General features: G+C 41.8%; 1 long non-coding RNA gene across 2 annotated transcripts; it reads left to right on the top strand.

Moving 5' to 3' along the window:
• Nucleotides 1–3,844: 3,844 nt before the first annotated feature.
• Nucleotides 3,845–62,675, top strand: LOC122464129. 2 transcript variants are annotated; one of them, XR_006288035.1, is made up of 4 exons: nt 3,845–4,612; nt 12,364–12,527; nt 15,364–15,451; nt 62,560–62,675. It is a non-coding gene; the product is annotated as an uncharacterized LOC122464129 (long non-coding RNA). The 2 variants fall into 2 exon arrangements; XR_006288036.1 differs by lacking the exon at nt 3,845–4,612 and adding an exon at nt 9,954–10,090.
• The last annotated feature ends 59,221 nt before the right edge of the window (nt 62,676–121,896 follow it).

Here is a 121,896-nt window from a genome sequence, read left to right as displayed (position 1 = left end):
CTGCCGGTGACTGGGGTCTGCTGGTGTTACACCAACACAGGGCATTTTGTACTCATACACAAGTAGGTCCCCCATTCTTTCATCATCAGTCAGATTAAGTATAACATAAGGCTGTAACATGTTTGCAAGCCTTCATGAGTGTGTCAGTACTGGTCACCTCCCATGTTCAAAAATCATTAGTCAACCCCCCTCCTCCCATCACAAAATTGGCTTAAAGATCATGAGACTTCAAAAAAATAATAAATGTTGAGGGTTTTTTGTTGGTCTTCTTGTTTCTAAATATCACTGCTCTGGCCACTCAAAGGAGTGAGAAGCCCCATGTACCTGTGCCAGGCTCCAAGGAAGAGCCAATCCAGATCCACTAAGGATAGTTAACTACCTAATTAGCTGGAAGGCAGATAATTAAGGAAAGACCATCTGTGCCCAGTAAAAGGCTTTGGAAGGGGGGAGAAAAACACAACAAACTTCTGAGATGAAAGGAAGCTCCAAAGGAGGGGAGTTCCTAGGCAGCCTGAACCAGACAAAAGTTGTGTGTGTAGGGAGGCCAGGGAGAAATCCTGAGCAAACAGGGGGAAAGACTGTGGTGGGACTCTCCAGACAATGGAGGAAACTGAGCCTTAGAGCAGAAAGAGCTGCTGCTGGACCCTAGAGACTCTCTGAGCTCTGAGGGAAAAGCATCTAAACACTTGTAGAAGCCCTGCTGTAAAGTAGAATGTTTGGCTTCTCCTTGACCAGAGTGTTTATGCACCCTCATGTGGGAGGGGGAACTGTGGCAGGCCACAGCAGAGCCACACTTGGCTGCAAGGGGGTGCTTGGGAAACGATGGGGCTGAGCCTTTAGGAGGCACTCACGTCATGTTTTCAAGTTGTTTTCTACAACCATGAGGGCTAGAAATGTACTTCTTTAAAATGAAAGCAGAGAGTCTCATGCAGTCTCTTGCTGTCAGCACCGGCAGCTTTAGGAAATACATTTTAAAAAAATATCACAAGACTTGCAATAAAATTGCCTGTGTTGGCAACACGAGGGTTTGTACAGCAACTAGCACAATGGGACTGTGATGCTGACTGGGGACTCTGTGTATCAGTACAATTACACTAATTGCACTAATAATAGCAAGCTTCTAGCGTGCTCTTTTTACTCAGCATGTGAGACACTGATGTGGACTTTTGGAAACATGGTTGCCAAGATGTTTTTTTTTCTTTTTTAAACAAGAAAACTCAATATTAGGGACCTTTAGCTACATTTAAGTACCTAAATGAGTGGCATGATTTTTTTTTTTTTAAAGCTGAGGAACCACTGGCTTCCAGTGGCCTCAAAGACAGCACACAAACAGAATGCAAGTGTCAAAATTAAAAAGTCAGCATTTGCTGCACACTAAAGTCTGATAGTATCACTGCTTCCCCCTATACTTACAGTAGGAGATATCTGTGGTTAGCAGTGTGCTAAGAGTTGTTAGGAGGGGATTTTCAAAAGCTCTGCGGATATGTCTGCACTATGGAGACCATAACATCATAGCTATGTTAGCATAATGCTATAGTGTAGACACAGCCTAGACCAGTAGAAAGTTTCCCCCCACCCTCCATCATTGTAGGAATGCCGCCTCCCTGAATAACGCTAGCTAAGTCAACAGAACAATGTGTCTGTTCTGGGGGGGATGCAACTACGTTGCACTAACTTCTAAGTGCACACCAGGCTTCAATAGGATGGATCTACCCCTGCTTTTGCTGCAATGTTAATGCGAGTCTTACCACAGAAAATTGGAGCAGAGTTCTGGTAAGAGAGCACTTTTGGAAAGCCCCCTTTCATGGCTTCACTGGCCTTTGGAAGCAGCCACAGCAGTGAGTCAGGATGCCCAGTCCCCCACGGAAGTGGTGATATAGTAGAAACCACTCTGTGTGATTCCTAAAAAATAGTGTTTGTTTTACACCAGACACAATAACTTATTATAGTCCAGTTCATCAATGTGCCTGGTTCTGTTGGTCCCTGATGTCTTCTCCAAAGTACAATTATGTCATTTTCAGTCAGGCAAACCTCTATGTGTACAGACTGGTGGTTTCACTCAAGCTCCTTTAACAGCATCTCTTCCCTTGCTGCTAACCCTCTAAGCATTGACAGAGGTAGCAGAGTCTGCATTATAGATGGCCCCAAACTACTCCCCTGCCAGCATGTTTTCATAGGAAGGCCCCCCTTTCAGTTGACCAAACCAGCTCCACCGCCTGCCCTGAATGCATCCTTCTGTTAAGGACAGATCTCCCTGTCCCTGTGTCCAAATTTTCTTCCTCTAAAGCCAGCCCAGTCTGCTAACTCCGTGAAAAATCAGGGTTCACTCCTCTCAGGGCTAGAGCAAACAAAGGGGAGAATACATTCAGCTTGTTTAAACCCCTGACCTTTTCTTCTCTAGTTGTCCGAGACAGCTTGATCTGTCACATACATAGGCCCAGAACTTAACCATTTACACAGGAACTCGCCTACCACCATACAGTGTTACTACTCCAGCTTTGAATATGTAGCTGGTATGTTCTTTCAGTACAACGTAGATTTGTGTGACAGCATAATTTTCCCAGTCACTTCCCTGTTTGCTGCAAGTCCAAAACTCTGAAGAGGGAGCTAGATGAGCCCAAAGATGTGCCAAAAAAAAAAAAGGAGAGGAAAAAAAAAAGGAGCACAGATCTCACACAAATCATTCCCTGTGCACAAATCCAGGATGCATAGCCAGCACAGGCTAGAGAACAATGGAACATATCAGCCCTATGAATGGCTGTGGGGGTGGGTGATGAAACAGTGGCTTTACATCACTCATTTATACTGGTGTAAGTGAAATGAGAATCACATTGTTGGTTTGGAAACCAGCCTTTTAACTGTACAATCTCTTGGGCTCGCTGCACTAGTGGAATAATGTATAATTCCCATCTCCAATATATTAGCTTGTTGCAATATGAATGAACGTAAAAATGACACTTGAATTATTGCCAACATTTAAAATGATAAATTAGGATTAGTGACTAAAACTTCAGTGTTAATTGAAGAGATTTCTATGCATTATACACCTTTTTTTGTATCAAAATCTCTGGAGAATTGAATAGTTAAATAGAGCATACAGTTAGAAAAGATTCAGTGGTCGCTATTGCTCAATGACTTGCTAAATCCATTAAAAATTTGACCTTCAACTTTTGTGTATATAGCACCAGATCCAAAAGTTTGAAATAATTCTTATTTAGTAATCTGTATTATGGAAGAGACAGCAAAGTCCAAAGGATTGCTGAATATGATTTATCTTCACATTTGTGGTGCTTAATGGTTTTTGTAAATTTCAATTTGTGTTAGATAATTTATATCAGCATCAATTTACATCAATTTTGCTAGAGCATGGGTATCACTATGTTTAGGGAATTAATAATCTGAAATTACCACACACCCATATTAATCAGATGACTTATTATGAGGAGACTGATTTTTATTATCAGACATACAGGGCCAAAAGAAACACTAATTACCCTGCTGTAGAGCAATTATTCAGCAGTTATCTATACAATGGCAGTAAATGCAGGTCCTTTTTCTATGTGGAAACCTTCTCTTTGTCAGTAAGGGGATACAGTAGAATCTCAGAGTTATGACCACCTCAGGAATGGAGGTTCTTTGTAACTCTGAACAAAACGTTATGGTGGTTCTTTCAAAAGGTTACAACTGAACATTGACGTAATACAGCTTTAAAACTTTACCGTGCTGAAGAAAAATGCTGCTTTTAATCATCTTAATTTAAATGAAACAAGCACAGAAACAGTTTCCTTACCTTGTCAAATCTTTTTTTTTTAAACTTTCTCTTTTTTTTAGTAGTTTACTTTTAACACAGTATTGTGCTGTATTTGCTTTTTTTTTTTTGGTCTCTACTGCTGCCCGATCATACTTCTGGTTCCAAATGAGGGGTGTGGTTGACCAGTTAGTTCATAACTCTGAGGTTCTTCTATAATATTCATGGGCGCAGTCCTTGTCAAAGCTTGGATAACTCCAAACCTATCAGTACAACTAACTGGTTGTTATGGTATAATGGCAGAAATGTGGCAGCTGTGGTTATACAAATTGATATCCATTCATGCATGTATTGGATCAAGAATTTCTACCTGCAGTGAGCCCTGATCTATATCCTGTGCAATTCAGCTGAAGCCTTTGGAGCTTGGTAGGGAGGTGTAAAACATAGCAGAATTAGGGGTGATGTATATGTTTAAATCTAACTTGAATTTTCTAATTCAGAGTATCAAAATGTTGTGTATTCACAAGTTCACCCTAACATATATTGTGAAGAAGAAACAGGGAGGGATAAGTATACTCAGACACACCTCCCTCACACTTACAATTACAGTACATACATGCACATTTGTGACCGTGTGAGCACCTTGAAGCTGACTCATCACTCTATGCATTTGGCAAGCATTCCCAGATGGACCAAATTGAGGAGAGAATTGATTAAGGATGGGATGATTAGCCACTTAACAAGGTGATTCAGCTCCTCAGCTGAGGAGGGTTAAGAGAGGGAAAGGGGAAGAAAGGGAGGAAGGGCCAGAGAAGCCTAGGATCTCAGGGAGTTGAAAGCCCTCGTCCTGTGCCTATGGAGAAGGTAAAAGTCTTATGCTGTGGGTGGACAAGGTCTCATATAGCACAATGTAAATAAAGCATTTGATGTCATACTTGCCATTGGTCTATGTGAGGACTGTTTGCAGAGAAGAATCCAGGGTGAGGGAACCCTGCCCTGTGACAGTCTCTCTTTCTTTGAGGGTATGTCTACACAGCCACTAGAATCATAGAATCACAGGACTAGAAGGGACCTTGAGAGGTCTTCTAGTCGAGTCCCCTGCACTCAAGACTTGACTAAGGCTACAACTCACTAGAGACTTACAGTGGCATAGCTGCACCACCATCTCTAATATAACCACTCTAAGCCAACAGGAGAGAGTTCTCACATTGGCTTATCTACTCCAGCCCCCGTGAACGGCAGTACCTATGTCAGAGTGAGAAGCTCTCCTGCCAACATAGCACTGTCCACACTGGTGCTTATGTTGGTGTGACTTACACTGGTCAGGGGGGTGGTTTATTCACACCCCTCGGTGACATAAATTATGCTGACATAAACTGTAGTGTAGACATAGCCCTAGTATTATCTCAACCATTCCTGACAGGTGTTTGGAGGTTTTTAAGAGCAGGTTAGACAATGAGGGAGATTCCACAACCTTCCTGGGCAATTTATGCCAGTGTTTAACCACCCTGACAGTGAGGAAGTTTTTCCTAACGTCCAACCTAAACCTCCCTTGCTGCAATTTAAGCCCATTGCTTCTTGTCCTATCTGCAGAAGTTACTAGAACAATTTTCCTCCCTCTTCCTTGTAACAACTTTTTATGTACTTAAAAATTGTTATCATGTCCCCACTCAGTCTTCTCTGCTCCACACTAAAAAAAGCAATTTTTTTTTCAATCTTCCCTCCTAGGTCACGTTTTCTAGAGCTTTAATAATTTTTGTTGCTCTTTTCTGGACTTTCTCCAATTTGTCCATATCTTTCCTGAAATGTGGTGCCCAGAACTGGACATGATACTTTAGACACCTGTGGCTGGCCTGTGCCAGCCGTCTCACGCTGAGGGGCTGTTTCATTGCTATGTAGACTTCAGGGCTTGGGCTGGAGCCCAGGCTCTGGGACCATCCCTCCTTGTAGAGTCCCAGAGCTTGGGCTCCAGCCTGAGCTCAGAAGTCTACACTGCAATGAAACAGCCGTACAGCACGAGCTCCATGATCCTGAATCAGCTGGCATAGGCCAGCATCGGGATTTTCTTGTCTGGGTAGACGTACCCTAAGAGACAAGGTTGGTGAGGTAATATTTTTTTTATTGGACCATCTTCTGTTGATGAAAGAGACAAGCTTTTGAGCGTATGCTCACCTTATCTCTTTAATATCTTGGGACGAACATGGCAACATCTCTTTCTCAGCCATGTGGGGTGGAATCCTCTTAACCACATGGGGTAAAAATTAGCCAATCAGGAACTGCAGAATCAATACCAGGTGACTGAGCAATTTCCAATAGGCAACCCAGCTCTAAATGTCCCCCTACCCCTACCCCCCCCCCCCAAAAAAAGTGAACATTTGGAACACTAACATTTTGGGTCCAGAAATTGTTTTTAAAGGTAGTTTGTTTTCTGAAAACTGGTCACAATTTTTTGTTTATTTTATTCAGATTTGCTAACTTTGTTTTTAGTTGTGCTATGGAGGATGTAATATCCCTTGTCTCTTCATGATGCAGTCTATCCCTGATTCTGTTTAACAGAAGCTCATTGTTTTCCATTGGTGGAATAGACATTGCAGTAGAATTATTTTGAACTGTAATTATTCTAATTCGTAGGGTTCAGCAAACCTTTGATTTGTTTAATTTAATGTGTCCCCCATCCCCCAAATTTCACTTTACATCTTGGGTTTGAATAAACCAGTCTGAAAACATGAAGCAAACTCACCTAATCTACCAAACCAAGCAGAACCACTGTATAAGAGGCCTATAGAAGGGGCTGTCTAAGACATAGTTCCATGTCACTGAGAAGGTATTTGAAACTTTTTGTAAACCGAGGCCCAGTTTTTATATTCATGACAAAAATGTATTGAGTGATAACTTCCTTAAAACTCCATCTTTAAAGAAGAAAAACCAGTTACAGAAAACAAGTATTTCATACTCAAAACAGGAAAATGGTTACAGTCTCTAATTTACTGCTAAAGAATGGATCTAATTACAGTAGTTAGCCCTTAAAAGTCATTGGTTGCCAAAGGTTATTACCCAATGGCCTTTGCGATACCGTACTTATTCTAAGTATACAGAAATAATTTTGCTATCTCTAGTTAGCCTCTTGTGGCTTGAATGGCTGACACTGTACATCAGGGATAATGACTGGAAAAACATGACATACCTCACTGCATGGGGTATACACTACAGAGACTTATATTAGTTGTGATTCACAAGTCTCTTGCAGCTGCTGAAAGTGAGACGATGCACATTCAGTGCTGGTTTAGCTCTACTTTGTATTCAGGCTAATGTTGGTATCTTCCTGTGGTGATCTAGAAGCTAAGGGAACATGTACCACCTGCAGATTTTGAATGGAACAGCCAGAAACTAATAGCAAGTTGTTTGCATCTGCCTCATTGCGTACCTGATGACCAGATAAATAATGCTTAGGCCTATTCTTGGCAACTGTCAGTTCCATACCATGTTTTGCTAGATGTCTATGCTATGAAATGCATCTCTTTTTGCTTTCCCCCCTCCCGCCCCAGGAAGATGTTCTTTAAACATTTTAGTTCGGAAGTTTTTAATTGTCATACTAGGATGAGGTTTTAGAAACCTCATAATAAATGAACTTTTCAATCATTGCAGTTTCCCTCATCAGCATCGTACTGAAAGTTTCCTGGGATCCTCAGCTAAACTGAAGCTTTTGATTTGAACAACTATTTTATCACAAGCTGAATGAATTTCAAAATCACACAGAATGCTGCCGGTGTCAATCTAGTTCTCTTCTCTCTCCCTCCGCACCTCCTGTCTGTTAAAAATAGGAAAATGCCTGATTAGTCTAAATGAAATTCCCTTGACGTGCCATGGAAACCCACTTCTATCAAACATGCACATGAGTGATTTTACCCCTGAGGGTCATCCCACCACATTTAATGTGGTCACGTGCATGAGTACAGTTACTTATGTGCATAAGTATTTGCAGGATTGGGCACTACAGGGGAGATTTTTCAAAAATTCCCCAGGGATTTAGGAGCACATGCAGCACTGAACACAATGACTGTTGTTCGCCTAAACCCCTTAGGTACATTTGAAAATCTCCCTTGACATGTATGAACTATGGGTTTATTCTGCTAGGTGCTAATTACTCATGCAAGAGGCTGAGCTTCTTCATCACCCACTATCATGAGCAGGAGTTAAGGGTGTTCAGTGTCTTCCAGCAATAGTCAGCAGCTCAGAGAATCTCTGGCCCTTAAATTACTAGGTTCAAGATAACTTAAAACATGCATCTTTTATGCAAATTGTTTTTGAAACATGACTTTAAAAGTAGCTCTTGGCTTCAGTCTTGTCTATTCCCATTGTTTTTCTTTTTTCTCACTAAGGCCCTGACTCCGCAAAGCTCTTAAGCATTTGCTTAACTTCAATGGTACTTACCCATGTTTTTTTGTTAAAGATGAACTCCAACATGTGCTTTAATGCTTTGCTGAACTGGGGCCTCAATCTGTCACTTAACCTATTCATTTTGATTTTTGAAAGCATTATGAAAAATACTTACTGCCGCTGAGAATAGAGATGCAGAAGTATTTGGCTTAGTACTTGCTGGAGTAAATTTAAGTCAATAGGATACATTTCAAACACTTAAGCTGATAAACATTACAGTTTTTTAACAGGTACTTTTTAAAAGCAATTTTACTGAAAAATAATACACTCTACCTTATGTACAGATAGAAATCAATATAGTAAATATTTCTGGGTGGTAACAAAACTAAACTATACTCAAAGGTTTGAGTATCTGTAAACTCTACTTGTACAAGTTGTTTATCACCATCTTATGTTCTGCTGCTATACCTGTAAGCAATTACTTCAGCCTACCTTTTCAGAAGTGACAAGTGGGTTTTGGGTGCCTCAGTTTTTAGCTGCCCAACTTCGGATACCTTAAAGCGGCCTGATTTTTCAGTGTTTGGGGTGCCTGGCGCTTTCTGGGTGCCTTAAAGTAAGCACCCAAAATAACTAAGTACTTTTGAAATGAGGGGTCCTTGCTGTCTTCAGAGAAAATCATAAAATACAAACACTAAAGGAGAGAATTTTGGACAAGCTCACTTCGTGGTGCTCCTAAGCATGCTTTTAACTCTTATTTACCCTAGAAAATTGTATTGCTTTAACTATACCAGTATAAGGAAAGTGGTACAAACTAGCTAGTGTGGACACAGTTATAAATACTTTCATGCCTTTATATTGGTATAACTTATTCTTGTACAGGAAGGGGAATAAGCTATACCAGTAGAAAGCAATATCATACTATATTGTGCAGTACTATACTATACATAGGGGCCTACCAAATTCATGATCCATTTCAGTCGATTTCATGGTCATAGGATTTTAAAAAAATCATAAATGTCATGATTTCAGCTATTTTAATCTGAAATTACACAGTGTTGTAATTGTAGGGGTTGTGACCCAAATAGGAGTTGTAGAGGGGTCGCAAGGTTATTGTAGGGGGGGTTGCGGTGCTGCTACCCTTACTTCTGCACTGCTGCTGCTGGTGGCACTGCCTTCAGAGCTGGGCAGCTGGAGAGCGGCAATTGCTGGCTGGGAGCCCAGAGTAATGATGGCACGGTATGGTATTGCCACCCTTACTTCTGCGCTGATGCCTGCAGAGCTGGGCCCTCAGTCAGCAGCCGGCACTCTCCGGCCGCCCAGGTCTGAAGGCAGCAGTGCAGAAGTAAGGGTGGCATGGCATGGTATTGCCACCCTTTCTTCTGCATTGCTGCTGGTGGGGCACTGCCTGAAGAGCTGGGCGCCCAGCCAGCAGCCGCCATTCTCCGGCCGCCCAGTTCTGAAGGCAACACAGAAGTAAGGGTGACAATAAAATAAAATAACCTTGTGACCCTCCGGCAACTCCCTTTTGCGTCAGGACCCCTAATTTGAGAAACGTTGGTCTCCCCTGTGAAATCTGCATTGTATAGCGTAAAAGCACTCACAAGACCAGATTTCTGATGCGTTTTTCATGGCTGTGAATTTGGGAGGGCCCTAACTATACATAATAGTGGGTTTGCCTTAGGCTGGAGATGCTGGGGCTAAGGCAGCCCTGATTACAAAATGAACCCCACCTGAGAGGAATCAGGTGATTCCCAATATAAAAAGTGGCAGGAAACTGCAGGGGAAAGGTGTGGTTGAGAGAGTAGCTGGGACTGTCAGAGGCAGGAGGCTGGCTGGCAGTAAGCTAAGGCAGCCCAGGAAGTAGGAGACTGTGGTTCTGGAATTAATGGAAGACTTTGTTTTGGGCCTTTGTGGGGTTCTGTTTTGGACAAGCTCTGTTGCCAGCTTGGTGAAGGGGAAATAGAGGTGGGTGGCAGCCATGGCGCTACAGTATACTGCATGCTTTATAGGTCTTGTACTACTATAAGTATTAGGGTTAAAAAACCAAATTCACAGCTTTCAGCAAAATAATTATACTGTTAAAACTTTTCAGTATCAACCAGGCCTATTGTTGAAAATAAAGGGCCAAATTATTTTTCATATAGTATCCATGAGAATTCCACTGAGTTCAATAAGAACCCCACATAAGTATCCAAGGGCGTAATGTGACCTTAACTTCATTAACCAGTTGTAGTTATTACAATTCTGTAGAGACATAAAAAAAGAATAGATTTATATAAAGTCCTTGTGAAGGAGCTGACTTTGATAGAAAGGGGGAAAAAATCCCACATCTGATTCTCCTATCCAGCGTATTGTATCAAAACCAAATACATTTGTAAACCATTGTTAGTTTAAAACCCTCTCCCCAATTTCAATGAGCATTCCAGTGATGTATTTTCATTTGGGTCACAGGAATACTTTGCATTGTAAATACTGTAAAAAAACAATCCTGAAAGATTTTTTTCTATTCCAAATTTATTTTAAAAGTTGCTGATGGGTTCTCCTATTAACAATTATTTTCTAAATTTAATCTCAATCCCCATCTGAAAAAGTGTATATTGGTTAGAGGAGAAGAACTGTGGTCTATCAAGCAGTGATCCATTAGTCAGTAATGTTTGAAGATAGTCTCACAGTGTGTAGAGAAAAACCTGTCAGCTTTTCTTTAAGTGTGGCCACACTTACCATGCTTCAACTGACAAAATATATTTTGCATTTAATTTAAAATTCTGCTCTAGTAATATAAAAGGGCCCTTTATATCGCATTAGTGAGAAAGCAGTGAGCCTCCAGTTCAATAAAATGGATTTTTTCTGCTTTCCAAATAAGATAAGAAAGTAGATAATGTGTCATTTAACACTTTTGTTATATGAATAGAAAATATAGTCTGGCAAGTGGCTGCTGCATATTCCCTTTGTGGAATGAAAAGGAAGATGTCTAGGACTTTCCATTACTTTTAAAGATCCATTTGTAAGCTTTTGCTATCCAAGGTCTTATACATTGCTGAAATGTTCTTAAAGGTCTCTTACTTAATACGGTGTCCCAGTAATGAGACAGATCACAGAATCAGCGTGCAGCCTCAGCCAGACAGTCCCCTTCTGACGGAATGTGCTGACATGATACTGTAATGCAGGATATTGAGGAAAGAAGGAATGACTCAGCATATTTGTTTGCTAAGGGACCTGACATGTTGGACAACGAGCCACATTTTGAATTTGATATAGATTTATTTATTGCTTTTTTTTTTCACTGCTATGATTAGTGGGAAAACTACATTTTTAACTTTATTTGAAGGTCCTGAGTCAAAACCCATTGAAGTGTTTTCACTGACTTCAGTATGAGTTGGATCAAACCCATATGCAAAAGATAGCTTGCTAATGAAGATTAAAACAGACAGGCATTTACTTTGGTGTCACCACTGGAGAAAGATTGAGTACCACAATCATAAATGAATCCACATCCCGGATCGCAGGAAGGATATATGGAATTCATGACTCCCTGTGCAAAATGATAATAGAGCTGATCAACTAAGTTTTTTAAAACAATTGTGTGAACAATTTGACAAAAAATTCTAAAATTAGTCAAATTATGCATAGTGAATAACTTGTGCAGCTTTAATCAATACTGTAAAATTTCAGTAGGTCTTACGGGTTGTAAGAAGTCTGGATATGATCAAAGGAAGATTAATATAGTCTAGGTCCTCTTTATAGTATGATTTTGTTTATTCTTACAAACAAAGGCCCTAATCTTACAAAGACATACATTGGTCCACTTACTTCTGTACTGTATGGGGTTCCATTGTCTTCAAAGAGACTGCTCACAGGATGTAATGTCGAGCAGTTGCATAACTCTTTGCAGATCAGTGCTTCAAGAGTCCTTTTGATGCTGTCATGACTGCTTTTGCTTTGCAGCTTCACAGCTAAGGGAAGCTGAGGCAGGCAGTCACTTAAAAGATGAGAAAGTTCTGACCATCAGAGGAACCCACAAAGAAATCAAGTTTTCACAGATTCTATAAACAGCTTTTCCCAGCAGGTTGGAAATATATATAATCAGATACTTTTCTTTGAACACATTTGCTTCCTTCATACCCTCTGAATAAAACAAATTCAGATTGACCATACCCTGGACAAATCTCATGGAATTAAGATGAACTTTACTGAATTCAGTTAAACCTTACTAAATTATTTTTAATATATTGTCTCAGGTCAGCCACAAGAGAGAATGCAGCTCTGAGGGATGCTAGGAGAGTGTCTTCAGGGAATGTCTTCACTGCAGAGTTAGTCTGAGCTATAAGTTGACTGTTGCTCCTAACTTGAGTCCTGTTCAGATACAGAATCACATAACTCGAGTGTGTGCTTTTAACATGAGGTGAGTGGCCTGCCAGGGGATATAGGCTACAGCTCGAGTTAGCACAGCTCATCAGCTGCCAACACAACCTCTCTATAGTGTGAACTCAGACTAGCTCCATGTGAGTGTGTCTAGCCCTCCAGTGCCATCCCACAATTCCCTCCATATGCCCCAGAACAACAGACAAGTTCTCCCACAATATTCTGGGCAACTAGTCATAGACTAGGTCTATACTTAAGGCAGCATGTACCCTACATGGCTCTCTGCACACCCAAGGACTGACCCTCACATCTACGCTGCTATTTTTTACCAGTGTAGAGTCCTGGATCCTTTCACAGCAATGGGAAATGAGTAACAAGGGTTTGTATTTAAAAAAACAAATGGGCAAATGGTTCTTATACGATGGTCGGTGAACCACTAGTGACCCATGCAGCTTTTTGTGTGTGTGGCCACCAGACTACTGATAGACAAAAAATATGAGGGAAATTGGGAGACTAGTTCTTGTGAAGTGGCCACCCCCATTTCCCCCATAAAAGGGGGACATTCTCCTCTGTGGAGTCACTTATCTTCAACCACTCAGTCTTTGCAAGAAAGCAGATCATTTTTGATCCGGAGCCATTGGAGAGTGGATATTTAAGTCTTCTTCTAAAACAGCAAAAACATCTCACCAATTTCAACCTAAATGTAATAGAAAAAAATAATACTTTCAGCAATGAGAGATATATAAGAGCTGATTTCAGATATCTGGGTCTTGTTTCACAAAATTGAAGGCCCTGAGTATAAAGAGAAATGAACCATCAGAAATAAGGTCAACGTAGTGGGCCAGACGTACAGCTGATGTAAATCTGCACTAGATGCTCTGACTTCACCAGCGGAGGATCTGGTCTACCATGTTCAAATTGTAGTAAACGTGCATTACTGGTTTAGGTTTTTTAAAAAGTGCTCAGAACCATGATTCCATTTTCACAAATTGCAGGCCCATCAGCACTTTCCTGGTTTATGTATTTTATGCACTTTTTGTTTTCATAACTACCTTTCCTGTGGCATTTTAACACACATTTGGGAGCAGTGGAAGAAGAAGACAGCTGTATTTACAAAGTATTTTAAAACTCTGAACAGCTGTAATACTTTGCAACACTATAGGTAGTTGCAAAAACATCCCTACTGTATAACTCAAAGGCACAGACTTCAGAAATGTTCTGATATTTTCTAATACTGGGACAAATTCTGTTGGCTAAACCTATGCAAACTGCATAAAATCAGTATGTGTTTTGCACAGGCATGACTGAGGGTACAATTAAGACCACAACCTTTCTCATTTTTTAAACTGTCATCAGTTTAAATGCAAAAGGCCAAATTCTGCTGTTACTCTGGGGTAAACCTGGAATAACTGTTTTGCAAGGTGGTATAAAGGTTTGGGTCACAATTTTCAAATGCAAGTGCCTAAATAGAGGTACTCAAATTCATATTTAGGCATCCAAATCAATGTGGGACTTATCTTCAGAAATGCTGAGCACCTATAGTGACCTGCATAATTAATTTGTGGTTGTCCAACTCATGAGTAAAACAGACATCTCTGAACACATGCCAACCAAATCTCCCATACTATCATGGAGAATTATATTAAAATTTTTCTCACCAAGGCACTCAGGAGACATTGTGGAAGACCACAAACGCAAGGAGTGTGTGTTTGTATTTGTCTTTGTGGAGGGGTGTGTCATAAATATAAAGGGAAGGGTAAACACCTTTAAAATCCCTCCTGGCCAGAGGAAAAATCCTTTCACCTGTAAAGGGTTAAGAAGCTAGGATAACCTTGCTGGCACCTGACCAAAATGAACAATGAGGAGACAAGATACTTTCAAAAGCTGGGAGGAGGGAGAAAAACAAAGGGTCTGTGTCTGTCTGTGTGATGCTTTTGCCGGGGACAGAACAGGATTGGAGTTTTAGAAATTAGTAAGTAATCTATAGAAAAACTTCAGCTCTGTGAAGACTTGTGAATTTCCCTGCAGGAGGTTAACACTGCAGCTCACAAAAAAGACAATTCCCTTTTGTCTCTGCTCTGGCCCCAAAGCAAAGCAAAAAACCTCCAACTATTTCCAGTTGGAAACCTGCTGTCCAGCAACCCAAAGGAAAAAAAATTCCTTTTCAAATCTGTGCTCCTTGTTTAAAAAAAAAAAAATCAAACTCCTAAAAAAACCAATAACTAACACCTTTGTCACCAGGCAAATAGGTAGAAAACCCTTCTAGTTGCTCTTAGGGAAAAAAACAACTTCATTCCTGTTCTGTCCCCAGCAAAAGCATCACACAGACCCTTTGTTTTTCTCCCTCCTCCCAGCTTTTGAAAGTATCTTGTCTCCTCATTGGTCATTTTGGTCAGGTGCCAGCGAGGTTATCCTAGCTTCTTAACCCTTTACAGGTGAAAGGATTTTTCCTCTGGCCAGGAGGGATTTTAAAGGTGTTTACCCTTCCCTTTATATTTATGACAGGGTGTTTCTCCCAATCCCAACTGCCCTGGATTCTCCAAGGTCTCACTTCAGGGACCAGAATATGTTAGTATGGGAGATATTTCTTCCCCAGGGCATACCTTTCTTCTATATTCATTTATGCATAATTCATACGGAATTTAATAATGTAAAGTTAATTTGCAAAGCTTAAAATATTAAAATCCACTAATTGCCATACACATTTTAGCAGATTGATAGTGTCCCTTGCCTCAGTATGTTCGTATTTAAGAACTGATGATAATCAGGGATATTTATTTAAAAACAAGGGAGAAATTGTTGCAAAATAAAATGAACATATGGGGTATTATAATAATTGAAATTATGACCAGCATGATCATTATGGTTTCTTCTAGGATCTCTGTGGGATCTGCCATTTTTGTCATTTCTCTGGAGGGAAATTCTGAGAAAGAGGCATTTGAATTTTCAAAGACCCTGGGGCAGGTGAGTCATATGTGAATGGATGGATCCACTAGTCCTGGTATATGCTTCACAATTTGAGCAGGTAAATCACCGTTACTTCACTTCCAGTGCATTTCACTTCCAGTTTGGACCATGCTGCTTCGCAGTGAGCAGCACTATGTTAAATACGCAGTGTTGACACAGCATAATATAACACAAGTACTATTACTGTCATAGATAACTTTAGATTTGAATTTCTTATTGGTTCAAAGAATAACTAATTCAGTATAGAAGGCCTCTGATTGTACCTGCTTATCTAAAGTATGTCTAAGTCATCTATCCCCTTGACCTGTAAGCACCTGTCTTGCTCACACTTGAGTGCCATTGTTTTTGGGTTTTTTGGTAAATATTTATCTAAGATATTAAAAGAAATCACTGGAGTTTTCATGACCAAAATGAGACTGGGATGGCAAAGGGAAGGATAATGGGAACACTTGCTGGTTTTGCTTATTGTATTTTAAATCGGTTACACCGTATTGGAATTTTATTGGATGTTTTAAAGTTTTTTGGTGTTTTATAATTTTTCCAAAGCAAAGCTTAGGTTTCTATTCTCTTGCACAGCAGTGAACACTGTATTGTTAGGGTCTTTCTGATAGTAACATTTGTTATAACCGTGTGAAATGTATATTAATAGAATTTGTGGCTTGGATTGTCTTAGCCAAGTGTTTTCTCCTCTCCACTTCTCCCCTCCTTCAAATCATTGCTGAAGTTTAGTAATAAATAGATACTTTTATCAACCAGTGCCAGGTATAGGTCAGATGTATCAATGTAGTACACAGCAGAGGCATCTAGAGATGCATAAGAATTGGATCTAAAGTTGGCAGATGTTGGTGGTTCGGGACACTGAGGCTTTCATTCTAAGATGGTACCTCTTAAAAAAATATTCCATGTAGAGTGTGCTTTGTGGCAGAAGTTCAGTGGCTAACATCTACACTACAGATAGAGCTGGGTGAATGGTCCAAAGCACTGTTTGAGAACATCTCATTGAATTCTGAAAGGGTCTTCCCTTAGACCATATTTGTGGGCTGTTTGTTTTTTCATGACTGTGCATACAAATGGTTGCTTGATTGCACAAGTGTTTGGGGACTGGCCTTTCTTCGTGCAGATCCTCTATTCACTTGTGAAGAAGGGTGTTTAAGGCAGAAATAGAAGTAGTCATTTATTTACACTAGTGGCTGTAATGCACTGAACACACGGGGCTCGATTTTTTCCCTTGCTACATACCTTGTGCAGCCATTTTCACCAGTTCAAAGTGGGAGTCAAGTGCAACCGTTCTTAGTAGCACTCCACACTCTGCACAGGTGTAAATAGCTGCACAATGTGCATGGCAAGAGAGAATCAAGCCCTTTGTTTATATTTGTTCCATAACTGCTTTTTTAAAAATAGCAGCATTATTCCCCGTGCTCTGTGTATCTCTTCCTTTGTTCTAGCCACTTTGCCATGCCAGGAAAGCCTCAACCTGTACACAGATGTAGCAATCACATTGCTGGCTTGTTACAAAACGGTCACTGAAAATCAGGACTATATGTGGTGGCTCTCCAGTATCTTTGAAGAAGGTCATGGACAAAGCAATACTACTGCCAGTGCCTGCCATAGCTATTAATGCTGCTCTAATTAGGCCAATCAGTTTTAATTAGTATCCTGTCATGTAACAATCTAATCAAATACTTTGTCTAAGAAAACTGACTTAGCTCTGATGGTAATTACTTTACTAGACTCCCTACCTTATAATTGCTTCCATCCATCCCACCTTCCTTTCTTTTTGCAATAAGTCTTTCATAAGCCCCTTATTCACCTTTTCTCTTCCCTGTATTTTGTCCCAGTGTCTCTCCCTCAATTAATTCTGCCCTCAGCTCAGTCTCTGGGGTAACCTGAAAGGAACAGGGCCTTATCACTTGTCAGAAGGAGCCTTCCTTAGTTCAAATTTTCCCTCTCAGGAATTTACCAGATCAGAGACCCATAATCTTAAAGATTGTCTCAGAACTAAAGCTGACAGGGTTAGGACCAGGCCAGCCCACTCTTAAATCAAAGGCAGGAAGGAGTTGAAGCTGTGGCTAGAATCAGAGATTTATAAAGACAGTAACATTAACATTACAAAGAAGTATTTTATCAGTTTTCACGTGGGATTTGTTTACCGCTAGTATCTGAGAGAGTGATGTTATAAGGTTAAATAAATGGGATAGTGAACAACAGATAAATGATAGATCCCTTGCTGCTCTTTAAAACTCTGTGGAATTAGGATTAATTTGGGCTAATTGACTCATTTTAGTGGGAATACATAGACCTACAGAGGCAACAGTAGTGAGCACTGGGTGTGCAAATTCCAAAGTTACAGCAATTTACAGACTCATTTTGCTTTCATTTATGTAGGCATATTGAAGAGTCTTTTACACAAGATTAGTAGTTGGGGGAGGGAGGAAAGATGCTTGCCATGCCTTCATATTTAAGGTTTGTGTTGTATTGGTATTTTTCTTCAAAAAGTGTAATGGCTTTTTGGGAAACATGCTTAAAAAAAGAGGAAACATGAAATCGGTATATACAGTGAAGAAGATCTGGATCAAAGTAGGAAGGAAGTTTGATGATTTTAGGGGTGGTGGTGGGGTGGTGTGAAATACTGAGAGAAATGGCTGTATATTTTTAGGCCAATGCAGATTTAGCTGACATGAGTGATGTTGGATCTACCATTTATCGAATCTGTCTAGTCTATTATTTTAGGTTTTCTGCCATGATATCTAAGTGCTAACCAAGTGGTGGCTAGGCAGTAGAGTGTAATTAAACTATTAGCAAATTCCTCCATCCCCTGACTAGACTCTGTGTGTCGTTCTGGCATCTTAGAATTAAAGAGGACCATGAATATCAGACACTGAGGAGCACTGTAAAAATGCCTAAATAAATAGATGGATCTTCCAGATGAATTAACTGAAAGTTTTCCCCATCCATAAGAGTAGCTGATGTGCTGAGTTTGTCTCCGTTGAAAGTCTCTCTTTGAATATCATGCTGTCAGTGCTTGTGAAGGTAATTACCCTAATCTTGTCCACACTAATCTAGTATATTGCTAGATGGATGAACCAATCCTGGAAAATGTCTCCACTGCTTTAGGCACAACAAGGGATTTATGTCATTTGACCAGCTAGCCAAATGTCCGTTTGTCGGCTGTTGCAAAGCAGCTTCATGGTACTTTAAAGTCTCAGATATCTTTTGTTTATGGGAAAGAAGCAGGAGAAGATTGTCTAATTATTGAGTGATCGGATATCTTCCATTTTTGTTTATGATAAAAAGTGGTCATGCTCAAATGAAATAAAAATCTAAAGTCAGACGTATTTTATGGCATGTAGGCATGTCAGAAATGAGTGAGAGGCATGTTACATAAGATAAAATTAATCAAGTGAGGGGAAAAAAACTATTTCTTTACCTGTATTTCTGATAACACCTGTGCTCATTATAAAAGATGGAATTTTAAAAGTCCACCTTTTTTTCACCATAGTTTTGGCTAGGACCCTAGTTTACAGTCAATTTCTAATTGGTTTGGTTTGCTGGTTCTTGTACACTAGTAGGATGTTGCATTGTTAGAGATGCAAATGATGCATGAAGATTATTTCTTTAAAAAAATTATTTTCATTGCCGTTTGAAAGAAAGTCATGGGATTGTTTGTTTGAGTTTTGTTCAAATCAGCTTTTACAAAGCCTGTGAACAGTCTGCAGCCTGGTAGTATTTGTCTCTTTATAATTTACCCTCTGATCATCATCTCTTAAAGCCAGGCTGCTGTAATTTTGCCCAAGCCCCAAAGTAGAGGGAAATGCCAGGAGCAGTTAATACTAACAAGATTTGATTCCTCCAGTATCTTGATTGCTCCTGCCTGGGGAAATTCTCAGGTGTAATTGTCGATTCCCAACCCTTTCCTCCCCTGGAGGTTCAACTACTTTTAAGAGTGTCATAAATATAAAGGGAAGGCTAACCACCTTTAAATCCCTCCTGGCCAGAGGAAAAACCCTTTCACCTCTAATGGGTTAAGAAGCTAAGATAACCTGGCTGGCACCTGACCAAAATGACCAATGAGGAGACAAGATACTTTCAAAGCTGGAGTGGGGGGAAACAAAGGGTTCTGTCTGTGTGTGTGATGCTTTTGCCGGGACCAGAGCAGGAATGCAGGTCCGAACTCCTGTAAAGAGTCAGTAAGCAATCTAGTTAGATATGCGTTAGATTCTGTTTTGTTTAAATGGCTGGTAAATAAGTTGTGCTGAATGGGACGTATATTCCTGTTTTTGTGTCTTTTTGTAACTTAAGGTTTTGCCTAGAGGGATTCTCTATGTTTTGAATCTGACTACTCTGTAAGGTGTTTCCCTTCCTGATTTTACAGAGGTGATTCTTTTACTTTTTCTTTAATTAAAATTCTCTTTTAAGAACCTGATTGCGTTTTCATTGTTCTTAAGATCCAAGGGTTTGGGTCTGTGTTCACCTGTACAAATTGGTGAGGATTTTTATCAAGCCTTCCCCAGGAAAGGGGGTAGGGCTTGGAGGGATATTGTGGGGGGAAGACGTCTCCAAGTGGGCTCTTTCCCTGTTCTTTGTTTAACACGCTTGGTGGTGGCAGCATAGGGTTCAAGGACAAGGCAAAGTTTGTACCTTGAGGAAGTTTTTCACCTAAGCTGGTAAGAATAAGCTTAGGGGGTCTTTCATGCAGGTCCCCACATCTGTACCCTAGAGTTCAGAGTGGGGAAGGAACCTTGATAAAGAGGTTTGCTGAAAAACCTCTGGTTGGTGTCAGCTTGCAAAATACAAGAAATGGCCAAGAAAGTTTAAAAAACATGGGACATATTCTCCCCTATGTGGGAAAAACTTGTAGAGGGCCAGGAAATGCTGCACGTTTCCTACGGTTTGTTTTAACAGGTGATCAGGGTTTTTCTCACCTGGTGGGACTGACGAGGAGTTTTGAAACTTTTAGCCTGTAAATACTTTGGTTCATGGAGAAATAATATAGCAATATGAGTTGCCCAAAGAAGATGGGAGCACTTGTGCATTAGCCTAGTGCCTCCATGCTACTCCTCCTTGAACTATAATTCCTTCATGGCTTTCTTCAGAAATAATGTTGGTATGGCTCATTCTCAACTGTAGCATCCCAAAATGTCTAAAAACACCTTATAGAAGAATAGATCTTGTTATACTGTGCACTCAGTAATGCAAAATACACTTCAGATGTAAACTGTTTTGCTTAGAGAGTTGCTATTTCTAAGACACATATTTGAACTTGGTCAACTTTATGTATTTTTTGCTGATATTTTGGTATGTCCCTCGTCCCACTTTTTTCACTTCCCTATTCCCTGTATTTCTTCACATAAGTCTGTATATTCACGCACTCACATATATAAACTTAAATCAAGGACAGAGCCTATAAATACCATTGTAGATCCCACAGAGTGAATATATTTTTAATTTCATTTTTGTGGTCACAGGAGAGTTTATAAAAATCTAGTGGGTAATGACCTCCAAATTCAAATTTTAAATCATGCTGTATTTTTGTGTTAAACTAATTATCAGTCTGTTAATGTCTTTAATAATTTTCTATTTGTGTTTAAATGTGGTGTTGTCTAATCAAAGGCAATTACTTCATGTAGTCATTTTTTTGAATAAAATGTAAAATTTAGGTCTTAGTACCTGTAAGTGGCCAAAGATCCCAGACACTATTTCTAACAAAGAGGGATGATAAACATGGTCTCTTCGCGAAACATCAACTCAGGTGATTCCATTCTATCTACTTAACATTCCCACACAATTTTAAATGACTAAGGACGCTTCCTTTCCTAAGCTGTTGTGTATACTGTTGCTGTGCACTGTCAAACAGGTGACATGTTCTATCTCAGAGATGAGCGTTTTTCAGTGTTGGGTAATGTTACCTAAAATTTTGCCAACTGTTACCATCACAACTTTTTATCTACATGAAAAAATTGTCGTAAGGCTGGATACCACAGTGAGGTAACTTGTCAAATTCTGACTTTTGACCACAGGATATCCTTAAAATATTGTCCACGAGGCTTACGTTGAGATCCCCAAATGTACGTTGAGATCCCCAAATGAAAGGCTCCAGTATGAATAATACTAGATGAATAATTCAATATATTAACCACTATTGAAGTTCTTTAGTGGTCTGAGATGAATACCAAACTTTGAAAATATTTCCATCATAGACAAACCTTAACTGACATCTGGCATCTGTGCAGCGCACCCCGGAGTTCTGTGGAAGTTGTGAGACATTTCTGATCTCCACTGCCCTAGATTTCAATAGTGGGGAAAACCTGGATACAACATCCCTAGCATTTTAGGAACTACGGATCTGTACTTGTGTGTCTTTAACTCTTTGAATTAGGGATGTGTTCAAGAGGGAAATACATCTCATAAAAGATCTCAGACTACATGCAACTCTCCATGTCTCTTTCCACCGTCAGATGGTGTAGTTTCACTGATAAGAATATGTAACTACAGAACCGTGGACAACCACAACATAAGATATGTAGTGCAGGAGCAAAGTTGGAGGGTTTGTATGAACTCTCAAATGGCAATTTAAAAAATTGGAAGGGCACAGAAAAAGCGAAGGTTAACATCCTTTTTCTTAATAAACAGGAAAAAGAAACGAGGGAAAAAGCGTTCTGTACTTTTGAAAATAGAAATGTGTTTTGATATGTCTGAATTTTAAAATGCTCAGAACCTTTTGAGTTTCTCAGTAACTGAATATTCCAATTCAGACATCAGATGGATTTTTCACAAATATTACTTGAAAATGCATAAACTATTAGCAAAATACAGCTGCCTTAGGGTTTTTTGTAAGGCCACTAAGACCAGTTTCAATTAGGCATGACTTCATGATGAAGTGGAATGGAGATTTTATTGATCTAATGAATGTTTGCTCAGAACAGGTCAGGTAAGAAAACCCAGGCTAATGTACAACAATGTTGCTGTTCTGACATAGATACAGTGACTTTCTGGATATAGATATTAGTTTCAGGATAATGCTACATTCTGTTACTGACATATTTTCAAGCTATCATGTGCCTGAAGCTCTCTTTAGTTCCAGACTTGACTATTGATAGATACTGGAGAGTGTGTATAGAAAATACTATCTAATCTTTCTATCTCATGGGTAAAACTCCACTGTTAGCAAGCAAAAATTCACACCTCCTGGCTGGAATGTTGCATTTGGAGTTGTGAATGTGACAGAGCTGTGATTTATGATTTTATTAAAATGTAAAAAGTCTTGTGAAGAATTTTAATCAATAAGACATCAGTATGTAAGTGAATCTGCAAACTGCGTGATGACTGGCTGGGGTCATCTCTGATCTCATAATTCTACCACGCAGTGAAATATTTGTAGCTGTTGAGTTCAAACAGGCAGCCTAAGTAGAGCATTCAGATTCCCATTTGGACACTCAATTTGATTCCTGGGCATGTAAATATTCATTTTATATTCTTTGGCACCAGTTTTAACATCAAGGGCACATTTGAGCTCTCACTGAAGTGAGCTTGGGAGTCCTCCATTGAGTGCATTGGGATTTGGACAACTATTTCATAAAAGAAAGAGAGGAACAGAACATCGGTTTTAAAACATTGCTTGAGCAAATGGGAATAAAGTAATTACATCATTTTGGTGAGGAGACTGTTCCTCAGAACACGAAAAACAAAGGGGATGAATTGTTTAGCATGGAGAAGAGTGTTTAAGGAAAAGAGATGATTGGGACTGAATTGGTGCTATGGAGCACGGGAAATGCTTGCATCATTATTGCAGCAGGGAGGACAGGAAGAGAACACATTATGCTGCTAGTGGTGTGTTTGTTTTTTTCTCTCTGTCTCCAGTAAGCAGGAATTCTTGTTAAGAGCAGTACTGGTAGCAGATCTTGGTGGCATATAAGAGACCTGAGTTTGTTTCTAGCTTCTTTCAGTATTGTTTAGAGATAATTCAGGTTAGAGACAGTGCTGATAAGAGCTCTTGGGTGGTAGTGGGGGGAAAAACAGAAAATCATTGAGGAAGTTTGGATCCAGATTTGGGTCTGAGTCCCAGAGCTTGGGCCTATCTGCATAAAAGTCCTCTAATGGAATTCTAACCTTTGGAGAAGCAAGGATCTGAATACAGATCCAGATTCCACAGCTCCAGACATCTCTGATATCAATGAATCACCCAGCATAGTCCTCTAACGAGGAAGAGTTTATATTAAGTAAATATGGACAATTAATGATTTATCAGTAGGGAGAATCTAAAATTACCTCTTGTGGCCAGTGAACAAAACCTAGCAGATGAGTAGCATAAATTAATACAAGCAGTTGTGTTGCTGCAGTAGGATTATCTTCCAAATATTGGAGACAAGAAAGAAGTCTTGTGAATGCAAATGAAGAACTTTAACAGGTAAGTGCTAATTTCAAAGCAAGTGGTCATTGTGTGTGATGATCAGTGATGAACGACTCTAAATGCATTCCTCTCCCTCCGTCAGAGAGCCCACCTGTTTAGTGACCCTGTCAGCTTTTTCTCTGTGTGAAGAAGCTAACTATGGACACAAGGAAAAATTCTTCATTTCTGGGCTGTTGGAATTCTAACAGGGCAGAGTAAGTAAACGGGAAGACGGAGATCCCCAGTGTTCTGAGCAGCTCCGAGAGACTTGGGAAACTGGCAGATTACTACATCTCTGCTACCATGTGGAATTTTAGATTGTGACTCACCTGTATATATATATATTTTACCTGCTTTAACCTGTCAATAACTCTCGTTTCTTTTTCCTCGCTAATAAATCTTTAGTCAATTTACTATAGAATTGGCTACCAGCATTGTCTTTGGTGGGAGCTCTCAGATGACTTGGGTGAGTGACTGGTCTCTTGGGACTGGGTGTAAGTGACCATTTATCACTTATCAGTCTAGCTTGGGTGGCAAGCTAGACTAGACGGTCTGTGCCTCCATTATAAGACTATTCTAGTACTTTAGGAGTTCACATTTGTTACTGGCTTGGTGAAATCTATTTTGCAGAACACACCACTATTTTACAGAACACACCACCAGTTTGGGGCATCTGCCCTGCTTTTGACAGTCTGCCCTGAGGTAGGCATTCTCCGTCATGAGCCACCCCAGGCTGCATAACAGGTACCTTTTACTAACTTCAGTAAGTAGACTACTATGGCAGCCTGACTTTTATCATGGCTTTTAGAAAGTGCTTTAATCACATAATAGTTGGTCCATGCTAGGGGCCCAAACTTTGAATTCTTATTGTAAATGGTTGCTTAGGATGGTGGTATTTTTTTTTTTTTTAAGTTTGGGCAGGGCGCTAGCTAGCATGGTGCCAAATCCATCTTAAAGAGTGCACCTTCTATTATGACAACTTTTGTAGCAAATCATTCCATAAATGTGACTTAAGCCATCCTTTGGCATCAAATGCTTATTTGATTTATGGGGAGAGTGGACCCATAAGAGGGGATATGGGCAATAGTATTTTCCATCGTGAGTCATACTGATCAGGTTGGACAGGAGTGGGTCACAGAATGACTCTTCTCTTGGGTCAGTCCATTTTTAAAATTTTTAATATTTAAAGAAAAAGAGCAGATTTTGTGATTAGTGAATCTGTTGCCCAATGTTCCTGGGTCAATTCTTTGAGGGAGGGAGCTGGGGCATCAATGTACAAGCTGTTGCTTTTTCAAGTAATAGAAATCAGAAGCTTGCTTCTCACATGCTTAAGTCTCATAGATAGTTAGAGAGCCAATAATTCTCATGGTGTTACCTGGGGTTCTTTCAACCCAAAGCTCTTGCTAACTTTTACTGAGGTGGTGTCAGGAAATAAATCAGGGGAGACACGGCCGTCTGACCGATAGATGGCTGGCACAAACATGACAATACAAGAGTGCTTTCACTTAAAGCTAAACTTTACTTAGTCTCAAGCACTTACACATGTCCACAACAGGTTAGTAAAACACCGCCAAACCTTGATAATTACCGAAGCTGAGTGTGGCCCTCGAGTGGCAGAGCGGCAGCCCGACTGCCACTGGGGACTGTAAGATGTATCCAGAGGGAGAGTCCAGAAGAGTCCAACTACCTCAAACTTTTCCCCCTTATTTATACATTCGTAATAGAATGACATGTCCCCTAAAGAAAACTGGTCAAGCAGGAGGCTTCCTTCTGATTATTGATTAACCAGGTGTGGGTTTTCCCCAGAGTTTGCAGCCTGGAGACCCTGTTAGACACATTCCTGAGGGCACATCCTGCTCTTCTAAGATGCATGTATCAGCAACTTCAACGGCAATTCTTATCAGGAAGGACGTGGGGATAAGCTGCCCTTTCTGTGGCATCCAAAACCCGCTCCCCTCCTGCCTTGGTCAAGCTGAGGCTGCAACATGGCCAATTTACAGCCTGCTGACTTGACTGCTTTTAGCAATAAGCCACAGTGGTTTCAGGCACTTTACTGGTTTTCTGACATCTACCCGTACAATGGTACCAGTATCATTGGCTCTCTTCCCCCATCATCCCTTATTTGAAAGTTCAAAGATATCTCAAAATTATCGTTAAGTAGCACAATATCAAAGTATATTAATGCCAGTACTCATTCAGAATAATGCTCTTCTCTCTGTATCAAAAGCCTGTGGGTTGAATCCCACAGGCTGGCAGCATTTGCATGAAAACTACTGTTAATTGGTGATAATTCTGCTGGGAAATGTTAAGTATATTGTATTGTCTCATGGAGGCACATGTCTTGTTACCACCCCAGATCATCATTCCCAACAATCTTCTATCTAGAGAGGGGACTTCAGTGAGGAGCCTCTGGGAACAGCCGAGCCTGGTTAAAAAGTCGCAGGTTGTATTTTGTATTGTATTATTCCTTTTGGGAATAATCGCAAATGCCAAGTAAGCAGCAATATAATTTGTTTTGGACCAGGGAGGAGTGCCGACTTGCTTACATTCTGGGAAGTGCCAAGGAGGCGCACCATTGTTTGAAATGTCAAGACCTGGGCATCAGGAGCAAAATGAAACTACCAAGATGTGCAGAATTTTAGTTTATTGGTTTCTTTGGACAAGGGAGTCACATGTAATTTGGTGTCATGCGGCGGCCTTGTTCTAATCTTATAGAGGACAAGTGTCAGAATGGGCGCGGAGAGAGAAGAACTCCTTTCATCTCTCGACATGGTCCCCTTGGATCAAGATAGGGTTACACTGACAATCTAGCATGAAGCATTTTTCTCTGCCATTGCCAGTGTCCTTTACCACAATCTGACTGAGAAGATTTCGCTCTCCAGCTTTGCAAAGTTTCATGAATGCTTCATTCATTTAATATAGGAAAAATATAGTAAATTCATTGCCGTAGCTTGGTACATCTCTCTCCAACATTGTATTTTCACCATACATTCAGAATGTTATATTGGCCTCTAATAAGACAAAGAAAGTGATGAGAGCAGCAGTGCAAGTAGGCCGGTACGCTCCGGTACGCCATATCAGCAAACTTTTTGTAGCTGATACGGAAAGACAGACACAGGAGGAGCCGGTGGCCCCATGCCTCCTCTGGCACGTCTGTACCTCCTCCATCTGTACAGCAGCAGTCCTGCCGGAGGACTGAGCTGGTGTGGGGGTGGTGCTGGGGGCAATACAGTCGCCAAAGGAGCTGCCAGCGTTCAGCTTCTTTCCCCGCTGCCCCTCCCAGTGGGGAAAGCAGCAGAAACCCCGGCCCTGCCCCCTGCCCTTCCAAGGAGCTGCATCTCCATCCTCGTACTACAGCAGAAGTCCCATCGGAGGCTGGGGGTGGTCCAGCTGCTGGAGGAGCTGCTGGCGTTCTGTTCCTTTCCCCACTGCTGCCCCTCCCAATGGGGAAAGGAGCAGAATCCCCAGCCCCTCCCTCGCAGCCCCGTGGTACGTCTCCTGAAGTCTCCGGTGCAGAAGGAGGAGGAGGACAGAGCCCTCTCCAGGGTCATGGGGTGGGGACAGGGAGAGCATGGGGGCCCCGGGGTGGGGAGGAGACACATGGAGGGTCATGCGTGCCCTCCCTTAGCTGGTGCACCCCCCATACTGGTAAGAGATGTATTTATTGTCCACACTTGTATATTTTACTGTTACTGAAAATGCTCTTTTCATGTCCATAACCACATCTTTGTTTCCATACTGGATTTCTTCAGTTCAATCCTTTATTTAACTCCATCCAATCCTTTTATTTAATCAGGTACACTAATCCTTGGAGACTTTTCTTTTATACCAAGAAAACCTGCCTTACTTTGCAGTAAAACTTCACTGCATTTGAAATTTAGACAACTTTAAGGGCAACAGCAACTACAATTAGATATACCTTTAATTGTTGCTTTAGCCATTTTAGATAGGAGATAGAAGCATAAAGATTGATTAACTGGATTCCTGTATAAGTTTATCATTTTCTTTAGGGAAGAAATAATGGAGATTCCATATTCCTTGCAACTCTTTCCCAAAATAAGCCTGCTGATGAGTTAAAATGTTTGTTTAGGCCTTCTGATTGCCAGTTGTACAGAAAATGATAAATACCCATGGAATAGTGGCATTAAAATGACAAAATTTACCAAGAACATCATGTTTATGTAAATATATGCTTGTACGAGTTTAATAACCTACATCCTCATAATTATTACTGGAAAGGCTGTTCTATTATTACATTGAAATCATAGTTTTCTTTTAATATTCAAGGCACAATCCAGCTTTTTGTTTCTTAAGATAGGACATTAAAAGCAATTTTATTATCAATGACTGAAGATATTTCTTATCAATTTACATTTTCAACTGATAGTATGTAAAAAGATGCAGAGATACAAAACTGTAAATTTTCTGTTAAGGCCCTCTCCAAAGCAGGAGCGGATTTACCATGAAACAAACCTTGCAGTGGCATGGGGCCCCCAACAACAGAGGTGCCCCCAAAATGCAGGAAAAATATCTGACAACCTGCTCCCAAGTCCTGGCCGATGGTGCAGCAGGGCTCAGTCAGGCAGGCTGCCTGCATTCCATGTCTGGTGGCCCCATGCCGCTCCTGGAAGCGGCCAGCTGCTAGCACGTCTCTGCATGCCCCTGGTGGGGTGGGAGATGGCTCTGCATGCTGCCCCCACCCCAGGCAGCACATGGAGATCAGCTGCTCCCCTCCCCTCAAGGGGCGCGCAGAGACGTGCCAGCAGCAGGGCTAAGGTGGCTCCCTGCCCACTCTACCTCCCTCCCTTTTTGCAGCCCCTGGGTGTGTGTGTGTGTGTGTGTCTCTGCGCGTTGACCCCCACCCTGAGCACTGACTTCACACCTCCCATTGGCCGGGAACTACGGCCAATGGGAGCTGCGGGGGTGGTGCCTGTGGGCAGCGGCGTGTAGAGACCCCCTGCCGTCCCCACCTAGGAGTCACAGCTGGAGGGGTGTGTGCGCCAGTCGCTTTGGGAGCCGAGCCACCCCCTTGCCCCCCTCCCACACCCCAGCCCCAGCCCAGAGCCTGCACCCCGCACCCAAACTTCCTCCCAGACCCTGCCCCCTACACCCCCTTCTGCACCCCAACCCCAATCAAGGTACCTCACTTTATTTTCATTTACTTCCCATTATTTATAATAGGAGGATGAAGAAAAAATAATGAAAAATGGGGGGGAGATAAGAGAGAATGTTCTTTTTCTTGGCTGGGTATGGGGGGTGGGGTGGGGGGGAAATGAAGCTGCGCCCAGAGCCCCACTAACTCTAAATCCGCCACTGCTCCAAAGCTCATTGAATTCAAAAAGAGTCTCCCCATAGATTGCACCGGATTAGGCCTTTTAACATGGTCTCTTGCCTTTTCTGGGCTCCAAATTTAAGCCCTGATTCAGCAAAGCGCTGGGAGGAGTCCAACTGACTTCAGTAGGAGTATTCATGTGTTTAAAATTAGGCATGTATTGAAATGCTTTGCTGAATCAGGGCCACATACTTTGAATTCCTCCTGTATGCTGTCTAGGCACTGCAGTCCTGAAAAGCAGTAACGTGGGCAGAAGTTTTCCCAAACCCGAGTCTGATTCCCTTCTAAGCCCATGAAGTGGCCATGGCCCTGATCATTGAAGTTCCACGGGGTGAAGGGGCTGTTCATGGTGGGATCAGTGCCTCATCCAGCCCCTGATTCAGCAATGAGTTCAATATGCACTGTCCCCATTTTCAGTGCAGTTACAGTACTGATGAACTTAGACCCTGGATTGTGCTTTTAAAAAAGTTCCTAATGATGGGAATTTTAATCATAATATATCATATAAATTACCCAGGTTATTGTGACAACTCTTGCACAAATGCTTTGGACCTACTTTTGTTTGATATTTTAACATGGTTTTTGTTGTGTATCCCATAGTGTATACACATTCCTCATGTGCGGGTGAGATCACCCATTTTTTACATGTTTATTTTTTGATTTCTTTCAGCCCTCAGATTTATGAGTCTCGTAAGCTTTTCTGACTGTTCCTGGAAGGACTCTTGTCTCCCGGCATTCACAGCACACAGCAAACCACCCATTTCAGAGCACTCAGTGCATTCTCTTTTTGCACTGAGCAGGAGTTTTTCATTTTGGCACATCCCCTGAAACCTGCTGAAGGAATTCTAAGGATTCTGCATTCATCCACAATACTAGAGAAATATATGTTGTGTTATTGTTTGGAAATGTAGGTGCCGTGGCAAGATTGCATGTGGATTTCTTTTCTATTGTACTGCAGCATTAGAATAAGCTAAAAAGACACGTGGATCCTAATTCTAAAGGCTTAATTTTCAGTCCTTTTCATTACCTCCGACATATCAGAAAAGAATGCGTTTTGTTATGTATAGGAAGTTTGGGATTATTTTACAATATGTTATCTTAATTGAGTGCATATCTTTAGAACTCTTACCACAAACATCTGTTCTAAAGTTCTCGGGGATTTAATCACCTGGTATTATGTTGCCCATATTTAATTGCAAATATTTTTTGCAGTAGTACTGGGAAGTTACTGGATCAATTGTACTGCTGACCTCCTCCTGATGTCTTTGAATGCACTCTCACTAGGTCTCCCTCTAGCCATCACCTCTCTCTCAGGGTGGACTCACATGATTCTTCCACTCTGACGAGGCCCTGGGTTGCAGTCCCCTGTGTATCAACCATGATTTTATCTCATGTCCAGACCCTCCAGTTCTGTTTCCTCCAGGGCAATGACAGTGGTAATCAGTGACCAAACAGCCTCCTTACAGCAAAGTAAAAGTTAATTTAGAACACAAGTATTTCAGAGAAAACTTTATGTTTAATACAATATGTATAGCAAGCTTTGCCCCTAACACTTACTGTTCCCCAGATCTGGGATGGCCCAATTTCTTTAGACTTTCCCTGCAGAGTCTCTGTCAGCCTGTCTCCCTAGACAGCTTCTGACAAGTGACTCCCTAACTCTTCTCTGAGGGCTTTTAAACTGTTGAGTATCCTTTTGCTCACCAAGTTCCCAGCCTAGCAAAACAAGCTTGAATCTTCCTTGGAGACAAGATGTAAGGTCCTTAAAGCTAATAGTTTTGCCCACTGTCTCTCAAGTATGTGCTTGGGTATTCTTAACTGGGAAGCCATTGTGTTGCCTTAATTTGTTATTCTCCCCAGTAATAGAGAATCCCTGAAATTGGTAAATTGTTCCAAAGGTTTATAACTATCAATGAAAAATCTGAATCTTATTTCTAGTCTGCATTTGTATAGCTTCAACGGCCAACCACTGAATCTCGTTATATCATTGTCTGCTAGATCGAACAGGCTTCTGTTATCAAATTTCTATTCCCCCACATAAATACATACACTGTGATCAAGCTAACCCTTAACCTTCTTCTAAACAGATTGAGCGCTTTGAGTCTGTCAATATATGCAAGCTTTCTAATCCTTTGTTCATTCTAATGACACTTCTCTGAACCCTCTCCCCAATTCAAGAATCATGTTGATAAATTAGACACCTTTACCCTGGACTTTAAAACCATTTACATCTCCTATCAATTGCTGGCACAGGACACATGGCTCTGCTATCACCATGTACCTTGAGATAAATTAAAACCAAAGAAAAGGTTAGCATAATCTGCTAATTTCTTTCCAAGTTCTATTCATGTTCCTTATTGCTTATCCATTTAAATTGTGAGGATATTGATCTCGTGTAAGTTGCATGTCTTTCTAGGGTCTTTGGTTTTCATTTTGCCAAGATGGTTTCCCATTTTAACTAAAACTCTGTAGGTTCTGTGACTGTGACACTCCTTTTTAGAGGCAGCAATTTATTGCAAGGTAGAACTCTTTATTATAAGCGTCTAGCTTTACTTACGATTAGTAAGGCTACGATTTAGTCATGGAGGTCACAGAAGTCATGGAATCCGTGACTTCCTGCGACTCCATGATTTCAGCATCTGGGAGCTGCAGGGTCCCCCGCTGTCCGATGGGAGCTGGGAGCTACAGGATACCTATGAGGCCTCTGTAGGCCCCCACAGCTCCCGGCAGCTGCGGGCGGTGGGGGTACCCCGGAGCTCTCAGTGGCTGTGGGTGTCGGGGGCAACCTCTGAGCTCCCAGCCCCTGCAGACAGCTCCTAGCCCTGTGTAGCTGCCCCACTTCAGGTGGTGTGGGGACCTACAGATTCCCATTTTGTCCCAGATATTTTTAGTAAAAGTCACGGACAGGTCACTGCTTCCATGAATTTTTGTTTTTTGCCCATGACCTGTCCGTGACTTTTACTAAAAATATCCAGGGAAAAAATCTTAGCCTTAAAGATCAGTCACAAGTGTTCTGTTCCTACTAGCTACAAATGTGAAAACTGCCATTGCTGGGAGGCTAGTAGTATTAGAGAGATGAACAGTGTTACATGGCAGTAACCGTTTGCTTCATTTCAAGAGGCAATCTCCAATTACTGTACTTCAAGAGATGGGTGAAGGTGTTCACACTTAACTTAGTCACACTCGCTGATTTGAGAAGTTCAAAGAAAAGGGGTTGTTGCATCTTTTCTGAAAGGAAAAGTTTACTTTGTTTGGTGGGGAGGCTAATACTACATTGCCACTGAGAAGAATATGCTGAATTTTTTTTTTTAAACCTGATTGTACTTGTGCCATAATTAGACCTTCCAGTTCTTGCAATTATTATACTAATGTTCATGAGATGAGTTCCCCAACCAGTTATTGCATTGTTTCCTTACATAAATGTATCTCCCAGGTGGGCCACTACACATGTGCTTTTAATTGCCCTTTATTTAGTTTCCTCAGAGTTATCATTTTAGCTTTCATCAGCACTTGGAAATTTAATGGCTACAAAGTAAATTAGGTAGGATCAAAGTACTAACTAGAGAGCTTGACACATCCCATTCATGGAGCATTTCTCTGTGAGTTTTAACCTTTTGGGGGTATACGTGTGTGAGAGAGAAAAGTATGCATTCCCTTTTCTGAAATACAGTAAGGAGGAAAATAAGATAGCTTGTCTACAGTGTTGAAACTATATAACAAGCTTTCTCTCTATTAAAATGTATCTTATTGATTAGCCTAGTAGTGCAAACACTGTACTGGGTATCCTGTAAAGATAGCTATAGTCCATACTCTACAACATAAAATCTAAAGGCCCAATTATGTAGACACTTACTACTGAAATGAAGCTTGCCAGCCACCAGTAGTCCCGCTGGAGCCAATGATAGCGCTCATGGCAGTAAGCACTACAGCCGCTCGAAAATGTTTCCATGATCAGGACCTAAATAATCAAAGTACAGATGGGGAATGGATGGAGTCCAGCAAAAATCAGTATTTTGAATGAGTCCCATGACTTGAGACTAAATATGGTTTGTTTAGTCCTATTATTTTTGTTTTGACTTTTTAAAAAAAAATGATCATGACCCATCCTATCTTATTAGTAAGGCCTTTCTGAAGGGAGGACTGAGGTTTTTATAGTGATTTTTGTTTTGGAAGGAGAACTGAAGGGAGAATTCAGTGCAGGAATAGCATATCCAGAGAGGTAGTTCCTGGTGTGAGTGCCCACTGGAGAGAAGGCCAGGATCTGTGAGACATAGATGGGGAAGTTCATTGTGTTTTGGCTCGAGTAGAGCAAAGTGAATGGAAAGGGAAGCAGAAAGAAATGAGATCAGAGAGGAAGGAGGGAGCCAGTTTGTGCATGTTAGCAGTACTATTTCCCATAAAGATCTTCTGTCGCATGTGTGACTTATTGAGAATTGGGGACTGAAGCTTTTCTTCTCTCCAAGTGTTTAAAAAAGTTAAAAAAGAGAAAATGAGCAATTCTGGGCAGCCGTGCTATATAGAGAGAGAACGGTAGCGACCTGGAAAAGGAAACGCATGGGCTTTGGATGAGCTCAATAGCATATGCTGCCAAGTGAGAAACAAAATTAGCTATTCTGGTAGCACTGCAGAAGAGATTTACATTGTATATAGAGAAAATGAAATTAACAAAGACAACAGGCACATAGATAAGAGACAGCTGCCAAGACAATAAAAGACTGTACCCACTTGGCGGTGCAACAGAGGGTTTCTTTTGATTGTGACTGAAAAACATATTATGACTGACGTGAAGCGTAAGTCCTTTCTGTGAAGACATTAGCATGACATTTATTGGAAAACGAAGTCTCTACTGAATGCTATCCACATGTACCAGATGTGCTGCTAAGGGACAAATGCCATCTCTTTTACATAAGGCTAGCTAGCACCCAGTCTCAATCAGTGGGGAAAATGGTATCTCTGAATGGTACTGAACAAGGTGTCACATACCCATTGAGCAAACTGAATGTTACTTGTCTAACAGACACTTGCAGGCTGCTACACATCCCAGCCATTTTGCCTTTTATTCCATGTATGTCTTGCATAGAGATTCATGTCAATGGCCAAAGCTGGTACTTCACTTGTTTTTGTTAATGTATCTGACTTTCAGGGCGCAGAGATACACCCACTGTGAGTGTTCTGAACCGTTGCCTCTACAGTCCTGTTATAATTACAGCCGCTTAGTACATAGGCACCACACACAGAATATTTCTTAAATATTTAAATTGATTCCACTAGATCCGCTTGGAATTGGTGTTGATGCAAGCACATATAGCACTATATGACACATTGGCTGGGATGGTATGCAGACTTGCAGTTTATCGATAAAGCAACAAGTGAAAGAATCTAGAAAAAGTAAAATAGATCTTATAGGAGAGATTATACCTGCACAGGAAGTCTTCCTCACCCTGATATGTTGCACTGCAGCTGACCACAGCTGTGGTTCCCTCACATGCCCAATGGCAAAGACTGCTCACGGTTAATGCCCCCATGGACATTAGCCAACACAAAAGAGGGAGAGACAGAGCCTGCTTCATTATTATCCTGAAGGGCAGCATTGCACATGTTGAAATAAAAACCCTATGACTGTATCAAACTGCTTTTTTGAAAGCTAGCCAATCGATTGTCCTTCGGCGCATCTCCTAGCAGGTCATGCTGCTCCCATAATTCATCTTGTTGGCAGGTCTCATTGACCTTGTTTAGCAAATGTAAATTAATTTCATCCAAACCCACTGCCAACTAAACTAGCCACTGTACCTATCCTAGTCTACACTTAAGTTTTGTTGGGATATCTATACTAGCAGAACCCTCCTAGTACAGAAGCAACTTACACTGGCAAAAGAAATTTTACGCTGTTATAACTGTTCCTTTGGCTTTTGCCTGTTTAGAAGTATTCCTCTGCCCCCCCAACACCCCATACCCTCCTCCACCCCACACACCTCTACCTGACATTACTAACCAGCAGACGTTTCTAGGGTAGATGTGGCCTTACCTTTTCTCTAAAAACATCTGACCTCTATGCAGGTGATCATTGCCGGTCTAACAGTGTGGATTGCCTCTACTATTCTTATTCTCATTGGTGAAGAGAATAAAGGCAGTTTATGCTGTTAAGCTGATAATGGACATCTTCACAGAGTTCAACTTTTGGAGAAGGGGTAATGGCATAGGTAAAGCTGCTTGTCTGGCTGGTAGTACATTGCACTTTCACCAGGGACTGCCCAGTTTGAGTGAGAACGGCTTCCAGACTTTAGCCTCTGAAGATGGTAAGGGCCAGGAACCCTGTGCAAAGAGGTGCTTGTGGTCACCTGAGAGAAGACTGACTGTTACACACAGAGCATCTCTTCTTTGTAGCTCACTCCACTTTGCCTATTCCATTCAGAAAGAGCCCCCTGCCAAAAAAAAAAAAAAGAAAAGAAAAGGGGGGGTGTTCAAATGACTTGTGACTAGCACTGAATTGTGCCTATTCAAAAGACTGTAAATAAAGTTGATTGGGGATGGATATTATCTGTGAGTTATCACTGGTGTCTGGGTAGCATCAAATGGGCACTGTAATCAGTATTTGATGCTTACGGACACACTGGGTGATGAAAGCAAACAGGTGCCTGTATGTCTTGAGGGATGCAGTTTGCCTCATTTAGCGCTGAGTTGTATAACATATGTTTAGCAGTGTCCTGAGGTGGTCTTCCCATGGGCATTGTTAGCAGTATGGTGGGTGGCTCTTTTGGGTAAGCAAAAGTCATGATTTCAGCTTATGTTCATAACTTTATGTATAATGTTGCTACCTACATTTCACCATGATGTTATTGACCAGCAAGTTATTACTTATCAAACGATAACTTACAAGGCATATTTTGTACAAAGATTATTACAGTAGTGTGTAGGGTGTGAATTACAGGGTGCATTCTGTCACAGTACTGGCTAAATTTTTCCTTAGCAAAGAGTGGGTGATAGATTCTGTCCTACAGTGGTCATGTACTCTATTCCCTGAGTGGTTTGCACTATCTGCAAAGGTTGAGTGTATTTGTCTGATTAGCATATTATGTCATTTCTCAATAAGGACAGAAAAAAATTGCATTAGTATGTAACTTACTCTGTATCTCCTGGTTTTCAGAAGTCTGAGGTTTGCCAAACTTGATATTTTAATATTGCTGGGAATTGTGTGATTATGGGAGACTTTAATTTCCTGGATATAGAGTGGAGGACAAGTGCTACAAATAATGATAGGGTCTAGATATTCCTGGATGTGATACCGGACAGATTTCTTCATCAGATAATCACTGAATCAACAAGGGGTAATGCCATTTTAGATTTGGTATGGGTAAGTAGTGAGGACCTCATAGAAGAACTGGTTGTACAGGGCAGCCTTGGTCAGAGTGATCATAAATTAATTTAGTTTAAACTAAATGGCAGGATAAACAAAAATAGATCTGCAACTAGGGTTCTTGTTTTTTTTAAGGCTTGTCCTTTTGAAATCAAGGGAATTAATTAGGGAAGTGGACTGAACTGAAGAATTCAAGGATCTGAATGTGGAGAAGGTGTGGCATTATTTTGAATCCTGCATCTCAAGTAAGGGGGAAAAATTGTAGGGAAAGGTTGCAGACCAAACTGGATGAGCAAGCATCTCAAATAGAAAAGGAGGACTTGTGGCACCTTAGAGACTAACCAATTTATTTGAGTGTAAACTTTCGTGAGCTACAGCTTATTAAATTGGTTAGTCTCTAAGGTGCCACAAGTACTCCTTTTCTTTTTGCGAATACAGACTAACAAGGCTGCTACTCTGAAACCTGTCATCTCAAATAGGTTATTAAGAGAAAGTAGAAAGGCTGTGAAGAATGGAAGATGGGAAGAATCAACAAAGAAAGCTACCTCTTGTAGGTCAGAAAGTGTACAGAAAAAAGTGAGAACTTTCAAAAGCCATGCAGAGATAAACTTTTGCACAGGAATGTATATCCAATAGTACAGTAAAAGCTTCTATAGCCATATAAATAAAAAGAAAGCAAGGAAAGAAGAAGTGGGATGCTAAACACTGAGGATGGGTTGAAGATTATCTTTAATCTAAGCGTGGTCCAACACCTAAACAAATACTTTGCCTCAATTTTTAATAAGGATAATGAGTTTAGGGGTAATGGCAGGGTGGCTAATAGAAATGAGGATATGGTAGTAGAAATTACCACATCTGATGTGGAAGTCAAATTCAAACAGCTTAATGGAACCAAATTGGGGAGCTCCACGTAACCTCTATCCAAGATTATTAAAGGAACTGGCACGTGGAATTGCAAGACCAATAGCAAGGATTTTTAATGAATCTGTAAACTTGGACATTTTACCCTATGACTTGAGAATTGCTAATATAATTCCTATTTTGAAGAAGGGGGAAAATGTGATCCAGGAAACTACAGAGGCATTGGTTTGACCTCCATTGTATGCAAGGACTTGGAACAAATTTTGAAAGAGAAAGTAGTCAAGGACATAAAGGTAAATGGTAATTGGGATAAAATACAACTTGGTTTTAGAAAAGGTAGATTGTGCCAGACCAATGTGATCTTTTTCTAAAAAATCTGTTATGTTCTCAAAGAAAAAGGAAATGCAGTAGTTCTAATCTACCTGGGTTTCAGTAAGGCATTTGATACAGTTCCATATGGGAAATTATTAGTTACGCTGGAGAAGATGGGGATCAATGTGAGAACTGAAAGGCAGATAAGGAAATGGTGAAAGGGGAGATTACAATGGGTCATACTGAAAGGTGAACTGTCAGGCTGGAGGGAGGTTACTAGTGGATCAATCCTATTTAACATTTTCATTAATGACCTTGGTACAAAAAGTGGGAATGCGCTAATAACATTTGCGGATGACACAAAGTTGGGAGGTATTGCCAATATGGAGGAGGACCAGAATAACACACAAGAAGATTTGGAAAACTTTGAAAACTGGAGGAATAGAAATGGGATGAAATTCAATAATTCAAAGTGTAAGGTCACCGATTTAGGGACTAACAAGAATTTTTGCTATAAGCTGAGGATGAATCAGTTGGAAGTGACAGAGGAGGAGAAAGATTTGGATGTATTGGTTCATCACAGGATGACCAAGAGCCACCAATGTGATGTGGCCATGAAAAAGGCTAATTCAATGTTAAGATGCATCAGGCGAAGTAGTTCCAGTAGAAACGGGGAAGTGTTATTACCATTATATAAGACACTGGTAAGAGCTCATCTGTAATGCTGTGTGCAATTCTGGTCTCCCATATTTAAGGAAGATGAATACAAACTGGAACAGTTGCAGAGAATGGCTACTAGGATGATCCGAGAAATGGAAAACCTACCTTCTGAGAGGAGACTCAAACAGCTTGGCTTGTTTAGCCTAACCAAAAGAAGGCTGAGGGGAGATATGATTGCTCTCTATAAATACATCGGAGGGATACATATCAGGGAGGGAGAGAAGTTAAGTGTCAATGTGGACACAAGAACAAATGGATATAAACTGGACATCAACAAGTTTAGGCTTGAAATTAGGCAAAGATTTCTAACCTTCAAAGCAGTGAAGTTCTGGAACAGCCTTCCAAGGGGAGCAGTGGGGGTTAAAAATCTAATTGGCTTCAAGACTGAGCTTGATGAGTTTATGAAGGGGATGGTATAATGAGACTACCTACAATGTCATGTAGCCCGTCTGCGACTGCCAGCAACAAATATCTCCAATGGCCAGTGATGCAGAGGGCTTTGAGCTACTACAGGGAATTATTTCCTGGGTGTCCAGGTCTTGGACACATGCTCAGGGACTAACTGATCACCATATTTGGGGTTGGGAAGGAATTTTTGCCCAGGTCAGATTGGCAGAGACGCTTGGGGATTTTGGTCTTCCTCTGCAGCATAGGGCATGTCATAAACATACAGCTAAGGGTAGCATAAAATCCCTCCTTTGCCTGTAAAGGGTTAAGAAGCTCAGATAACCTGGTTGGCACCTGACCAAGAGGACCAATAAGGGGAGAAGATACTTTCAAATCTGTGGGGGAGGTTTTTGTTTTGTGCTTCTTTGTGTTCTCTCCGGGACAGCAAGGAACCAGGGCAGGGAAAATACATCTCCTAAAGCCGTACCTGAACTCAGCATCTAAGATTACAAATTGTAAGTAATAGGAAGGAAATGCCTTAGATTATCTTTTGTTTTAGCTTGTGAATTTTCCCTAGGCTAAGAGGAAGGTTTATTCCTGGTTGGGTTTTTTTTTTGTAACTTTAAAGTTTTACCTAGAGGGGAATCCTCTGTTTTGAATCTGATTACTCTGTAAAATTACCTTCCATCCTGATTTTACAGAGGTGCTTCTTTTACTTTTTCTTTATAATAAAGTTCTGCTTTTAAGAACCTGATTGGTTTTTAGTGTCCTAAAAACCCAAGGGGCTGGTCTGTGCTCACCTTGTTTACTCTCAAGCCTCCCCAGAAAACGGGGTGAAGGGGTTTGGGGAGATATTTTGGGGAAACAGGAACTCCAAGTGGTCCTTTTCCTAAATCTTTGTCTAACTCACTTGGTGGTGGCAGCGATACCGTTCCAAGGGTGAGGAAGAATTTGTGCCTTCGGGAAGTTTTTAACCTAAGCTGGTAGAGATAAGCTTAGGGGGTCTTTCATGCAGGTCTCCACATCTGCAACCTAGAGTTCAGAGTGGGGAGGGAACCCTGACAGGGCACAAGTCACTTGCAGGTTTAAATTAGTGTAAATGGTGAATTTTCTGTAACTTGACATCTTTAAACTGTGATTTGAGGACTTCAGTAACTGAGCCAGAGGTTATGGGTCTATTACAGACATGGGTGGGCAAGGTTCTGTGATCTGCAATGTGTGGTAGATCAAACTAGATGATCATGATGGTGTCTTCTGAGCTTAAAATCTATGTCTACAAAGGCCCCCTCTTGGGTCCTGAACACACTGTACCACACATCACAGTCCCTGAATGGTGAGCATGAATTTCTCTTTTTTAAAGAATGGTTGTGCAATCTGTATGCATGTGGAGAAGAATGTGAGAGGAATTCTCAGCTGATGGCCCCAAATATTTGTCCTGGAAACACACAGTTAATAATTGCAGGTTATTTGGGCTGATGTCACCTCTTTTTTCATTCTCTGAATTACAAGCTCCCTCTCATATACCACATTACTCCCTGGTTATGGAATCAGTTCATCTTATTGTTGAAATCCAACTTCATGCACTTAATGTGAGAAAAAAGGCATTGAAGGATTTCTCACTCTGCTTTGCATCTGGTTAATTTTGAAGTCATTCATGACTGTAGCATGAAGAGTGGAAAATAGCTCCAGTCAGTGGTAGATGATGGAGGTCAGGTAGATACATGTAATGAGGAATGATGCATCCATATATAAGGCATTTATTTCCAGGGTAATGTGTGATAAAGGTGGATAAATGCAGAATACTGATAACTTTAATGAATCTTGGTGACATCAAAGCAGCAAAACAAATAAAGTAAGCCTGAGCAGACACTGCAAAGCATAGGCTATAGAAAGAAATATAAAATCGAATGAAACAACAGTCTGGTCGTCTTGACTAAAGATGAGATAAGCAAACAAAACCAGCATCAGATCAGGTCATTGCTCTAAGCAGCCTCATACATAGACCTGACAGAATGCAATTTATTTTTTTTTTGCAATTTTTATGATTAATACAGATTCTTATTTTTAATTTTTGCAGTTGTGGGAAATTGAGGGAGGGAGCAGGGCTGGGAGTAAGGGCAGTGCTGTCAGGAGGGCTGTAGGGTGCCAAGGGGCTCAAGACACCAAGGTGCAGGGGAGGCTGTGGTCCTGAGTTAAAGTTGTGGGGGAGGCTTAGGGTGACCCGACAGCAAGTGTGAAAAATCGGGGGTAATAGGCGCTTATATAAGACAAAACCCCAAATATCAGGACTGTCCCTATAAAATCAGGACATCTGGTCACCCTAGGGAGGCTGCAGTCCTGGTCCAGTGGAGCAGAGAGAAGGATAAAACCCTAGCTGCGGGAGAGGCCATCCCATTTCTGAACAGTTCCTGCCTAGTGAGTGAGTGGCTGCAGAGGGTTCCCTGCATTGGTGTGGAGCTGGTGGCATTGTGTTGATAGCAATTACTCTGGCTCTAAGCAGGAATAAAATCCACCAACACAGAAAAAGCATAATCAGGCAATAGAGTGCTTGCAAAATGTAGTATATTTGAAGGAGATCCACACCATTTCTGGGCGACTCATCTTCTTTGTTTAGAATTTTAAGGCTCAGCTGTGCTCATTAGACTCAGGGCTGCTTTTGGAATGGTGTGCAGCTACACTGCCCCATTGGGAGCTGCAGGAGATGCAATGCCTCCCTGAAATCCCAGGCTTACAGAAGGAGCATACCTGGTGCTATCTTTCCCCTTAAGGAGTGTAGGCTGCTGCAGACAGGTTGGGAGCTGTGGCCAACTTCCTCCATGTCACATCCCACCACTTTTGGGGTAACTACTGCTTACAGTGCACCATCAGGGAACAATCCTCGAGCTTAGGAGAGTGCAAATGCCTTGGATAGTTGGCCCACATGCACAGAATGCAATAAGAGAGCTAACACATTAAACACCTAACACTGGTTAAAATCTCAGTTAAACAAGGCAGCATGTAGTTTCAACATTACTTAGCTGGCTAAGGTAAGCCATAGGAGAGAGCCTAACTCAACTAGTTACCATGTTGAAGCTGAGTGTCTTATCTATGGTAGGATTTTAAGGTGTTAGTTAACTCACACCTATTCTTCCTAGTGTAAACAGAGGTCAAGGGATGCTCTGGTGTCTGTCACTAATTCATAAGAAGGAAAGATGTGTGAGTGTGATGTATTCAATGGGAATTCCAGTTTTGGAGTTCTGGATCATGTTCTCTGTGTATATAAATCTCCCAACTGTATTTTCCACTGAATGCATCCGATGAAGTGAGCTGTAGCTCACGAAAGCTTATGCTCAAATAAATTTTAGTCTCTAAGGTGCCACAAGTCCTCCTTTTCTTTTTTCTGGATCAGCTGGTTAGTCAGACAATGATGTGACATGCTGTACTTGAGACAGGTCCTTTAGGGACTATATAAATCAGTGTCTTTCAAATGCTTTAAGGACCTTCTTCCCCACCGTGTACCATCTCTTGGAGGGTAGAAAGAATGCAAATACTTAGTAACACATGTTAGGAGCTATCTTCTGAAATGCTTTTGAGACAGCCATCTGGGATGATCATGAGCTCTAACATCCGGAAACTGTCCTAGCTCAAAGCAGACATAGGAGTTAAGAGGGAAGATTGTGAGACACAGCAGCCAGAGGCCAGGTCAGACTGACCTAAGCAGTGATTTGCCTTCTAGAGATGTGACCTTTTGCTCTTTAAGCTGACGACAGCTTACCTCATTGGGCTATATTGTGTGTTTAGATGAATTATGTGAGGCAAATCATTTTTTATTTTAATCTGTTTTTAACATTATTTTATAGCTTGTGGACTCCTGGTTTGGTAACTTCCGAACTGCCTGAAAGAGGGCAAAGTTATTCAATAGCTAAACAGAGGTACAGAAGGCATTCTGGAAAGTAACACGCCACCTGCTCTTGGGCAAACAGCATGGTTTCTTCCATAAGTTGCATTGTTAAGGCCTGTGACAGGCAGTACAGAGGGAGAAGTGGCAAGAGCATGGAGTTAAGTCAGTATGGGGTACGAGTAACAGGGGCAACTGAAACAGATGAAAAAAATCCAACTGTCCCTTGCGTTCGGTGTAACAAACTTGCAGCACAGAGCAATTTCTTTCAGGCAGGTCTGGATGTCCCCCTTCTACTGACCAAGCAATGCTAGATCAGGCACTGCGCTGCTTCCTCCTGTCTGGAACAGTCTGACCGTTGATTTTTAGTCACCATAAGTAGAAATTAGGTTCTTAGGAATTTGTGAGTTGAACTTACCAAAAAAATTGAAATAGAAATATTTTTTTTCATAGTAAAAGATTCATCACATTTTCCAGTTAGATTGTGAAGGTATTTATTTGTAGTTACACTTCTCAGCCACTGTGTTTCTGAAAATTCACCAAAGAAGCGGTCTGTGGTAGCTGCCAAAAATGGAGTTGAAATTGCTGTGGGGAACCATGTTGCCATTCCCCCCCCCGCATAATGTCTGCTGTTTAAGGAAGACAATTGTCCAGTGGTGAAGTATAAAGAGAGAGAGAAAGTGCAGCATTCACGTTTTATTCCTTCCTCCATGTGTGCTGTCCTCTTTCATCAAGCACTTCATGAAAGTAGTTTTCTTTGTGTGCTTGTAGTAGGATGACCTCCGTTGCTTTGTTCTGTATTTGTACAGCACCTACCACAAAGGGAGCTTATTCCATTACTGGGCTTCCTAGGTGTTACTGTAATACACATAATGCCTGCAATTGGGAAGCTACTGTAACAGCAATCTACTATGACAGGAGGGACCTCTTAGAACAATATTACTGGGTCTCATGCTCAGTCAGCCAAGAAAAGCATGGATGCTTTAATCAGGGAAGCATTATATAGAGCTGGGGACCCACGCTTGGTAAGGCCTTTCTCAGTCTTGCAGAGACAAATTGCTAGTTAGGCAGCCAGCACTTGAGGCAAGCTCAGCTATTCCTTGGTAGCTGTGCAATGCAGAGCTAAGCAACACAGTGGCTTTTTTTGCAAAGTGAAAATTGGTCCCTTACCACGGCTGGGTATTTTCAGAGATGTAAATAAAGCAGCAGCAATTTTAGAAGGGTTCTGACTAATCTTCACACAGGGTGATTTTTTTTTTAAAATGACCGTTTCTCTCTCTTCTCCCTTTATAGGCAGTATCAGCCATTTCAGGCTGAGAGTGGTATATGTTCAATTTGGTTGTCTCTACACAGAGACACCACACAGTGTACTGAATGCTAACCATGCTGACTTGTTACTGGGAAGAGGATACTTTGCGACTTCCCCCGTAGTAGACTTTCTGCTCCAGAGGGCCTGGGCTAGCAGAACGTTATATGTAACAGATATGCTCAGGACCCGGAATTTCTATTTCATGGGAAATTCTGAAAATTATTTTCATGTCAAGTTGGAATAGAACATCAAAAATTCCCACAAATATATATATATAAAAACCTATTTTTTTAAAAATGTCAACTTGTTTATTCTTAACGTTTAATTTTTAAAAGTAAATTAACAATTTCATTATTACTAATCCTTCACGAGTCAGAACAAACCCTTCCTGGATGGAGTCTCTCCCTGCTATTGCTGCTGTTAGCTGGGCTGACTTATATAGGACCCTCAGCCTTCCCAGTCCCACAAGACTTTGGGGGAATTAGTGGTTAAATAGATTCAGCTGGACCATCCCATAGTTCTACTGTTGTGGGGTAGTCCACTACCTGCAGTTGTGTTTCAGAAGACCAGGGTTCCCTTTCCCCACTCAACGACAATTAACTTTAACAAATTTCAAAATGCTGGGGTTTTTTAATGAAATTTAAATCAATATGGTCACCTGAAATGTCAGTTTCAATAAATTCACATTTTCCAACAGAGGAACATTCCACTGGAAAATTTTCAGTCAGCTCAAATATTTGGCTTTAATAATAAAGACCAAATTCCTTGGTTATTGTCTCAAGATTAATAGGTGACTGCCATGACACACTGGACTACTGCCATAACCTTGGCACTAGTGTAACGGTGTGTGTGTGTGTGCACGCGTATTTATATATACCATTGCTTATATTCAGAACCAGAATTGATCACAGGACTGTCTTCAATTTACCCTATGACAGACATTACCTGCGAGACAAAATGGATCTAGACATAATTTGTACAGTGTGAAGCTTTAGTCCTGACAGTTTCCTAAGGCCTGCCAGAACAAAGTTGGAGAGGAACTCCATTCCTGCTGAGCAGAGGCCCTGCTCAGGAATTCTTCAGCTTTATTCCTGAAGAACTTTGGAGCTCAACAGTGCCAGCAAAGCTTGTGAACACTGTTACACCTGTGGAGCCTGAGTCAGTGCAACCCAGTTATCTTTCAGGACTTGTCTATGTGGGGAAATTGACTGGTGTTGCAAAAGCAGAGTTTCAGGCACATTCTGAAAAATCATGGCTCACTTGTTTTCATGTACATTGGGATCTTTAATAGTCTGTATCCACATAATTCATATTCTAAATCAGTAGAGCTTAGAAAACCCCCTCTGCAGTTAGTGAATACACAGGCTAGTATTAGTGTGGCACTGACCACTATGGAGTCACCTTGTTTTTTTGGTGGGGCAGCACTTTAAGTATCCACTTGGACAGATTTTTTTTTTCATTTATAAATTAATGGACTATACTCTTCATTGAAATAAAATATCTGTACATGTATGTAAGCAAGCGAGAGTGTGTGTGACCAGTGAATTACAGAATTCACAGATGGGAAAGTGATAAGTTGTTAACATACCTCTGCCATAATGGGTTTTGAACAGGAGTCTTACAATTGGAGAGTGGTTTTTATTCCTGGGGGATGCATTTGCAAGGCTGGTTGGAGACAGAAATATTTTCTGTCATTGGGAGAAGGGAAAAAAATTCTTCCTTGGAAGATTGTTCAGACCTGTAGAGGATGAAAACATATTTATCCCCTTAGGGATTTTGCTTGAAATATTAGAATTCATGGGATAAGCCTGAATGAAGCATTTTAAGGTCTATAGCACTTCAGTTACACATTACATTTGGTTTGAAGCAAAGAAAATGTAATTAAGGAACATATCCATTTAATCATTGTTTTTATAGAATCTATGCAGTGCTGAGTAATAACAAATCTTTAAGAGAATAGTTTGCTGATACTCGAACAGGTAAATATGAATACATGAACCATTTAAACTAACTAATTGAACAATCCTCAGTTATGCTGTAAATGATTGTCTGGTGAGTATGCACCCATAAATGCCTCTTCTGCAAATCCTTACTCATGCAGCAGTGCCAGGGAACTCCTCATGTAAGTTAGGACTAGTCATGGAAATGTTCAAATTCCCCTCCTCCTCTCCCCCCCCTCCCCCGGTCCTATAATATATTCCTTTACATATTCACCTTTATGAACAGAAATGGCTCAGACACAACAGTGCTGGGGAAAGACAAAAAACACAGTTTAGATTTTGCTCTTGGAACCACATCTGGATTTTCCCACACTCATACACTTTTTTTATTTTAAAAAAGTGAACATTTGCACAAAGATGTGAACATTCATGGAAAGTGCATTTTCTGGCTCGTAACCAAGTGAAGTATAGGGTCACAGATCTATATATGTAGATACTTACTCTATGCTCCATTTAGTGACCACTATACAGTAGTTCTGGGAACTACTTTACACCAAGGTGATAAAAGCAAGAGAATATTTTATGCACTTTCATGTATAAATTTTATAGTGGGATATTTTAGTGTCTCCACTTAAGGTGTAGACATCCTCAGAGCTGGATCCTGTAAGTTCTCTGGGCACAGGCCTCCTATCACCTTCAGTGAGAGATCTGTAGTGTGGTGGGATTGCAGGATTGGACCTGCAAGTCTAGTCTCCGCAGTAGATATTAAAGAAAATAGGATCCTGATTAGCTGCTTATAGTCATGCATGAGCATGCTGCTTTTGCTTTACTATTTTGGAACATGGATGGTTTTCAGACTCCTTAGGGAGCCTTCCTACATAATGAAAATCAAAAGATAGAAAATGAGAGGCAACATTGTTAACATGTGGGTCACTTCAGATCTGTGGCAAGAGGTTGAGAGAATTTTACAATAGTAAGTAATAACTGAAGGCTTGATAATTATAGAGATTTGTAAATCACACAGCATAGACTTTCAATGTCATCTTGCTGGATTTGTTACTCCCCAAACACACATTTCAGAACAGTGGAATTGGTTTTATATTTGTGTAATTTTTATCTAATTTGTGTGGATTTTCTAGCTTTCTTTGTTCTGAATTGGCTAAAAACATGCATCACTTTGGACTTAATCTTTGCATAATATATTTACGCTACTTGTATATTGCAATCAAAAATGACCTCCCACCCTCTATTAAAGTCCTATCCTGCAGAACTTACTCAAGCAAAATTCCTGTTGACTTCAATCAGAATATTGTATAGGGTCTGCAATTTATTTATTTAGCGACCCTTTTGGGGGCTTTCAATTAAAACAGAATCAATATCTTTGCTTAAACGAGACGTTGGTACAGCGTGGGAGTTAATGAAAAGAGGGGGAAACTCAGCTGGCTCAGCAATTTTTTTCAAAAAGCTCTATCTACAAACATTGAAGGGAGATTGTGATCTCTTGTTGGTTGCCTCTCTGTTATATTAATGGCTTATATCAGGGTTGGCCAAACTTACTGATCCTCCGAGCCACATACAACAATCTTCAGAAATTTGAGAGCCGCTCGGGGCTTCTGTCCTGCGACAGAGTGGTGGGGCTCGGGGCTTCAGCCCCATGGGAGGTGACTGCCAGTGCTCGGGGTTTCAGCAAGAGTGGGGCTGAAACCCTGAGCCCTGGCAAGCACCTCCTGCGAGTCTGAAGCCCCTAGGCACCCTTCTCACTGGGCAGAAATCCCTAATCCCACCACCCTGCCACAGGGCAGAAGCCCTGAGCTCCCCCTCCAGGTTGATAGGCAGAGAATGGGGTGAGGGTGGAGTGCTCCATGAGCTGCACTTTAACTGTAAAAGAGCCTCATGCAGCTCGCAAACCCTGGATTGGCCACCCCTCTTTGCTTGTTGCTATCTGGTCTAAATCATTTCTAATGAAGCAACTCTTATCTCTTCTGGTGTAGTCCTCATTTGCAGTTGCTCTTGCTCCCTCTTCCCCCTTGGAAAAATGTGGATTTGGATGTGTTTCCTGTTTTACCCTATTAATTAATCTACTATAGAAAGTAATCTATTATAGAAAGTAATTCTTTATTAATATTTTGGAGATACAAACTCTAAGACAAAACTGAAGTTATTTTGTTTTTATGTTTCTAGCAGTGCATTTAATAGTTTTCAAACAATTTTTGCATTTATCTTTTAAGCAGATGGTGAGGGCCAGTTTATCAACTGAAGTAAATTGACATATTGTTGTCACATGAAGAAAGGCCACGCTGACTTAAAGGATCTAGTTTCTAGACTAAATAATGACTGCCATCTACATTTTGAATGGAGAAGATAGCCATGGTTGAGTTTTTATAGCTTCAGCTTCCAGGCTAAAAATAAGATCACATCTTTAATAGTGAGAGTAATTAACCATTGGAACAACTTACCCAGGGATATAGTGGATTCTCCACCACTTTAAGTCTCTAAATCAAGACTGAATATCTTTCTAAAAGATAGGCTACAGCTCAAACGAAAGTTATAAGCTTGATGCAAAAATTGCTGGGTGAAATTATATGGCCTGTATTATGCAGGAGGTCAGAGTAGATGATCAAGATGGCCCCTACTGGCTTTAAAATCCATGAATTTTGTGAGCCAAATGCCAGTCTGGAATAACTGAATTTACATCGACTCTGATAGTGGCACCTGCAAAAGGCCCCTTAATACCATGCTAGGGTATTGGTTCATTAGGAACTTTGAGACAAGACGACCACCTATTACTGAGCCACTATTGTCTGCCACTTTCCTGGATTTTGTTTGGACATCTTACATTCAAGTACAAACTGAGGGATGATCCCATCATGCTTTATTCTCTTAAAGATAAATCTTTGACAGATCAGGCGGTCAGTGATACTCTCAACTTGTCTCACATAGTAAACTATTCTTTGGGCAAAAAAGAAATATGCAGAAACTGTAACAATGTTAACATTTGTACAAAAGGGGTACAAATTATGATACCAGCACTAACTAGGTAGGTAGATGGGCCAACCTTGTGTAGACATCCTAAACTGCTACCTCAGAGGTATAGTGCATAAAAGGACATTTTTCTGAAAGTAGAAAATGGAAAAAATGTACCACCGCACTTGAGATGGTTTTTAGGAGTAATAATGCTCTAGCTGCTGTATTTGCTGTTACTCGAGAGAGCTGGCTTGTGCATCCTCACTTGTTGGATATTTTCATGAAAGCTGGATAACAGCTCAAAGGTTACTCTCCATTCACTGAATGCCCAGAAAACAGAAGTGTAGTCCTTGAGAAATATAAGTGCTAGTAGCAAAGGTCACCAAACATTATTTCAGTTCTGTGGATTGTGAATAGCTTTACAGGGGGTAATAATTATGAAAAATAAAGGACGAGCCCGACAGTATTCCCAATAGCATTGCATGCCATGGAATCCGAAGACTGCAAGTACTATCCTCAGCCCCAGTAGTTCACTGGGGAGGAAGGACACCATGCCTTCAACAATTGGGCATCATAAGAGTTTTAGAAGATTGCTCTCATGTACTGTAAATACTCTCACCCTGCTTCAATGCAGCATTGCCTTTCATTTCAAAGCCACTGTTATAAATTCCACAGCCTGTAAAAAAGCACTTGAAGAAACAACAGCTACAGTGTTGGAGAATTCATTCTCTCAGCATTGCCAATGTCTGCCAGTGCACTTATAAATTGTGGATTGTTTTGGGGATGAAGAATTGAGGAAATACAGTATTCAAAAGTGAGATGTGCACATAAATATTGATGAATTAGAAAAAGAATAACTAATAAAGTCTTTGATGTTTGAATGAAGTGAAAATCCCGTGCTGAAGGCCAGTATAACATGTGTAAGATTGCACCTCCCTTTAAGCAAGGCTAGATGAATGTACTTGAGAAACACACTCATTTTTCCATTTAAAAAGTCTGCCAACTTTGCTAGGTCAACAGGAGGCTAATAAAAGCAGGGGAGGGGTAAAAACAAACCACCAAACCCAACAGTGCTTAAAAGTAGATAACGGTAAACATTAAAGTATGTGGCAGGGCTGGGTACTTGAAAGTACAATAAAGATTCTTGTATAGTAGGCAATAATGGATGAGTTTTTTGGCACTCAAGATTACTAGCTGAAAATATCTGTTTGCGTTCATTTTGGCGCAGTTGTGGTGATAGTGTTTTCTGATCACTGTTTGCTCTTCTGTTATCTCCTCCACTCATATTTCCATATTAAAGTCCACTTTTTACCTGAAATGTCTCCCTCTTTCCCATTTTTTTCTACCGTAGGTATACAATGGCATGAGGCATGTAGTGTGTTATGTTTTGGCTAGTCTTTATCCTAGCTCTCATTTTGTTCCTGCAGTTTGTAAACAAACAATTACAGGCACATCTTAGATTATTTAAACATCTGATTACACTCACATATAATGTAGCTAGACATCTAGGGCACAAATTGCACCTGCAAATCGTAGCAACAAAACAAAATGCTTGGTGCTGAAAATTCATGCTACATGCTGCTGCCCACGATTTATGGCTACAGTCTTAATTGGTGCACAGGGTCTAGCACAGGCCCTCTGCAAGTAAATTTCACCTAATCAAAAGGTCCTCTTTAAGAAGACTATGTATTGTAAGTTTAAAAATGCTCTATAATGTTTTAACTACTAGAATTATGAAAAATCTTTCCATTGTTGAATAATAAAATAATGATTATACATAATCATCATAACATAAAATGTCAGTTTTGAGAGGCTCTTATTGGGTTATGCAGAGCGTCTAAAGGCAAATGTTAAAAACTGAAAACCCTTTTAGTTTGAAAGGATCATATTAACATCAACTGTCTAAGAACAATCGTGCAAAACTTTCGGTAAAAAATTAGCATTACAGTACAAACTATTACCTCTTTTTGATGCTAATGATACATTTTGTTTCTAGATCAGAGGGGCAATGTTGGAACATAGCATTATCTGTCCAGCTTTTGGGGGATTAAGAATTTACAGCCCCTCATATTCCAATATACACCTAAACAGGCCATACCCTTAGCCCTGGTTGCTTTGTGTTGGAAGGTGTGTGTCTAAGTTTCCCCATCAGCTTTGAAAATCAAATCTTTTCTTTATTATGGTAGGTGCAGGGGATGCTTAACAGTATGTTTGACCATGAATCACCATCTAGAGAGATCAGTGATGCAACCACACAGCCCCAGATGTTCTTCAGCATCTTATAGGAATATGGATTTTCCTGGCCCATACATCTTGCATTACTGACAAACTGTGATAATGCACGGTACATCATAAAGTTTACAAGCAACTTTGACTCTGAACCACTGCTATAGCTTAAAAATACAGGTGAAAGTAAAATCCAGAGAGAAAATTGTCAATGAAAATTGGATTGAAATTGGATATGAGTGTGTGCAAATTACAAAAGTCACTCTACCAAGATTCATGGGGAAAATAATTCTAGCTACTGTTACGTGGCCAATGCTTCTGCAGAAGAAATGAACTTATGAACGTAGATTGAACATAAATGGCTACAGGCAAATCAGAGTACCAAATGGAAAGGAAACATCAATTAAAAAAGGTATGTGTGCATACAAATGTATTCAGACCTACTCTAGGAATTGACTGAATTGCAAAGTTTATATGTACAGAAAGATTCATGTTGTACAGAATTTTGAACCCCAGAAGAGGCCTGCTCCAGCTAGTTACCTTGGTGTAGCACCCCCAGTGCAATCAATGTTGAAATGAGTTCCTAGTGGGATTTCTGAGCATGAAGCACTTCCTGGATGTGGTCCAAAGTTTTGTATTGTTCAGATTCAGGCTTTTGTCCAACCTGTTTTAAAGGAGGGATACACCAAATCTGGCTCTGAATTTCACTAATATTTACTCCCTGCTAATGTATTCATTCAAGATCTTAAAAGGCTGAATTTTAGAATATCTCCTACTATAAAAAAAGGCAATAGAAATTTCCAGGGCTGCATTATGCTCTTTACCAGTGTAACTGTAGCACCGGTGTGGCTAATATGGAGTCCTTTCTGCTAGCAGCTCCAGACAAGGAAAAGCATGCAGAGGAACGCAGCAGGGAAACGCCCTTCCATCACAGGGGCACCTGCTCGAACCCTCCCAGAGTTTAAACACATGGACACACCGGAATAGTACAATGAATAAAGGAAATGGAAATATTTATTTACAGAAGGATGTGTGATGGGTTACCCCTTCTCCCCACGCCCCACCGCTGGGGTGCCACCTGATGTACTAGAGTCCCACTGGGCCCGCCCGTTCCACCAGCCTGGGCTCCCTCACACTGTCCTGCTGAGCCAGGCCCTCAAGCCTCCTCTAGCACATGCACAGGTAGGGACATGCCCAGCTGCAGAATGACAAAGACACTGAAATCAGCTCTGCAAGTGAAGAATCAGCTTGGGCATTGCCCAGCACTCAAGTGCACACCCCGTCTGGGGTGCAAACCCAAAATTGTATTGTCTTGCACTGCACAGAGACCTGCATAAAATACATCTTAGTTATGCCATATTCATATCATAATATCTCTATGAAGAATATGGGATGTAGGGTCACAGGATGTAAGGAGAAAAATGGGGAGAAGACGGGGGAATGGTAAAGCAGGGTTACATCGGATACATGGACCCACGGGCGCACTGGTACCACAATATGAAAGGACAGACACTGAGCACTGTGTCTAGACTCAGAGTTCAGGAAACCTGGGCAGAGATCCAGTCCAGCAGTAAGTCTTGGGTGCTCCTGGTCATCTTTGGCACCTGTAAACTTCTACAACAAACTCCTCTGGTACCCTCTTCTGCCGTACTCTGCAAAACACACGCAGAGAGACAAACTCCTCACTTGACTAAGCGCAGCTTCCCTTATTCCTAAAGCAAAGTCACAAGCCCCAGTACTCACGGCCCTATACAGCTCTGAGTGACAGTGATACTGGGTCTGGCTTCTCAGGTGATTCTTACCTGGTACAGTGCTCCTTCTGGCTCTTGTCCTTGGATGTCTCTCCTGGGCTGGTTCTTGGCTGCACCATTATGGGAGGGTTTGCTCGCTGTAGGCCCTCAACCTTCCCACCTAATCACTCCCTCTTCCTCAGGACAGTGTTTAAAAGGTGCCATGCTCTCTAACCCCAAAGGGGTTTACACCAGTATAAATCCAGATTAATGCCATTGGATTCAATGGAGTTACTGCAAACAGGTTCATAACTCATTTTTTCCCTCAGCACTTATGTAAGCAAACTCTCAGGTCACTGGAAGTTTCTCTGACCAAGGCCCTTGCTCTATAGACACCCATCAGTCAGCACTGAAAAATTATATACAACATGAATCTCTCTGAAAGGTTTCCTAGAAACCATACTACAAATGTGGCATTTAAGGGTGACTATGGCTAAAGTTTATTAGACTTGAATTGTATTGTGGGTAATTGTCCAGTAATAACCTTTGCTAAATTATAAGAAGCCTTTACTTTACTTAACAGGGAACTCAGATTCCCCAACCTCTAATATTATCATCATTCAAGATAATGAGCAACACAAACCATTCTATTACCAATCTAAAAGCAATAAATGTCAAAGTAAAGAACTATGCAATATTCTGGCCTGGAAGAACAAAGGACAAAAGTAATGATAATGCCTTTTTATATTTGCAGTCTATTATATCATGCATAACAAATGTCCCTGTAATTGTAGACAGTGTTATTTTAACAGGTTATAAAGAGAAGATGGTGGGGGAGGTGAGGGAGTTTTGATGACTGCCCTGACAAATGCTGCAGGGTTGTTAAACTAAAATACCTGATAATTTCTGAATTCCAGCCTGGGAAACGTTCTGCTTGAATTATTCTAAAACTCCTCAAACTGTATTGTTTAAAGCCACCACCTCACTCCCCACAATGTGACTTCCAGGTCCAAGCTTGCCAAGTCAATGGTTTTACTAATGAAGTGGCAGTAGCCTAGACAGTCATAAGCAAGGGCAAAACTATATTTTAATACAGATTATTGATTTTATGGAAATTACTGAGCTGGACACTTAGAGCAGTTGGTGGTCACATGGCTTTGTACATTCATTGTGCAACACAGGATTCAGGTGATATATGGGAGTCCTTTCTTAGGCAGTAGCCGTACTGGAGTAGATTGTTACTTGTGTATATCTAAAGTGACTTTTGAATTCACTTGAGCTTCTCCAGGTTTACACCAGTGTAAATAAGATCAGAATCTAGCTGCCTGTTTAATCACAGAGATGAATCATGTCCAAAAGGCTAAAGGTTAAAGCACTTGACTGGAACTCAGGCAATCTGTGTCTCAGTTTCCCCACTGTGAAATGAGGATAGCACATTTTTCACACTCTTTCTCCAACTTGTCTACTGAGACTGTAAACTCTGCAGTGCAGAGGCTATCTCTCACTATGTTTACTTCCATACCTAGCACATAACAGTGCTACCTGCTGGTGGCACTACTAATTACAAAATAAATATTTAATAGAACTATTTCTGAGAGAGTTTGAAGATGTTACTTAGTTAGCTTTGACACTGAGAAGGCAATTAATCTTGTGGGAATCTTCACCTACCTAGATGTCACTCAGCTGAGACAGAAGGTCAAGTTCTACTCCCAAATAGACTAGGTAGAGTTAGAGTAACTCAACTCTCTTCAACAGAGTTACTCCGATCTACATGAGTGTACCTGGGAACAGAATTTGGCCTCAAGACATTAACAAGAATTTTCTCTCCAGAAATAGACCATACTTCACAGGCTTACTTCCCCACTGCCTTGCATTTTGTGTAGTCATCTATCATACCAAAGCATGTGTGTACAAAGATACACTGCAGAGGTGTAAATGATTACATACAAAGCAAGGCAGTGGAGAATAAAGCCCTATATGTTAACAACGGCAGACTGAGTTCTGCTCTGACTTGTACCCCACATTTAGTTATTAGTTGCTGTTTATATACAGCATCAAGGGCTAACACTGATTAAATTAAGCTCTAAAATGCACTCATTTGTACAATCTTTATTTTGCTGGACTTGTCGAATGCAGAGTGGGGGTTGTGTGCAGGTGAGGTTTTTTTCTTTGCCACAACAAAAGCTAACTAGTAGAAGCTACTGCAATAGAAAAAGCAGATACTCAAAAGCAAAGCTATAAATCAGCTGACAATAGTAGCCTGAACTGAATTGAAGTCAAAGGAGGGGGAAAAAAAGATACTAAAATGTATTGTTTTTCTTTTGATCTCTTTGTCTCCATCTTCATTTTTGATGTATGTCTTTCTCTCAGAGGAAACAAAAGAATAAAGTTAATCCATATTTGTGTTTTGCCTCCCAGGATTACAGCCCAAACCTACAGAATGACTAGTAGTGGTTTGAATGTGTCTGTATTAGATCATCTCTTGGACAACATTAGAAGTAGAGGGGTATAGTGGTTCAACCACACTGCAATTGTCAGTGCAGATGTGGGAAGAGCTTTTCCCAGGGGAAGTCTTTTATACAAAACTTTGTAGATAGGTTCCTGAATGCTGAGCACAGCCCTGCTTTGTGTTTGACTTTTTTTGCTTCTGCCTTATTTCTTAAAATAACCAAACCCATCTGTTTCTGTTTGCCTGATTTTTATACTGTCACGTGTGTGTGTGTGTAGTAGGATTGTATTTTAACCTGGATATAGGCAAGATAAAAATTGGGGTTAAGAACTGTGTTCAGCTAGAGAAGTTTGGATGATTTAACTGAAGAGCCTGTTATGGGCTTTCACAAAAAATGATCTTGAATGCTTATGGATCAGTGTCCTAACAGATAAAGCACAAGATGGGGTATTAGGTGATATCTGCTACAGACCATCAAGTCACACTAGGAAAGAGGTACATAAGGAGCTGGTCATCCTATCTGTTATGTGTAAGGGGAAACCAAGCCCTGTGATCATGTGGAAATTCAATTTGAGTGACATGCTGGAGGCCTCATGCTGCCAGTACTAAAACATCCTTGGAATGTCTAAATATTGTAGATGACCATTTCCTAATGCAAAACATGTTGTATCCAATATGGGGGAATTCTATATTAAATCTCACCTTGACAGATAAAGAGGAACTGATCACAAAACTAAAAATTAATGGAAGTTAGGTACAAGTAATCATGATGACTAGATCAGATGTATAATGTGCAAACAGAAATAATTCCAGACCAGTGATTATACTTATTTACACACACACACAAACACACACACAGCTTTAAATATGCCAGTTTTACAAAATGGAAAACAATTATTAACCAAATGAGCTGGAAGGAAGTATTTAATCAGAAAACTATGAATGAGGATTGGGAATTGTTTAAAAACACTTCACTAGATTCCCCAAAAGCCATACTCTCAAGTTGAAGAAGCCCATATTGCTTAAAAAGAAAGAAAAAAAAAAAGACCTGATTTAAGGGGGAGTGATGGCATCTAATAATATCTAACAAATGGAGAAGAGGGAAGTAGATAGTAATGAATGTAAATCACAAGCCACAAGTTGTATAAAATTGATAAGGGAAGCAAAGAGACAAGGAGAAATTTATGGCCAGCATTGTTTAGGACAATAAAGAGTTTAAGTATATAGGAACAAAGTAGTCCTACGGTGGTATTAGTCCATTACTAGATAGAAATGGTAGAATTATCAATAATGATGTAGAAAAAGCAAAAGTGTTCAATAAATATTTCTGTTCTGTATTTGGAGTGGATAACAACTGAAGTAGTCATATCATATAAAAGTCTTTCAATTCCAGTAGTATCTCAGGAGAGTGTTAAACAGCAGCTACTAAAGTAAGAGATTTTTAAATCAGGAGGTCTGGATAACTTGTATCCAAGAGTTTTTAAAGAGCTGCCTAAGGAGATTGTTGGTGTGTTGATGTTCATTTTCAATAAATCTTGGAACACCAAGGAATTTCCAGAAGACTGGAAGAAAGCTAATGTTGTGCCAATATTTAAAAAGTATAAATGGAATGACTTAGGTAATTATAGGCCTTTCAGTGTGATGTTGATCAGCATTAATTATAGTACCTACTTTTTAATTCTTTATTAATTAAGTCCTCTATCAGCCACTGCATTATCTTGACAAGGATCAATGGGGTTTATGGGAAATAGATCCTGTCAAATTAATTAGATTTTTTTATGATATTACAAATTTGGCTGATAAGGGTAATAGTATTGATGTAATATGCTTAGAACTCTGTGTGGCATTTGACTTGGTACTGCATGACCAGGTGATCAGGAACAGTCAACATGGATTTACCAAGGGCAAGTCATGCCTGAACAACCTGAGTGCTTTTTATGATGAGATAACTGGCTCTGTGGATATGAGGAAAGCGGTGGATGTGATATATCTTGACTTTAGCAAAGCTTTTCATATGGTCTCCCACAGTGTTCTTGCCAGCAAGTTAAAAAGTATGGATTGGATGAAAGGACTATAAGGGGATAGAAAGCTGGCTAGATTGTCGGGCTCAACAGGTAGTGATCAACAGCTCGATGTCTAGTTGGCAGCTGGTATCAAGTGGAGTGCCCCAGGTGTCGATCTTGGGGCCAGTTTTGTTCAACATCTTTACCAATTATTTGGATGATGGGATTAATTGAACCCTCAGCAAGTTCGCAGATGACACTAAGCTGAGGGGAGAGGTAGGTATGCTGGAGGGAAGGAATAGGGTCCAGAGTGACCTAGACAAATTGGAGGATTGGGCCAAAGAAATCTGATGAGGTTCAACAAGGACAAGTGCAGAGTCCTGCACTTAGGAAGTAAGAATCCCATGCACCACTACAGGCTGGGGACCAACTGGCTAAGCAGCAGTTCTGCAGAAAAGGACCTGGGGATTACAGTGGACGAGAAGCTGGATATGAGTCAGCAGTGTGCCTTTGTTGCCAAGAAGGCCAATGGCATATTGGGATGTGTAGGTGCATCCAGCTGGGGGTCGTCACTCTCCGGGGAGGCAGGGAACCAGACCACCGCGCTACTTCTGTCAGGTGTGTTGGGGAATTAGCCTGCCTGAGCAAAGAGTTCAACAGCAAGGCCCAAGCCCTGGGTCAGGGCGCGGGGCAACAAAGAGTCAGTAGCTCAGGGCCCTCAGGCAGGGGCTGAGCAGAGTTCAGTAGCAAAGCCCAGGCACTGGGTCAAGGTGGGGCAACAGTCAGTAGCGCAGGGCCCTCAGGCAGGAGCTGAGCAAAGGCAGAGTTCAATAGCAAACCCAGGCTCCTGGATCTGAGCTGCCTGGGAGATGGGGAGACTGCCACCCAAGAGATGGGGTCCTCCACAATGAAGAGCATAGACTCATAGAATCATAGAATATCAGGGCTGGAAGGGACCTCAGGAGGCCATCTAGTCCAACCCCCTGCTCAAAGCAGGACCAATCCCCAATTAAATCATCCCAGCCAAGGCTTTGTCAAGCCTGACCTTAAAAACTTCTAAGGAAGGAGATTCCACCATCTCCCTAGGACCTGCTTTAGGAATTATTTTGTGGAGTTCTATGTGGATGGATTTGAGACTATGCTATTGCTAATCTGGATTTTGACCTACTTGAGCATGTGCCAAATATGATTTATGTGTTAACAGAGAAATGAAAACTCAGTGGTTTGCTTTTCTATAGTGCTTTTCACCCAAGGATCAACACATTTACTGAATATTACTTACCCTTCACCCTCTCTATCTGTCAGGTTAAGATTTGAGATGATTGCCAACAGAATGAGTTAATGGTAGTATCAGCAAAGCACAGGAGACCCCTATAATCCAGTCCTCTGCTCTAATGCCGAAGCAACACCTCTCTGGAGGAAACTAAAAACTCACTACGTTCTCGAGTGAACTCACACAGAAAAACAGGAGACAAAAACTTTATATTGGCCATGGGCACTTTTCACATAGCAATCATTCCATATCTTATCTTTCAATAATAGTGTGCAGGTTTCTCTTGAAAACTATCTGCAAAAAACAAGCTTGGGAACCTAAATTCCTAACTCCGCTAGACACCAAAAGCTGTGGATTTAACAGGGCCATTGATTTTAGGGCTCCTTACAACTATTTGTAACACATCACACTGCCTGTTACCCTCACTTCAAACACGTTATGCATAGCAATCTAACTCTCCAATTGCTCAGTGAAGTTCAAGTGACCTCCTCCACCATGCGTTACCCCTTCTGCTCAACAATCTGTCCCAATTTGTATTTACCTCAGACGCCCTGATTTCCTTCTCCAGACCTGAAGAACAGCTCTGTGTAGTTAGAAAGCTTGTACCTTCTGCCAGTAGAAGTTGGTTCAATAAGATATTGCCTCACCTACATTGTCTCTCAACCAATATTAATGCATAACAATTTTTGGCCTATTGCATTGGGCTTCATATTGGCAGTGGAGAGACAGTCACATTTCAGATAGACCTTCCATGCTTCCAGTTGTGTTTGCAGGTATTCTGCAAATCTCTTGATGATGTCTCAACCAACTTTCTGTTGGATAGATTAGTAGGGTAAAGAGCCCAATGTTTTCAGCAGTTTTCTGTATGATTCGGTTTGTACACAGAGTGACAAACATTTGTGCTGAACAGAGCCCAGAAGTAAGAGGTTCCCATAACCCTCAAAATCTTTTGCTAAAAATATTATCTTCTAGCATTGATCACAGGCAGGTGCTCAAAACAAAACAAAAAAAAACAGCAACCCACACTGGTGCCAAGGGATTTGCTTTCATCTTCAAAGAGACTAAGCAATAAAACAGTATTTTAAATATGTGGAGAAAATATTTAGTGTTTTCTCATATACATTGTTGTAGGGGAACTGTAGCTACAGCTGCCTTTTCCTATAACCATGCCAGATAAATATTCAGTATGTTCCTAATAAAAGTGATTATAAAAAAAACCTTAAATTATAAAAATAAAAATTCTGCTCTAACTCTTTATTTATCATTTTTTTTAATACAGAATAATTTCATCACAAGAAGGTCAAACACCACCAGCTGGTATTATAGATTTGATCATCTACCATCTGAGTGAAGATGATGGATCCCCCAAGAACATAGCAACTGCCTTACTGGAGCAGATTAGTGCTCCATCTGGTCCAAGTTCCTATCTCCAGCAGTAACCAGTACCAGCTAGATTCAGTAGAAAATTAAAGAAAACATTGCAGAAGGCAGTTATAGAACCATCTGCTTATAAGGAGTTTTTTTCTTTAGACCATAAGCCATTTAGAGAGGGAATCAGCTCCTTTCGGTGTTTGAACAGGGTCCAGAACAGTGGGATCCCAATCCTGATTGGAGGCTACCGTAACTACTACTTTCTTACCCTTTTTTACCCTGAAGCTTGAGGGTAGAACTAGTAGGAACTGGAATTTTCATTTCATGGGAAATTCCAAGATTTTTTAAAGAGTGCTCTGATTTGAAACACAAAGCCAAAATTTTGAAATTTTGCCCAACATGAAAATTAAAAACAAACAAACAAAAAGAAACAACACTAGGGACCATTAAAATGTTTTGATTTGCAAGTGTCAAAACATTTTAGACTTTTATATTAAACTATTAAATATGTATGCACATTACATATAATAAACAATACTAATGTTAATCATAGAATCTCAGAGTTGGAAGGGACCTCAGGAGGTCATCTAGTCCAACCCCCTGCTCAAAGCAGGACCAATCCCCAATTTTTGCCCCAGATCCCTAAATGGCCCCCTCAAGGATTGAACTCAGAACGCTGCGTTTAGCAGGCCAATGCTCAAACCACTGAGCTATCCCCCATGTATTTTAATATACATGTCAACACAAATTAAAATGACATTGCAAAAATATGATGTTTCAGCTTTTTGTGAAAAATTTCCAAGTGAAAATTTTTGTTGAAGTATGTGCAAACCTCAATTTTCACAAAATTGCATTTTTCTCCCAGTGCTGCTGGGAGGGTGGGGTTTATATTCCTTCCATTTTTTTTAATCTTATATATCTAGATTCTCTTATTCACAAATGTCTAACCTTTTTTCTTGATCCTACCAAGGTCTTGGGATGGGATTCACAAAGGGGATTTAGGTGCCTAAATCCAACACTTAGGCATCATTGGCATTCATAAAACTCCTGTTCAGCTGTTGCATAACCTTGGAGATACCTAAGATTTTACTGTTGAAGTCCCCAAGACACCTAAATTTCAGCAGCTGGGCAGGAGCACAGCCACCAAGTCCTAAGACTGCTCAACAGTTAACGCTTAAACCCCAGAAGGATTAACAAACTAGATATTCCCCCATCTGTCTTGGGGGCCCAATCTGGTAGATGTGCTCTGAGCATATCTAAACCCAAACAAAACAGGGGCTGGGGAGGGAGTATCTCTCTTATAACTTTTAGCCAAAAGAGCAAATGGGAATCTATATCCCAGTGGGTAGGGCACCCACCTGAGAGATGAGAAATCCAGGTTCCAGTCCCCTTGCTCCAATAGCTAATTATTTATATGTATGAAGTGGTGGTGTAGCTGTGTTGATTCGAGAATACTAGAGAGACAAAATGTGTGAGGTAATATCTTTCTATTGGACTAACTTCTGTTGGTGAGGGAGAGAAGCTTTTGAGCTACACAGAGCTCTTCCTCAGGTCTGGGAGGAAGAATATGCAACAAAAATTTTCTTTCTTCCACAAAGCATAGTATAGACCAATCAGCCTATCTTCAATATCTGGAAAGATACTTGAACAAATTAAACAATCAATATGTAAGCATCTAGAGCAGTGGTTCCCAAACTTGCTCCACCGCTTGTGCAGGGAAAGCCCCAGCCGGGCCGGGCCGGTTTGTTTACTTGCCGTGTCCTCAGGTTTGGCCGATTGCAGATCCCAGTGGCCGCGGTTCGCTGCTCCAGGCCAATGGGAGCTGCTGGAAGTGGCGCGGGCCAAGGGACATACTGCTTGCTGGAAGTTCACCCCAATAAACATCGAATTGTTTGCACCTTTGGACTTCAGATATTGTTGCTCTCTGTTCATGTGAGAAGGACCAGGGAAGTAAGTGGGTGAAGGAATAAGCCCCCTAACAAAGATTACCTCAGGTTTGGAATTGAACAGCTCTAAACTTCATCTTTGGTTTGGGCTCCAATTTAATTTTCAAAATGTTTTGAAGACTTAGCATAATAAAGAAAAGGTTCTAAGTGCCCAGATAGTCCATATGATCTTGACTCCCAAATGAATACTTGCTTCCCAGCAATTTCTGAGAGGACTGGGAACCATTTCTTTAACATGGGAGAGGAGAGTGCTCTTGTGAGACAACTTATCCAAACCACACAACAATCTCTCCCCACTAATCAAACTGATCAGGAGGCCTCTGTTCCTTACTGGAGCAAGGCCCCCAAACACTTATGAGTACAAAGACTGGCAGTTTGGCTTGGCTCAATCCATTTCCTCAAATATGACTGGAACTCTTTAGTTTAGAATTAATAAGTGTAATTAAACAATATGGCTGAAAGCTGGCTAGTAAATACCAAATCTGACATCTGTGCACCCCCTGTACACAGCTATATGTGTATCAATACTGCTTCATCTGCAATGCTAGCTGAAATCCAGTATAATTGAGAGTGGGCTGGCTGGATGCTCTACTGTAGAAAGAAAGTCCAAGACAGGTAAAATTCTAATGGTAACTAAAATAATATGATGTCTTCTATCTCCTGCCCAGGTCTTGGTCCCTACATCCACCCCTTTCATTTTCTGGTAGATCTGCTGAATGGATCAAGTCCTGAGGTCCCTGCGCAATCCTGACAGAGGCAAAATTCCAATTGACTTAAATAGGAATTTTAAGTCAAATAAGAACTGAATAAAATCTGCAGAAGGATTTCTGGGTTTGACCCAATGTTATTACAACAATACCTGGGTTAGTTCAAGGCAGGTACTATTTTGGGTAGCAGATGGAAAAGCAAAGCTCATTAGCTTACACGTGAGTATTTGGAGGGAGGGGGTGAGTTTGAGGAGGAAGAAGGGTGGTGTCTTGGGAGGAGAGATAAGCCTTGGGGATGAGGTGTAAGACTGGGGAGCAGGAGGCAACAATGTGTAATGTAGTGGAACACAGAAATGAGTAGGGTGACCAGATGTCCCGATTTTAAAGGGATAGTCCCGATATTTGGGTCTTTTTCTTCTATAGGTTCCTATTACCCCCAACCCCCTGTCCTGATTTTTCACACTTGCTGTCTGGTGTCCCTAGAAATGAGAGACCAGAAAAAATGAAATGAAGGTAAAAAGAGAGATGGGAGAAGAAGGAGAGTAATTGAAAGAGTAAAGACACAAGAACACAACACAGGAAAATAAGGGTTGGAGAGGAAAAAGAAATATCTAACATGGCGGCTAAATTAGTCTGAAGGAAGATGGAGAGAGATCGGTAAAGATAGTATGAAGAAATGAAGAGTGAAGATTCTTCCCTTCCCTCCTCCCTACCCTAAGCAATATTAATTTAAAACTAATTTATAGCCTGTCAAAAGCCAAAATACATTCAAACAGCCTTTGTGGATATTTATACACAGGATCCTCACAGGTTGAAAGGGTTGGCTTGTGTGGGCTGGTACTAGTCTACTTAAAACCTCCACTCCAGCCTGCTCCATTACCCTCATGCCTTCCATTATGCCCATGCTAATCTTCCAGCTTCTGACCCTCTGCTCCCACTTTCCCACTCATGATCCACCCCAGCACAATTCCCTTAATACCCAGGTTGGGCCATTCCCAGTTATTTTGCCCTGTTGCCCTGTTTGCCCTGGGGACTTTCAGAAGTGCATGACATGTCCCTTGGAAAGGGATTCTTGGGGACCTATTGAAATGAATCCCTTATAAAAGTCAAGGGGATTTGTGCTTCCAACTCATTTAAATACTTCTGAAACACCTACCCTAAATCCACCCCATCTTGTAGACAAGGAGCCAGCAAAAGTCTCTCTGCACTGCATATTCCTCAGAACTACAATCAGATTTCTAGAATCCAAACAGCAATTAGACTTGGCCAACCAGAAGACTCGGAGAGGATTTAATGCTCCCTAAAAGGGACAAAATATGGGTAAAAGATGAAAGGCCATAAACCTTTGTCTGCATTCAAGCAAAACTCCCATTGACCACAGACCTTGGAACAATGTCAGCACACAAGGAGTCATGCTGTTTCAGGGATGGGGAGCCATGTGGTTAATAGGAGGGACTCTCCCAAGATTTGGGCAGATTCTGCAAATTTTCAGGCCGTCATAAATATAAAGGGAAGGGTAACCACCTTTCTGTCCCCAGTGCTATAAAAATCCCTCCTGGCCAGAGGCAAAACCCTTTCATCTGTAAAGGGTTAAGAAGCTAAGATAACCTCCCTGGCACCTGACCAAAACGACCAATGAGGAGACAAGATACTTTCAGATCTGAAGGGGGGGAACAAAGGGTCTGTCTGTCTGTCGGTGTGATGCTTTTGCCGGGAACAGAACAGGAATGTAGCTCAGAACTCCTGTAAAAAGTTAGTAAGTAATTTAGCTAGAAATGTGTTAGGTTTCTTTTGTTTAATGGCTGGTAAATAAGCTGTGCTGAATGGAATGTATATTCCTGTTTTTGTGTCTTTTTGTAACTTAAGGTTTTGCCTAGAGGGATTCTCTATGTTTTGAATCTGATTACCCTGTAAGGTATTTACCATCCTGATTTTACAGAGGTGATTCTTTTACCTTTTCTTTAATTAAAATTCTTCTTTTAAGAACCTGATTGATTTTTCATTGTTCTTAAGATCCAAGGGTTTGGGTCTGTGTTCACCTGTACAAATTTTTGAAGATTGTTATCAAGCCTTTCCCAGGAAAGGGGGTGTAGGGCTTGGGGGGATACTGTGGGGGGAAGACGTCTCCAAGTGGGCTCTTTCCCTGTTCTTTGTTTAACACGCTTGGTGGTGGCAGCATAGGGTCCAAGGACAAGGCAAAGTTTGTACCTTGGGGAAGTTTTTAACCTAAGCTGGTAAGAAAAAGCTTAGGGGGTCTTTCATGCAGGTCCCCACATCTGTACCCTAGAGTTCAGAGTGGGGAAGGAACCTTGACACAGGCCTTGGCTACTGACCCTGAATAAATCTGTAAACCCCTCTTCCCAAGGGGAGACCATCATGAGAAAACTCCAGGAGGGAAACCTCAAGGAATTTTCTAAGCATTATTGCTCTTCTAAGTACTCTTCCTCATGTGCATGGTTTCTAGCAGGATGAGAGCATGTGGACCAAAGTTCATATAATGTTAAAATATTTACAGGGGCTCACTCTGAGGAGAAAATCCTTCAAATTGGCCATGGTTTGGTGTGGTGGTTACCAAAAGTTCGAGGTTAAGGGCTTGTGGGACTCCCACAATTTCAAAACAGAGGGATTATCTACTCTATGAAAGGAGGGAATAAGCGGAAATTTGAGGGGGTATGCACTCTGTTGTGAAGCAGTTACCCAAAGTTGTACTGTTGCAGCTGTTCTACACAGTAATTAGTTATGGTTTAATGAGAAAATAAGATACCTGAGCAGCTGAGCTTCTAAAACTGGGAAAAAAAAGCATTTGTTACCGAGCGGCTGTGACATAATAGCTGTAAAACTATTGATCATTCCAGCAGGCATGTAAACTGCACTGGGACCTCGCTGCTGTGGTTTTGTTTAGACTCAGATATTTTATTGAGCTGTTCATCAGTCAAACTTAGAGACAATGGACATTTTTATTGGGGTAAGTATTCTCTGCATGGACCAAACTAATTTGTCTCTTAATATCACAACTCTATCACTATATTCCCCACCTCCGCGGTCCCTGCCCAGAGCAACAGAGGAAGAAAGTAACACTCAGTATAAACTATAAAGGCAAATCCTATAAATACAACCTAGTCTATAATTGAGCCTCCTGGGAGAAAGGTGTTAATTTGGTACAATTTCTCCAGATTTACAAAAAGATAACTAATACTGCTAGTATGAATAAATAATTAAGATCAGTTCCTTATTGTTGATTCCCTCTTTCCTTCTAAAAGATGCTTTGTACACCTTTGTGATTTACTGTTTTACTGAGCACTATGAAATACTTGTAATTATGGAGTTTAAATGCACTCCATAGTGAAGGCTGAATAATGTGTTCAGTAAGAGTAGGGCTGAAATCCCTTTGCTAATAAGAATGGAAACAGATGTTGATCAGAACCAGACATTACTTACTCTTAAGCCTTGCCTACTCTAGGATTTTTTTCCCCAAATTTTCCACCATTGGTATGATAATGCACTGGTGGCTACTGGTATTTTTTAAGTTGTGTAGCAATGGCATGCTCTGAGTGAAGCAGCTGGAGTGGGAGAAAGGGCACAGTCTGTTTATAGAGTGGTCTTGTGTGACACATTATGTTCTTTAGGTCTTAAACGGTGGTTTAAGATGACCATCCCAGGTCACATGACTGTGGCAGGGCTCAGAGATCAGAGATACAATGTCATTCACTAATCCTTCCATGGACACTGTAATAGTAGACAGGAGTGTGAGGTGACAGTAGCACAGCATTGCTATCAGCTATTTTATGGTCATGTCATACAAAAAAAAGCACATAGTAAAACATGAAAGGCCTTGTTTAAGTACCTTAGGTCTCTTCACTTAGTACCCCGTACAATTTAAAATCTTCCTCTTCTAACAATGCTGACGTTTATTCATTTTTAAATTTCTAGTAACTTTGCTCATATTTTTGGGCAGCCAGCATCACTTGGTGCTTGTCTTTTATTTGATTCCTTCCAAACAGATGCAATTTTGCCCCAATCCTTACATGACCCTTCCCATTACTGTAAAATCAGAGTGAATGGCAATGAATATATCAACCCAGCAGCCCTGTGTGGTAGGAAAATACTATTATCCTCATTTCACAAATGGAGAGCTGACGCACAGAGAGACTAAGTAACTTGCCCAAGTTCACTCCGGAGGTTTGTAGCTGACCTGGGAACTGGACCCAAAGCTCCAGAGTCCCAGTGCTTTTAAACACAAGACCATTCTTCCTCGGTCCTCTGCTTTCACATACATAGTGGCCATTACTGAACTCTTAAATAGCTAGATATGAAAGTAACCATTACCCATTTGCATCAACATAGTATGTAGCAACAGATATACTGTATAGTATTTTCCTTGTCAGCCCCTGTCAATTACTTTAAGTATGCTGCCTGTGAACATGGTTTAAAAATGTCTACTCCTAATTAGAGCTGGCTAAATTATTCATGTTAAATAATATTTACTATGCCTCCCCCTGTGTCCTACAAAAGCATTCATTATTCATAAGTATTAACTGAATAGCAGCGTGGTGTGTTTTCAAATGTCGGGTGCCTGGGCTTTGTTGCTTTTGGTGTAATTTGCACCTTGAAAAAGTCGTGTCCTAAACCCTCCTTCCTTCCCTTAAAGAATTGCACGAACAATTCTGAGGGGTTGCACCTCAAATAATCCAACTGGCTCCTTCAGATGGTAGGTGCAAAAGGAGGCCTGGCCTTTTGAAAATGTAGCTTTTTACAGGAACAATCTCCAGCACCCTGGCTGTTGGGAACCTACTCTGTTTTGCAATTTGTTACTACTAGTCTATGATTAGTCACTTAAGTCCAATGATATTGTTTAGAGCCAGTGTAAGTATTTGTTATGCACAGTATTCATCATAACGGGGGAAGACTTCCACTAGCCCTGACCACCCAGTCAGGGTGAACCTATCCTGGTTTTGTGTGAATTTGTTACTGTAAGTGTTCACTGAATAGAATGGATGGATATTTTGTGAATGAGTTGTTCACAAACTGTTTGCTTTGACTAGCTGCTATTAGCGTTGTATGGTTGGTCCCCTAAGTAATATGGTGTGGTTCCTCCTCCTTCAGTAACAAATATTTAATATGAAAAGAAATGATGTCAGCTTGTTAGTGTTGACAACTGTTGCAACTTCATCACAAGTCTTGTGGCACCTCCCACATTCATGATTTAGCTTTCATAAAAAAGCAAGTTTCTAACCCTCTGTAGAGTCTGTCTACACTGCAAAGCAAAGGTGTGATTGCAGCACAGGTGGGCATACCCCATGTTAGCTTTCAACTAACTCGCACTGGTGGTACAGCTGTGTGGATGACTTCAGCACCGGCTAGCAACCTTAGTAAATCCAAGTATTTCAAGGCACAGAGGCAGCATGGTTCAGTAGCTAGGGCACTGACTAGGCATTCAGGAGACTTGGTTCAATTCTGGCTCTGCCAATGATTCACAATGTGACCTCAGGCAAGCTACATCACCCCTATGCCTCTGTTTCCACTTTCACCCTTTGTCTGTCTTGTCTAATTATAGAGTAAACTCTCTAGGACAGTGAACGTCACTTACTAGAGGTATTGTACAGCACCTACCATAATGGGACAGTGATCTCAGTTGGTGCCTCTAGGTGCTACTGCAATAAAGTTCCATAAACTATCTTTGCTCTGGCTCCAAGTCATAGAACCATAGATGTGTAGGACTGGAAGGAACCTTGAGAGGTCATCTAGTCCAGTCCCCTGCACTCATGGCAGGACTAAATATTATCTAGACCATCTCTGACAGGTGTTTGTCTAACTTGCTCTTAAAAATCTCCAATGACAGAGAATCCACAACCTCCCTAGGCAATGTATTTCAGTGCTTAACTACTCTCACAGTTAGGAAGTTTTTCCTAATGTTCTATCTAAATCACCCTTGATACAATTTGTCCTACCCTGAGAGGTAAAAGAGAACATTTTTTCTCCCTCCTCCTTATAACAACCTTTTATGTACTTGAAAACTGTTATCATGTCCCCCCTCTGTCTTCTATTCTCCAGACTAAACAAACCCTATTTTTCCAATCTTCCCTCATAGGTCATGTTTTCTAGACCTTTAATAATTTCCGTTGCTTTTCTCTGAATTTTCTCCAGTTTGTCTACATCTTTCCTGAAATGTGGTGCCCAGAACTGGACATAATGCTTTAGGGTATGTCTACACTACGAAATTAGGTCGAATTTATAGAAGTCGGTTTTTTAGAAATCGGTTTTATATATTCGAGTGTGTGCGTCCCCACAGAAAATGCTCTAAGTGCATTAAGTGAATTAACTCGGCGGAGCGCTTCCACAGTAACGAGGCTAGAGTTGACTGCCAGAGTGTTGCACTGTGGGTAGCTATCCCACAGTTCCCGCAGTCTCCGCTGCCCATTGGAATTCTGGGTTGAGATCCCAATGCCTGATAGGGCTAAAACATTGCTGCAGGTGGTTCTGGGTACATATCGTCAGGCCCCCGTTTCCTCCCTCCCTCCGTGAAAGCAAGGGCAGACAATCGTTTCGCGCCTTTTTTCCTGAATTACCTGTGCAGACGCAATACCACGGCAAGCATGGAGCCCGCTCAGGTAACCGTCACCGTATGTCTCCTGGGTGCTGGCAGACGTGGTACTGCATTGCTACACAGTAGCAGCAATCCATTGCCTTGTGGAAGCAGATGGTGCAATAGGACTGGTAGCCGTCATCGTCATGTCCGAGGTGCTCCTGGCCACGTCGGCCGGGAGCGCCTGGACAGACATGGGCGCAGGGACTAAATTTGGAGTGACTTGATCAAGTCATTCTCTTTAGTCCTGAAGTCAGTCCTATTGAACCATCTTATGGTGAGCAGGCAGGCGATATGGATTGCTAGCAGTCGTATTGTACCATCTTCTGCCAGGCAGGCAAGAGATGAGGATGGCTAGCAGTCGTATTGTACCATCTTCTGCCGAGCAGCCCTGAGATGTGGATGGCATGCAGTCCTTCTGCACCGTCTGCTGCCAGCCAAAGATGTAAAAGATAGATGGAGCGTATCAAAACAAGAAATAGACCAGATTTGTTTTGTACTCATTTGCTTCCCCCCCCTCCCCCGTCTAGGGGACTCATTCCTCTAGGTCACACTGCAGTCACTCACAGGGAAGGTACAGCGAGGTAAATCTAGCCATGTATCAATTAGAGGCCAGACTAACCTCCTTGTTCCAATAAGAACAATAACTTAGGTGCACGATTTCTTATTGGAACCCTCCGTGAAGTCCTGCCTGAAATACTCCTTGATGTAAAGCCACCCCCTTTGTTGATTTTAGCTCCCTGAAGCCAACCCTGTAAGCCGTGTCGTCAGTCACCCCTCCCTCCGTCAGAGCAACGGCAGACAATCGTTCCGCGCCTTTTTTCTGAGCGGACGCCATACCAAGGCAAGCATGGAGGCTGCTCAGCTCACTTTGGCAATTAGGAGCACATTAAACACCACACGCATTATCCAGCAGTATATGCAGCACCAGAACCTGGCAGAGTGATACCGGGCGAGGAGGCGACGTCAGCGCGGTCACGTGAGTGATCAGGACATGGACACAGATTTCTCTGAAAGCATGGGCCCTGCCATGCATCATGGTGCTAATGGGGCAGGTTCATGCTGTGGAACGCCGATTCTGGGCTCGGGAAACAAGCACAGACTGGTGGGACCGCATAGTGTTGCAGGTCTGGGACGATTTCCAGTGGCTGCGAAACTTTCGCATGCGTAAGGGCACTTTCATGGAACTTTGTGACTTGCTTTCCCCTGCCCTGAAGCACATGAATACCAAGATGAGAGCAGCCCTCACAGTTGAGAAGTGAGTGGCGATAGCCCTGTGGAAGCTTGCAATGCCAGACAGCTACCGGTCAGTTGGGAATCAATTTGGAGTGGGCAAATCTACTGTGGGGGCTGCTGTGATGCAAGTAGCCCAAGCAATCAAAGATCTGCTGATATCAAGGGTAGTGACCCTGGGAAATGTGCAGGTCATAGCGGATGGCTTTGCTGCAATGGGATTCCCTAACTGTGGTGGGGCCATAGACGGGACCCATATCCCTATCTTGGCACCGGAGCACCAAGCCGGCGAGTACATAAACCGCAAGGGGTACTTTTCAATAGTCCTGCAAGCTCTGGTGGATCACAAGGGACGTTTCACCAACATCAACGTGGGATGGCCGGGAAAGGTACATGATGCTCGCATCTTCAGGAACTCTGGTCTGTTTCAAAAGCTGCAGGAAAGGACTTTATTCCCAGACCAGAAAATAACTGTTGGGGATGTTGAAATGCCTATAGTTATCCTTGGGGACCCAGCCTACCCCTTAATGCCATGGCTCATGAAGCCGTACACAGGCAGCCTGGACAGTAGTCAGGAGCTGTTCAACTACAGGCTGAGCAAGTGCAGAATGGTGGTAGAATGTGCATTTGGACGTTTAAAGGGGCGCTGGCGCAGTTCACTGACTCGCTTAGACCTCAGCTAAACCAATATTCCCACTGCTATTACTGCTTGCTGTGTGCTCCACAATATCTATGAGAGTAAGGAGGAGATGTTTATGGTGGGGTGGGAGGTTGAGGCAAATCGCCTGGCTGCTGGTTACGCGCAGCCAAACACCAGGGCGGTTAGAAGAGCACAGGAGGGCGCGGTACGTATCAGAGAAGCTTTGAAAACCAGTTTCATGACTGGCCAGCTACGGTGTGAAAGTTCTCTTTGTTTCTCCTTGATGAAACCCCCCGCCCCTTGGTTCACTCTACTTCCCTGTAAGCTAAGCACCCTCCCTTCCTCCCTTCAATCACCACTTGCAGAGGCAATAAAGTTATTGTTGCTTCACATTCATGCATTTTTTATTCATTCATCACACAAATAGGGGGATGACTCCCAAGGTAGCCCAGGAGGGGTGGTGGAGGAGGGAAGGAAAATGCCACACAGCACTTTAAAAGTTTACAACTTTAAAATTTATTGAATGCCAGCCTTCTTTTTTTCGGGCAATCCTCTGTGGTGGAGTGGCTGGTTGGCCGGTGGCCCCCCCACCGCGTTCTTGGGCGTCTGGGTGTGGAGGCTATGGAACTTGGGGAGGAGGGCGGTTGGTTACACAGGGGCTGTAGTGGCAGTCTGTGCTCCAGCTGCCTCTGCTGCAGCTCAACCATACACTGGAGCATACTGGTTTGATCCTCCAGCAGCCTCAGCATTGAATCCTGCCTCCTCTCATCACGCTGCTGCCACATTTGAGCTTCAGCCCTGTGTTCAGCCCGCCACTTACTCTCTTCAGCCCGCCACCTCTCCTCCCGGTCATTTTGTGCTTTCATGCACTCTGACATTATTTGCCTCCACGCATTCGTCTGTGCTCTGTCAGTGTGGGAGGACAGCATGAGCACAGAGAACATTTCATCATGAGTGCGTTTTTTTTCTTTCTAATCTTCATTAGCCTCTGGGAAGGAGAAGATCCTGTGATCATTGAAACACATGCAGCTGGTGGAGAAAAAAAAAGGGACAGCAGTATTTAAAAAGACACATTTTATAAAACAGTGGCTACAGTCTTTCAGGGTAAACCTTGCTGTTAACATTACATACATAGCACATGTGCTTTCGTTACAAGGTCGCAGTTTGCCTCCCCCCACCGCGTGGCTACCCCCTCAACCCTCCCCCTCCCCGTGGCTAACAGCGGGGAACATTTCTGTTCAGCCGCAGGCAAACAACCCAGCAGGAACGGGCTCCTCTGAGTGTCCCCTGAAGAAAAGCACCCTATTTCAACCAGGTGACCATGAATGATATCTCACTCTCCTGAGCATAACACAGAGATAAAGAACGGATGTTGTTTGAACGCCAGCAAACATACACTGCAATGCTTTGTTGTACAATGATTCCCGAGTACGTGTTACTGGCCTGGAGTGGTAAAGTGTCCTACCATGAAGGACGCAATAAGGCTGCCCTCCCGAGAAACCTTTTGCAAAGGCTTTGGGAGTACATCCAGGAGAGCCGCGAATGCCAGGGCAAATTAATCCTTTCACATGCTTGCTTTTAAACCATGTATAGTATTTTAAAAGGTACACTCACCGGAGGTCCCTTCTCCGCCTGCTGGGTCCAGGAGGCAGCCTTGGGTGGATTCGGGGGGTACTGGCTCCAGGTCCAGGGTGAGAAACAGTTCCTGGCTGTCGGGAAAACCAGTTTCTCCACTTGCTTGCTGTGAGCTATCTACAACCTCCTCCTCATCATCTTCTTCGTCCCCAAAACCTGATTCCGTGTTGCCTCCATCTCCATTGAAGGAGTCAAACAACACGGCTGGGGTAGTGGTGGCTGAACCCCCTAAAATGGCATGCAGCTCATCATAGAAGCGGCATGTTTGGGGCTCTGACCTGGAGCGGCCGTTCGCCCCTCTGGTTTTCTGGTAGGCTTGCCTCAGCTCCTTAAGTTTCACGCGGCACTGCTTCGGGTCCCTGTTATGGCCTCTGTCCTTCATGCCCTGGGAGATTTTGACAAACATTTTGGCATTTCGAAAACTGGAATGGAGTTCTGATAGCACGGATTCCTCTCCCCATACAGCGATCAGATCCCGTACCTCCTGTTCGGTCCATGCTGGAGCTCTTTTGTGATTCTGGGACTCGATCATGGTCACCTCTGCTGATGAGCTCTGCATGGTCACCTGCAGCTTGCCACTCTGGCCAAACAGGAAATGAGATTCAAAAGTTCGCTGTTCTTTTCCTGTCTACCTGGCCAGTGCATCTGAGTTGAGAGTGCTGTCCAGAGCGGTCACAATGGAACACTCTGGGATAGCTCCCGGAGGCCAATACCGTCGAATTGTGTCCACAGTACCCCAAATTTGACCCGGCAAGGCCAATTTAAGCGCTAATCCACTTGTCAGGGGTGGAGTATGGAAATCGATTTTAAGAGCCCTTTAAGTCGAAATAAAGGGCTTCATCGTGTGGACGGGTGCAGGTTTACATCGATTTAACACTGCTAAATTCAACCTAAAGTCCTAGTGTAGACCAGGGCTTAGACACCTGTGGCTGGCCTATGCCAGCCAATGCGGGCTGCAGGGCTGTTTCATTGCTGGGTAGACAACCCCTTAGATATTTCTACTTTTAAAATAAATCCTTTCTAAGATACCAACTCTACCCAACCCCAACTTCACTTCTCTTTATTCCTTTCCATGTTGCCAATCCTATTGTTCCAGCTTCTCGCCCTCTCCTAGATCTTACTTCCTCTTCCAGCTCTTCCTTTTCTCCCTGAGCACCACTTCCCTACCCCCTACCCTGCCCAATGCCAGATCCTGAAAAGTGCTGAACCCCCTTAACTTCCACTGAAGCTAGTGAGAGATGAGTAAGTTCACCACCTCACAGAACCCAGTCAGAGTTGACCGTTTATGCCAACCACCACAGGGGGAATGGACTTTTCAGCCTCCCAGCATCAGGCTCCTTCATCCCTCCCACAGCCAGAGTCAGTGGACACCTTGCTGATGCCATCGGCTGCGGAAAAGTTGGAAAGTCCAATGCTGATGCTTAGCAATGGGCTCCCTTGAGGGGACTGATTTTGCTAAGTGCAACAAAATTCAATAGGCCTATTAGTGTTCGCATAATCAAGCCACAGGAGAAGTCCTGTAACTGCTGACAGCTACCAAAGGGTCCGTTTTACTGAAGTGATTAGAATGATGCAGCTTATGCTAAAATATGGGTCTCTATTTGACTTTGGTGCTATATGACATGGATTTTTCACCATAAGACGAAGGACAGAGGCAGGAGTAAATACTCTGAGAGGAAATATTCCTCTCACCTTGTATTATTTTTATCTGCATAGGGCAGGATAAAACTTTCACTGAGTCATTTGTTTTTTCTAGGGGCTCTAAGACAACCACACAGGTCTAACTTTTGATGTGACTGAGGCCTGGTCCGCACCTAAAACTTAGGTTGACCTAGCTACATCGCTGTGAAAAATTCACATCCTGGGGAGATGTACTTAAGCTGACCTAAGCCCCAGTATAGACACTGCAAGGTTGACAGAGAGTCTTCTGTCCACCTAGCTACTGCCTCTTGAAGGGGTAGATTTAGTACAGTGATGGAAAAGCCTCTTCCTCTGCCGTACTAAGTAGCTACACTAAGGCGTTACAGAGGCAAAGCTGCAGTGTTACAGTGCTGTGCTATTGTAGTGCTTGTAGTGTAGACATACCCTCAGTACATGGTGTCATAGAGGATTAATTTAGCATTGCCTCAAGAGATTTGGTTTAAAGTGAATTGAATTTGATGTCAGGCTTTTGTTCACACAGTTTCAGTGTCAACCAGAAGAGGTCTGATCAGGAATGAGCTATCCTGCTATAGAATCTATATCTAGAGTGTGACAGGCTCTATCCAATGCAATCAGGATTTCTTTTTATGAGCACTGAAATTTACCGTGTTGTTGAAAGGAAATCAGAGATTAGACACTTGCTTTCATTTCTACCTCTGTGAGTAACACTTGATCCACATTTTGTACAGATCATTACTGATACTGAACACGAATGGGAAGCAGCTAATTTTCAATTATTGGCTCATGATTTGTCACAGTGTCTATTTTGCAACATATTGGTGTGAATTTCAACATCTACAATTTTTTAAGAGAATAAGTTTATGGCTTTTACAAAATAAATAGCTATTCATATTCTCAGCTAGTGATCATTGGTACAACAGCAAAAACAGCTTGCTTTCAGAACTATGGACCTTTTGGAGTCTGATTGATTTTTATATCATGCTTTGCTGGCTGAACATGGGTTCCGTCTTCCTAGATAAAGATCTTATACCCTTTCTTCATGGAGCAATGGACGACATTTGAAAAGAAAATGACATTTTGTCTCTGTTAAAGCTGTTATGAGAGAAGCGCTAGCCTGACAGGTCTGGCAGCTACAGCGCAATCAGAGAAACACACATACTGCAGTGTAAGAATGAGTTAGTTTGATAATCTCACGTTTACTTTGTTTAGCTGCAGCTAACCTCGATTCAGTTTAGCTTTCATGTAAAAGTGCACTTGCTTTTTCCTCTGTGATAGTGTTATGTTACAGGACCGTGTCCTTTAAAGATGCTTTTAGCAGTAATCAGACTCTCAGAGCGAGTTCTTGCATTGTACCACTCAGACAAAGTCACGTGGAGTAAATGTACCCTCACCCCACTTCATCTTGATATTCACAGCGAGTAATATAACAAACTAGCCATTCTACATGAAAGATCCATGCAAGGGAAGCTGTAATAGTGTCCCTTCATACAGAGTGCACATACACATATCCCAAATGATTGGGCCAAAGTAGGCCATGAGGAAACAACCTTGTATCCGCAGCAAAGAAAGGAGTGTCCTTAATGAGATGTGCGGCCTAAACTCGGAATTTCCAGTTCATGGAAAACTCCAACATCTTGGGATTTCTTGAGAGCTGTAGATTCCATTTTTTTTTTTTTTTCCTTTTGGAAAAACTGTTTCACTGTTTCTGAAACAAAAAAAGTGCTCCCTGGACCGGGCAGCTGCTGATTGAAACTGACCTCATTCTTATCTTAACTGTGTAGGGATTCAGCCAGAGTCAAGTGGTCGATTCAGAAACAGTAATCCTGTTGTGATACATTTGCCTACACACACTAAAATCAGAATTAGGCCTATTGTATGATTGTTTACATTATAACAGATTTCATCCGCTTATAAAAATTTTTTTTTTTTTAATCTGTGCCACAGTGGTACTTCTGTATCATGCAGCATCCATCCATATCAGTACGGTTACCATATTTTCCCAAAGGTAAAACAGGACACCCTCTCGTCGGCCCGAGCCCCCCCCCTCCCTCAAATGGGACTGGCCTAAGCTTTCCCTGCCTCCCACCAGCGTAGGGCCAAGCTGAGGTTCCCCCTCCCCTGAGGTCAGCCCCAGCCTCCCCTCTGCTGCCCCACACATGGGGCCAACCAAGCCCCTCCGCCACCACCCCATGTGTGGGGCTGGTGGTCCGAAACCCCCACCGCATGCCTGCACACAGGGCTGCCCGAGGCACCCCCCACTCCACCCTGCACATGGGGCTGGCTGGCCAGCCTGAGCCACTCTTCCTAGTCCTGACTCCAGCACAGGGCTGGTGTTGCTACTCGGTCTCACCCCTCACCATCCCCCACACATCTCTCTGCGCTAGGGGTCCCACTCTACTTTTTTCACAAAAATGGGCATTTGTCCCATTTGCTCTTGTGAACTGATCATAAGTTGGGACAAATGCCCAGTTTTGTCAAAAAGGTTGGGATGTGTGGAACAGGGCCTAAAAAAGAGACTGTCCTGGCCAAAATGGGACATATGGTCACCCTACATATCAAGAGACAACACAATCACAGCCTGAGCCTTCTCATCAATAAAAGAAGTGGCTAAGGACTAAGGCAGGTAGTCATTATCTGCACATAGAGCTCATTCTTGCCCTTAAATCACTGGTGGAAGCATTTTGTTGGTCTTCTACCAGATCATTGCTCATTCTTCAGTGGCAAAGCAGAGTGGTGTACAAACTGTGTAAAAGGAATCCTTGGCCCTGCTTTCTATAGTTTTGGTTGGCAAATTCTTTCAAGTGTGGCAAATCTGACATTTCTGGAAGGGCAGTCTTTTGTGTGATGTTTTAACTGCATGGCAGAGCAGATTCCAGAAGGGAAGCTACCTTCACTAAGGGCATGGCTACACTTGCAGATGTAGAATGCTGTGAGTTAAACCAGCCTTCAGAGACCGCAGCAAGGAAAATGCTGCTGTGTGTTTACATGGTCAGCTGCAAGCTCACTGGCGTGGTGACATTAGCAGCTCTTACAACGCCACAAAGAGAAGTGCATTGTGGTAGCTATCCCAGTGTGCAAGTGGCTGCAACATGCTTTTCAAATGGGGGGGGGGATGGAGTGTGACAGGGAGTGTGGTGTGTGTATGTGGGGGGAGAGAGTGCGTATTTGGGGACAGAGAGTGTGTTAGCACGCTATCTTGTAAGTTCAGACAGCAGCAGACCTCCCTCCCCTCCCCCTCTCTCACACACACTCACAACAGCAGCATTCCACAATAATGGTTGCTTTGTCCCAGAACAGAGAAGCATGCCAGCTGTCAGAAACGGAGCTTTGAAAGGGGATATCCGCATTCCCACAGCCGAGTTCAAAACAATGACAAGAGTGGCCACTTGACTTCAGGGGATTATGGGATGTTTCCAGAGGCCAATCACAGTAATGCAACACATCGTCCACACTGACGCCTGGGCGTTTCAGCTGGGGTGCAGCAAGCTTTATACTTCTCGTGCAAGTGGATTACGAGGAGTGCTCCCGCTTCAGAGTCCAGGCGCCCTACCTGCCTTGGCAGCAGGACCGGCTCTAGGCACCAGCAAAGCAAGCATGTGCTTGGGGCGGCACAATGCCAAGGGAAGTTTTTGCTTGGGCAGTTGTCCTCTCAGAGCTTGGGCAGCAAATTTTTTGCTTGGGGCTGCAAAAGACCTAGAGCTGGCCCTACTTGCCAGTGTGGACACATCAGGAGTTAGGGTGCCCGGGCTGCTTTAATGCACTCTAACTCGCAAGTGTAGCCAAGCCCTTTGAAGAGCTCCTTAAATTCAGCCAGTAAAATGTTAGCTAATCTTTCAATGCCTTTCTACTTCCAAACTACAGCATAGCTTGGAAGAGAGGGAGGAGATGAGAAAACAGCCAGAGATTTTGCTCCGCAACAGGGCTAAACAAATGGGAGGGAAAGTTTAAACCCTCCCAAACATGACCATCTGGAATATGCTGGTCCCATATGTAGAAGTTCAGACATTGCCAGTTTAAAGAGAAACAAAGTCAGCTTGAAATCTAGCAAAAAAACAAAAAAAAAAAGTTCTAGTTAAAATGAACCCACCTCTGAGAATCTTCTGCTAATTTTTGTTGTTGTTTTTTTTTTATAAAATGTACTTTCATATTTATCTCCTGTTGCTGGGAGAGAAACTCTTACGAACAGGAGAAACTAATCAAAGGCCTGATCTGGCACACTGCTCATCATAGGCAGACCTTTGTGCCCACATGATACTCCAATGAAGTCAGTGGAGAGCCACCCGGACAGAGAAGTCTGCATGATGAGTTTAACTGACTCGCATGGAGAAACCAGTCACATTGACTGTACAGCAACAAATATTTCTTCTTTCAACTCATATTAGTTTTAGGTGTTACTTGTAACAATAGTAGGTAAGATATTCAGGTTGCCATGATTAAATATCCCTTTAATAATAATCTACATTTAAAAATACATATATTTGCCTTCCTCTTTCCTACCATAACATCTTAGATTAATAAAAGGGAAAGAATTACAAAAGTAATGTGCTTTTCATTAGTTATGGTTGGTTAATTAAAATTTTCCCCAACAGAAAATTAATTTCATCTTTTAAAAAAAATCAATTTATTTTCCATCACAAGTGTAACAGAAATAGAGTGACCATGAAAAAACACTGATCAAAATCAGCCTAAAGCTTTTGCTATGCACATGTACACCCAGAGCTACATTGTCTTCTCACTGGTGTACATTTATTGGTTTCAGTGGAGTTTCTCCTGATTTATATTGTGAGGAGAGAATCAGCTGTTAGCGCCTTACTTCTGCAAATACTCATGTTTGCTTAACTTGAAGTGCTTGAATACTCCTACTAAGGTTAATGGGACCATTCATTTGTTAAGTACACTGCAATAAAAAACTGGAGCTGGCTTGCATAAGCTGTCTTGGGCTCCGGGGCTATATAATTGCAGTGTAGATGTTTGGGCCTGGGTTCTGGGACCCAGATAATTGGCTCCAGCCTGAACTTCTACACCGCAGTCTGAGCCCTATAAGCCTCAGTTAGCTGATATGGGCCAGTCCTGAGTGTTTTATTGCAATGTAGACATATCCAGTGTGTGTAACTGTAGGACTGAGTCCAAACCCTGTAACGGCTTGTCTACACGAGGAGTTATACCTGATCCTGGTTAACTCAGTGGATGGACATACTCTTATTCTGAAAAAGCTTCCATAAATATTCTAAAAGTGATTTTTTTTAAAATCCCATGTTTGCTGCCTTTATTTGGGGTGGGGGTGGGATCTCACACGGTGCCTTTAAGTTCATATCAAGTTCTTTCTGTCATTTCCTATCTGCCTCGTTATTCTCTCCTTCCCCAACGCCATAAATATCAAAACCTATAAAACCAAAACATAAACGTAAAGTCTGTTTAGATGCTTCAAATATCTTTTCATTCTCATCATCTAAATCAGCATTTCAATGTAATGGAGAAAATAAAGTGTGCGCACCAAGAATTAGTAAGCACCTTAGAAGGAACATATAAATTGAGCCTTACACTGCATTATATACAGCTGTGGATTCCATAATCAATAACGTTCTCTTTTCAAAGAATGTGGCTGTCCTTTGAAGTTAACAACAGATCTTATTCCTTGATAGAATGACAAAGGATTCAATAAAACGAGGAAATAGTTTCCCAGATACTCTTTTGATATCCCACTTGAGGTTTCTCCAGTGTAATATAATCCAAATTAGACAGGGACAACAGAAATCTATCTGAACTTGATAAATGCTGAAATTATGGATTGATTTCTTCAATGGTATTTTCACATATTGCTAAATGGCTGTGGTTGGAAAAGGCTTACCTCACAATTTCTGGTCAGCTGTGATTCATGCTCTAGCATTTTTTCAGGGTTGATTGCCTCTTGTTGTCTGTAAGAATAGTTTAGATGCTTTTTTAAACCTAATGTTTAATACATCCCTGCATGACTGGATTACACAATACAGAGGAACCTAAAGCATGAAATTCCACCTCTGCAATCATATAACATTATGTACATGTGCATGCTCTGCAGATTCTTTACAGAATGATTATTGCTGCTATGCAAATATAGGATTCTTGATTTCTGAGCCTGCCTAATGTAGTTCAGATGTAGGAGCAGAAACCTGAGAAGGAGGAATGTGCATTGTCTGCCTAGGAAGACGATCATCCCCTCCCCCAGAAATAGGTGTAGATGGGGGCTGGCAGGGTGAGGAGAGAGAACTCTGGTTCCCCTTACTGAATTTTCCAGAAAGTCACAGAGGGTATGTCTGCACTAAGCCCAAACTCTTTCTTAGGTTTAAGCCCAAGCCCTCATTCTGTCCATACACAAATCAGTCTGACTAGGGTCAGCAAGCACTGAGGACTTCAGGTCCTAGGACCCTGCTTGGGGTGTGGGTCAGATCTCAAGTTCTGCTGTGACTCAGGTCCAAGCTCTGTCATTTGCAGTGTGGACGCCGCTCAAGCCACAGATCCGAGTGAGAAAGTCTATGTAGTGCAGTTTGGACACATTAGCATCGCTGTGAGACCCTGGTCCAGCAATTGTAAACCCAGGTTTACAATGTAATGTGGATGCTCAGACGCTGGCTTGGAACCACCAAGTCCAAGCCCAGGTCCTACAGGCCCGGGCTTAGTGTGTAGTGTAGACATACCCACTTTTGAGCATGAGCTTACCACTCCATGCTCCTGGCCATATCCCAGCTCCACAGAATTGGCAGCCATCCACTCCCAACATAGACTGGATGCAGGGTCTGCCTTTCTGGCTCTACTTCATGTTTGGGGTCCTTAGCTACCACTGCAAGAGGTCTAATAAATAATAAATCAGTTGGATCTGTAGGATGCCAGAGCTGTCTGTGATAAGGCCTTGTGCCCACCACACCAAAACTGGGTCCCTATGGCTCCTCCCCCAGCTCTACCGTAGCCGTGCCACCTAAGTATCTGAGCAATTGGATGTCTCCAGAACATGACTTACACTGGGGGTTCCACTGCACAAAGAGGGTGTATGCAAAAGGTAATACTGCCTGGGGCTTTATTACATTGTGTGTAGATCCCCGCATTAAGATTAAGCGTACACTCACTGACGCACACAACTAGCCCTTCCCTCCAGCCACAGACCTGCCAGGCTCTTGCCTTACATATGGATCTAGTACTCCAAAGAGGGTTCTCTAAAGTTCAGGAAAAAGGGGGTACTGTACCTTGGAGGCTTCCAGCTTTCCCTTCTGTGCAAGGAGACAACCTTTTCAGAGAATATATCAGAAAGGCCTTAGTTGCATAAAAGTGTTTGCATCAACTTGATTTCCTTGAAAGGGAACTGCATGTAACCAAGTTGATTGTTATTTCCATTGTCCCATTTTATAATGGAATGGTGAAGTGAGTGTCGTTTTTACCTTTTATAGCTTACTTCTTTCAACGAAAGTCACAAATATAAAAGATGGTCGAGAGTGTAATTGCCATTTAAAAAAAAAAAAAACCTAAGGAGCATTTAGGAGCCTGACTACTGGGATACTTTAGAGAGGAAAGGAGCTGATTTGAAACATGAACAGCTCCAGATTTCATGGTTCACTCAATTTTACTTGATAGGATCCTCATGAGCAAAATAATAGTGCAGAAGAATATGATTAGAGGAATTTCCATTACAGAAATTAATGAAAAGGCTGTGTAGGAACTACAAAGAGCTGGCAAAAAAAAATTGGGCAAAATTGAGTAATTAGAGGAAATTATAAAACAGTTTGTGACAGGTTGTTAAGATCTTGAAAGTAAATTCTGTTTTGTGTCTGTTATAAACTCTTTGTGCTGTTTGGCAGAAGTGATGTGCAAATCCCCACAAGGCACAGCCTGCAGGGGATCGGGGCCTCAAATACGGGTCCATGGCTGTGCCTGCACAGCCTCTCCCAGGAGATCCTATATCTCCTGTCTACTCCTGGCTGGAGCACACCTGGAATGTGTCAGCTGGGAAATTGCACACAACAATGGAGAGGTGCTAGGTGTGCTTGTCAGGAAAAGGCATTTCAAAAATTTGTGGGGTTTCAAAGTGTGTGTGTATGGGGGGGGGCTTCCAGTGTCCATGACTCTCAGGCAGTGGAGTTCATGAGTGTGACAAGAGCAATCACTGTGGGACAGCTCCCAGAGGACTGTTAGAGTCAACATAGATAGCACAGTGTCTACACGCATGCCGCATAGACCTCGGTACATCGACCATGGCTCAGTGCCACTCGAGGAGGTGGTGTTACTGTGTCGCCATACCTGGGTTCTTACATCGGTGCAGAATTCTTCTTCGTCTGTTAGAACCAGTTTATAAGCATTCCTGATAATTAAAGTCTTCTGTTTTTTTATCAGCCCCATTTTGAGTTCAGCATCTTTACAGGTTATGTTGCCAGTTATTTTTTCCTATATTTTCAAAGCCTTCCTATAGCTGCTAAATCCTTTTTATTTACTTAAACTACAAAACACATATTTTTCATTAAACTAAGTTAATTTAACCCTTTTTGTACCTATCTAATCCTGCACATGGGTTATCTTCAACAGATGTAAGTGGAAGTGAGGCTGTCTCTAGTAAAGATGGTCACCACCTTCCATTGTTCCCAAGTGGATAGAAGCTAGACTGTGGCGGTAGCCCCCCTAGTCACAATGTGTCACTCAGCCTGGCAAATGTGGAGGCTAGGACTCAGACTGTGGGGTGCAGGGAGGCAGACTGTAGAGGGGAGCAAGAAGTGGTGTAGTGGAGCTAGAATGCCGTTCCAGTACTACGGTTGAGCCAGAATGCTCATAATACCCACCCCCCCACCATATGCCTGCCCTACCCTCAACACCCATCCCACCCCCCATAGCACAACCATCTGACCTGACCCTCCTCATCCTACAGCCCCATCTGGCTGCATCCTAGGGCCTTATCCAGCTGGGGGTGGGGTGGAGTGGGGTTCAGAGATCCATGCTGGCAGGGATCTCTGGTGTTCTGGTACCTTCACAATAAGGACTACACCATTAAAGCAAGGGAGAAATATTTGGGGGAAAGGCATGTGGAGAACGGGGAGATTGAGCAGAGAAGAGGAGAGTGTGTAGGGTAGGCCAGGGGAAGGAAGGAGGATGAATGCTGAAGGCAGGCATATGGGGGTGGGAGCAAAGGGGAAATAGAGGGAAACTGGGTGAGTGGGGACGGGGAGAAAGACTTATAGCAAGTGTAGACTGGAGGGTAGGGGAAGGTTTGGGGTGGGGGAGTCAGGATGATTGTATGGTGGGCAGAAAAGGAGAATACAAGGGACAGGAGCCTGAGGGAAATGGGGCAGAATACTGGTCAATACTGATGGGGGCAGTATACTGAAGGTACATGGAGAGGGAGGTATGGGGGAGAAGATTGTGAGGGGCTAAGATGGTGGGAAATGCAGGACTACAACAGCAAAGTGGGTGGGGAGAGAGGGATAGAAAATAATCTTCCCTACTCCAGAGGTTAGGAGAGGGTAAGTAAATCTCACTCTGAGCAGCGATGTCTAGGGAAGGCCTGATTTTCTGTATGTCCACTTAAGCCTGAGTTTTCAATCTGAAATGTTATAACCACCGATGGGGGTGGGAGAATTCCTCCTAATTGTTTGAAACAATCAGGAGACAGCCCACAACAAAGCTATATTGGTTTTAAAACCTTGTGATTCTCACGATTGTTTTGGGTCTTGCCCTGGTTTTTCACCTTTTGAGGGCAGGCGGTACTGGAAACGATGAATGAGTGAAAGGTGAAGAAGGAGAGTGAGATTCAAACCAAAAGAGAAAGAAGCAGCAGAAGAGTGAAAGTCACAGTAGAGTGAGCTGGGGAGACAAGATGAAAGAAAATGAAATTAAAAATAGCTCAACTAATGTCAGCACGTGAAACTAGCAAAACTTCATTTTTGGCAGGCCTGCCGAAAACGGCTCCTTCTCACTAACTGAGGCCAATGGGAGAGAAATGGTAGCTAGACAGAGGCCAAAACATTTTGAGAACATCTTTCAAAAATAATGATTTCAGCCAGTTTCACGCACTAGCAAAGACACTTTGTGCTGATTTCTGGGAGGATCCCGCTTTGGTGGCTAGGGCTGCCAGCCAGAACTATATGCGAGAATTCTCACTGCCAGGGCATGCAGAGGAGAAATCTGGCTTTTGCAGGCTTGAGGAAAAAGTGAAATATTTTAAAATGTTCTCAAAAAATGAAAGGCAGTTTCTGCCAGTGAGGAAAAAAAGTACCTTTTGCCCCAAATTATTATTATTATTTTTTAAAACAAAACCAATTTTTCTGGGGAAAAATGGAGAACTTTGCCCTGGGTAAACAAACAAAGTTCTGATTTTGTTGAAGGGGTCAGCCTCTTGGTGTACGTGATTCATAAAATAGGGCTGTCAAATGATTAAAAAAATTAATCGTGATTAATCATGCGATTAATCGGACTGGTAAACAATAACAGAATACCATTTTATTTAAATATTTTTGGATGTTTTCTACATTTTCAAATATATTGATTTCAGTTACGACACAGAATACAAAGTGTACAGTGCCTACTTTTATATTTATTTTTGATTGCAAGTATTTGCACTGTAAAAAAACAAAAATAGTATTTTTCAATTCACCTAATACAAGTACTGCAATCTCTTTATCATGAAATTTGAATTTACAAATATAGAATTAGAAACAAAAAAACTTGCATTCAAAAATAAAACAATGTAAAATTTTAGAGCCTACAAGTCCACTCGGTCTTACTTCTTGTTCAGCCAATCGCTCAGACAAACAAGTTTACATTTGCAGGACATAATGCTGCCCACTTCTTGTTTACAATGTCACCTGAAAGTGAGAACAGGCGTTCTCATGGCACTGTTGTAGCCAGCGTCACAAGAGATTTACATGCCAGATGCTCTAAAGATTCATATGGCCCTTCATGCTTCAACCACCATTCCGGGGAATGTGCGTCCATGCTGATGACAGGTTCTGCTCCATAACAATCCAAAGCAGTGTGGACCGACGCATGTTCATTTTCACGATCTGAGTCAGATGCCACCAGCAGAAGGTTAATTTTCTTTTTTGGTGGTTTGGGTTCTCTAGTTTCTGCATTGGAGTGTTGCTCTTTTAAGACTTCTGAAAGCATGCGCCACACCTCGTCCCTCTCAGTGTTCCTAAAATGAATAACGTGCTGGGTCATCATCCGAGACTGCTATAACATGAAATATATGGCAGAATAAGGGTATAACAGAGCAGGGGATATACAATTCTCCCCCAAGTAGTTCAGTCACAAATTTAATTAACACATTATTTTCTTTAACGAGCATCATCAGCATGGAAGCATGTCCTCTGGATGGTGGCCGAAGCATGACAGGGCATATGAATGTTTAGCACATCTGGCATGTAAATACCTTGCAATGCTGGCTACAAAAGTGCTATGCAAATGCCCATTCTCACTTTCTGGTGACATTGCAAATAAGAAGAGGGCAGCAATATCTCCCGTAAATGTAAACACACTTGTTTGTCTGAGCGATTGGCTGAACAAGAAGTAGGACTGAGTGGACTTGTAGGCTCTGAAGTTTTACATTGTTTTGTTTTTGAGTGCAGTTATGTAACAAAAAAAAAATCTACATTTGTAAGTTGTACTTTCATGATAAAGAGATTGCATTACAGTACTTGTATGAGGTGAACTGAGAAATACTATTTTTTTTGTTTATCATTTTTACAGGGCAAATATTTGTAATCAGAAATAATATACACTTTGTATTTTGTGTAGTAATTGAAATCAATATATATGAAAATGTAGAAAAACATACAAAATATTTAATAAATTTAAATTGGTATTCTATTGTTTAACAGTGCAATTAAAACTGGGATTAATCACGATTAAGTTTTGAATTGAGATTAATTTTTTTGAGTTAATCGTGTGAGTTAACTGCAATTCATTGACAGCCCTAAAAATTATGTTCATTATTGGAAATGTCAAAACGTCTCTATGGGCCAAATACATAAGTAATTGGTGGAAGAAGGGGAATCAGTATTAGTATTTTCATAGGAAAAGTCTCTCAGAGCAAAAGGGCTGGTTTTATAGAGCTCACTTTGTTCATAAGGGCTGGCTACACAGTGTGTGCACCAATTTAACTAAATCGTTTTAGACTTCGTTGAATGCTGCATGAACTGTGTAGACCAGCCGAGAGAGAGAGAGAGAGAGAGTATGTATGTGTGTGTGTGTTGGATCCTTTTAAGAATTGCTATACCAGAACACAGCAACGGTAACAAAGACGGCATTGCAAAGACAAGCCAAGTGTAAAAGTGCCTTTATTTGGAGTATAGTAACACATGTTAACAGCTCCATTTTCTACATGAAGTTCTGCCCACAATGTCGGTGCTCCCCACGGTGCATTTACACCTGGACAACAACAAACATGCAATGGTTTTAACATTTACTCAATACTCTCCAGCCATTAATTCTCTACATGACATCAGTGATCCATCCAGTCAGGTTTCCCATCTCTGATCTTAGGCAATGTGAGATGTTCCTGAGAGGAATGCGTACAGTGTACCTAATTAGTGCAATATTATACCTTTCCCCCATGTTACTTTACAGGCTATAAAGCAGTTCCGCTACCTTAGCCAGAAAGAGATAACCTTGAAGGTGCCCCTCAGAGGGGAGCGGGAATTGAGACTTGAGAAGAAAAAGCATCGTGACGATGGGGGGCTCAAGATACATGATCAGGTTTCAAGAACCAAACTTCCTGTTTCTATCCCTGTCAGACTGTCATGGAAAAGCTGATATAACAATTACTTACTTACAAAATATTCCCAACATTCTCTCTGAGGTGTTAGCCTCACTCAACTGTAGGAAGAATAATTTTTTATACAGACAATGGCTGCTAATTACCAAGCCATGTAATATTTGTGAGAATACAAGTAGACTGAAATCCACATGTGATTGTGGTCATAATTAGAAAGTAGGCAGACAGGTAATACAGCACGGATGCCTTAAGATGTATGGAGTGTTTTAGTATGGAGACAGCTTACTGGACTGCAGGGCAGTTGAAATAGCATTACTCAAACAGGTCAAAATGAGACTGGATCAGAGCTTGTTTTTCTAACGTCAGGGTGGTACCTCTGAACGGAGTGGGGTTTATTCAGAGGCCTATAGGCAGATTGAGCAATTTACTTAAGATCCTACAGTGTCTTTATGTGTACCCCCTCCCCTCTTTCTCTCTCTCTCTCCCTCCCTCCCTCCCCCTAGTAATAATATGCTTGTTGCTGGCTAGCAATGTACTGCGTACCGCTGAACTGTTCTCCTCTCATTATTGCATTAGATAGAAAATGTCGTTGTACTCCATTTGTTTCCCTACCTAACCATCAGGCTAATAAGGACATTTTACTTGTATTCTGTCATTAAAGTGGCAGCAGAAATGCAGCTGTCAGGGTTCTCTCCCCACTCTGAACTTGAGGGTACAGATGTGGGGATCCACATGAAAGACCCCCTAAGCTTATTTCTACCAGCTTAGGGTAAAACTTCCCCAAGGCACAAACTCTTTGCCCTTGGAGGGTACTCTGCCACCACCAAGTGATTCAACAAAGAATCAGGGGAAGAACCACTTGGAGTTTCTATTCCCCCCAAATATCTCCCCAAGCCCTTACACCCCCTTTTCTGGGGAGGCTTGAGAATAATATCCTAACCAATTGTTACAAAGTGATCACAGACCCAAACCCCTGGGTCTTAGGATAATAGAGAAATCAGTCAGGCTCTTAAAAGAAACAGAACTTTATTAGAAAGAAAAAAGGTAAAAGAACCACCTCTGTAAAATTAGAAGGGAAGCTAATCTTACAGGGCAATCAGATTGAAAACACAGAGGATTTCCCTCTGGGCAAAAACTTTAAAGTTACAAAAAGAAAACCAGGAATACACAATACACCTTCCTCTCAGCACAGGGAAAATCACAAGCCAAAACAAAAGTAAACTAACACATTTCCTTGCTAATACTTACTAGTTCTAATGGAGTTGGATTGTTTGCTTTCTTGATCTCTCTCCGGCAAGCACACAGAACAGACAGACCAAAGCCTCCCCCCTCGCCCTGAGATTTGAAAGTATCTTGTCCCCTTATTGGTCCTTTTGGTCAGGTGCCAGCCAGGTTACCTGAGCGTCTTAACCCTTTACAGGTAAAAGGATATTGTGCCTCTGGCCAGGGATTTTATAGTACTGTATACAGGAAGGTTTCAGAGTAACAGCCGTGTTAGTCTGTATTTGCAAAAAGAAAAGGAGTACTTGTGGCACCTTAGAGACTAACCAATTTATTTGAGCATGAGCTTTCGTGAGCTACAGCTCACTTCATCGGATGCATACTGTGGAAACTGCAGAAGACATTAGATACACAGAGACCATGAAACAATACCTCCTCCCACTCCACTCTCCTGCTGGTAATAGCTTATCTAAAGTGATCATCAAGTTGGGCCATTTCCAGCACAAATCCAGGTTTTCTCACCCTCCGCCCCCCCCACACAAACTCACTCTCCTGCTGGTAATAGCCCATCCAAAGTGACCACTCTCTTTACAATGTGTATGATAATCAAGGTGGGCCATTTCCAGCACAAATACAGGTTTTCTCACCCCCACCCCTTTCCAAAAAAACACACACACACACAAACTCACTCTCCTGCTGGTAATAGCTTATCCAAAGTGACCACTCTCCCTACAATGTGCATGATAATCAAGGTGGGCCATTTCCAGCACAAATCCAGGTTTTCTCACCCCCCTCACCCCCATATACACACAAACTCACTCTCCTGCTGGTAATAGCTCATCCAAACTGACCACTCTCCTTACAATGTGCATGATAATCAAGGTGGGCCATTTCCAGCATAAATCCAAGTTTAACCAGAACGTCTGGGGGGGGGGGGTAGGAAAAAACAAGGGGAAATAGGCTACCTTGCATAATGACTTAGCCACTCCCAGTCTCTATTTAAGCCTAAATTAATAGTATCCAATTTGCAAATGAATTCCAATTCAGCAGTTCCCTTTATATTTATGACAACAATTTTGCACATATAAATAATAGGTACCACTAGAAATGATGGGAGCATGATAAGGTAAGGTCACCTGTATAGTTGGGCTATTACATACCTACCGAGGGCCAAATTCTCTTCAGTGTAAATCTGAATGAACTGTGAGTGCAGTGAAATTACTTTAGGCTTTCTCCAGTGTTACAGGAGGACTTGATACATCTGTCTCTCAGATAACTGTAGAAATATGAATCACAGGGCTTTTGTTTTATATTGTTCTCTATATACTCAATGTCCTGTCAATGGGTCCTTCTCTGTTAGAACATTGCTTTTAAAACCTTTTAAAGTTGTTTCAAATAAAGTTTTTGTTGTAAGGTTTAGAAGTTCTTCATAATTAAGAAACTCTCAATTTGTTGACAATTGCTGTAGACCGGTCCAGCTAACATGAGGGGTATGCTTGCCCCAGCTGAACCAGCAAAGCATTCTGAGTTTTAAAACAGAGCTGGAAATAAACGCAAGTTAAGGTAGCTAAGAAGATTATGAGAGAGCAAAGCAAGAAGAGCCATCCTGGAGGCTTAATGGCAATATGTGGAGACGCTGGTACTGTTTTTTTTAAAACTGTAATAAAGGATAAAGCCTCTTAAGTTCAGAGAGGATTTAAAATAAGCAAGATCACCACTGTGTGGGAAGAAAGAAACCTCCAAAGACAGAGGAATAGTAACTGCATACCAGGAGAATTTATTCAATTCAGATTCCTATTCTTCAGAGCCTAGAGAAAGGTGGTTTCTTCTGCTAAAACATCTGTGATTCTTCTATGCCCATTGTGGATGTAAGAGACATATCAGTAGGAATGCAATCTTTAGCTGTCTTGCTGGATAAATGTATATAGTAGGACATATTAGAAAGTCAGAGTTGCACAGGCATTGGCAGGTCTGCAAAACTGGGACAGGTAGCCTATAGAAAGCCTATAGAAAGCTATAGAAAGCCTGACTGTGGAAAAGATGACAGGCAGCATTGCTTTTGGTTGCTGATAGAGTTGCATGAAGCAAATTCACACAGGTTTTAAATAGATTCACAACACTGTGAAAGGAGTTCTCCTATACCTGTGTTTGAGAAATGGATGGAAAAAGCACGTTAGTGTGCTGGAAACATGTATCAAAGGGAGAAAGGTGTGATTCAGAGACCTGAATGGTTCCTTTTAGCAAGTCCCAGTTTTGTATACTACTGAGGGATGAACCTCAAAATGCATCAGCAATTCATTTTGGGTAAAGATTACATGTTTGTTTGAAGTGTATGCAAACATTCTGCCATATTCTAATTCATCCCTGACTCTGTGCTGTACAGAATGAAACTACTTGTTAAACTTCTCTGTAAACCAGATCCAACAAAGCCACTCTACATATAAAGCTAGGAATGGAAGAATTATGAAAACTTGTGTTAGAGATGCTTTGGTGAATTATTCAAAGTAACTGATAGACCCCACAAGCACACAATATATTAGCCCTAAATTTAGTGATGGGGGAACATCAAGGGTTCAGAGATCAAGAGCTTATCCTAATGAATAAGGATCCGCATCAATGGAGTCACCTGTTCCCACATGCTCTCTTCCTTGTGCTGTTTGGTGTTGCCTTCTTGCAAGGGAAAAATCAGTGCTATGCAAACTCCTCTAGCATCTTTGGATAGATGGATAAACTGGTCTCCCCTATGTTTTTTTTTCTTTTTGGTGGACAGCCAGGGGGAGAAAGGGCATTAGGCAGGATGGGCCAAGCTAAAATCCAGCAGTATGGGGTGGGATGTAAGAAGAAGCAATAATCAGCCCTATCCTCCATACTGAAGCACAGAACCACTTGCGGGTGAGAGGATATTACAAGCACACACACTTCATCAAAATATCTACTAGTCATCCTGACCACATGGATGGTTTAAGCTCAGCCAATAGGAGAATCAGAACTATGTGCTTTGTGTGACCAATCACAACCAATGAACATAGCTCAAAATTTAAAAGTAATGTGTCACAATTTTGAGACATCCCACTGATAAAACAATTCTGAAATATCCTGGAGGATTTGGGGGTCAAATTACTTAGTGACATGTTTCACCAACTTGAAAACAGGCAGTTTGTCTTGTTTTGAGGGTGGGAAAAATGAATGATACTTCACCAAGATCCACTAGATATTCTTAGCAGAGGGGAAACAGTATGAATTAGTATAAACGAGATATTTCCCATTACATTAAACAAAACAAAGATAGAACAATTCAGCCTTTACAATGCTGTGATTCCATACAAAAACTGTTATACTTTGAGCCACTTGAATGGCTAAACTAAACATGACCAAGTAAGGGCTAACTTGGTTCCCCTCTTTCCCACTTCAGCCCTGTCAAATGTAGGGAACCTAGAGATCAATACAAAAGTAACAAGCAAACTAAAGCTCCAAGGACTTCCACACCAGCAGACCCCTGGCAGATCACATCTTCAAGAACACAGGACTGTTCAGAAAGCTACAAGCAAGGACTGTCTTTCCTGACCGGAAGATCACCATTGGTGATGTTGAAAAGTCAATAGTGGTCCTGGGGGAATCCAGCCTACCCCTTGTTCCCCACGCTCATGAAGCCATACACTAGCCATCTTGGCAACACCAAGGAAAGATTCAACTACGAGATCAGCGGGTGCAGAATGACAGCTGAATGAGCTTTTAGTAGATTGAAGGGATTCTGGTGGTGTTAGAGCACAAGACTGCAGCTATTCTCTGAGTGCCAACAACAATCTTAAATTGGGTCTCACCATGTCCTACAGCAATCTGTTCTTTACAAAACTGGCATGTTCCCTGCTGATTTGGAGGTTCTTGCAGCTCTGTAAATACTGGAGGATAATGTGTCCTGTGCTTGCAACGCTTATGACAACAGTGCAGAACTGTGCAGGCTCCTAGCTTCTGTCCAAGATTTTGAACAGTGAGGAGGGTCACATGGGCTTGTGGGATTTTTAAAAAAGGTGCAAAATTATGGGATATGGTTGACGTTAAGGGGATGGGGAAAGTTGCATGCTGGGAAGCTGACACCTTGGTTCCAGTCACCTCTGTGTTACTCGTTTCTGCCCTACCAGGTATTGCCAAAACTTCCCAAAAGGCAGTGCTCTGGATGGTGGCATGTTGCACATCGGGGTACCTACTCACGATGCACCACACTGTGCACCAACACAAGCACACCTGGTGAGTACATGCAGTGCCAATACAAGGAGTCAAGTATGCATGCACACAAGTGATATACTAACTGTGGTAGCTTTATGCCAATGTAACTTGCATTGGCAAAAGTTTGTATGTAGAGATATCCTAACATACCAGTGTTATGTTGAGGAAAGGGGCCCAGTCATAAAATCTTATCTACTCAAGGTCAGGAAAAGGGTCAATTCCAAATTGCCTAATACTGGTTCTTAGCTAAAGATAGTAATTGGCAATGACATCACTTGTTTGTTAAAGGGTATAGAAAGGTGAACTCTTAAAAAGGGCTAATTACTGTTACCTGCCTGACCAAACTGGAGACCACCAACATGCGTTTGAGCACCCCTGGGTCTAGTCCTTTTGTGGGTATTCTGATCAAATGCGTATAAACGTGAGTTACAATATAGATGTACTAATTGCTTATTATTTAGTCTTTTAGACATGTTTACCGTAATTGCACTAATACCATTCAGCCCTTAGATTTAATAAAGGTATGGCTGAATTCGTGTTGTAGTAATACCCTGTATTATTAATAATAATTCCAACAATATGGCTACAGTTCAAACGAGAACAATAGGAAAATATTACTAGAAGTCTAAAAATGGCTGCAGAGCTATCAACTATACTTTTCTACCCCATTCTCCTTCCTTTCCAATCCATTTCTTCTCTCACATTCTGCTCCTTTGACTCCTCTTGTTACTCTTCTGCCCCTTACCCCTTTCCTATCCTCTTTGTTCATTTCCTGCTTTATTTTTGCTCCATCCCCTTTTCTTCCTTTCAATCTCTCCTCTCCCATTCTTCCCTTTTGTTCCTGCCTCCTTCCACCCCAATCAGTCTGTCTGTCCTCTCCCAATTTGCCTCTTTCGCTCATCCATTCTGTCCTTTTCATTTCTGCTATCAATGTAATATGAATGCTACCATAGATATCTGTAGATGTACCACCTAATTTTCAAAGGGAGATGCCAGTGTAAACAGGGGAATGGTCCCGCTATTTTGGGGAACTTTCCAGGATTATACACTACCCCGGTGAAGTGGTCTAGCGAAAGGATCTGAGTCCTCGCTCTCACTTCCTTTACCCAGAGACCTGCCTGACCTCCAGGGCTCCCCTTCCACTCTCCCATGTGGCAGAGTCCTCGTAACCATAACAAGGCTGGGCCTGGGATTCCTGCGGGGGCTCGACCCCCAACCTTGTTGTGGTCACTTAGGGCAGGGGCTAGGGTGTCCTCACTCCGGGGAGCTCTCTCTGCACTGGATGCTTCCCTGACCCACTGATCATTACATACAGTTCAAAGCAAATACAATTGATTAAACAGCAATCAATTTTAAAAAATAAGAAAAAAATGGGAAAGGTTAAAGGAAAACACATCACCCCGCTCTGTGGCTCGGGGACATCACAACCAGCATCTCTGGAATGTCAGGGAAGTTCACAGTCTGTTCCTCACACGTCCCAGGCCTCCTTCTCAGGCCCTGGCTGTGCTGCAGGGATGCTGTGGGTCGGACACTTGCTCTGGCGGTGGCCACATGCTGTCAGGCTCTAGGTGGCAAGATCCTTCTTCCCAGCGTTGCCCCCACCCCATCGGGGTTACCAATCCCCCTCTGAGTCTGGCCTGCAGAGCCTCTTGGCTGGGGGTGTCTCCCTGCGCTGGGCCCACTGCCCAGGGTCCCCCTCACTCTCCCCAGCTGCTCACCACACCCAGCTCCGGACTGCTCCAGCCCCAGCTCCAGCTCCACCACTCTGCCTCCAGCTCCACTGTGCCTCAGCATGGCTGCTGCTGCTGCTGCTCTGTCTCCAGCTCCCTGGGCTGATTCTCTGGCCCCTCTGGCTCTGGTTGCTGCAGCTCTGCTCCCAGGGCAAGTCTGCTCTCTCTGGGCTGTGCCTTTGGCTTTGGGGCTGCAGCTCTGCTCCCAGGACAGGGTCTGCTCTGTGGGCTGCTTCTGTGACTCTGCTTCCAGCACTGACCTGCTTCCTGGGCTGGGCCCTCTGGCTGGCATGGTTCTGCTCCCCAGCTCAACTTGCGCCCCTGCTCTCTCCTTAGCTCGGCCCCACTCTATCTGACCCAGGCAATTCCAGCTCACACAGAGAACAGGATCCCCTTGGCCTCCTGACTCCCTCATTAGCCTGCCCGCCCCCTCAATCAGGTTGACCTAGAACATTGGTCTCTCCCCATTGTTCCTGCGGACTGTCATTCTCAGGGTCCTGATTTCCCATCAGCCCTTCCCCTTTCCTTTGGTACTGGGAGCTAGCAAATCAAAACACCCCCACTGAGTTGTAGTAAGGGGACAATAGTCCCCTTACACCAAGGCACCAACAATTTAGATGTCTCACAAAATAGAAAATTATTAAAGTCTTTAAGAAATGAGCAGATCTCCAGTTTAATATTTTATCTGTGCCCCATTCACTCTGGAACAGCTCCTCTTCCCATTATGAAACTATTTATTATTGTTAAGCTAGAGGAAACTGTCAAGACTTTTTCCTCCAGAATGAGAACCTCTATCTCTATCTAGTTGATAAATTTCTGTAATTGCAAAGTTGTGTTTTAGAAAAAAAATCTTTATCTATAAGCTTGTTAGTATGTTCCAACAGTCCTAAGAAGCCGGAAAGAGAGAAAACAGCTTTCTAACCTCTTTTTTAAAAGATTTATTCTAACATAGTCAATCGCTTTATTTTTTCCAACAGCAGGATAATGTAGATTAGAGAGATAAATAAAGAATTGGGTGAGAAATCTGCTTAGAAACATGATACTAAAATGGCAAGGACATGTTGTGTATTGTATTATGGACTTCCGCACTGGGATTACAAAATACCATTTTTTACTGTGGTTGTTTCTGACTTTCCTCTCATATGAGTGCTTTTAGTTGGATTAGCAAACCAATGTTCTGATCCCATCTGCTGTTTATCTCTATTGTGTACATTGCATTGACAGTTAAAACAACATCCCAGCTAGAGAAATGTGCCAAATTATATGAAAGCTTCTGTATATGGCAATTTGTGTTTGGCTGCTGGCCAAAGAAATGCCTGTAAAGCTCATCAACAACCGTAACACCTTGGATACATGGGCTTTTTTTTAAGTATTACAGATATAATTTAGCTTAATGCATCTTTGCAGGATGCCAGCAAATACATGACAGTTTTTAAGATCACCACCATGTTGGAAATGAGAAAGAGTAGCTAATTCTCTCGTATATAAACTCAACAACAGACATTCCACATGAACAGAGTTAGAAAGTCCTTTAGGAAATTGCGCTGGTGCCTAACATTAAAATAACTGAGAGTTCATTAAAGCAGGAATATTTAACCTGTGGAATTCACTGCAACAGGAAGTAATCAAGGCATTTTTTAACAGTTAATACACTTTAGGACCATTTGTTGTGTAACACTTATTTCCACACAAGATAAGTGAATGGAAAATTAAACCTTACAGGTACATAGAAACTGGCATACCACATTAGACCAGTGGTCTCTCAATCCAGTATATTCTCCCTACAAATGGCCAATACAGGATGTTTCACAAAGGAGAGTACAGCCTCTATAATTGGCAATTATAAACGAATATGCATACAGGAAAGTTTCTTTCAATATTGAGCAGCTAGTAGTTGCCTTATGTCCTGAAACTTGCAAGTATATATCCCAAATAAGTTGCAACTTATCTAATGTGACTTGTCCCACCTACTGAATTAAGCTTCATGGCATAATCGGACAAGGGGCTCAGGAAGGAATTTTGCTTCATGTGTCATGGCATTGCAGTTTGTGTACATTATGAGGTGCTCTCAACTTCCTGTGAAACATCCAGTTTAGATGACTACCCAAAACAGGACACCAGTGCTCTTAAGTGCCCAAATCTCATAACAGTTGTTTAGTACAACTATGCAGTCTAATGCACTTGCACATCTCTTCTATTCTGCATTGCTTGGCCCAAAAACACTTAAACCTGCTTCTTGGTTCTCTTTTGTAGTACCAGGGCGTTATCTTTTTGTGTGTGGCTACATTGTACCTATAGTGCAAAACCTCCCAAACACACCACACACATCTGCCAGAGCAGCTTTGTGACCCTCAAAAGTGGACAATTATTGTTCTAGCTATTTATCACACACCAGCCATCATATTACTTAGGAGCAGTGACCTTTTATGCCTCATCCCCAGTGACAAACATCATTTTCCTTTGGCCTCAGTGTTATAGAGTTTAAGGCCAGAAGAGACCATTATGATCATTTAGTCTGACTTCTGGCAAAACACAGGCCACAGGACCCCACTCAGTAATGTGTCCATTAGTCCCATAAGTTTTTTGAGCTATAGCATATCTTTTTGAAAGATATCCAGGCGTGATTTAAAGATTTCAAATGACGGAGGGTCCACCCTCAGTATGTTACGCTAATGGTTTATTACCCTCACTTAAAATTTTTCAGCTTATTTCTAGTTTGAGTTGTCTAACCTCAGATTCCTGCCCCTGGATCTCACCTGCCTTTTTCTGATAGATTAAAGAGCGCTCTATGATCAGAAATCTTTTCTCCATGTAGGTACTCACTGTTCCTTTATTTCAGGTTCAGCCTGTCTACTCAATACTTGGGGTCTACTTCATCGATCTATAAGATGACATCAGCCTGCTCCTAACTGCGATAGAGGCTTGAAAACCAGTCATAAATGTCAGCCTGGGGGAAAATAGCATAATTGTAATTGAGAATACCTTTTCTTTGAAAAATTCTTCATGAGTATTTGTTCCCCATTTAGAGAAATCCAAAATCCAGACCCTTTCTGAATATTGGAGTTTGCTATTAAATGCTTAGGTATAGCATTAAAAATCGGTAGGCTGTTAAAGAATTTTGCAAAGCTGATCTTCTATAAAATGTTTATGGAGTAAGGAATATTTTGAATATTCAATACTGAACTATAAATAGTTGTTTATAAGTAAACTGTTGGCTCATTTGAATTACTGCATCAAACAGCTCTGGGATGGAAAGTTTTATACAGAACATATATAAACCTGAATATGCCCTTCAGTTTAAAAGTCATTTTCTGCATGCTACTAGTTCAATAACTAGTAACCTATGCAATGTGGAGTATAAGGCTACATTTCCCTTAAGATGAATTAGCTTTGTTGCATGATTAATCAAACCGAGGGAATGGGGGACGAGGGGAAATCAGAAAGCATATTGCTGTGTGGTTCTCAGACTTCTAATTTGTGTAATGGAGCCATTTGGATAATTAAGATCAGTACAAGTAATTTAACTAAAGTGCAATCTACAGGACAGATTATCTGGCAATTTACTTGTTTCTCTCATTTTTATCTTGTTTTTCTCGTTAGTTATTTATATATACACATGACTGAGTAGTTTAAAAGCTTCCATTCCAAGACAAATTATACACAAAACAGGCAATACATAGCCTCTATAGGAGAAGGCGGTGCAGGCAAACTGGCTACACATTGGCTTCTAAGGCTCTTGTTTGTGAGTGGACTCAGTTCTTTCCCTGAACTGACTGGCATGAAGGATGGTGTTGTAGGTGGACTCTGGGAAGGGCTACTGGAGACTTGATTACACCAGTACAGTGACCTCAACACTGCCCACAAGTGGAAAGGAGGAACTGTAGCTGCTACTGCAGCCAATTGGAATAGCTACATTGCAGCCCTATAGCTGGCCACAGTTGGTGAGCTGTATTTCACTCCCTCCTCTACATGATGCTCCATAAACAGCAGTTGCATCTTTGTTTAATAAAAGAGTTTATCATTTAGTGTCAGATTCTTACATCCTTATTTACAGCGAGTATCATGAGCGATTGCCACAGATGTCAATGGCACTGCTGATGGAGCAAGGGGCTATCCATCACGAGTATGAGTACAGTATTGGAATTTGGCCTTAATACATCTGAAATGCAAGGAGAGCCGTAGCAGCAGACTGTCCTTTTGGATACATTCTAAGTAATATAAGGCATTGTGCATTTGTCAGAGAAAATAGTATGCTATAGCACTGAATTCAGCAGAAGAAATTAATCTCATATTAATTGTGGAATGTAGAGTTGTATATTCTACATTTCTTACCAGAAGACTACATATGACCAACATTAATAAATTTGTAAAGCATATAGGAAACATTCTGCATTAGAAAGACTAGCTAAAGCTAGTTTAAAATGAAATTTAAATGTATGATATGTCTGTTTGCTAAAAATATAAGAGCAGCTGATAATCCAGTCATTAATATCTTTTAAATGTTTGCACTGAGCTGGCTTGACACTTCCATGAGATGGCTGAAATGTCCCCTGCTTTCTGAAATAGGGTGCATTTCTACAGTAAGATGACAGGTTACATTGGAGACCCAAATAATACATGGTGCTGGTAAACAATGAAATGCAGGAATAGTCAGACACTGTATTACAGGTTTGATTTTATGAAGCTGAGTGCTTCTTGCAAGATGCTGAGTTCAGGGTACTAAGTATCATCCAGGGTTGGATTATCTCTTAGCTGAAAAGGATGTGTATTTTGTTGCCCAAATTCTAAAAATGTATATGAACTACACCAGTTACCAGTTACTCCATGCAGTTCAAAAATTCAGCACCTAGTCAAGCTAATGAATCCTTTAATGCTACCGGCTTCAGGCTAGCATCTGTAGTTCCACCTAGCCTAACAGTAATATTTGTAATGGTCTGCTATTAAATATATTGTACACAGCTGCTTGCCTGCATCTTGAAATGTTATTTACATTGTTGTGAAAGAGGGAGAAAATTGCTTGCATGATCATTGCTGGCAAATTTTCCTTGTTGTTATCAAAACTATTACTTATGGATATTGTCCTATATCTGGCAAAACAGGTGCACACATACAAAACGGTAAATGACTGCCTAGGAAGGAGTACTGCGGAAAGAGATCTGGGAGTCATAGTAGATCACAAGCTAAATATGAGTCAACAGTGTAACACTGTTGAACAGACACACACACACACAGAGCAAACATAATTCTAGGATGTATTAGCGGGAGTGTTATAAGCAAGACACAAAAAGTAATTCTTCTGCTCTACTCCACGCTGATTGGGCCTCAATTGGAGTATTGTGTCCTGTTCTGGGTACCACATTTCAGGAAAGATGTGGACAAATTGGAGAAAGTCCAGAGGAGAGCAACAAAAATGAGTAACGGTCTAGAAAACACGACCTAGGAGGGAAGATTGAAAAAAATGGGTTTGTTTAATCTGGAGCAGAGAATACTGAGGAGGACATGATAATAGTTTTCAAGTATATAAAAGATTGTTACCAGGAGAGGGAGGAAAAATGTTCCTGTTAACTGCTGAGGATAGGACAAGAAGCAATGGGCTAAAATTGCAGCAAGGGAGATTTAGGTTGGACATGAGGAAAAACTTCCTAACTGTCAGGGTGGTTAAACACTGGAATAACCAAGGGAGGCTGTGGAATCTCCATCACTGGAAATTTTTAAAGAGCCAGTTAGACAAACACCTGTCAGGGCTGGTCTAGATAATACTTAGTCCTGCCATGAGTGCAGGGGACTGGACTAGACAACCTCTCAAAGTCTCACCCAGTCCTTTGATTCTATGATTTTATGTAATTTATTAAGTTCTTTCCCCGCTTTCATTTAGTGATTTTTAAGGACCTCATCCTCTAGACATTTACTATAGTGCTTACTAGTCTGAGCAGACTTCAATGGATATGTCTACACAGCAAATGAACACCCACTGTGTCAGCCAACTTGGGCTGCGGGACTGTTTCTTGAAACTACTCGTGGTAGTCCGCACTATGCTGGACAGTGAGTCTTTGGAGGATTAGACCTCTATATTTTAAAAATAATCAAAATAAGATGGGATACCAGGCAACTCTTATATTTTCCAAAGTACTGTGCATCTGATGTTTCCCCAAGAAGAGCACTAAGCTGTTTATAGCTCATATTTCAAGCACTGGAAGCACGAGGCAATATCAGAAAATCCAGCTGGTGACTAGGGACATGCATTTGGGTTGTCAAAAGAGAGAAAAAATTCTAGCTAGGCGCTGGGAGTGTATATTTGGACTTTGAAGCATCAGTCACAGCAGAAGTAATAGAGATCTAACTGACAGCACAGCTTCGACAGTGTGCCACATGTGCATATATGCCTGAACTGGAACAATGCCACAGCTTGGAGAGTGCACCTGTGCCATTCACGCTGTGCTGCACGGATTCAAAACCTTCCATTCCAGACACTACATTTAGCAGGTTTTAAACTCAGCAAGACAAATTTTCTGTGAGCTTTGGAACATCACACTTTAAAAAATAAAAACCCATCTAAAATTTTTTACATGGTAGGTCGAGTTCCCAATCAGCTTATATTGTCCTAAGAGTTGGGTTGATTTTGGATGCTGCTTTGCATTTTGAGGTCTATACAATCTGACTTTAAAAACCATAGGTTTTATGATCTTATGTTTTTAATTTAGCTTACTGATTTTTTTTATTAAGCAAGAGTTTAAAAAATGAAGCCATGCAATATTCATAGCACGTTAGCAATGAAAACACTGGCTCACTCCATATTTTACAATAGGTCTATAGCAGTGAAGCCCAACTTTGAAAAGCTGGACTGTCATTTAATGGTAAAGAACTATAAATAATCACAAGTCACTATGGTGACATTAGAAATTGTATTATGATGTTGCACAGTCAGGACCGAACATCATGATGAACACATTGCAAAGTGATGTCAGAGAGAAACACCCTGGATATGTCTACACTGCAATCATGAGGAGTGATTGTAATTCATGTAGCCATCCTGAGCTAGTTTTGATCTAGCTAGCTTGGGTAGTGGAGTAGTAAAGCCATGGCAGCACCTGCTACTTGCCCAAATTGCTTATACAGCCTGCAGTGAAACTTTTGCTGCCAGCTCTAGTACCCAAGCTAGCTAGATTAAAGCTAACTCAGGTATCTCCATACAAACTGCAACCACACCCAGTGATTGCAGTGTAGACATACTCCATTATCTGATAGGTCTGCATCTCCCTGTGGTGCAATTTTTTCCTCTCATCTTTCGACACTCCATGCTATCTACGTTTTATTTATTTGAGGCCCATGCGAGGTGCTGTGCAAACACGTAGGAAGAAATGGTCCCTTACACACACAACTTACCAAGTTTGTTGAAGGTGGTATACAAACATTCTCTATTTTAAGGGAAACTTGAAGAGTTTGGGTTTGCAAGAAACATTTGGCCTGGGGGATGTTCCACTTTGAAATACTGTTTTTTTAAAACTCTGAATGGTATTATCTGTTTCACAAAGCACCGAGAAAACTACAGCACACAAGCAGTATAGGTGTAATATATATTACAGGAAAGTGGAGAGGAAAAACTTCCAATTTCTTCCAAAATTTCCCAATTTCTGTCATATTCTATAATTCATTGATAAGATGCAAAAAGACTTTCATGCTACAAGAACTGAACCAGAGTAATACTTGCCTTGCTGCAGGAAAAGTACAGTATGAGACCAAATGGATCAAAATCTGGGATCTACAACTCCACCAATACTGCAGACTGACCAAATACTGAAATTAATTCTGAAACCTCCTAGAGAGGCTCTCGTCTCATTTTTATGTCTTCATCCTTCTCAGGGCAAATATGTTGCAAGTATAGGTTTCCTTCCACTATTTTGGCACTTACACTTCTGAGCTTAGGTTGAACTGGGAACTTCAGGGGAGAATAGTTAAAAAGAAATAAGCTAAGTTCAACTGGAGTTGAGTGCCCATACTTACTACATATCAGTTAGGGTGGCCATTGGTGTATATGAAGCTATGTAACTGCTATTATTACTCTGTTGTGTGCTGTACTCTCTACATTACTGAGGAGCCCCCACTCTCCTGCTGGTAATAGCTCATTTTAAGTGATCACTCTCCTTACAGTGTGCATGATAAACACCCATTTTTTCATGTTCTGTGTGTATATAAATCTCCTCACTGTATTTTCCACTGAAGGCATCCGATGAAGTGAGCTGTAGCTCACAAAAGTTTATGCTGAAATAAATTGGTTAGTCTCTAAGGTGCCACAAGTACTCCTTTTCTTTTTGTGTCTAGGAAGTCCTCCACACTGAAGAGCATAGACTCATAGAATCATAGAATATCAGGGCTGGAAGGGACCTCAGGAGGTCAAAGCAGGACCAATCCCCAATTAAATCATCCCAGCCAAGGCTTTGTCAAGCCTGACCTTAAAAACTTCTAAGGAAGGAGATTCCACCACCTCCTTAGGTAACCCATTCCAGTGCTTCATCACCCTCCTAGTGAAGAAGTTTTTTCTAATATCCAACCTAAACCTCCCCCACTGCAACTTGAGACCATTACTCCTTGTTCTGTCATCTGCTACCACTGAGAACAGCCTAGACCCATCCTCTTTGGAACCCCCTTTCAGGTAGTTGAAAGCAGCTATCAAATCCCCCCTCATTCTTCTCTTCTGCAGACTAAATAATCCCAGTTCCCTCAGCCTCTCCTCATAAGTCATGTGCTCCAGCCCCCTAATCATTGTTTTTTTGCCTCCACTGGATTTTTTCCAATTTTTCCACATCCTTCTTGTAGTGGGGGGCCCAAAACTGGACACAGTTCTCCAGATGAGCCTCACCAATGCCGAATAGAGAGGAATGATCACGTCCCTCCATCTGCAGGCAATGCTCCTTATACTGACCAAAATGCTGTTAGCCTTCTTGGCAACAGGGGCACACTGTTGACTCATATCCAGCTTCTCGTCCACTGTAACCCCTAGGTCCTTTTCTGCAGAGCTGCTGCCTAGCCACTCAGTCCCTAGTCTGTAGCGGTGCATGAGATTCTTCCATCCTAAGTGCAGGACTCTGCACTTGTCCTTGTTGAACCTCATCAGATTTCTTTTGGCCCAATCCTCTAATTTGTCTAGGTCCCTCTGTATCCTATCCCTACCCTCCAGCATATCTATCACTCCTCCCAGTTTAGTGTCATCTGCAAACTTGCTGAGGGTGCAATCCACGCCATCCTCCAGATCATTAATGAAGGTTTTGAACAAAACCGGCCCCAGGACCAACCCTTGGAGAACTCCGCTTGATACCAGCTGCCAACTAGTCATGGAGCCATTGAGCACTACCCATTGAGCCCGATGATCTAGCCAGCTTTCTATCCACCTTATAGTCCATTCTTCCAGCTCATACTTCTTTAACTTGCTGGCAAGAATACTGTGGGAGATAGTATCAAAAGCTTTGCTAAAGTCAAGGAATAACACATCCACTGCTTTCTCTTCATCCACAGAGCCAGTTATCTCATCATAGAAGGCAATCAGGTAAGTTAGGCATGACTTGCCCTTGGTGAATCCATGCTGACTGTTCCTGATCACTTTCAGTTCACTGCTAAAGTTAGAGTGAAACAGACAGGAAATTTAATACAGAGTGAAACATAATAGAGAAAACTTTTATACTTTGTTCTTTCCTGTTTTCCTTAATCAAATAACAGGTCATTCAGTCAAAGTATATTTCCGGTATACAAAAGAAGCTGAACATACCTATCCCATGTTATAAACTTCTAAAAGGTAATACAGATTCCACAGATAATTAGAGTTTTGAAACTTTTTTTATATATGGGTCCACTCTGCATGAATCACTAGAGGCTCAATCCCGCATCATGGAAGTTTAATATTACAGTTGTGACAAAGGTGATAAAGAAGCAAAGCAATTCACCTTATTGAAATAAAATATTTGACAGTGGATCAGATGGGGTACTGGATGGAGCTACATCTGAGGCAGTATCATAAATAGATGTGATTTGATATGGTACATGGTACTTGTTCATTCACTGCCACATTGTCAAACCTATTGTATTATAGGCAGTACTTCTATCACAAGCAGTGGGTAGGAAGTGATGTTCTACCTGTAAGAATCTTTGAAGAGATCCCTGATTGGAAATTGGCTTTCTGACAGAGGGGGGCATGACTTTAAATGGGATTTTAAAAGGATTTTTAAATGAGCCTTGTGGAAGTACACACACAGAGACACAGAAATTTTGGGCACCTGATTTATCTTACACATCTTCTAACACAATTCTGTTGGTTGCTTTTTCTGCTACAACTCCGTTCTTGCACTTCCTCAGTATGCAAGTTACATAAATTTACTCACTGGTTCAGATTTGCCAGCATGTAAGTTGAACTTAGGCTATTTACGTGTCCTCGTAATTGGGCCTTGAGTGTCTGCCTCCTCTCCTTTGTCACACAGAGAAAGAAACACTCACATTTGGAGCTCTTTCTTTCCTGACAGTGCAGAAGCTGTTATGATAACCTGACATCTAATAACATTACTCTTTAATGATAATGATTTTGTTTCCTATTGGGTATTATCTTTAATATTTTTGGATATTTTCTTTAATATTTTTTATTATGATTATGTGGGTATTAAAAGAGGTAACAGCAATCATTGTGGTTTGCTAATTTGGTGGTTGCTGTGACAACTAGATTGTACTTTCTCAATATGTATTGATGCAGCAGTAAGAAGTTTAAAATATACTTTTTCTTTAGAGTAGGCTTAAATTTGATCAGTTTAAGAGCCTAGTATGTGATAGAAATATGTCCCAAACCTAAGGAGCATAACAGACTGAAAGTCTTATGGACACAGACAAAACCATAAAGGCTGAGCCCAGAGAATGCCCCAGTAAAGAAGGAACTGGGGAATCAGACAAGTCAGATTTATGCCATATAAAGCCACAGTTTTAACATCAAGATGTTAAAATCCATTCCCTGCTTTACTGGAACCCAGTAAAGCCCTCTAAATAAAGGAGTAATGAAATGAAAAGTTCCATTCCTTGTCATTTAGCCACTCAATTTTGAACTCACTGAAGCTGAATACCCAGAAAAATGCGCAATAGGAAATAAAGAGAGAAAAAAAAGGAAGGGGGATGGGATGGAGGATTAGATTTACTAACTTCCTGGCTTTTCCTGTGAGATCATGTTTGAGATTGGGTTGGGGATGGCGTTTCAGAGAACTACTGTTACAGTAGTGACATGACAATATAACTGCACAATATATGTCAGTGAAAGTGACTTACAAAGAAGTCACTGTGATGAAACAAACACATTTTAAGGAAAGCAGCAGTATGAAAACCAGGAGGTGAGACTCAAGTACAAGCATAAATAGAGCATAAACTATTGTGATGTGTTCCAGTCTCTGTGCTGCACTGTGGTGGGTTCCTGTCTGTGTGCTGCACACGTAAGTGAAATGAACTCCTCGGCCTGCATGGTAGAGGGAAAGGCTGTGCAGGGATGCAGCTGGAGGGGCTTAAGTCTGTGCCATTACGCAATGCTGTCAAACAAAAAACACATGCATTCTTTTTTCCATTTGGGAGACAGTACTGAATCCTGTGCACAAGGCTTCAGTATCCATCTGCGTGTAATGGATAAAGCAGCTCTTAAAAATGGTTTGTCACATCCACAAGGCTTAAACTAGGCCCAGGGTCTCCAAAAGTTATTAAACTCATTAGTCAATTCTAGCCCTCATTTCAGTACAGATGTGCTAGTTAGGTATTCAAAAAAATGGGGAAAAATTATTCTGTTTTTCCCAGATGAAAACCATATTCACAAATTATGTGTGCAATATCCACCTGTAGAGGGCAGTGGTGTCCGATTTCCACAAGAGTATGTGTGACCTCTACTGGCTAAACATACAAGCTACATTATAGGCATGTCTAATTTGGGTATAATCATATTGCTCTTCAGTGGCTGCTGATAAAATCCCTACTCCTACAAAGCTGGTCAAAATTATTTCATTACCTATACTATACTCCATGAAAGAGCAAGTCATTTTGTTTTTACCTTTTCGAATTACTTAAAGATAGACAAACATGTTCTACTCCAACTCCCCCCCTCCCCGGCCAACATCCGAAATTGGGTGGATTACATCTAATGTTGCCACCGAACTAGTTATTTAGTGAATCAATTACAGCAGTGACATGAATGCAAGGTGTAGCCAAGCAGGAACAATCAACATTCCTTTAACGATGAAAAATTAAATAAGGCTACCACAGCGTATATGCAGGAAATAATCTTTATGGATTTTTTTAGGGATAGGCCTTAAGTCTCAGTTCACCTTGGTGTGACCATATAATGAGCATTATTAAGTAAACTCAGAGCACAGGTGCTGGCAAGCAAGTGTATTTTACTAAGAGAAGTCAACTAGACACTTAAAACTAAAGGCTCTTTTGAAATTGTGAGTGTGCCTGAATGCGCTGGTGGAGTGTTTCATTACTGTTGTATGCAGGTGGCCATCCTACCATATCTCATTTTACAGATGAGGAATCATCATCAGATTATCTTTAACTGGGTGGAAACTGCATTTTATCTTTTGGATGAAGACATGCTTGTCTTTTGGGGCTTCACAGGAATATGGGTTCATAGAATATGAAAAGGAACCTCAGGAGGTCATCTAGTCCAACCCCCTGCTCAAAGCAGGACCAATCCCCAATTTTTGCCCCAGATCCCTAAACGGCCCCCTCAAGGATTAAACTCACAATCCTGGGTTTAGCAGGCCAATGCTCAAACCACTGAGCTATCCCTCATGCTATGCTGCTGTTGCACATATTTGTGTTCAGTACAAATAAAACTGCTGTAACTGGTAAAGAAGAGTTCATATGGTTATAGGGATAGAAATAAATACAAATAAGTATCTGTGTTCTGCAGGTGGTTATAGACTCCTCTGCTTTTCAGTGGCTGAACTGGAGAATTGGGTTAAGCTTTAGGGCATGAACACAGTAGCTTTTTGTATTTATTTTGTATAATCTATTTTTTCCCTCTCTTCTTAATCTTTGTTTCCTTGCCTGGCTTTCCTTTAGGGCCTCTTTTCTGCTGCTCCATGTTGGTTTTTGCTCTCTCATGTTGCTTATTGGAGTGAAGATATGAAAGGAGAATAAAAAGGGCATTTTAATCAGTGAACTATAGTTTGATCAAAGTGTCATTATTATTATGTTGAAAGTGTTTTTATTTACAATTGGACCCAGCTGGACTTTTGAATGCATGCAGAACATAGTCATATTTTCATGGAAAAGCAAACTTTGAATCCCAACTGTGTTTGATCAAGACCTCGCTTTAATCATAGATCACGACAAAGTCTTACATATATACCAGTGCATGTTTCTGTACAACAGCTAATCTTTCTATGTGACCTAAATGTTTAAGATGGAAGGGAATAGCTTTTCTCCACTACAGAACAGAAGCATGTGTCAGCATAGCAAGTTACACTCTGAACACAGGTTGAAAAAGAACACATAATGAAAATTTTTAAGTACTAAACATTAGCATTGGTGGGGCAAAGGAGGAGGAGAAGAGAAAACGGAGTGGGAGCTGACACTGACTGGGCAAGGAGACTGGGTCTGAGAGCCAGAAGAGAGAGTGGAAGAAGATGAGGGGGGAGGGAGACAGATGTGATGAGGAGTCAGGGTGTGGGGGAAGAACTGGGATGGGCTGGACAAAGAGACTGGGACAAGGGAGCAGGGGAATACTGAGACTGTACAAGGAGTATAGTAAGGGAGACTGGGACTGGGAAAGAGACAGACTGGATGGGGAGCCAGAATGGGAGGGCACTGAAACTTGCTAGGTAAGGACTGCATGAGAATCCTGAGGAGTGGAGACAGGGACTGGCTAGATGTAGAGAATGTATTTGGGATGATGAGTTATGGATGGGGAAGTTAGAAGACAGGGACAGAGGCAGGGTTTGAGCAAGGTGCAGGTACTAAGGCACAGGGCTACACATTGAACAATGAGGAGAAGACAACATATTGAAGTGAGCATTATACATTCTGTACACTGAATGAGGCAGGGGTACTGTGGAAAAGTAGCATATGATAATGTAATTAAAGACTGGCATACTGCCAAATTAAGATTGCCTTGACAACCTTAATTCTGGAATTTCCTAATTTTTGAGTCCTTAATGTTCTTTTAACATTTATATGTATATTTAATGCATACATAGAACATAAGACTAGCCCTGGATCAAACAGCATCAAAGAGAATCCCACATTTCGATTCTAGAATCCTAGATGTTTTTCATAGTATCCAAGACAGCTTAAAACTGTTACAACTAAAATAGGCTTTCATATACCATGTGGTTAAATATTTTATTTCAATATCTTTGTCTCTCATTGCTCAAGAATTAAACTAAGCTTCCTCCTTTCCAAATCTTTGAGTTGGACCCCATAACAGAATAACAGGCCACCCCAGGCTTGGAGTCATGGCTACTGTATATCAGGTCCCAAAAGAGGAAACAGTTCTAGTTTCGGCCAGGAAAAAAAAAAAAGTCAGGACAGCTCCTCTCAGCCACAAATTCCCCCAAGCCTCCAGAATATACACAGGCTGACTTTCTTCCACCTAGCTCAAGTGGCCACAAGGGATTGTTTCATTTGGGCACAGGTCAAAGTCTGGAAGCTCAGGTAGTCCTTAAGGGCAGTGGTTCCCAAACTTGTTCCGCCGCTTGTTCAGGGAAAGCCCCGGCCGGGCTGGGCCGGTTTGTTTACCTGCCGCGTCTGCAGGTTCGGCCAATTGTGGCTCCCAGGGATCACAGTTTGCTGCTCCAGGCCAATGGGAGCTGCTGGAAGCGGCGGCCAGCACGTCCCTCGACCCGCGCTGCTTCCAGCAGCTCCCATTGGCCTGGAGCAGCGAACCGCGGCCAGTGGGAGCAGCGATCGGCCGAACCTGCGGATGCGGCAAGTAAACAAACCGGCCCGGCCCGGCAGGGGCTTTCCCTGAACAAGCGGCGGAACAAGTTTGGGAACCACTGCTAAAGGGCAAGGGAATTTAACCTCTTCCTGGCTCACATAAGGATGGAGTATGTGCACCCTATCACAGACCAACTTAGCAGATCATACAGTTTGGTATAGTGAACTGCTAGAGCCAAAATGTACTTGCAAATTTTAAGAATTTGAATGTACAATACTTTTATGCTGTTTCATCTGAAAACATGGCAAAATTCTGCAGCAGATTTAGTGTAATAGTCCACTTTTCCTCACTGCATGGAAATCAGGGATATCAGTAGGGTATCCTGAATCAGGGTACCATAGGAGTGTCGTCACTTCTGGAAACATATCTAGAAGGCATCGCATCTGGGTATACTGTCATAGTACCAAACAAATAGGACTCCTGCCCTGGGTAGCGTTTTCAGAAGTCACATGGTTAATGAACATATTTACTCACAATTCCACTGCATTTCTAACAATACCTGCATGCTGGAAGAAAGTTATCTTTTTTTTGAGTATCATGTTAGATACCAAAACACTAGTGTGTTTGAAGCTACTATACTTAGTTTATCTAAATGTGTTCAGCCTGTGTCTAAGTGAAATCAAGATAAGCCACAAAATCATTGCAAAGCATCTCATGCTTCAGAGACTAAACTGAATCAATGCAGGGATTGAGCAGGCGATTTCTCCCTATTATTAACTAACTTCTCTATTGCAGTAGTGCACTAAATCCACAATCAGGCTGGATCCCAATGTGCTAGGCAAAAATACATGACCATGCATGCCCCAAAGAATGTACAGTATTACACAGCTGGCCAGTTCCATTATAGGGTGTTTTCACCTCCCTTTTAAACATCGGCTATTGGTCACTGCCAGAGGCCATCTCTTCCCCTGAGTTGGGCCAGCAGGCCTTCTCTGTTCACATATTAGTGTTGTGTTTAAAAACAAAACAAATTTTTTCAGATAAATAAATGCAACCCACATTTTCTTATTACTAGAGCACAAAAGGAGAGTTGAAGTATTTCTTCTGGAGCTAAGCTGAGAGATTCCCTCCTGAACTGCTAAATTCTGCTTGGGGCCACACACAGGGACAGGACAGGTAGCCCATATCTCAACACCTTCCATATTTATTAAGTGAACACAAAGTTATGTGTCTGTCTCCTTTTCTTTTCTCTTGTCAGCAGGATGAGGTCTGTTAACTTAAGGCTTGTCTACACAGTCAATCTGCAGCAAGCCAGGGTGGGCAAATGTACAGTGCACTAGCCTGCCATGCACTAACTGGTTGTTCACACCCTGCTACCTGTTGGACACAGCAATAGGTCAAAGCACACTACAGATCTTTCAGTGACCGGTAGTGGGGTTCACCCAGTCAATATGGCAGGATATGCGCTGTACAGTCACACCCTGTTTTGCCATGCCCTAACTGGCCATGTAGACAAGCCCATATATCCATATACATGCACGCAATTGGGGTTTGTTCTCGTGGAGGGTGATCTCGGAAATCTAGGCCTAGAAATGGAGTTTGCATCTTGCCCAGAAACCACCGAGGTTCATGGTTGTGCTTATTCCTTCCAGGATTGAGTTCCTGATTTATGGATTGTTCGGTGTGAAAGCCTGGCCTTCTGCACACACAGCTTTCTTAAGTGAATGCCGATCACTCCTTTCAAAGAACCAGAATGTTTAATTTTGGCCTGTTGACACTGACATTCAGATATCTGCATTTTATGTAAATATAAACAGAAAAGAAATGTATCTGTTGTTTTGTACATATTTGTCCAATCTATCTTCCCCAGTGGTAATAGTTAATGAAAAATCCCCCTCTATTAATTAAACATTCAGAACAATGCAGTTCGTTGCTGGCAGCCACTTATATGGAATAATCATATATGCATCAGAAGCTTCTATCTCTGTGTTTAATTGCTTTTTTATTTCCCTTACTCCAGAGCACTTTTTAAAAATCTCTCCTGACCTTTCATGATGCTTTTGCATTTCATGCAGCTTCAGTTAAGAAATGTTTAATTACTAAAATAATCACTTTTGCTTTTTAATCCGTTTATACTTTTCTAGTTCACTCTTGTCCTTCTGCTGTAATTCCCGCTGATTGCAGTGATGCCTATTTTAAGGTGAAATTGATCTCTCTCAGACTCATAGGGTGACTTCTTCATAATTATGGGTCATTCCTGAGTCTAGTAGATGCTCCAATCAAGCACCTGCCAAGGCAAAATCATGTTCTACAGGATTGTCATCAGCTTTTGTTTCCCCCTCTTCTCTCTAGAGGCCCAGATTCAGCAAGGTATGAAAGCATATACCTATCGTTAAGCACACAGGTAATCTCACTGCAGTCACTGGAATTGCAGACATGCTTAGTCAGGGGCCAAAACATTTCTCACCAAAACAAGAATCGCATAAGGAGGCCAGAACTGAAACAAATAAGGATTTATGTTTTCCTGAGGTCTTTGTTCAGTGCCCAATCCTGCAAACCATATTTACAAGGAGCAGTATTGACTCCTCAGGGGTGTGATCCATGCCCGCTGAAGTGAACAGGAGGTTTTTCATTGGCTTCTGTTGGTTTTGGACTAGGCTTTGAGCAGACCTATGGGGACAGACTATTCACTCAGCTACACTGGTATAAGTCTGCAATAGCACTGACAAACAGAATTATTCTGGATTAACACTGGTGTCACTGACAGCAGAATCTGGCTAATTAATAATAATGAAATGACAATGTGAAAGTTATAGATTGAAAAATCATAGTCATCCAGGTTAGATAAACGTGGGACGCTTGGTTACCTTGTCTGATCCTCAAAAAGAATAATACTTGTAGCACCTTAGAGACTAACAAATTTATTTGAGCATAAGCTTTCTCGGGTTCGCTAAGGCAACTCTGTGCCGCAAATTCCCCTGGTGCGGTAATGTGGGAGGGGGCATGGTGGAGCCAAGCTCCACTGCACCTGATTTTCCACTCACATAAAGTCCGCCAGTACCACTGGCTTCGACTTGTTAGGGCTCAGAATTACAGGGGCTTCAGCATTCGACGTGAGCATGTTCTGTGCATCTTTTTTTGCAGAAGCAACAAAAGAAAGAAAATCCTCAGGATTGGTTTGTAACCCTACGAATCAGCCCGGGTAAGGGGCAGCACATAGTTGCACTGTCCTAGGAACACGGAAGGCACCAAACTCTAACTCAAGAATGATTTGGTCCCTCCATCCTCCTTGCTGCATGGGGAAGTGAGCGATGCAGGTCCTTTTGCTAGCACAATCTACCTCCCTCTGCACTGCTCAGCTCCCGTACACCTCCACAAAAGAGGCAGCAGAAGCCTGATGGCAACTCTTCTCACTCATGTTCAGTGCCCAGTGATGCATTAACATGCCCGTATTCCTCTGCATGGGCACACAGCAGGGCTCAGTCAGAGCCCTCAGGGTTTAACATAAACGTATTTCACAATTGCTCTTTTTTAGCTTTGGTGAGAATCATTTATGCCTTTGGTGCTGCTGCTATTTCCCGTTTGCTGTCGCTAATTTGCTCTCTTCACTTAGATTTTATTGGGAACCCAAAGTGCGTGCATTCAGCCAGCTCCAACACCCTTGATTTATGAAAGAAAAAGACTAAAATCATGTTTAAAGTAAAACTCTGGACGTGCCCAATCAGCAAAACCTGAAACACTTCCCATACAGCACATATCTGCTGAATTAGCAGGTTTTCTGTATCTGCAGGTGTGGAGATCTCCTCTGTTCCTTGTTTTTTAAAAAACAAAAACAAAAACAAACACTTTTTAAAATGTAAGCTTTAACAAGTCCTGTTGTCCTTCATTAAGCTCAATGTTCTGCAAATGTGCAGTATAGCCACACATGTATTCCAATTAATAAAAAAGCATACACAGGTAGAAGCTAGAAATTAAATGCTTCTTGATGTTGTCTTTTTACCTATTACCCATGAAGACACAGGACAACCAGGTCTGCTATGTGTATGTTCAAATGGTAACCAAGAGTCCCAAATGATCTGCCCTAAGGTAGGAAGAGACAAGGAAAAAGAAGAGACTAAAGAAAGGAGAGAAGGAAGGGCGTCACTTTCCTTTTGGAATTAAAATGTTTCCAGATTGCATCCAAAAATGTCCATCTACGTTTGGGATTTAAAACCTCAGACAAGTGCAGAGACAGATTCGGACCTCACTCACGTCGGTCTGAATCAGAATTAACATGGAAGCCAGTGGAGTTACACTAGTGTTACATCAGGATTAGCCTCTCAACATTTTTACTTCACCAGCATCTCTGTCCCTTTTGACTAATCCTGAATCATAGGAAGCACCATGCAAATGCCTGACTGCTGCACCACACCAGGGCTTTTCTTGGGACCCCCTAATTCTCCCTCCTAAGGTTTTTCTTTTTTCCACCTGCTGAAATGTCAAGCTGCATGCACTGCTGTACCCAGGAGATTTAACTGAGCTACAGAGCTGCTAAACACTATGGGCTAGATTGTGGTTAATTTACAAGGCTGCGCAGAGGACCCCTTACTCACACAGCCCACAGAAAGGCTGCCCAAAATTGCACGATTGATCCTGCAAGGTGCTGAGTGCTCTAGGTCCAGTGCAACAAAGCGCTTAAGCACACGTTTAACATTAAGCAGGTGAGTTCTTCCATTGACTTCAGTGACTTAAGCACATGCTAAAGGGCTTTGCTCAGCATCTTGTAAGATTAAGCTCTTGCTCCCACTGGGAGTGGCTCACTGGAAAGACAGCAGGAAAGAGTGGAGAATAGGGGTGCCTTGGCTTTGCCCTCCCACTTGCTGACCAGATGAGCTGGCCAGCTGTGTGTGGGGAGAGTATTCTGCACCCCTTAAAGGACTGTAGCAAATTACTGTGTGTGTGTGTGGCGGGGGGAAAACTCTGGGGATGGGTGAGTGGAACTAAGGAAGATTCCTTCTGATGATGATCCCTTTTGTCAGGGCTGTGGCTAAATGCCACAAAATTTAGCCCTTGGTTTTGTAGGACATTTACAGTTCTGTCTAATTACCACTCAGATTTTTAACATGCTCTTACTTACAGGCATCTTGGGAATACTTTTCAACAGGTGAAATTGATGGCAGTGCTTACCAAGGTTATTTTCTCATGTTAAAATGTTTGAAAGTGTAGTTTGTTACAAAGAAAAAGAAACTGTTGGCCTTGGCCAATGCAAAATTGTGCTCCCTTGTGAAGCTATTAACTTCCTATAATTTAGCTCATAGAAATGCATTTTCATAAGATGTGTAGTGCTATGCTGCATTTTGTGCATTTTTGTTTACCCTCAGAGGATGGTGTTTTCCTGCCTTTGAGATCACATACTTGCACAGTATGAAGATGATTATGAACTAGAAATGCCTCAGGCTGATGGCCAAAACATTATTACTTTTGTGCTATAGAGAATCATGCTGACCTCAGTTGCTCTTGTTTCCCATGAAAAGAAAGCAAAGACCCACATGCTTCATGGCGAGGCCTTAATTAGAAATGCAGAATTTAAAAATTATCTAGATTACACATTAGCATTTACAGCAAACTGCACAAAGTGCTGGTGTAAGAAGCTCCTCAAAGTTTATGCGCTTGCAGACATGGAAGTGGCTGTTGCTCTCTGCACGGTGAGCTGGAAGGTGCCTGGTCAGCAGGCCTCCAAGAGGTTCTGGGGAGCACAGGGACTACTCCTTCCCAGTTCCTCTGCACTCTGTGTCCCCATTTTCCTTCAGCACCAGCTCGCATAAGGGAACCAAGCCCAGCAGAGTGTAAACTACATCCAATGAACACATGTCGCAGCATCCATGTCCTCACTGCTTCAGGCACAGGTCACGTCTATGCTACAGTTTTGCCAGCACAGCTACGTGAGTCAGAGCGAAAAACAAACAAACCACACAGCCTAGACAACACAGCTATGCTGGCAAAACTCCCAGGAGAGTGATTCTGTTAACACCGTGAGGGGAGATGATGTTATTATGCTGACAGAAAAACTCCTTCCGTTGGCATAAGCTGCGTCTACACTAGGGGGCTCTGCTGCTATACCTATACCAGCAAAGCATGTGTTGTGTAGACAAGGCCCAACTATGTCCTCTAGGACTCCCTCAGGGTGGCACAGCTCCTCCCCACACTGTCCTAAAAGGTACCTAATCTGAAGGTACAATGCCACTGACTGGAATGAGGAGAATTCACTCTCCATGACCATTCACAGTCCTTAGTCTCTTGCTAAAACTTACTTGAGCAATGCCAGTTGTGGTAGTATTTTTGATGTGGATGATTTTGCACTCGAGATTGGCCAGAGCCTAATGAATTAATTTCACGTAGGCCAAGGAACAGCCATCATTTGCTATCAACTTTCAATCACTACCGCCCTAGACCCTATTGAATTTTTGCACACCTCTACCTTTCCTGGTTCTTACTTGGACCAAAGGTAGAAGTGCTGAAAAAAGATTATGAGAAAGTCTGTTTTAATAAAATTTTCATCCCATTTTTTCAGATTCCAGTTGTTCTCTGGAGAAGTACCAGGAGAAATGTCTCTCTTTTGAGGTTCAGACTATCTACTCTACTATGATGCATCCGGTATCAAATACCAGTTACTTCACAGCAAAACAATGCTGCAGAAAAACATGTATATCCTCAGAATACACTACTTTAAGAAATTATATATATAGCCTGACTAGCAGACACCATAGGTACTGTATGTCATTGCAAACCAAATGTGCACTGAATTGCATAGGTAATGCAAGCAAATCATATTAATGTGTGCTTAAATGGATAATATGTTAATTTCTCTAAATAATTGCCCAATTTACATATGCACAGTTTACAGTTATGCACAGAAATTATGTACAAAGTTGTATGCACAATTTGCAGGCCCATAAGCTCCTCATTGTGTTTAAATAAACTTGCCTTTTTGCCTGTGATGCTCTCAAATGGAGAAAGCACTTCTGTTAGAAAAGCAAAGTGAACTTTGCACCTGCTGGGATTTCCCAAGATCCTGAAAAATCTAGCACACCTAGTTTGTTAGCCAAGCAGTCCTGCTTGCTTAAACATTTACAATGATTTATTTTCTGTGTCAGTTACAGTATCATCATTATTGGGGGATCCAATTATGCTGAATGTTATGTTAATAAATCATCAAACCTAAAAATCGATGCCCCAAGGAACTGAATCAGACAAAAGCTCTTCTATTGTACAGTTCCACATATAAAGTCAAAACCTCTGTTGTCTGAGTTCATAAAACTTCTGTTGGATGGTTAGGTCACAGCCATTCTAAGCATCTTCACAGAATCAATGTCAGACAAACCATGTCAGTTGATGGATTTTTTTACATCAAACTGTCAACTTGTCTGTGGTATTACAATATGATATTGGTTTCCTCCATAGTGACTTGAATTGCTATTTTACTGTAAGGCCAAAAAGATCCCAAAGGGTAGTTCTTACGTGCTTGCTCCCTGCTCTCCCAGTAGTTTCTTAACCATTTTTTCCGATATGTGTAAAAATCTAATTGTATCATTGGCCAAATACTGAATATACCAGAATTTATATACTGTACCTGTAGAAACATATGCGTGATTTGTGCTAGGGCAATTATATACTCCCACTTGATTTACTGGTGTAACATTTTCACTCTTTCTTCATGTATCTGTTTAATTCTGCTATCCCAAAGCCTTGTGTCATAAACTGATGAAACTTCACTATACAAGCTGGCATTAGTCTTCCCAAAGATGGGGAGTTTTATAGGATGTACATGCACGCACACACTTTCAGATACACACATCAGTAAGGAGAGAGGAAATCTCCATGCAAACTTAATGATGGCTAGTGTCTCATCCAGAGGGTAATGCCAAGTCTAGCACTAAGGTTAAATGCAAACACATTATCTAAGCAAGAATACAAGCAGATTACCTCCCTAAAATCATAATGGAGCATTTTCTTTCCTCCCGTCATTATAAGCAATTTAGCTGTAGAGCCTTACCGAAAATTTTCATCTGTTATTTCAAAGAATGGTTGATAATTAGCATGCTCTAAGATAAGTTAGCTGTTACATGAGTGTATGACAACAAATAATATGAAAAATGAAATAAAAAATAATCTTTGCTCTGCATTTGTCTGTCTGCAGATGAAGAAATGGAACTATATGAGAGAAGTAGTGATGAGACAAGGATCCTTTCTCCTCTACAGTAGGTTGCCTTGGGCTAGCAGTGACTGAAACCTGATACATCTGCTGATGTGAAATGAGTTTGGTGGTGGTCAGGCACTTCTTCACATAAATCTTTCATGAGCGTTCATGTCACTGACCTTACTACTACGATCGGCATGCTTGATGGCAGTTTCAGCAGAGATGCCATTTTGATTTTTGGCACCAGGGCTATGCAGTCATTGCAAGGTCTGTCTCAGGCTATATGGACTTGTTAAAGTTCACCCTACCAGACTGCTACCAATCTTCACAACATGAATACACTACCGTGCTCCTCTGCTTGCACAGTTCACATAACTCATCACAGAAATGAGGGTCAATGATCGTCTCTCATATTGCAGTGTGAGCTGTGGTGACTTGCACCAGTCAATACAACTGTTCCTAACACAGTGCAAGGCAGTTAGGGTATGTCTAGACAGCAAGAAATAAGACCTGCAGCAGCAAGTCTCAAAGTCCAACTCAGGCTCATGATATTGGGCTAAAAATAGCAGTACAGATGTTTGGGCTCAGTCTGGAGCCCAGGCTCTGATACCTGGTGAGGGGGAGGGTTTCAGTGTAAGGGACTGTGGCTTAGGCGGTCTGGCCTAGCAGTCACAGCTGGGCTAGAGTCCACATGTCACAGATGATAGTCTGTGGAGGAATCGGAGGAATCGCTAGAACCAGATTCGATAAGCAAGAGCTGGCATCAAAGTCAGGCCAGGGTCGGAGACCGCAGATCAGAGGCAGTACCAGGCTAGAGTCAGGAGGCAAGAATTTGGGTCAAAGTCAGGCTGGGATCAGAGGCTGGAGATCAGGAGTCGAGGTGAGGTCTGGAGTCCCAGTAGTCTCAAAGTCTGTGTTGTTGCCCAGCCAAGTTCCTGGGGCACCCTCCAGGGTTAAATAGGGTGGTTGGACAATCAGAGGGCTGCAGGGTACTGTGACTCTGGCTCCCTTGGGCAGTATTTCCTATGGCACCTATTCTCCACAATGCTTCCTGGGTGGGATTTTGCATGGCCTCATGGTGGCACTATGGGAACATCAGTCATCCCAGGTTCCGGTCCCCACACCTTTATATTCAGAGTCTGAGCTCGAACATCTATACTACCATTTTGAGTCCAATGTAGTTGACCCGCAGTCTGAGACTTGGTACTGCAGGGCTTTGTTGTTTGGGTTTTTTGGTTTTGCAAAGTACACATATCCTTAGAATGCATGCAGAAGAATGAGAGAATACAATTCTGTGGGACACAATATCACACAAAATGGCACATTTATTTAATTATTCCTCATGTCTGCTTATTATAGGGCAACCCTGGCTGAAACATCTTGCTTTTTGTCTCTGAGGAATTGATTTGGCCACTCCCCAGACTTGGAACATGTTTAGTAACACCAGACAGTGGAATCTTTTAACTTTACGTACAATGCTGCCACACATATTTTACCATGACAACAATGTCCAGCAAATTATGAGGTTTCAAATGATACCTCACAAGGTGGTTCACTATTCCCGGCCAATGGGAGCTGCGGGAAGTGGTGGCCAGTATGTCCCTGCGGCCTGCGTCACTTCCCGCAGATCCAAATTGGCCGGGAACAGCAAACCACAGCCACTGGGAGCTGCGGGTGGCCATTCAAATGTTAACAAACTGTCTGGTGGTCTGCCAGAGGATTACCCTGATGTGCCGCGTATGGCCCGTGGGCTACAGGTTGCCCACCACTGCTTTAGGCCTTTAACACTGTGTCTTTGCCCTGATCTATACTATAGAGTTAGATCAATGCAAGGTATCTTATGTTGACATAACTCTGTAAGTGTCTACATTAAAATTCTGCTCCCACTGACGTGACTCTCCCACTACACCAACTTAATAACTCCACCTCCATAAGAGGCATAGAGTCAATGTCGATGTAGTTAGATTGATACAGTGTCAGTTTAAACACTGTTGCTTACATCGACTGTTGCCGTCTTTCAGAAGCTGTCCCACAATGCTCCATATTGACAGTGCTCCTGGTGATGACATGCACTGCCAACACAAGGTGCAAAGTGTAGACATGCACAAGTGATGTAATTACTACGGTGGCTGTATGCTGACATAAGTTAGGTCAACTTAATTTTGTAGTGTAGATATGCCCTTTATGTCTTCTTGATGCCAAATCCTGATTCACTGTTGTTTCCCTCACCCTAGGACTCATTTCAGCCGGCTTTAGCAAATATACTTGTTTCCCCTAATGTTAATGACAACTTTAGTTTGTTCTGTAACTGATAAGACTTCACTTAAATGGTGTTTTAGTATCATCAGGATCATATACAACTATATTCACTGAGACTTATTTCTAGGGCAACATTTTAACAAATCCATACACAAGAGCACACAGCACTAGCCACTTAAATGTTTCCTCTCACCGTGTAGTAATTGGTGCAATCTGCGTCAGACTATATTAATGCTGTTTTATGTTATTTCTTCTGCATCTATATTGAAACAGCAACAATAGGAGCTTTCCAACCTTTAGCCTGTTGGTATTGAACCACAAGTGAAACTTACCTTCTCACAACTAAACGCAATCTAGGCAGGATTTCAGTGTTTCAGATTCCTGTTATTCTGCTAACAATGACATCCATACTGCAGCTAATCCTTTATTTCATGATCACACACAATGATTAAGGCCAGCTGACAGGGCACTGAACTGGGAGCCAGGAGAAGCCCTGGGAGTCCTTCTTGGTGAGCCATCCTCATTCTATGGACTGTTCTGGATATGAGGAAGGAACAGTGATTCTGTCTCCTCTCAATCTCCTTTTTTTGCATCTTGCTCCCCAACTGCACACATGGGAAATCCATCCTGATATTCAACTAGACTTTCTTTTAATTACTACAAAATATATATTCCTCTTCAGAACATCTTAAACGATCCCTCTGGTTTGCATTCTTCAGTGATATGTAAGTAGTTATATTTTGTATTTGGTCAAGCTATAATATTTAGTTCTTTGAAGCATTAAAGACAGCCCCTTAATCATTTCTGTTGCTTATCTCTGCAGTCCTTTCTAATGCACTGACGGTGCTCAGCATTGTATGAAGAGTTCCAAGTGAACAAGTGCCCTGTGGAGAGGGACAATCGCCTCCCTGGTGTACCTGCCTGGGGATACCACACCAGGTGTATATTGGTGTAGCTCCACTGAAGTTAGGATAAGAATGAAATCAGTGGTGCTACTCCAGTTTACACCAGCTGAAGGTCTGGAGTGAGGTATGGTCTGTCTGCATACAAAGCCCACATCCACACCAGCTTTTTTACCGTCATAGCAATATACTGTATATCCAATTTATGCTGTACTGTCATTCCTAGATGTTTTCTGGCATTACTGCTTCTTAAGTATCTTCCTCTTATTGAACATCTGGATTATTAGTCCCCAGATGTACTAGCTGGAATGTTTCCATGATCAATCTTATTTCCTCTCCAAATTGTAATCTGTCTAGGTCTCCCCATATTGCTGTTTGGAACATATCTCAATCTAGACAATCTGTAAATGTAACTTCCAGATCTTTCATAAAGAAATTAAATAGTAGACACAACCCTGCAGCACTCCACCTTACATCATCACTGTTTCCTAGTTCATTACACTGCTGCTGATCATTATGTTCACTTCCCATACCATCAGCCATCTCCACCCATAGCTAAACCAATTTGGATGACCTATTCTAGCGAGATTTCACAGATACTCTATCAAATGTTTTACTAGAGTCCAGATATATTTTATCCACTGTGTTCTTTCCCCCAACTAATTTTGTAATAGCTTTTTGCCTCGCATAACTTGTTTTTCACAGATCCATGCTCTTATTGATCATGGGTTGTTTGGGGTTTTTTCATTCTTATTGTAGCCAAATGAATCTTTACACTTGATCTCATCTATTGACACTTTAAATATGTGCTAGAAAAGAACCACAAAAGAAGTGAGACAAAATAAGACCATAATCTCTTCCAGGCAGCTATCACTGGGAAAAAGTGATTGCTTGGGGTCAGATGTCACTCTCCTTAACCCTCCCAGCCCTTGTTCCTCTCTCCCTCCCGTTCCATTCCTCTAGATTTTTGTTCTTTTGTATTTTTTTCTGTTCTCCCCTCATTTTGGGATGGGGGGAAATTAATAAAAATATGAATAAAAAAGTTTGCTTAAGAAACCCATTGGGAAATCCATTAAGAAAACATGTGATTTCATGCAACTGTAAGATATAAATGTAGATCCTAGAGGCATTCTGTGTAAAAGTAAGCCAATGTCCCCAGGGAAGTGTATCTGTCCTAAAGGAGTTAAGGTGATTTTGCACAGTAAAACTTACACAATTACCATCAGAAGGGATCAAGTAACTGAGAACTTCATCCTGCTTCCACTGAATGTGGAAAAATCTCCTGGTGTTCAATGGGAGTGGGAGCAAGCTCTTAGGAAATGGCACATAGCGACCCATAGCCCTCAAATTCCATCTGTCTTACAGGCAGGGAATTTGTTTTCTGCAGAAACTCAATGTTATTAAATAGAATTCACC

Source organism: Chelonia mydas, chromosome 1, assembly GCF_015237465.2.
Source record: "Chelonia mydas isolate rCheMyd1 chromosome 1, rCheMyd1.pri.v2, whole genome shotgun sequence".
Lineage (NCBI taxonomy): Eukaryota > Metazoa > Chordata > Testudines > Cheloniidae > Chelonia > Chelonia mydas.
This window is presented reverse-complemented; position numbering and strand designations above follow the sequence as displayed.